The sequence below is a fragment of the Giraffa tippelskirchi genome, chromosome 14 (assembly GCF_054371585.1).
Source record: "Giraffa tippelskirchi isolate mGirTip1 chromosome 14, T2T-mGirTip1v1.2.pri, whole genome shotgun sequence".
Taxonomy (NCBI): Eukaryota; Metazoa; Chordata; class Mammalia; order Artiodactyla; family Giraffidae; genus Giraffa; species Giraffa tippelskirchi.
The window spans coordinates 53,462,215-53,590,444 of NC_137288.1; the positions used below are offsets into that span (position 1 = coordinate 53,462,215).

A 128,230-nucleotide genomic window follows, 5' to 3' on the forward strand; every position below is an offset into this window, starting at 1 on the left:
ATGTATTTGTGATACATTTTGGTTTTAGTTTTTTAAGAACTATAAAAGTGTTATGTGTATAATAGTGTTAGGTGTATCAATATTTAGGTAATGTTATAATATTATTATAAGGTGGCTCAGATGTTAAGGAACCTGCCTGCAATTTGGGAGACCCGCGTTCAATCCCTGGTCGGGAAGATCCCCTGGAGAAGGGTATGCCTATCCAGCCCAGTATTCTTGCCCGGAGAATCCCATGGACAGAGGAGCCTGGGGGGCTACAGTCCATCTGGTCACAAAGAGTCGGACAAGACTGAGAGACTAACACTATAATAAAACAGCTTGAATCAACAGAGGCCCAGAATATTTTTCCCTTTTAAAGGGAAATACTGAAGCCAGTTTAGAAGACGCAAACCAATATAAAAGATAAGGCAAAGGAATGGGAACCAAGGCATTTGGTGTCTATTCCTAGCTACTGGCTGACAGCCCTCTATGACTCGAATTCCCTCATTTGTAAAACATGACTCACAGAGTTGCAAAGGGATATTTTGGAGTTTTAAAATTAATGAAGGATATGTTTTTAAAAACTCCCTGTTCTGATGTGAAAGTTCAGAAATCATTCACAAGTTTATTACAGCCAAGAAAATGGGCAGAAGGGAGTGGGTGCGAGACACAGGAGCAAAGCAAGCGGCAGGGTAAACCCTCCACCGCAGGAAACGCGCTTGGCACAGAACAGCTGTTACCGAGCACATATTTGCTGAAATTTCCAGAGATGACCAGACAAACAGCAAGAAGGAAGTGGCTTTTTTTCTTTATGGAAAATTTCCAACACGTACAAAGAACCGAGAATAGCAGGGAGCACTACTACGCAGCCGGGCAGTCGTCACTCAAGGCCGTCCAGCTTGTCTTCCACCTACCACTCTCCGCGACTCCTGAGCCAAGTCCAGACTATATTATTATCGTATTATTTCCCCCTAAACACGAAGGCTCGCACCTCAAAACAGAAGAACGGGAGCCGAGTGGCAGCCTAGTTGTCTTCAATTCTGCAATGTGTAACACACGACTGATAGGGGTTACCACGGAGCTTTTTCTAGGGAAGTACAATCAAAAGAGAGACAACTAAATCCTCTTAAGGCTCCAGGAGAGAAACTCGTCCCATAAGCCCGGATCGGCGGAGCGCCAGGTTCCCGGAGACTTCTCCTTTCAACGTGTGGAGCTCAAGCACCGCCCGCCGGACCGCTTTCCCGACGCCGGCGGGCCCCGCCCCGGCCCGGCCCGGCCCGGAAGTCTCCGCCCCTGCCCGGAAGTCTCCGCCCACTGGCCCCAGCAGCCCCCGCGCGCCCCCGCTGCCCTGGGCGCGCGGGCTGGATTCGGGTGCGCGCACGCTGTGCGTGCCGACCGATCGGGGCCGTGCCTGGCGAGGCCCGAAGGCCCGCAGTTTGGCCAGCCATGTTCCTCTCCGCGGCGCTACGGGCCCGTGCGGTCGGCCTCGCCGCCCACTGGGTAAGGAGGCTCGAATGAACGCGGACGCCGCCCTCCGCGCCTCCTGTAGCGGCGGGCAGGCGAGAGCCCGGGCCCGGGACTGGCCCTGGGCGGTGGCAAGGACACCGCGGCCTTCACCCTCTTCGGGGAGGCCTCGCCGTGGCGGAGCGAGGCCTCCCCGGGACGGGAGGCTGGGGGGCGGCGCCAGGATACCCCTGCGTGGCCGGGCGCGGGCGTTCCGCGCCGCGGAGGGGCGTCCCAGGGTCCCCCGGTGGCTGTGGGGAGGTTGGCCGAGTGGGGTGTCTACGCGCCCGAGGTCGTCGGGCCGGACGCCCGTGACCTCCGAGCACGCCTCACTCGGGGAAGGACACTTGAGTCCCCGGGCGAAACGCTCGTTCATGCTCACTGAGCACTGCGCGCCCAGAGATGACGGGGGGGACGGCTGGGCGTCCCCGGCTGGGCCTTGGGACGGTGGGGCCAGTTCCCTCGGGAAGGGGCCGGCGGGGCTCTGGGCGTGGGGCGAGCCCGGCGGCTCGCAAGTGAGTCCCGGTTTAGCCTGGTGGCCGCGCCGCGCCTTCTCCGGACTTTGGGCCTCTACGTTTGACCCTGGTGTCTTCGGATATTCCAGTGTGCAGACTTGGTCTCTCAATAAACGCTTGAGGATCCACTCTTACCTGCTGGGCTCCAGGTGACAAAATGTGGATAAAAATGGTGACAGGAAACAACATTCCGCTAGTGCTTTCGTGTGCCAAGCACTGTTAACTCTTTACACGCGAAATCTCATTTATGAGGTTGATACTGTTATTTCCCCCATGTAACAGTTAAGCTACGGATTTAGACATCCCCTATTCTTGTGAAGTTAATTGATAGTCTTATACAGTAGGAACTTAAGGTAGTAAATACCTTACACGTAAAGGTTCAGTTGATCCAACAGATTCGTACTAAGCGGGTCCACTTTGTAAGCGTGTTTTTTTCTCAACAGTAAATATTAGACTATTACAGGATCCAAAGTATATGGTGATTTCGTCTCTCGGTCGTGTTCGACTCATTGCGACCCCAGGGACTGTAGCCTGCCAGGCTCCTGTCCATGGGATTCTCCAGGCAAGAATACTGGAGTCGGTTGCCATTTTCTTCTCCAGGGGATCTCAATCCCAGTGATCGAACCCGGGTCTCCTGCCCTGCAGGCAGATTCTTTACCGACTGAGCCACCAGGGTATATGGAGGAACCTCATTTGGAATCTGACTGTTAAGTTCGGATATTCTACTACTTAGAAGTTCCACGGAAAGTTCCCTGGTGGCCTAGTGGTTAGGATTCCACGCTTTTACTGCCTGTGGCCCAGGTTCAATCCCTGGTCAGAGAACTGAGACCCCAGCAAGCACTGACCGCCCCATTCCCACCCCTGCCCCCAGCTCCATCGAAAAAAAGAACTTCACAAAACCAGTTAGGATACTCCCCTAACCCCCAGTATCCTTCAGGTGTCAACCGTGTAGTGTTTAGAGATACTCATGAATAGAGCATCCAGTTTGGTTTGAAGGTGGTATAATTCTTCCTAGAAGCAATAGGAATAGATTAGGGGTGGGATCAGATGGACTGGGGAGAGGGTATTCTAGGTGGAAAGGACAAAATAAGAAAAGTATAGTATTAGAAACAGCAAGTAGAATTAAGTTCAAAAAATAAAAATCACCGGTAGTTTTATCAAACAGGAAATTACCAAAATGTGAACATTTTGACGTCTACAGTGAAAAGACCTTACAGAATTTTTAAAAATTAGATAATATTGTTCATACTGTTTTTGTAGCCTGTTTTTTCCCATTATACATTTTGAGCAACTTTCCTGGTCAGTAAACATTTCTGTCATTTTTAATGCTGCATGATATGCTATTGTGAAGATGTTCTATAATTTATATAATCAGGCCGTTCTAATCTTTTACAAATATGGGGATATCAGAATGACTTAGCAAAAGTCAGGAAATATGTGAGTAAAGAAGTCTCACTAATGAAGTTCCTTTTCTAAAAGAGAAACTTTTAAGGGAATCATTTACATTTTCAAAGAAATTGCTTATTTTGTTATAATTGCTGCTTTATTAGCTAGCTGCCAATTTCTTCAGCCACAGGCTTTTTTCAGCTTGTCATTGATTAAAAAATATCCAGAATTTAGTACTGTGTCTAGTGGAAGACACTTGTGTGACTTTGAGCCATAATTTTTAATCTCCTTGAACTTTATTTTTCTTTTCTATGCAGTAATATCTTACTGAATGATTGTCAAGAATTGCCTAAAAATTATGAAACATGGAGTAAAGCTACTCAGAATAGGTTTATTTCTATCTTTCCATAAGTAAATTGCCCAGCGTTTTCTGTATTGTTGACATCACTTTACAACTGATGCTGCCTCACTGCCAAGCCACTAATTAGTTTCATAGAGGTGAAAGGGTTGAGGCATTTTCATGGATTATGTTTTCAGTTTTAGAATTTTCATTTGGTTCTTTTTTATGGTTTCTATTTCTGTCTTTTCAGTCATTGAAGATATTTTTATGTCCTTAAGCACTGTTGTAGTCCTTTTGAAATTATTGTTTGGTAATCTCCACTGGTTGTCTTTTTTTCTTGAAAATGAGTTGTTTCCTTTTTTGTTGTGTGTTGAATAATTTTGGTTTGTGTCCTGGATATTGTGAATGATGGTCATAGAGGTTATGAATTTTTAAAATTCCTCCAAAGACTATTTTGTTGTAGTTATTGTTGCAGGTAGGCAATTAACTTGACTCAAACTGCAGTCTGGCTCCCTTGTGAGCAGCGGCTCACATATTGGTTCAGCTCTTTTAGCTAGGCTGTTTGGAGTCAGTCACAGAACTGGGGGCTTCCCTCTGGCTTTTTCTTTTCATGGATTTTCCACTTGGCTATCCTCCTCTTGTGGTGGTGGCGGTTGTTCAGTGGCTAAGTCGTGTCCAACTCTGTGACCCCATGGACTGCAGCACACCAGTCTTCCCTGTCCATCCCCAACTTCTGGAGCTTGCTCAAACTCATGTCTCTTGAGTTGGTGATGCCATTCAACCATCTCATCCTGTCACCCCTTTCTCCTCCCGCCCTCAATCTTGCCCAGCATCAGGGACTTTTCCAGTGAGTCAGCTCTTTGCATCAGGTGGCTGAAGTATTGGAACTTCAGCTTCAGAATCAGTCCTCCAGTGAATATTCAGGGTTGATTTCCTTTAGGATTGACTGGTTTGATCTCCTTGCTGTCCAAGGGACTCTCAAGCATCTTCTCCAACACCGCAGTTCAAAAGCATTGATTCTTTGGTGCTCAGCCTACTTTATGATGCAACTCTCATATCTGTACACGACTACTGGGAAAACCATAGCTTTGACTAGACGGACCTTTGTTGGCAGTGATGTCTCTGCTTTTTAATATGCTGTCTAGGTTTGTCATACCTTTTCTTCCAAGGATCAAGTGTCTTAACTTCATGGCTGCAGTCACTGTCCACAGTGATTTTGGAGCCTAAGACATTAAGGCTGTAATTTTTCTCTTGGAGTTTTAGCTGCCCATCATGGGATAGACTGGGACTTGCCTTCATGCTGAAAGAAAAAAAAAAAGAACAAAGCGTAATCAGATGGATTCCTTCCCAAGTAGTTGAGTACGGTCAGTTATGAGGAGAAGGCAATGGCACCCCACTCCAGTACTCTTGCCTGGAAAATCCCATGGACAGAGGAGCCTGGTAGGCTGCAGTCCATGGGGTCGCTAAGAGTCAGACATGACTGAGCGACTTCACTTTCACTTTTCACTTTCATGCATTGGAGAAGGAAATGGCAACCCACTCCAGCGTTCTTGCCTGGAGAATCCCAGGGATGGGGGAGCCTAGTGGGCTGCCGTCTATGGGGTCACACAGAGTCGGACACGACTGAAGAGACTTAGCAGTTATGAGCAGCTTTCTCAACTAATACTTTTATGGCTGGAGTTTCTAAAGTAGTGAAGAATTGAAAACGGGGTAACGTTCAATAAATTTTTACAGAATGAGAACATGTTTATGAAGATCTATAGCGAATGCAAATTGGCATCTAATTTGATTCAGACAAAAGTGAAAATGGTACATTAGCTCTGCATTTGCATGCAAAAGAACGTAGGAGATCGGGCTTGTGGTTCTGGCTTTTCCATTGACTATTGTGTGTTACCCTAGGCAAGCAAGGTAGTAACCTTACCTTTGAATCTCCATTTCCTTTACCGCTGAGCCATGAGGGAAGTCCAAACTTACTTTATAAGTTGATTTTATTATTTTAAATTACTGATCTTAAAATTTCATAAGGCATTGATTTACTGAACTTTCTTAAAATTTTAGGAAAAACATATAAGAAATCTGCATAAGACAGCTGTTCAGAATGGAGCTGGAGCCTTATTTGTGGTAAGTAATTATTAAGATTTCTTCAGAATGAAAGACTTGGAAGTTTGGGTAAATGCAACATCTTAAAGAGCAACATCTTTGGTGTTTGCTGGGGTGGGAGTTTGTGGAAGTTTAGATATAGCTAATTGAATTCCCTGCATTTCAAGTTAAATTGGTGCCAGGGCCACCCTGGGATTAAGAATTTAGATTATTCCTTGGTGAAGTAACTGTGAGCCCTAACCTAATTTCTTGTCATACCGTGGATTTTTCAAGATCATTGTTGGCTCACTGAAGATTCTGTGGCTGCAAATTGGGGAATCCCAAAATGGCACCAACTTGAAATTCATGGATTTCAGTAATACAGCAAATACGTTGGCAGTTGTCCTTCATGTTTTTGGTTTCCAGGGTTTCACTACAGGTAGAGGATGATTGGTTGCACAATTCAGAAAGACTAAGATATGTATGCCCTTTCTGTGACAAGGTACATTTTTCAGAAATCAATGTAGTGTTTAAGGGCAGTTTAGTGGAGTTGTATGATGATTCAGTTGGTGGTATAGTTTTGGAAAATGATTATTTTAAGGCTGAATCTTAATAAATGAGTTAGCCATACTGTTAATAAGTAGAGTCCTGCTGTGTATTTTGTTGTCTTTGTCTGAAAATATTTGAGATGATTGTCCAAAGAAACTTTGTTTCCTTCCGCATGTCCTTGAAAAAGCAGAACTTTGAGAGTTAACAAATTAAGGGATTCAGTTCTGTTTCACCATATATACAAAACATTAATTGATGTAAGTTTTAATCTCAGTGTGACTCATTTAATTTCCTGTTGACATGCTATTTCTTGTCAGTGTTTGAAGAGGGCTTGCTCTTACTGGAGAAGACATTAAGCTTGCTGTTGGCTAGTTTCTGTTATGGAAAACTATCTGTGGGCTAGTTTCTGTTTTGTCGGGAAGAGATGGTGCTTTTGTAGTAGGTAGTGGGTCCCTTTGATAATCTGGTACATTCTTTTGGGAAAAGGTGCATATTGTCACACTCAAACTTTTGTGTCTTAGTTTCATAAGCCTTCCTAATAATTGGTAATTTTTTGTAATTATATTACATTAGAAGATCGTATTCTCTCATCAAGTTGCATAACACTTTTTTTGGTTTTTGATCCTAAAGCTACTTCTTGTAACTTACAAAGGGTGATTTTGAAAATGTCTAAATTTTTTAATTCTGCTAATATTATTTTGGTAATCATACTTAGCAGATGTGTAGTTAATAATTAGTTTAGCCATTGCTTTTGAAGCAAGGATAGATTGACATATATCATGTTTGAATCAAAGTGAAGAGATTAAATGATCAATAGTAGTAAGGTACACAGTTGTTCACACTTTTCAGGGAATTTTGATAATTCTGAGAAACATTTTTTTCCTTTTGTGTAGCACAGAGATACTCCTGAGAATAACCCAGAAACTCCATTTGATTTCACACCAGAAAACTATAAGGTATGACTGAATTAACGTTATAATTAACTTACAGAATATTTAGTATCTTCCAGATACATAAAAACGAGTGCTTTTTCTCTGATACAGAGGATAGAGGCCATTGTGAAAAACTACCCAGAAGGGCATAAGGCAGCAGCTGTGCTTCCAGTTCTGGATTTAGCCCAGAGACAGAATGGATGGCTGCCCATCTCTGCTATGAACAAGGTACTTCATTTTTGTGTTAGTTCAAAAAGAGGGGAGGTTGTGTATAGTAACTTCCTTATGTGGAAATTTCTCTGACGGTCATTAATGTCATAATCCAGGAATTTGAAGTTCTCTTGGACTGGGCAAACTCCGGGAGACAGTAAGGTTCAGAGAGGCCTGGTGTACTGTAGTTCATGGGGTTGCAAAGAGTTGGACATGACTTAGCAACAGAACAACAACAAATCATTTATATATCTCATAGCCTAAATTATATTTATGTTTCTGTTGGTTCCCTTAATAATGCAGAAGGGTGGAGCTTTTTATCCTTGCAAGAAATAGTAAGGGCATTAGAGTGAAAGAGGCTTTTTTTCTGTCTTTGAGAGGAAAAAAAGATCCCAAATCTGTATAATCTGCTGTCAAGATATTCTGAAAAGGAATGTACTGTTTGAATACTAGAATTGCAGAGAAAAAGATCTGCTCACAGCTAATGTGAATCTTTTTAATACTTTGCATTTTTGGCCTCAGGCTTTAATTAAAATCCTTGTAACACATGGTATTTGTGACATTTGATTATGGCAGCTTGGAATCAACAACCTAGGGAAATCTTTTGAGCGACCCATTGAAATACAGTTCGTATATTCACGCATATTTTAGGATTCATTTTTTCCTAATAGTGTTTTCAGCAGTAATCCAGATTTCAAGTTATTCATATCCTTTTAATGTAAATACATTTGTATGGTATTATGTTATAGTATATCATTTATGAGTGTCATACAAAGCCATATATTACTTGATTCTTGTGAAAATCACACAGCTAATAACCAGTATTGATATAATGGAAAATATATTTTACTTTGAGCTCAGAGATCTGATTTTTCTCTGGACTTGCTCATCTGCAGTGATAATTCTGGACTAGATAGAACTCTTCCAATTATTATATTATTATTTTTAAGTGGTAGAGCTGGGGCTGACTCATCTCTAATTCTGTGCAGTTTGTACTTGACTGATTTCTGCAGAGATTCTGCTGTGCTTCATTCCCCTTGTCACTTTCTCATTGTGACAAGGGGAATGTCTTAGAGTCTTTCTTAGAGTCTAGGAATGTCCTCAGCTTATCTAATGGAATCCTGGATGCAAATTTTAGATAGAGTTCATTGATCTCTTATTTACTTGGCATGGTACTCTAACAGGGTTGTGGACCCTTGTTTATTTGTTTTGATTATGAAAAATGTTACAAAGCAAGTTTGGTTAGTAATATACTTGGTAAACATAGGTTCTTTTTTATTTCAATAAATATTTGGGGGCATTTCTAAATTCCTCATATTATTTTTATAACAGCCAACTTCCTCAGTGATGATTTAGGTGTGTTTCTAATCATAAATAACTTTTTTTTGAAAAATTTATGTTTCTGATAATGGTAAGCTATTGAAAGTCTTGCTGAGTGTCAAGCTTAGCAGAGCAAAGTAAATGAGAAACCAATGTGAAAACATTTTAAAAATATTGTCCTATTCTGTGTGTAATTGGATGTTTATGTACGAGAGGAAGAAGTAGCATACAGAGAATAGAATCACAATTCTTTCCACTTTGAGACTTTTAATGTTACTGCCCTGCCCCCCCCCAAGAAAAGCCCAACCTTACAACAAAAACAATATCCAGAGGCCCATGCATTGTTACTTAACCATCACTAAGGCATAGGGAGGTACACAACAGTAGCTCAGGAGAACTATTTTAGTTAGACACCAGGGCCTTACAATTACCCCACTGATTGGACACTAGCTTGTGTATTTTGAGAGAGTTCCCCAGGTTCAGAGGTGTAAGCCTGATTTAGTACCACAGAATTAGATTCAGCATAGCTACTTTAATACCGCAGGAGTGAGCCTAGGGTTGGATGTCTTTTGAGAATACATTTCCTTTAGAATCCCTGATAAGAGAAAGTTTAATATATTTGTCATTTGAAATGCCACTTATCGAGTTCTTTTTTCATGTCAAGACCTGGATATATGTGTGATTTTTAAGTGTCAAAATTGAAGGACTTATGCCTCACAGATATCAAATACAGATATAGTTTCTGCTTCTGAAGAGCTTTTTTGGTTTTTACCAAATTGAAGCAGTATTGAAATTAATGTTTTTTATGACATACCTGAAGCCCAATTAATAAACATTGTAACCATATTATTAAAATATTTTAGGTTGCAGAAATTTTACAAGTACCTCCAATGAGAGTGTATGAAGTAGCAACTTTTTATACAATGTATAATCGAAAGCCTGTTGGAAAGTATCACATTCAAGTCTGCACTACTACGCCTTGCATGCTCCGAAACTCTGACAGCATACTGGAAGCCATTCAGAAAAAACTTGGTATGGGGCACAGTATATTTATAAAGTTTATGAAAAATAGATTTGTCTTTTGAAATGTGACCTCTTTCTACCTAAATTTTCCAACTTTTACTATCATACTGGATCTGTACGTCATGAGTAAATTTTTGTCTTACTGTGTTTGCCCACCATTATTTCTTCCTATTCTGTATTCTTTAGTTCTCATTCTCAAAGCTGAGTTTCATGTTTTCTTTCCTAATCATTGAGTAGGTTTTAAAAGCTTCTTGAAATTTTAAAGTTTTCGTTGTTTAGAAAAGTAAGTTTCACTCATTGTGTGATAGCATGTGGCACATGAAGTGACTGTATTATTCTCATATTCTTCCAAACAAGACTTGGAACAAATAAGATTTGGAACAGGAAGAATGCTTCAGGAAGGGAAGTGTGGAAGAAGATGTTATTACAGGAGCAAATTGCCGTTGTCAGATTTATCACTATACATATCAAATGAAGTAAAAGGAGGTGTCTTTTAATCTTGTTGTTACTGAATATAAAGTACTTGCATGTTGTAAAAATAGCTGGACAGTATTAAAGTATATAAAACAGAGGCTGAAGTCTGCTTAAAATTCCATCCCCTTACCTCTGAGGTTCAAATTTGTGATGACAGTTGGGTATATCAGTTTTAGAGTTTATGTTGTTTTAATTATTTTCATTGTTGAATACATACCTGTAATATGTTTGTTTGCTTTTTTGCACTTGATTTTGACTATAGTAATATGTATGTCTGCCTCATTTTTCTGTATAAGTTAAATTATGCTGCAATTACTTTCATGTATGCATCTCTTTGCATACTTGTCCAACTGTGCATGAAGGTTGTTTACAAGACGTAGAATTGCCAGGTCAAATTTTACCAAAATGCCTTCCCTGAAGATATGAGGGTACTTAATATCCTCACATTCTTAATGATCTTTGACATTAACTGTTTTCTGAGTCTTCCCCAGTCTGATTGTATGGCTACAATACAACAGTAGGTTAATTATCAGTGATCAGAATTTATATGGTCTGATACACTGTTATGTGACAACAAGCACTGGAGATGAGGCCCTTGAAATTTGACTGTTCGAAAAGGAACAGGTCCACTTAAGAAATCCTTGAATGTTCTATAATAACTATACAGAGTTTGTTTAATTTAAGAAATTCAGTGCTCTTAAATACTTTTTACATGCCTCTGTAATGGGTTGGTTTTGTTTTTTTCCCTTAAACTATGTTGCAATTAAAATATTATCTGATCCTTACAGTGCTTATTTATACTTTTAGGAATAAAGGTTGGAGAGACTACACCTGACAAACTTTTCACTCTTATAGAAGTGGAATGTTTAGGGGCCTGTGTAAATGCACCAATGGTTCAAATAAATGACAACTACTATGTGAGTATTTACTTAATGTAAATTAAATTTGTATGACATTATATTTAAAATACTTGGTTTCCTGTTGGTATAAATATCTGGAAGGTTTTTTTCGTGGTTTGAAAGTTTATTAAAAATCAAATAATTATAAAAATATGTCAGTTTTAACTTCCATATTATTGTCCACCAGAACAGTTTTCAAAAATTGTTATCCAAAAAAAAGTTATAATCATTAAACATTTTTGCATTTAACTCCAGGTTACATTTTAAAAAACTTTTAAATAGCAAAAACTTAAATACAAAAAATAACCACCACAGCTTAATAGATAACATTTTGCCACACTTGCTTCAGGTATTATAATTTTTATCATTGTTATTATACATGTACTGTGCTTAGTCTCTTCAGTCGTGTCCGACTCTGCGACCCCATGGACTATAGCCCACCAGGCTCCTCTGTCCATGGGGTTCTCCAGGCAAGAAGACTGGAGTGGGTTGCCATTACATAGAAATAAGCTATACCTGAGGGTAAACCTCCCCTACTCCCATTCAAAATCCTGTTCCTTTCCTTTCATTCCCAGAGATAACCACTGTCATAAATTTAGTGTGTATTCTTCCTGTACATGTTCTTTAAACTTTCAAAGTATATGTATCCAGGCATGGTAATCATACTGTGTTGTGTGTTTTAAAAATTTTACAGAGATGGTATCATACCTTTCTCTAAAAACTGCTTTAGCTGGATCTCACAAGTTTTGATAAGTAATATTTTTATCATTTAGTTGTAAATATTTTTAAATTTTGCAATTTTATTTCTTTGGCCTAGTTTTTGGAAGTGTTAATATCCAGGTGTGTGGAGTTTTCTAGTTATCTTTTTTATTTTTAATTGCTTGCTACCCTAATTATATCATGGTTTTCATTCATAATATCTTGTTAGCTCATAACTTTTAGAAGTTTCTTTATGGAAATTCTTTTAGGCCCGTGTTGAAGGTAGATTCTTCCAGAAGAAGTTGACGTTGCTTCTCTCTTGCTCTTGGAAATACAACTGGTCCAAAAGAAATCCCCTCTTCTTATATCCTCCTTCTTCTTCCCCTAAAGTGTAAGGTTCCAGACTAGCAGGGTGTTTTGAGGGGCAGTTTTAATTTCTGGTTTCCTTTATGTTGAGAATATAGCCTTTAGGTGTCTCCACTTTGTGTGGTTTGGATGCCCTCCTGTGCCTGCGACTTTGTCCCTTGCCCCTGTAGGCTGTGACATCCCGAAGCCAAGTTGGTTGGTGTTCCACTTGTCTCCCTAAGTTTTCATTGAGTTTTGGACCTCTGAGTATTTTTCCTTGTCAATGTCTTAATAAAATTTTAAAGTTTTTGTTTTTTATTTTATCCAGCATTTATGGTTGTTATAACAGGACATTCAGTCAGGATAGCTAGCCTGCCATAATGCCTGAAATGGAAATCTATGATTTTATTTTAAATGAAGATGAAATTGGATTCTTTGGCATTTTACGTTTCAAGGATACTTCTATTACCTATAGGGATTTTCTTCATTTTAATGATGGTGATTCAAATTTCTTACCCCCTTTCTCATATGTAAAAAAAATACCTTTTAAAAATACGGCAATAACTTTCCCATTCCTACATTTCTGCCATTTACTCATAATCAGGAGGATCTTAATTTAAGCAGGAATTAGACAGTCAAGGCTTTGTATGAAGCACTGTAAGTTTAAATATAGTAGACTATGGGTTATGCAAGAGCTTCTTTCAGTTAGTTATGGTATGGTCTTTGGTAAGGCAGTTAACTTTTATGCATCTCAGTTGACCGGTGGATAAAATGAAATAGTCACATAAACTTTGAATGGCTACCAATTAGGGAAAAAATGTAAAATATATTTTGAGGATGGTTGGGTAGATTTGAATATGGTCTTGACATTTGATATTATTAAGGAATTATTATTGTTAATTTGGTGTGATAATGGCATTGTATTATTTAAGAACATTTTAAAATATTCTGGGAGTTCCATGGTGGTCCAGTGGTTAAAGCTCCATGTTTTCACTGCTGTGGCCCAAGTACAGTCCCTGGTCAGGAAACCAAGATCCCACAAGTCACGTGACATGCCCCCCCCCCATGTTCTTAGGAGATGCCTGCTGTGGTTATTAAGGTGAAGTGTCATGATGTCTATAGCTCTCTTTTAAATGGTACAGTACAAACACAAAACCAGAAGGCATATTGTACATAATTCAGATGTGACAAAAAACATGATTATTCACGTGGGCCTCCCTGGTGATTCAGCTGGTAAAGAATCCGCCTGCAATGCGGGAGACCTAGGTTCGATCCCTGGGTTGGGAAGATCCCCTGGAGAAGGGAAAGGCTACCCACCCCAGTATTCTGGCCTGGAGAATTCCATGGACTGTACAGTCCATGGGGTTGCAAAGAGTCGGACACGAATGAGCGACTTTCATTCATGATTATTTTCATAGTAAAGAGTTGCAGGGGATAAAAATCACTAGATGATTTTAAAGATTCTTTCTAGTTTTGAAGTTCTGAGCATCTTTTGAACTCTAAGCAGTTTTTATTTCTATAAATGTTTATCATCATCTGTTAAAGGGCTTCTGTATGGCAAGGCACTGAAGACACTGTGTGGAATCATGATTCTCTAGTCTAGTACCAGAGGCCTCAAAACATCTTAAGGACTTAATAATTTTGAGGGGTAGAGGGGATATAATGTAGTTTAGACATTTTCCTCTTAGTTTAATCTGGCCCTGTTTTGTTTTGACTAAACCTGTTGCGCAGCCAGGGTTAGGAGTGTGTCTGTGTTTTTTAATTGTATTTATTATTTTAAATAACAATCCTTTCTCGAGGTCAGAATTTTACACAGGTGCACAGTATACAAAATACAAAGCTGCTCTGGTTGAAATGGGGATTGGAGGGTCCAAAATTACTTTTCCCTTGGAAAATTAAGTGAAGTTTGAAACAGGTTGAATTTCACTTGGGAAATCAAGAAGATATCACTAGAGTATTAGGTCTTTAGCTTAGCGATAGATACTAGGCATGTACTGTTTATGACTGCCAGTGCATTTCACCGATTCTTCAGGGACATAACATTTGTTGAGCATGTACATACCCATGTTCTATTTTATGTATTTTCGCTTTTAAACCTCAAAACACTCTGAAGTCAGTTGAGAAATGAAGAAACAAATTTGGGGAAGCTGAGTAATTTCTCTAAGATTGCTGGCTAGTAAGTGCTGGAACTTGTGCTCAAATGCAGAACTGTCTCCCTCAGAGCACCGCTCTGTGCTGCCCCTTCAGCTGCAGCTCCTACTGCGATTGCATTTAGCAAGACAGGCTATGTCCAGGAATTACTCAGGTGTGCTGCCTTGGTAAGTGACTCGTGAGCTGGGACAGACAATAATAACTGATACTAGGGATTCACACTGATTTCAGTAGTAGGATGTAATTTTACTATGACTGTTTTACTTTTTCCTAGGAGGATCTGACACCTAAAGATATTGAAGAAATTATTGATGAACTCAAGGCTGGCAAAATCCCAAAACCTGGGCCAAGGTATTTTTTTATTTCTTTTTAATAAATTTTAATGGCTTAACCTAAGTTAGTCTTTCATGTAAACTTAATTTAAAAAATTTTATACTGTAAGTCTATGGGAGTTTTCAGGAGCCTTGAAGACTGTCTAAACCAACTTGTCATTTAAAGAAATGATTTTTTTACACTCTCTAAAACCCTGTCAGATAATCACCTGGTATATACCTGGATATTTATAAGGAAGGCAAATTTACTACAAATAGAAACCTATTTCATTGTTTAAAAGTTCATGCTGCCAGAATTGGACTCAGTGTCTTCCTTTTTTCCTCACAGAGGTCCAAAGATTCTCTCCTTTGAACAAACACTAGATAATTTTTAGATCTCTTCCGAATGACAGTTCTTTAGTTACTTGAAACAGCTATATCATCTTCCTCATATCTTTTCTCAGATTTAATATCCACAGTTGTTTCACTGTTTTTCCTTACATGGCATAGTTTTGGTCTCCCTCCTTTGTATGTCTTCTAGTTGGCTGATGACTTTCTTAATGTGATACTTGGACTAATCACAGTATTGGAGATACGTACTCAGTGTGTAGAGCACTGGGGGACTGGCATCTTTATTCCAGACATCATGCTTATAATAATGCAGCCTAATTACATCAATTCTTACTTCAGATCATTTATACCATTACATTGTGCTTACAATCAGAATACCTAGATCTTTTTCAACTTAAACACTGTTTATCCAGGTTGTGTTATTCTAATTATTCCTTTCTGTTTTGACCCTGAACTTTCGCTTCCAAACAAACTCCTATTCCTTATCTAAGTGTTCACATTACTTAAAATTCTCTTAATACTAGCAATGTTTGCCTAGTGTAATAGTCATATTCCCTTTGTATTTTTTTCTGCTTATGTCATAAAATTTTCCTTGTCTCAACATATTTGTAGGTTTTAAAGGCCATATAGTATTTTGATGTATTGAGAGAACTATGATGTGACCTTTATGACACAGTATTAAAATATATTTTCCTCCTTTCTGTTGTGAACAACAATTCTGTGAGGTTGAATTACTAGGTCAAGAGGGTATGCATGGTTTTGTGGCCTGCTGGAAGAACTGAGGAGTACTCCCTCAGTGTTCTGGCTGACTACTGACCCTACCTAGTAAGAAAAAGGGACTTCCCTTGTGGCTCAGATGGTTAATAATCTGCCTGCAATGCAGAAGACCTGGGTTTCATCCCTAGGCAGGAGGATCCCCTGGAGAAGGGAATGGCAACCCACTCCAGTATTCTTGCCTGGAGAATCGCATGACAGAGGATCCTGGTGGGCTATAGTTCATGGGGTCGCAAAGAGTTGGACATGACTAAACTACTAACATACAGTGAGAAAAAGAGGTCAGTTCAGGATAATTTAAGTTTAGCAAAGGCAAGCTGGCCCCTAAAAAAGACACTCTTCTTTCAACACTTGAAATGAATTTACTTAAAAGAGGCTTGGCATTCTCTTCCTAGTTTCTCACTTTCTTGGGCTACACTGAAAATATTTTGAGGAATAAAACATTTCCACTTTGAAGAATCAGTCTCCATTATGGAGGCTACTGAAGTGAAACCTTTTGTCGTTTCACATTACAATATTTCTCTTGCTTTGTCTACTTTATTGCATTCCCTCAGCATTCATTTGTTTCACAAGTATTTCTGGATATGTGCTGTGTGCCAGTGACTATCTTAGGTTGTGTGTACAAATTATGAACAAGGTAAAGTCGTCATTTAGTTTATATTCTAGTGATGGAGACAACTGGTGTAAAGTGAAAAGTGAAAGCTTAGTTGCTCAGTCTCAATCGTGTCCGACTCTTTGCGACCCCGTGGACTGTAGCCCACCGGTCTCCTCTGTCCATGGGATTCTCCAGGCAAGAATACTGGAGTGGGTTGCCATTCCCTTCTCCAGGGGATCTCCCCGACCCAGGGATTGAACCCGGGTCTCCCACATTGTAGGCAGACGCTTTACCATCTGAGCCACAGGAAGTCCTTTAACTGGTGTAATATCTGAGTAATAAATGCTGGGAGAATGATTGGAGGTAAATTTAGTCAGGGGAGGCCTTTCTGAGGTGATGAGTTAATGACCTGAATATGCCCAAAGGAATCATGTAAAAATCTGGAGGAACAATGTTCTAGAGGGCAAAGAAGATGTATTACGGTCCTGGAGGAAAGTAAGATGACATTAAGGTTGAAGTGAGGTGATGAGGGAGGAAAGGGGTGGAAGAGGTCAGAGAGGCAGAGACCCAGGTAAGCAATTTGGGTTGAATCCTCAGTATAAAAAACTGTTGAGTGTTTTCAGTAGGGAATGATATGCGTGATCTTGTTCAAAGTATCGTCCTAGTTGCTGTGTAAAGAATAGTTTAAAATTTAATGGATGTTGTGGGACAGAGGAATTATGAATGCTTTCTAACTTTTTAGTCTGAGTACCTCTGACTCTTTTAACTAAATGAAGATTTGAGGTAGGGCAAATTTGAGGAAGAAAAGTCACTTTGTTTTGGATGTGCTATACTTAGCATGTTTGAGATGCCTACTTAGACATTCATGGTAGAGTGGCTGAAAGGTAGATACAAGCTTGGAATTTAGGGAATACATTAGGGCTGGAAATACACATTGGGAATTTCTTAGTTATTGTATTAATGGATGGCATTTAAAGTTATAAGTCTGGATGAGATTGTGTGTTAGTTGCTCACTTGTGTCCGACTGTTTGCGACCCCAGGGACTGTAGCCCACCAGACTCCTCTGTCCAGGATTGAACCTGGGTCTCCTGCACTGTAGGTAGATTCTTTATAGTCTGAGCCACCAGGGAAGCCCCTGGATGAGATTACCAGGGGTAAAATTAGAGTTTGTTTTTAATCCAGGGGGTACTGTCACATTGTATTTGAACATTAATAAACAGGAACTAAGTACCACAGTTAAGCATTTTTGACATCTAATGATAGGGATGTTTCTTATCAGTAATTTTAAATAATTTTTCAGTGGGAGTTTTTGACATTATTCCAGATTTGAGCCAAAGACTTTAGAATTACTGGTTTCTCAACCTATTTTTACTTCCTTCTTATTACCTCTTATTTTAAAAGTTGAGATAGGGAATTCCCTGGCTGTCCAATGGTTAGGACTCTGCACTTCCACTGCAGGGGACACGGTGGGTGGGAACTAAGATCGCACATGCCACGTGGTGCAGCCAAAAATTTTTTAAGTGAATAAAATGGCAGTAACCAAAATACAGCTATAGTTACTCTTTAAATTATCCAAAGCTGGGTACTTATTAGTATTTTTATAATAAAGTGCCCTGCTTTAATATTTGACAAAGGTGCTAGTTGTGAAACTGGTTCTGTGGTAACTGACTTTTGAGCCCTGCTATCACGTATACTCTGGCCAGAACTGGTAAAAATGACTGTCTTTGTGGTTCAGAACTGCTTTTATTTTGGTAAATGATGGCTAGAAAGAAAATGCTAAACTGACGGTAATACAATATTCCTTCTTTTGACATTTATAAATATTTGTGTGCTAGGGATTGTTTTTAAAGTACTGAACATAACATCTAAACCTGCTTTCAAATTACTGATGAATAGAGGTTGTTTTTTAGTATGGATGATCTGAAACTAATTTTAAATCCAACTTGAATTCTTCATATTTAGTTTTACAAAGATATTTTAAATTTTACAGAATTCTTTGGGGTACAGAAAACATCTTCCACAAGAAGGAACATAGTAAACAAGAAGAAGCGAGGTCCTTCAAAGTTAATTAATTTTATTATTTTACTAGTAGTCAAGAGCAGTAAGTGTACCTGCTCAGTTGTGTCTGTCTCTTTGTGACCCCATAGACTATAGCCCACCATATTCCTCTTCTGTCCATGGAATTCTCCAGGCAAGAATACTAGAGTGGGTTGCTCTCAGTTAACATTAAAAAAAAAAAAATTACAAAGCGAAATACTGTTTTTTCATCGTTTTGCTACTTACCCTACAACTTTAATTTTAGGCTCTAACAGTATAGTGACTGCTTTTGTATTTGGTTTTCATAGTAAATCTATAATGCAGATATATTAACTGATTTCTGACTTTGTAGGTATTCTTTATTATACTACACTACTTGCATTATGTAATATAATACCTTGAGAGAGCTTATAAATGATTATGTGGTGTCATTTTCCTGTCCCCTCAACAAATGATTTTCTAGGGCTCTAAAAATAGACTTATAAGATTGATGACAGAATGTGAAGGGCAAAGCCAGAGGGAATAAAAAGATTTAATTGAGTAAGTTCTTCAGCTGAAATCTGTGGCAGGAACAAGGTAAATGAACAAAGCCAGGGAATAGGAGGGTGAAACAGGAGTAGGTGCTGAGCGAGGCTCTAGTAGCAGAGGTCAGACAGGACAGAGGTTGAGCCTGAAAGATCACCTGGGAAAGTATGTGTGGGGGTGAAAAGAGGACAGGTTCGTCTACCTCTTGCTGCATCTCTTCATAGAACTGTAGGAGGACCTGTTCATGTTTTCTTTGTGGCTGTGGTAGCCACCCTGATCTGGAGCCTGCTGTTGAAAAATACTAATAATTTAGGCTTTAAAAACATCAATACAAATGAATTTCATCTTCACTGCTTCTAAGGGACATCCTCCCAAACCCTCAAATCTCTCAAAGAATTCAGTTTCTGTTTGTTTCCAAATATAGTGTATCAAGTATGTATTCCCTGTGACAGTGGATCTCAGTCAAAGTAAAATTCAAATATAAAAAGAATAAATGTAGTGCTCTAGTTTATTAAAACATGATTTTTAAAAATGTCCTCTGGGGTTGAGTTCTTAGCTCTCATCTCTGGGCAGATGCTGACTCACCCCAGCCTTGGTTTGTGTGTCTGTAAAACACTCTGGCCAGTGTCCCTTGTCTCTTGGCATTGTTGTAAAGATTTAATGAGCTACTGATATATGTTCACTGCTGAGTGAGAACCAGTATTAGTATTATTTTTTTATTTTTCATATTTCATATTTTTATACATCAGTTTTCATATTTAACTTTAGGAAGTGAAAATCTTGCAGCAGTTGTGATGTTTGGATTAAATAGTCCATGCTAGTTCTTGGGAGAGAAATAGTTTCTTATCTGGGCTGTTGTGAGGTAACAATTATAAATGGTAATCATTAGCAGTCAGCTTAATGTTACTTTTCTTTCAGGAGTGGACGCTTCTCCTGTGAGCCAGCTGGAGGTCTTACCTCTTTGACTGAACCACCAAAAGGACCTGGGTTTGGTGTGCAAGCAGGCCTTTAATTTATATTCAGTTGTATATATGTCAGTGAAGAAATAAAATATGAATCTCCTGTCTACCTAAACTTTTTATATTACTTGTTCATTTCTATCTGTGTATACCTTGCTTGTAACCTAGCAACTTACAGCAGTTAAGTATCATGTCAGAACTTCAGAGCACCCTTTTCAACTGCCTGTTTACTTCTATCAGTATTAGGGTACTGTGAAATAAAAATTCTGTCAAATTTCAAGTATATTTTTCTCTCATCTTGAGCCATAGCCAAATCTTAATATGATTTCTCTATAAACCTTATGTATTTTCTTTAAACATTTTTATATTTGTGGCACATAGTTGTTACTGTAATTTCAACTGGTAAGTGATATGTCAAGCAGACTGCAGGTGTAACAAGGATAAGGTAGTTGTCTTTAGATGTACTATTTATCATTTTTAAAGAAGGAAGGTACAAAACACTTTCATTATCCTTCACTCTTCTGACACTGCAGGTATACAAAAACTAGGGGAAGAAACTGGAAGTATAACTTGAGTTTCAAAGTTCAGTGGGAATGGGAAATCTGCCCCTCAGTTGAATGCATATTACAAGCTTAGAAACTGAATGCATACTACAACCTAGAAGAATAAAACCCTTTGTGTATAACATCCAGTTCAGGAAACTAGCTGAGTTTTGCAAGCTGAAATAAAAAATTAATAGCCGGCTTTAATTCAGGGGTAGATCTAAATAATCCAACTGTTTCAGGATTTCTCAAAGTCACTGCTGCTGCTGCTGCCAAGTCACTTCAGTCTGTGCGACCCCACGGACTGTAGCCTACCAGGCTCCTCCATCCATTGGATTTTCTAGGCAAGAGTACTGGAGTAGGGTGCCATTGCCTTCTCCGCTCAAAGTCACTGGCTGGCCTTAATCTTATGACAGACTAGTATACGATGCTTCATGAATAAACATTTTAAAGATTGTCTTTAAAAATTAGTTTTCATTTTTTACCTAAGAAGGTAACAGCAAAAGTAATTTTTTAAGAGGCACAAAAAAATAACAGTGAAAAGGCTCCCTTCTGCCCTGGAGCCCTCAGACCATCTTCCCACCGGCAATGGAATGTTTTTATTATTATTTTTATCTTTTTTAAAAAAATTATCTATCTTCTCTTTGTTAGCTGTTAAGCTTTTATTTGAAATTATGAAAAATTTAAATAACTTTAAATTCCTTTAAAGCTACTACTGCAAAAAATGTCTTACATTCTTGACATTTTTTTTTTCCCCAAGTAGATGAAAAGTTAGGAATGGGAAGGTTTCAGATACTGAGTGAAAAAACAAGTTATGTATTAAGGATATTGGTTATTATGTTCTGTTTTAGAAGCAGAAAATTTGTTTTAGGTCTTTATAGGCATACTGTTATACCATTATCAAAACATACTTTTAGATCATCACTTAACATTGCACTACAGTAGTCTGTATTAGAATTTTGAGTTGAATCTTGCTTAATTTTTTTTGCCCATTTTTCTTGAAAATTGTACCAATTTTTTACACAAGAGCACTGGTTTTTAATAATTACAGATAGGCTTTTAAAAACATCTGGCAGGTAAATGTTCATTACAGTAATCCAAGATGGTTCCGAAGATACATGAACACACTGATTCAAAACTCCTTGCCAGTTTTCAGTTGCTAGAGATGACAGCTATAGCCTAGCCTGCTTCTCAAACCAATAAAGAGAAGCTGGCATTGTTGATGTGTCTTAACACCACTAGCTCCCTCATTTCCTCTTCTCAGTTCCTAGCTCTATGCTGTTTTTTTTTCAAAAAGATATTTAGGGAGGAAATGTTCATATTACAAAAATAAACCAACAAATAACTCAACTTGTCATTCTTCCTATTGGGCAAAAACGCTCATGCCTGGGTTTTTTGGTGGTTTTTGGAGTGGCTACTGAATGTTGCTAGGGAAGGCTACCAGTTTCTCAGAAGTACTTGCTGTAACTGGATGGAGCCACTGCCCTAGTAAATCCTATAGCAAGTGACAATCATATGGGTATTCACTGCCCAAGCATTACATCTGTATAGACTGTCAATATGGTAAGCCATGACTGAGACTGTCTTTTCATTAATTCACCTTCCCGAAATATGGCAGGATTTTTTGAATGATCTAACTGGACTTCATGTAGAAAACATAACAGTTGATTGTAACGGTAGGAAGTTGGAAAGAAAGTAAATTTTGCAGATGGCTTCTATTTCATGTATCACACACACATTTTAAGTGTCTGCTAGTAATACTCCTAAATAAGTGTGATAAAACTTAACCTTGGCTAAGAGTGATGTTTATTGCTTGGAACCCTTGACCTCCTGGTGCTGTTAAAACATTTTGCCCACTTGCTAAAGAGATTTGAGCTAATGAAAGGGCTCTACAATGAGCCTTAGCAACATAGTCAACTAGCTCCAGCTTCTTTCAGGCCTCTATCCTATTATATCCATAATAAGAATTACCTTCTTTATTTGTACTTCTAGTTTCACATTAAAAAGGAAAATTAGCTCCTCTTCCCTTCATAAGTTTCATTCGAACCTTTCCAATAACAAATTGTGGCTGATTTATCGAGTGTCACAATCTTAATAGGAGTTTAAAATTTTTTTGCAACTTGATTAATTCTACAATGAACTTTGTACAGATAGTGTCCTATTCAGTCGTAGTCAGTACAATGCCTTCGATCACAATTACCCACGTAATCAGTGATTTTTAAGTAACCAGGCTGTGCATGCAGTTATTGCCATCAATTATGGTTAACTGATTTCAGCAAATTCAAGATTTGCTTTCAGTTTTTAACTGAGGCTTGTACTGCTGTAGAAATAGTTGTTGCTACCGTCACGACAGCGAGTGAAATGAGAACTAACTCAACCACTTGAGAAAGACGAGTTGGTTGTAAATTTTTAGTGGATTTGTTACTTCATGCCATAAATATCCAAATGAAATGTAAGTGTTCCACTTCTAGCCACAAGGTGCACTCATACTATTCATATTGAACCTGATGTATTTAAAGATGGGAGAAATGTAGGAAAGAAAAAAATAAGTGATCTTTAATGCAAGTTTATGCTTTATATAGTTAAATGTTGGGATGTAGCTTTCTCTGTCAAGTCTGAAATATCTCATCTGCTGATTAATGACAAACTCGTAACTTCACAAAGTCACAAACCCGTGCTGTAGTTTAGAGGCCACAACAATGAGGGCCCTCTGATGGTCAGATAAAGGCATGCACAAATTGTCGCGGATTAACCTCCTTGTAAATAAAAAGCCACCAGAAGCAACTCAGAATAAAATGGTTTCCCTCCGATTATGTAATCCCTTCGGTGGTTAAATAAGGGCAAGTACACACTGTCGCGGATTAACCTCCAGAGGAAGTCAGACTGCCAGCAGTGGGGCTGCCGAGGCGGTGACTTTTCCTCTGCGCAGTCCTCCAGCTGGCAGTGCCCCGAGCGGTTGGGGGAAAATGCACCGAAATTTGTCTATAAAGGTTATCCGAAGTTGTGACTGGGGGAGGGCGTACTGCAGAGTGCGTGCGGGCCCGGGGGCAGGTGGACGTGCTTTCGGGACTGGCCCGGGCCCACCTGGCTCAGGTGAGGGCGCGTCGCGGCCCCGCGGGTCCCCGGGCTCCCGCAGGTGCGGCCGGCCGGCGCGCAGGCGCAGTGCGCGGAAGCGGGTGCCCGTCTTTCCGGACGCCCCGGGCCCACCGCGCGCCACGAACCGGGCGGACACCCGCCTCCGCCTCCAGCCGGGAGCGCAGCGTCGGTCTCCCGGGTCCCAGCTGGCAAACTCGTCCGCCCGCCCCCGCAATAAATAACGTGTGAATATCCTACGTAGACGGAGCCTCTTCTTCCTCGTCGCCGCCGCCATTTCCAGAAGTTTCCAGTCAAGCCACGGTGGTGGCCACTGCACAAGGCGAGGCGGCGCCTGCGCTACTCCCTCGCTCCCTCAGCCCCTGCCTTCTGGGGTCGAAGCCGGCGGAGGGGAGACGGCGACGCGGGGCTCCGCCCGGCCCCTCTGCCGACCCTCGTCCATTTGGTACGCCCCGACCCCCGCCCCCGGCTCGGGAAGCTTCTCCCGGCGCCTCTAGAGCGGCGGGCCGCGGGCGGGGCGGGCGGACGGAAGGGGCGGCGGGCCGGGGGCGGGGCGCTCACGCTGCCCGTCCCGTGCCCGCGCGTCACGTGCCCGCGCCGCGGCCAATCGCCGGGCGGCGCCGTCCTGGGAGCGAGCAGGCTGTGGTGAGGGACGGCGGAGACCGGAGATGTTTTCGAGCCCGGCCTCGGCGGCGTTCGCGGCGGTTGCGGCGGCGGTGGCGGAGAGCACGACAGCGACGGCGGCGCCGAGGCCTTCGTCCCGGGGGTAGACCCTCCCGCGCCGGCCGTGCCTGGGGTCCGTGCGGGCGAGGGGGGCGTGGCGACAGGCGAGGAGGAAGGAGGGGCGCGGTTTCGAGCCCCGGCCCCGGCGCCCGGGAGGAGCCCCTCAGTCGCGCCCGCTCCCGTCCCCTCCCCAGAGCGAGGTAAGGACGCGCCCCGCCCCGCCGCGCTGACAGGACAGGCCGCGCGCCGGGACCGGGGAGCGGCCGGGCGGGGATCGGGGGGCGGGGGCCGGGCGGGCGTCCGCGCCGCTCCCGGAACATGGCGGGGCCGCGGCGCGTGTGCGAGCGGGCGGGCGGGGAGCGGGTGTGCGCGGCCGGGGGCGCCGCCGGAGCGGGGCGGGGCGGGGCGGAGCGGGGGCGCGCCTAGTCTGAGCCGCGGGGACAGAGTGAGGCCGGGAGGGCGGCGCGGGTGAGCCGGGCCGGCGCTCGCGCGGGCCGCCAGGCTCTCGGAGCTCGTTTGAGGGTAACCCGCCGTGACGCATCCTCGAGGATCCCAAAGCGTTGGATAAACGGCTGTACAAAGAGGTCACCGGAGCCCAGCTGACAACTGTTTTAATAATAACAGTAAGAAACAGTTTGGGACGGGAAGTTGACATTTTTGAACCGGTTGAAGCCGTAGGGAAAGCTTCAAGCGGCGTGGCGGTCGAGAGTGTGATGTCCACTGGACGCCCGCGGCCACCCCGTGGACGCGGTGACGGGATTCAGACCCTGGCATCCCCAACGCTTCGGAAAAGCCTCTGATCCTGAAGTTGACCTGAACCTGTGTTCCCAGTCCTGTGTCCTTTTTTATTTTAAAACGGTTTATGTGAATTATGGAAGAAGGCGAACTGGTGAAATAGTTATTTTAAAATAAATTGACTGTTGATTAAAAACATATGCTCGTGTAGGCTCTTAAAAATCTTGGGCACTGATCTGTTTCAGTTTCTTCAATCGTTATACAAAGGCTTTCCTGGAGATTAGCTCAGAACTGGCAGAACATATGCTATATTGGTGCCAAGAGGCTTAAAAAACAAAATGAGATAGTGTCGACTGTATAAGATCAAGTCATTATATTAACTAAGCTTGTTGGGGAAAGGCTTTAATTCGGGCTAAACGCAAAAACATGTAAACATTCTTAATGTTTCCTAGGCAAGAGAGGAAGGTTTACTAAAAAATCTTTTATAGTTGACACAAGCACTAACAGTTTCTAAAGGTCTGCGAACGGTTGAGTAAGTAAGGTCAAGATTAACTATTCAGTATATGTGTTGTATTTTAAGGACAGGCACGGTGTTAAGATGAAGTAAAACCTAACTAAGTATTCATGAGAGGAAAAGAGAAAGAGGCCTGTAATGGTCTTAAGCGCTCTGGTTTCCGTAGTTGTTGTTAAGATGGTTTTATGAACAGGCAGAGCTGGGAAAGTGGAAATCCCTGGGTGTGTATTCCATGAAGACTGAGGAAGAGTAAGAAAAAAATATTCAGATGAGGAAAGAACTTAATATGTGGAAGTATATTGTGCAGTCTTTGACTTAAGTTCTCTGATACTGTGAAGGGGAGAAAAGCTTGAATTTTGTTTGGCGATAAGTACCTAACTGGTGTAATGAATTTAAATGGAAGATGTTTTTATCAAAATGCTTGTATGTTACTTTTTTTTTTTCCCCTTTAGAAGTTGCTGAAACATGTACCTGATACTCTTTGAGGTATCAAAGAAACAGTAGGGATATTTGGAAAACTCTTCATTGGAAAAGAGGTTTTTATTCTAAAGAATAAAAATATTAAAAATTTTCAATTTCTTGGTGCTAGTTGACTAGTGCTTAAATTTTCTTTAAATCATTCTTATATTTTAAGAGCATCCCTTCAGTCTAAAGAGAGAATGATTCGTGATATTTAATAATTTCCATTGTAGTCGGTAAAAGGTTTAGACAGGTTTCTGTATATAAACCTGATGCTACCGAAGCAGCATCTATCGGATGGGTGTGAAGAATTTATCCAGTAATTGCCATACGTTGCTTAATAGCTAATGACACCACTTTCTGACTTGGAACTCATTGCTAAAGCTGACATCAGCATGTGTTTGTAAAATGCTGGTACTCGAAAAGGGTACGGTCTAGAGATTTATCCTTAGAACTGGAAGGGACTTCAAATTTTCTCATCTGTTTCCTTCATTTTACAGATGAAAAAATAAAGGCCTGATAAGGGGAAATGACTTCCCCGACTTAGCACAGCTAATTAAAAGTCTGTGGTTTGGCCTAGAGGATTTTTTTTTTGTGAAGGTACTCATTTGCTTCTTTCTTTTAAGAAGTAGCTTTATGGAATAGTGGAAAGAGCAGGGAAATAAAAGTGAGAAGACCGGGATTTAAATTCTTGATTTGTTGCTTCCTAACTGTGGTTTTTGACATATCATGTTAATTTTCAGAACCTTGCATTTGTAATCTGCAAAAAAACCCAAAACATTTTGTTACATAATTTACAGCATTTTTAATGGCCCAATATGATTATATATGGAAAGCACATTATATACTGTAAGCTTTTATACATGTAAAAAGTGGTGATACTTTTAAAATAAATAACAGTTTCCTATTGTATTATCTACGATGTCTAGATCCCTAGGTTTTTGCTTAGCTTTACCTTCATTGTTTTGAGCACCTGCTGTTTTACAGATTATAACTCCCTGTAGATACATTTTCTGATCCCTGCTTAGTTCTAATCTTAGTAAAGCCTCTTATGAACATTTTAAATATTGTGGTTGTTAGAGTCTGACTTCCTCTGGAGAATGTGAAGTTTCTTCAAATAGCATTTGAAAACATTCTCATATACACTCATGCATGCACAGTCTGTTTCTTTAACAGACAGTGACTTTTAAAAAGTAACAGTTAAAGTATCTTAGTAACAATGTTAATTTGTAGCTAGTTTCGAGATATGCAACAACAGGAGATGTAATTTCCTTTGTAAATTCAGCTTTTGAGTAGTTCATGTTAAGGTTATCTTGTAGATGGAAAATAAAATATACTGTGTAGGAATGTTAAGACTAAGTGTTGACTTTTGCTGTTAGGTTTAGAGACCTTTCCTTTTAGTGCTTTACATTGATAATACTGGGAGTCAGTACGTCAGTACTGTAGTGTAGTGGTGTTACACGGATTATTTGTAACTTTGAAGCTAAAGGTCATGATAAACATTGTTGAGCACTTAGAATCTTCAGTTTTTAAGTGCACTATTTCAGATAATTTTCATAACAACCCCCTAAAACAGATACTACAGCTGAGACCAATGAAACTTTGAACTGTTATGTGGTGTGCAGATATTCACAGACCTAAAAAAGTGACAGACTCTGCTGTCCTCATTCTTAACCATTTCTCTGTTCTACCTCTAATTAAGAGTGCTTAGCTGATTTTGAGAAGTTTTAAGGCAGTGTTTCTTAAGTTTCTGACTTTCTGAAAAATTTGTGGGGCCAGCATTCTATCTTCTACTGTTGGTTAAAAAAACAAAGAATTGTGGAAGATAGGCCAGCAAGCCTTTTTATGAGATGTTGATACAGTTGTCGGGGTTTGTTTTTTTTTTTTACATTAGTTGTCAGAAGCAAATTAGTCTCACCAGCTACAGAAGTACTATAGTTGTTAACAGCTTTATAAGAACTGTTCTAACAGACTCCACCTTGATATTAATGTTCATTGTTAAAAGGGAATATACTTTATTTTTTTAAAGCTTTTCATTTTGTATTGGAGGTATAGCTGATTAACAATGTTGTGATAGTTTCAGGTGAACCAGGACTCAGCCATTCATATACATGTACCCATTCTCCCTCAAACTCCCATCACATCCAGGCTGTTACATAGCATTGAGCAGCATTCTATGTGCTATACACTATGTTCATGTTGGTTATCCATTTTAAATATAACGGTATATACATGTCCATCCCAAACTCCCTAACTCTCCCTTCCGCCCAGCAGCCATAAGTTCATGCTCTCTCTGTTTTGTAAGTTCGTTTGCATCATTTCTTTTTAGATTCCACATGTAAGGGCTGTCATATGGTACTCCTCCTCCTTTGTCTGACTTACTTCAATATGACACTCTCTAGGTCCATCCATGTTGCTGCAAATGGCATTATTTCATCATTTTTACTTGTTGGTAATGAGTAATATTTCATTGAATGTGTGTGTCCTGGCTTCTTCATCCATTCCTCTGTCAGTGGGCGTTTAGGCTGCTCCCATGTCTTGACTTTGTAAGCAGTGTTGCAAATGAATATTGAGGTGCATGTATCCTTTCAGATCATGAGGAAACATACTGAAAACAATGCGAGTGAAGGAGAAGGATGACTAACCAGACTCATTTAGGACTCTTCTAAAGGCGTAGATTCAGGAAGAGTAAATAGGAGTTTGTCTAGGTTAGAAAATAGTTTTCTATTTAGTGGGATGGTTTTCTGATTAGTGGAACCCTCCACAGAAATACTTCCAAGTTGAGGTTAAAAAAATTAAATTATGAAGCTAAGTTACAAAATCATTTCTTTGGCATTTAAAAATTGTGTTTCTTTGGCAGATCGCTTAATATTTGTTTATTGCACTAAAATTGTTTCGAAATAAATAGTTGCTTACACTTCTGCTTATCAGTTTGTATTTGGGCCACAATTGGGGAAAATACCACAAATATTAGTGATAAATACCGTATTTTTAAACTCCCTTATTGCTTAAAAGTGTTGTGACAGTCCTGTAGCTTCTTACATTTCAGACTGTTGTTCTTCCTAAATAGGAGTTTTGTTGGCATTCTGACTTATAATAGAAAACAAAAACCATGTGTGCGTGGGTCTTTCTTCCTAGAAATATAGATATATAAACTGACGGTAAAAGTTAATAGTATGTAAAAAATTATGGTCCTCAGTAGTTCATGAAGTATTTTTACATCAGATCTCTTAAATTTCACAGCCACTTTTAAGATCAGCAAAATGTCTGCTAATCTGATGACATTGAACCATGGATAGGATCCAGGTTAAAATTCTCTGGAGTAATGCTAGACTCCTTTATAAAAGAGAAGTATTAGCAAATCTAAAGAAAGAGGAAAGAAGCACCTACTTTTATTTTCTCTTCCACCAAAGCTGCATTGTACACAGCTTTCTTTCCTTTCTGTTTTACCACTTCTGAAGCTTTAACAAACAGGGTAGAAGTAAATACTAAAAACATTCTTTATACCAATTTACTAATTAGTGATGGTGGTTAATGATGTCAGGTAGTTGAGAATATTTTTAATTTATAAAATATTTCCTATCATAATTTGCACAAAAATATTGTAACTAGGAATAAAGCCTTGGTTTATATTCTCATATTGTGTACTAAAGTCTTGCATCCTCTGAGTTAAAATAAGTCCTTTTTACCAGAGTTTAATTTTGACTATTTGGAAGTTACTTGGTGATCAAAGAAGAGAACTTTTATTGAGCTTTTGTACTGTTAGATCCTTTCACATGTGTAATTTTAATATATGGTGAGAGTAATTTACATACTAGTATGAAAAAGACTCCAGAAAGTTGTCACTGGAATGTCTCCAACTCCAGACACTATTATTCAAGAACTAAGTTGAAATTTATGTTATATAAATGTTCATCTATTATTTTGAGAGTAATTTTTTCTTAAAGTTTGTGAAAGTGTTAGTCGCTCAGTCGTGTCCGACTCTGCAATCCCATGGACCGTAGCCTGCCAGGCTCCCCTGTCCTTGGGATTCTCCAGCAAGAATACTGAAGTGGGTTGCCATTTCCTTTGCCAGGGGATCTTCTCGACCCAGGGATCGAATCCGGGTCTCCCATATTGCAGGCAGATTCTTTACTGTCTGAGCCACTAGGGAAGACCAGTTTTTTGACCAGATCAATCCAATTTGTTTGCAGGTTTTTAGTTGAGGTGATCACCCAGCAGTGGTTATTCAACCTTCAGAAATTATCCCTGTCTTCCAGGGTTCATAAAAACATCCCAAGAATGAAGATGAGTGTTCTCTTTAGGCTGTAGTCAAACAGGACCAAAAAATACTTCTTTATCTTGTAATAGTCCTCACACTATTGAAAGTAAACAGGAATGTGTAACAGCAAAGGGGCTCGCTCACTGTTCCTTTCCTGTACACTTTTCCCCTCCTCAGCTCCTCCTCCCACTTCAGGTGCTATTGCTGAGTAGCTTTGCAATATCCAGTGAAAATAAATCTGTCCTTATCTGTTGGTTAACATTAACATTTGTGTCCTTCCATTTAAATTACATAACCATTTTCTTGTACATCCAAGACTTTTCATCTTTAATTGTGGTGTGAATGGATTTGATTTTAGCTACAGGAGTTTGATCATTAGCTAATAACATGGAGAAATAATCACTTGCACTTTCTCTTCTGTGAATTGATACTTCATATTCTTTGGTCAGAGGCATAATTACAAACATCCTGTGACTGATAATGGGCTGTCCTCATAAATTCTCATTCACTCTGTTGTTGTTATTGCAAGTTGCTGGGTTGTGTCCAACTCTTTGCAACCCCATGGACTGCTGCACTCCAGGTTCCTCTGTCCTTCACTGTTTACTAGAATTTGTTCAGTCGTGCCCACTGAGCCTGTCTAACCATCTGACCATCTCATCTTCTGTTGCCACCTTCTCCTGCCCTCAATCTTTCCCAGCATCAGGGTCTTTCCCAATGAGTCAGTTCTTTGCAGCAGGTGGCCAAAGATGCTTCAGCATCAGTCCTTCAAATGGATATTTAGTATTGATTTCCTTTAGGATTGACTGGTTTGATCTCCTTGGAATCCAAGGAACTCTCAAGAGTCTTCTCCAGCACCACAATTCAAAAGCATCAATTCTTCGGTGCTCAGCCCTCTTTATGGTCCAACTCTCACATCCATACGTGACTACTGGAAAAAACAGCTTTGAGTGTAGACCTTTGTCAGCAAAGTGATGTATTTGCTTCTTAATACACTGTCTTGCTCCTTCCAAAGAGGAAGTGTCTTTTGATTTCATGGCTGCAGTCACATTCACTATCTGCAGTGATTTTAGAGCCCAAGAAAATAATATCTGTCATTGCTTCTACTTTTTTCCCTGCTATTCACTCTTTACCATGCCCTTTTGAAGTTTGTTTCCATTGTACAGATGAGTTTAAATCAGTGATTGTATTGCTCCTTTAAAAAATTACACCTTCAAAGAAGTTGATATTAAGAGAAAAAAAGATAAAATGGTATATAAAATTTGAGCTTTTGTAGGGAAAATAATTATTTTGTAGTATGAATTTTTACAAGGAAAGTTCTTGAATGATTCAGTCTGACAATGTGACAGAATATTTCTGGACATTGAATATGATCATAACCAGAATTTCTTTTCTGTATTTTCAAGCTTTGCCACAATGAACAAGTATTATGGATATAATCAAGGTTTAAACAGTGCATGCTTAGTTAACAAATTTTATTTTTTTATATTTGTTTGTTTTGGCTGTGTCAGGTCTTAGTTGTGGCACGTGGGCTTAGTTGCCCTGCCTCGTGTGGGATCTTAGTTCCCAAACCAGAGGTGGAACCTGCATCCCCTGCATTGGAAGGCAGATTCTTAAGCACTGGACCACCAAGGAAGACCCAACAAATTTTAAATAAATGTTTTTATGAACAGTATTGCATATAGTGTTGTTGAGGTAGGAATTTAATATGATCTTTGCTGATATTTTTCTGTAGTGTTTTTTTTTTAAGAATTTACACTGAATATGTGAAATAGGGGACAGTATTCTTTAATCATTCAAATGCTGTCTAGTTGGTGTAGAATGGAACACAGACCTCAAGGACATGGATTGTGTCTGACTTGTTCACTGTTGTACCCCAGATTCCATCACCCTCTAAGGGATCACCTCAGTGCTAATGTCAGGCAAATGGTCTGACTCGCGTAAGAGGAGGAACTGGGACTAAGGGAGAGAAAATGGGTAGCAGATGAAAAAGGTCGTGATTGTTAGGAAGAGGGACTTGATAAAAACAAATTTCCAAGATGGAGAATAATGTAACACAGGTTTTCTTGGAAAATAATTCAAGAGGTTGTATAGAATTCATATAGCAGACAACAAGATCATTGAAAAAGTGCTTAGGTATTAAGGTTTTAGGTGCCATTGCTAAGCAAATATCTGAAGAAGACAGTCTCTGTTTGTATGGAGCTTAAAATCTAGCTGGAAGAGATAATTACTTAAAACAAGGATCCATAATTACAGAGAGGCTCTGTAAACATCTGAAAGTTAGATTGCAGATTTTTTTAGTGGAAGGTCCTATGGCTTTCAGGCTCTGAGATGGGTCTGTCCAAAAAAGACAAAGAATCACTGAATTGGAAATTCAAGTTCAATTTTTGATGTAGAACTGTTACATTCTTAAATAGTCCTAAATTTATGTTTTTAGATTTACAGTATATTTCTTTTTATAGATAAAGCTATTTAATACTGGCATCATCAGTGAGATTTGCCTTTTTACCCCCAGTTCGTAATATTTACATTGTTAAATTTCAGGAAATGCTTTATTTTAAAAATGAAACCAAATACACACATACTCTTTGCCATTGGGGTTGGAGTTTCCATAGTACCACCCTTTTCGTGTCACATACTTAATGCTGTTAGACTACAGTGAATTCATTATGCTTTGTTCCCTCTATACCACATTCCTTGTTACTCTCCTCAGCATCCTTTGACAGGAAGGCAGTTTATAATCCTAGATTGACCTGACGAAAAAGAGCTACCAATCATGCATACTGCTATCCTAAGTCAACTTAGAGCACCTTTTAAATGACTCATATGCAGTTGTCCTTAATTCTTTTTTTATTGCTGTCTAGTTGGTATATAGTATCAGTCATATTAGTTTCAGGTGTATAATACAGCAATTCGGTATTTTTATAGGTTATACTTCCTTTAAAGTTGGCAGTTGTCCTAAATTCTTGTGGGTACTATTGTAAGTGGATTTATGTCGGAGAGTGTGCAGGACACAGAGGTAGTAGACCAGGACTAAAAGAAGGCCCAGACAATTCAGCCCTGGTGTGAAGTTGTGTGGAAGCTACAACTTTGGCTATAGTTGAAGTAGTGTTAATCACCCACCTTATTGTTGGGTCAGGGTGGGAATGGTGTGGTATGTAGATAAGAAATAACTTAATACTTTCATAAGTGTTGCTCTCTTGAGAGAGGTACTGACTTCAACTACCTCCAACACATAGAGAGTTTGGGCGTAGGTAAAGATGATTTTCAGGATATCAGGCTTATATTGCAGAAGCTGTGATTATCATAAAAACTATTCTGGGTTTTTATGCCATGCCTTTTATTTCAAATCTCTTTATTTTTTTATGTGCCACTATTCAAACTATATGTAATTATCTAAGCAGTTAAAGTCCTTTGCTTTCATTTAAGGCTAAAATATGTACCTATCATTTTTAAAGAAAGCTGTAAAAATGAGTTAGTGTATTCAGGGTTAAAGGGTGAGTAGTACTGAGAATGGACCAGAGGTCTGATCTCTTGAGCAGATCAAGAGTTACTTGTCTTTTGAGGGGTGAAGTTAAAATACCAAAAATGTTTTTGATTTTCACATATTTCAGATAATTTAAAAGGTACAGAAAATAGCATAGTGTGCATATAGCACCTGTCTGCAGCCTTAAGAATTAAACATTTACAAATTCAGTTGAAGGCCCCTGTATACCTTTCCCTGAGCCATTTCCTTTCTTCCCCCAGCGAATTCCTAGCTCCCTCTTTGCGCAAACTTTTCCCAGCAGTGGCTCTACCCTTTCCCTGCTGCTAAGCTGCTAAGTCACTTCAGTCGTGTCCGACTCTGTGTGACCCCATAGATGGCAGCTCACCAGGCTCCGCCATCCCTAGGATTCTCCAGGCAAGAATACTGGAGTGGGGTGCCATTGCCTTCTCCGACCCTTTCCCTAGACCTGTGTAAATGTCTTTCTTTGTCCAGGGTTCACTACGATAACATTTTCCATTTCAGCTGTGTTGTGTATTGTATATAACAGTAAGGGTGGACTGACTGGCGGAGCTGAAAATGATTAACTATATACACAAGGTAGAAATCTACCTTTAAATCCAGGCAGAATAAAGACTTCAGCACTGCACTATATGCAGAACAAATTGGCAAAGTAGATGTGATAGTAACCTCATGAAATCATTTTAGGAAGGTTAGTCTTGTAGCAGTAGTGTGGACTAGTGGTCTGGAAGGAAGTGTGAATTGCTAACTCATTTTGACTGGCTTTTTTCCCTTCTAATTACCCTACATTAGTGAGATTTTGTTCTGCTTCCAAATACTTTTTTGCAAGAAGTGAAAGGAGCTGGTGGCAGAATGCTTAATGGTGAGTGTTGCTAGTTTTCAGGATTTGAGGGATTGGTCTTTGCCCCCTTTTAGAGTCTGTTGATAGTGGAGTGAGTAGGTCATGGTTATTAGATCACTACTTTCAGTATTGTAAATTTTCCACCACTCAGTGCCAGAGATGTAAGCAATGCTGCCTGATCGTTTTCTCTGGGCTGTTGCAGCCCTCTGCTGGTCTATGGAAGTCACACATTTACAGCCCTGTCGGGCCAGAAAGAGGTCAACTCTTTTAAAATCTTTAAAATCTTAAAAGTCATTTATGTCAACTCTCCATTGCAGTTGAGTATTTTGTATATTGACCTTAACAATTCTGGAAATAAACATATGTAAATATGCTTACATATCGAGGGTAGGTAGATCATTCTAAATACAACTGCCTATATTACTTTCTTTAAAAATTGTAACTGTATTGTTAGAATGTGATCCTTTATGGTCCACTGTTGACAATGCCAAAAAATCTTTTTACATTCTCTTTTGTAAATACTATCTAATGAAGTAATGGGAACTTTTATTTTTTTAAAAATTTGAGATATTGTTTGGTCATTTCTACTAGGAGATAAATACAATGGATAGTTACTTCTTTTAACGTATTTTCAAAGCATTTCTGCTGCTTGTTGCTGGTGTCATTCTAGCCTCCCTGCTCTTGTGGACTCTTATTCCCATCTCACAATCTGGTTGTCATACTTGAAGTAGTCTCCATGTCTTTCCTGTTATTCCCCTTTAGTCTCTCTTCCAGAGTTTGACCAGTAGCACCTTTTTTTCCCTCAATGGCCCCTTTTTAAACATGCTACTCTAAATTGTGTCACTGCCTTTTTTAAAGCCTTAAATTGCTTTTGTCATTATAAAAATCAAAGGACACCGTGACCTGGTGCTTCATGTTGATCCCTTCCTCCTCTGTTTAGCCTCCTTGTCTCCCCTGCTGTGCTTCAGTTCTTGCTGTCCTTCCCTGTGGCCTGCTCTCTCGTGTGGGCGGGTGTAATTTCTTGGTCTGGAATACAATCATCATTTTCTTGTGGGAAAATGTTATGGAATAGCTGCCAGAAAACATTGTGCTAAAAATCAACCATGGCTTACTTTGGGAAGATATGATAAAGCAAGCATGAACCCTTGCTTGATTGTTTATATTAAAACAATTTGGCTGTCTAAATGTTGCTCTCTTTTATACCACTGGTTTACCTTTGTGGAATTTTGAAGGTAATAACACACATAGAGCTAAACTAAATTGACTATTTACAGTGCATTTACTTGATACAGTCTTCTAAATTAATGCTGTGCTTTAGGGCTTCCCTGATAGCTTAGTTGGTAAAGAATCTGCCTGCAGTGCAGGAGCCCTGGGTTCGATCCTTGGGTTGGGAAGATCCCCTGGAGAAGGGACAGGCTACCCATTCCAGTATTCTTGGGCCTCCCTTGTGGCTCAGCTGGTAAAGAGTCCACCTGCAATTCAGGAGACCTGGGTTCGATCCCTGGATTGGGAAGATCCCCCAGAGAAGGGAAGGGCTACCCACTCCAGTATTCTGGCCTGGAGGATTACATGGACAGTCGATGGAGTCGCAAAGAGTCGGACACAACTGAGCAACTTTTACTTTCACTTTTAGATTTTTGAAGGAGATAATATACAGCAGCACCAACACAAAGTGCAACCTGTTTTACTGGATTGAGCTTCTGTCCCTAATCTTTTGTTTGCTTTCCTATTCTGATGGCTGGATTAGAAAACATAAAACACAGAAAGTATCTCTTACTTCTTTTCTCTACCTCTGTCTGAGGTACTTCTCTTACCTGCCATCTCATCAGTCTTTCCCCTTGGGTTCTAACCAGAACACTGTAGTTCTCCAGAGCAAACCAAGTGGAAGTTGACCTATTTGATTATTTTAAAAAATTTTCATTTGTAGATTATACAAGTAATACCTGTTTATTATAAAAATTTATATAGAACTGTATAAAATAGACATAGACAGCTCTTAAGAACTGTAGAAAATATAGTCTTAAGGACAGTGCTGAAGACAGTTTATTTTAAAGGATGTGGGTGTTTTCATCTTTTTCATGCTGTTGGTTAAATTTGTGATTTTATAATACTAATTTCTTGATCTGAAATACAACCATCATATTCTTGTGGTGGAAATGTTAATGAAAGAGCTGCCAGAAACATTGTGGTGAAAATCACCCACAGCTTACTCTGGGAAGGTATGATAAAGCAGGCATGAACCCATTTCAGAGATGGAACTCTTAACTGTTTAAGTAGTTGAGATGGTAGAGAGGTCCAGTTCTTATTCCAGAAATATAGCCATATTTAAGACTTATCTTAAAGCTTTTCTGTTAGTTTGGGAGTTAAGCTTTTGGTCTTTGTGCAAATAGAAAATGTTTAATATTTATGTCTGATGGTTTACTTTTTTTGCATGGGTGGTGGTGGTGTTTTAGTCACTAAGTCGTGTCCGACCCTTGCAATCCCATGGACTGTAGCCTGCCAGGCTCTTCTGTCCAATGGATTTTCCAGGCAGGAATACTGGAGTGGATTGCCATTTCTTTTTTCCGGGGGATCTTCCTAGCTCAGGGATCGAACCCAGGTCTCCTGTTCTGCAGACGGTCTCCTGTATTGCAGGCAGATTCTTTATTGACTCACCTACCAGAGAAGCCCTTTTGCATGGGAGAGCACAGCAATAAGGATGTCAAAATTGTTTAGTAGTTTAAGCTATCATTTTTGTATTCATAGAAACGTAGAATGGAGTGAAATTGTTCTAAACCTCTTATTCTGGAATCAGGATTTTGGAAGAACAGGAGTTCTTCAATGTAATCTAGCCTAACTTTACTTTCAAGAAGAAACAGAAGTACTGAGAAGTAATGAAGGTCAACCAAAAAGTCAATGGTAGATCTCAGGATAGAATCTTGGACTAAAGTCTCCAAGATCAAATCACAGAGAAAATAATAGTCACTTTGCTAACTGAATGACTCTTTTAAAAGATGAGCTCCATACCTTTTATTTATTATTATTTTTTAAAGTAACCATTTTATTTTATTTTGGCCGTGCCTCGCAGCATCTTTGTTTCTCAACCAGGGATGGAACCACTGCCACCTGCAGTGGAAGCATGGCGTGTTAACCACTGGACCACAGGGGTAGTCCCTGCTCTTAAGGGTCATTTGAATTTTGTTGATTTCATCTTTTACTAGTTAAACCTTTTTTTCTCAAAACAGTTTTGGAGGAAGCATTTTTACCCTCAGCATAGCTGTAGCCCAGTGGAAGCTGGATCAGGAAATAAGTTAGGAATTTCCATTCCATTCATATGGTTCCATCTTACTTTCTGTAGTTAGAATGTAAAATTGCTGGTAAATTTAGAGGGCAGCATTTGAACATTTTATATACATCAAAGACTGTGTATGTGAAGATAACATTTTCTCATAGCCTTATTATTTGAGCGTTACCATTCCATGATGTAGATGAAGAAATTAAGTGTATGCTCTGGGGACTTCTGGACTGTGAGACAGACTGGGGACACTTCCTTCTTTTTCAGTAATGTATATAGAAAGCTAGATAAAAATAAAATATTTAAAAAACACAGCTGAGCTTGAAAGCAAAAAAGCAGAGTCAGCAGGTGCTTGAAATGGAAAAAGAACTCAAAGGCATATTAGGAAGCAGAAATTGAAGCCCTATCCTAAAAGGAAAACTGGAACCCGCAGGCCCAGGAATGACAGGGAGCTGTCCCCAGATCAGTAAGGGTCTGAATGGTTGATGAATGGGGCTGAAAGAAGAGTCTGCCAACCTTGGGTTGCATCTCCTGGTGCGTCTTCTTCCTGTCCTTTTATTGTTAATCATTTTTGTATCCTTTTTGGGTCTCTTTTACAAAGTATATTGCTGAATCTTAGTTTTACCCAGCCTCAGAGACTCTTTATCTTTTAATTAATGAGTTTAATCCATTTTCATTTATTGTAATTTTCATAATATCTGTTGGAAATTATTTACATTCTATTTATTATATTTTTGTTCATTTCCCACAGTTTCTTAATCTTATAAGTATAGTTTAAAATATATATTTAAATATGTGTATTTTCAAATATATATTCAAATATGTATATTTTCTTTCCTCCAAACACGAGAAGTACATTACCCACTTTCTCAGTTTCCTTTCGTTTCTGCCACTACGCCTCCTACCCCTACAAGGTCCCAGCAGCCATGTTGATGTTTTGTAGAATTTTAGGTCTTTAGAGGTATTCTTTAAGCATCCATCCATTTGTCATTTTTATTTTTGTATAATATACTAGATCTGTTAGGTTATTCCTAACAAATAACCTAATTCTCTAACAAATAATTCCCATATAAGGGCTTCCCAGGTGGCTCACTGGTACAGAATGTGCCTGCTGATGCAGGAGACATGGGTTCAATCCCTGAGTTGGGAAGATGATCTGGAGTAGAAAATGACTACCCACTTCAGTATTCTTACCTGGAAAACCCCATGGACAGAAGAGCCTGGTGAACTACAGTCCCTGGGATCACAAAGAGTCAGATATGACTTAGTGACTGAACATGCATGCAATTACCATATATCACATAGTGTTCTCATAGATTTATTTCAGTTCTTTAAGTGCCTACTTAAAAAAACAATTTTCAAACAGGGTTTTTTATATATACATTCTAAGACCTTTTTATGCCTGAAAATATGATTTGTTAACCCTCACTTTTAAATGATAGCTTAGTTTGGTTAAACATTTTTGGTTTGAAATTCTTTTCCCTTTACATTTTGAAATATTTCTACATTATTTTCTCGTCTCTGCTGTTGCTTTTTGCAAGTTCTGATGTCAGTTTGATTTCTTTTTCTGTGTATGTGACCTGCAGTTCCTCTCTAGATTTTGAAATTTTTTTTTATCTTTTTCAGTCTATGGAGTGTCTGGGTATAGTTCCTTTTCTGTCTTGTTTGGCACTTGGATTCGTATTCATTCCGTCCTTCTTTCATTAACAATTAGCTACTTATTGGGAGTCTACTCTATGCCAGGTTGTATTCCAGACATTTTCATCTAAGATCTTTGATCTTTCCTCAGTTCTGGAAAATTATTGTCATTTTCTCAAGTAGTTTGTCTTCAATTTTTTTCTTCCTGGGAATTCTGTTAATATGGATTCTGTTGCTTCTTGTCTCTTTTCCATCTCTTAACTTTAATGTTTTTCTTTAAAAAAATTCCCTCTTGATAATCTTCTGCAACTGTCCTCTACCTGATCTTCTAGCTCGCTAACTCATTCTTTTGCTTATCCATTTACCTAATCTGTGGAGTTCTTTATTTCAATTATCGTACTTTCATACTCTGCATTTCTTCTTGGTTCTGTTTAGTCCTGCTGCATATTGGAATTTTCTCTTATTTCTTTGAGAATTTTAAATGTGTTAAAAATTTCTTCCCGTGTCTGTCCCATTAATTCTGTTCCATATGGTTTAGTTTGAGTTGCAATTTTTTTCCGGTGGGAAACCAATACAAAAAAGCAAGTCAGTGGTAGCATCTGATTTTTAGTTTTAAGAGGTCTGACCACTGATGACTGCTTGTAGAAGGAATATGTGTGTGAGAGAGAGAGAAGGGAGGGGTAGGGTAAGAATAGAAACAGGGAGATAATTTGTCTAGTTTTTCCCTAGCCTAAGTGGTGATGGTGGCTTGGGTTGGTTAGCAATTGATACGGAAAGACATGGATTTAATTTGAAATGTGCTTTAAAGATGGAGTCAATATGTCTTGAGTTTTTGGCTTAAGTGATGAGTGGATGGATGGTGGTGCATTTATTGAAATGGAGAAGAAGGGTGGGGAGTGTGGAGAAAGTTTGGCAGAGAAAATTAAGAATTCTCTGTAGTAATTTTTTGGTTTGATAATGTGTGTTAAACACCCATGTGAAGATGACAGGTAGGCAGTTGGGTAGACAGATTCGGAGTTTTAGAGGACGACTAGAGATACAGACTTGGAAGGGAATAGCTCTTCTGTGGATCAGGTTGTTTAGGGAGTGTGTTAGGGATTAAAAAGGGATCTAGGATCAGGTCCTCAGTTACTCCTGACACTTCAAGTTTCTGCAGAAGAGGAGCGGTCAGGGAAATAGGAATTTTGCATAACTTTTAGCATAAAAATATATTGTACTTTGTTTAGCCAGATTTTATAAAATGAGAAGACTATTTCACCGGTGTTTTGGATACAAGTAACATTTTAGTGGATGCCTTTGTATATTATCTTTGCATATTTGTATAGTACACCTGTAGGATAAATACTAAAATTGGGTTATTAAGACAAAAGGCTGTGCATCTGTATTTTAATAGTTTTGCCAAATTCCTCTCCAAAGAGGTAATCCCAATTTCTTCACCATCAGTAGTGTATGAATATTCTGATTTTCCTTAATCCTTGCCAACACAGCCTTCGTTCTGTCAGTCTTTTAAATGAAAAGTCATCTGTTATTTTCTAGTTTTAAAATAATGAATGAATCTGAATATTTCTCTGTATTTACTCTGTGTTTGTATTTCTTGTTCTTTGAACTGCCTCAAGTCGTCTTCTGATTTTTTTTAATTGATTTGTTACAGCTCTTTGATTACTAGTTCTTTTTCATGTGTGTTGCAAATGTTTTCACTTGTCATCTGATTCCTATTAATGATATTTGCATTTCTAGTTTAACATTATTTGCATACCTGGTCAGTTGCTAAGTCGTATCCGGCTCTTTGCGATCCCATGGACTGTAGCCTGCCAGGCTCTTCTGTCCATGGGATTTCCCAGGCAAAAATACTGGAGTGGGTTGCCATTTCCTTCTCCAGGGGATCTTCCTGATCCAGGGATTGAACCCGTGTCTCCTGTATTGCAGGTGGATTCTTTACCACTGAGCCACCTAGGAAACCCCATGTAAAGGAATAAGATTGTTATTAAAGACTGGCATTACAGATAGATGGGAAGAGTTAAATGTGAAAAGAAATTACAGGGAATAAAAGAAAATATATTTTCACATCTTGAAATAGAGATAGTTTGAGCCTAAAAGAGAAGAAAGGATTCATAAAGAAAATAGAGACATAAAATGTATGTTTGATTGTATAGTCCATTGTACACTCATATTCTTAGCATAGTCTCTGTCGGTGGATAAACAAAATGTGGTTTTTACATGCAATAAATGGAATGTTATTCTGCTTGTAAAAGGAAGGACACATGTTACAACATGGGTAAACCTTGAAGACATGGCTAAGTGAAATAAGCCAGTCAGGAAAGGATAAATGTTACATCATTCCATTTTTATGAGGTACTTAGAGTAGTCAACTTCATAGAGACAGAAAATGACATGGTGGCTGCCAGGGACCAGGAGGAGTGGGGAATTATTGTTTAATGGATAGAGTTTCAGTTGGGGTAGATGAAAAGGTTCTGAAGTTGGATGCTGATAGTTGTTGCACAGTAGTGTGGATGGATTTAATGCCACAGACCTACACACTTAAAAAAAATAAGTGTTGGCAAGGATATGGAGAAAAGGGAACCCTTTAGCACTATTAGTAGGAATGTAAATTGATATAACCACTGTGGGAAACTGTATGGAGTTTCCTCAAAATATTAAAAATAGAATTCCTTATGATTCAGCAATTCTACTTCTGGGTATTTATCTGAAGAAAATGAAAACACTAACTTGCAAATATGTTATTTACAATAGCCAAAATGTGAAAACAACCGCAGTGCCCATCTATGGATGAATGGATTAAAAAAATGTGATTAAATATACAATGGTAAATTATTCAGCCATAAAAAAGAATGAAGTCTTGCCATTTGTGATAACATGGGTGACTTTGAGGATATTATGCTAAGTGAAATAAGTCAGACAGGAAGACAAACACCATAGGGTCGCTCCTCTTAGAGAGAGGACCTTTAAAAAAAAAGTTCATAGATACAAAGAACAGTTTGGTGGTTGCTGGAAGGAGGCAAGGGCAGAAATGAATGAAAGAGGTCAAAAGATTAAAAAAAAAGTTACGGGAAAAAGGGAATGTATGGTGACTGTAGTTAACAACACTGTATGGCATATTTGCATGTTGCTAAGAGACTAAATCTCATAAAAATTTTTCAACTATGCATGGTGATGGGTGTTACTGACTTACTGTGATTGTTTTGCAATATATACAAATAAAATTATTATGTTGTACACCTGAAACGAATATGTTTCATGTCAATTATATGTTAAAGAATGATTAAAAGTGGTAAATTCTATATTAAGTATATTTAACCACAGTTCATTTGTGTGTGTATGTGTATTCAAAAAAAAAGCATGGTTTTTCATTTAGAAATCATAGGAAAGTGATGATTGCTGAAGTAGAAATGGCAATGGAACCCTAGCAAAATTCAAAAGAGGAAAAATAAGTGGCTAAAGTGGAATGAAAAGGTTTTTAATATTAAGAAGTCAGATAACCTGAGGGATTGGAGCATGGGATAGAGATTGGAGAGAGACAAGAAAACCAAGATGGGCAGGATTTTGAGGCAGAGATAAAGGCTATCAGTGAAGAAAAGTCAGTATGGAGTGGAGTGACTGGGGGGTAGGTATGCAGGTGCTTTCTGTGAAAAGGATCAAGGCAAATGTTGCTTTAACAGTTCCCAAACCATTAAAACTACCTGAGGAACTTCTTTGTAAAATAACCTGTTTGCTTTAGAATAGTTTTAGATACACAGAAAAATTGCAGAGATAGAACAGAGTTCCTTTGTACCTCACCCCAGTGTCCTCTGTGATCAATGTCCTCTGTATATATTTATATAGTTGATACATTCTTATTAACTACAATCCATCCTCTATACATTCTTATTAACTACAATCCATCCTGTATTCCAGTCTCGATAGTTTTTACCTAATTTCGTTCTCTGTTCCAGGATTCTGTTCATGATACCCGATTACATTTAGTCATCATGTCTCCTTAAGTGCTCATGGCTGTGATAGTTTCTCAGATTGTCCTTGTTTTTGATTACCTTGAGAGTAGAGTACTGGTCAGATATTTTTGTAAGATGTCCCAGTGTTGAAATTCACCTTTTATTTTTTCTATGAAAAGCGTGGAGTTATGCATTTTGAGAAGGAAGATTACAGAGGTAAAATGCCCTTTTAACCACATGTTATCAAAAAGGTACATACTGTCAACATGATTTATCACTACTGATGCTAACTTTGATCACCTTGCTGAGTTAGAATTTGTAGGGTTTTTCCACTTACTCTTTCCTCCCCTCTTTCCATGTTGTGTCCTGTGGAAGGAAGTTACTGCGTGCCCATACTTAACAGAGTAGGACATTATGTCCTACCACCCTGAGAGCAGAAAATCCCCATGAACTACGTGAAATTCTTTATGGAAAAATTGTTCTCTCCTGTTCTTTGTCTTAATCATTTATTTGTGATTTTTATACCTTGGATTATAACCCAGTGCTGTTTTACTTACACTGTTGCTCAGATTATCGTGAGTTTGCCAACGGGGACCTCCTTTGGTTGATACCTATATCCCTTTGACATATTCCCACTGTTAACTTTATATGTTTACATATTTTTTGAGCACCTCCTTACTCTGGCAGTATGAGAGTCTCCAGACTTCCTTTGTCTGTGTCCTGCCTCAGTCTTAGGATCAGCCATTTCTCTAAGGAGCCCAGACTCTTTTCATTGGAGAAAAGTAATAGTAACCAAGATCTTAGGTGTGCTGCTTGTTAGTGAGGTGTTGTTGCTTCTGGGCTCACTTAGCTGACAGGAAGAAATATATGTATGTGTACTAATTCTGTATATGTATATCTATAAATACTTCTGTATGTAACTGTCTGTAGCCATTCAGTTCAGTCGCTCAGTCGTGTCCAACTCTTTGTGACCCCATGAATCGCAGCACGCGAGGCCTCCCTGTCCATCACCAACTCTCGGAGTTTACCCAAACCCATGTCCATCGAGTCAGTGATGCCATCCAACCATCTCATCCTCTGTCATCCCCTTCTCCTCCTGCCCCCAATCCTTCCCAGCATTAGGGTCTTTTCCAATGAGTCAACGCTTCGCATGAGGTGGCCAAAGTATTGGAGTTTCAGCTTCAACATCAGTCCTTCCAATGAACACCCAGGACTGATCTCCTTTAGGATGGACTGGTTGGACCTCCTTGCAGTCCAAGGGACTCTCAAGAGTCTTCTCCAACACCACAGTTCAAAAGCATCAATTCTTCGGCGCTCGGCTTTCTTCATCGTCCAACTCTCACATCCATACATGACCACTGGAAAAACCATAGCCTTGACTAGACGGACCTTTGTTGGCAAAGTAATGTCTCTGCTTTTAAATATGCTATCTAGGTTGGCCATAACCTTCCTTCCAAGGAGTAAGCGTCTTTTAATTTCATGGCTGCAATCACCATCAGCAGTGATTTTGGAACCCAAAAAAATAAAGTCTGACACTGTTTCCACTGTTTCCCCATCTATTTCCCATGAAGTGATGGGACCAGATGCCATGATCTTAGTTTTCTGAATGTTGAGCTTTAAGCCAACTTTTTCACTCTCCTCTTTCACTTTCATCAAGAGGCTCTTTAGTTCTTCTTCACTTTCTGCCATAAATGTGGTATCATCTGCATATCTGAGGTTATTGATATTTCTCCCAGCAATCTTGATTCCAGCTTGTGCTTCTTCCAGCCCAGCATTTCTCATGATGTACTCTGCGTATAAGTTAAATAAGCAGGGTGACAATATACAGCCTTGACGTACTCCTTTTCCTATCTGGAACCAGTCTGTTGTTCCATGTCCAGTTCTAACTGTTGCTTCCTGACCTGCATACAGGATTCTCAAGAGACAGGTCAGATGGTCTGGTATTCCCATCTCTTTCAGAATTTTCCACAGTTTGTTGTGATCCACACAGTCAAAGGCTTTGGCATAGTCAATAAAGCAGAAATAGATGTTTTTCTGGAACTCTTTTGCTTTTTCGATGATCCAGCGGATGTTGGCAATTTGATCTCTGGTTCCTTTGCCTTTTCTAAAACCAGCTTGAACATCTGGAAGGTCACGGTTCACATATTACTGAAGCCTGGCTTGGAGAATTTTGAGCATCACTTTACTAGCGTGTGAGATGAGTGCAATTGTGCTGTAGTTTGAGCATTCTTTGACATTGCCTTTGGGATTGGAATGAAAACTGACCTTTTCCAGTCCTGTGGCCACTGCTGAGTTTTCCAGACTTGCTGGCATATCGAGTGCAGCACTTTCACAGCATCATCTTTGAGGATTTGAAATAGCTCAACTGGAATTCCATCACCTCCTCTAGCTTTGTTGGTAGTGATGCTTTCTAAGGCCCACTTGACTTCACATTCCAGGATGTCTGGCTCTAGGTGAGTGATCACACCATTGTGATTATCTGGGTCGTGAAGATCTTTTTTGTGTAGTTCTTCTGTGTATTCTTGCCATCTCTACTTAATATCTTCTGCTTCTGTTAGGTCCATACCATTTCTGTCCTTTATCGAGCCCTTCTTTGCATGAAATGTTCCCTTGGTATCTTTAATTTTCTTGAAGAGATCTCTAATCTTTCCCAATCTGTTGTTTTCCTGCATTTCTTTGCATTGATCACTGAGGAATGCTTTCTTATCTCTCCTTGCTATTCTTTGGAACTCTGCATTGAGATGGGAATATCTTTCCTTTTCTCCTTTGCTTTTTGCTTCTCTTCTTTTCCCAGCTATTTGTAAGGCCTCCTCAGACAGCCATTTTGCTTTTTTGCATTTCTTTTCCATGGGAATGGTCTGTAGCCATTGGGTTGGCCAAAAAAGATCCTTCAGGTTTTTCTATACCATCTTATATCAAACTAGACATGAATTCATATTGATGTCTCAGACAGTAATCCTCTGCCACATTCCATCCTTCTCCTGACCTCCCTGTCTGGAGCGTCCTGCTCCTGTGGTGAGAATACCATCTCCTACCATCCACTGTTGATTTTCTCAAATGTTTGTTTCCAGAGAACATGTGTAGTGATTTCAGAATTGTTAACATGTACTTCCAGGGAGATTTTTTTATTGAAATAAAATCCCTATAATATAATTGTACAATTTAATGGTTTTAAGTATATTTATAGTATTTTACAACAGTCACCACTAATTCCAGAACATTTTCATCATCCAGAAAGAAACCCTGTATCCATCGAACAGCCAGTCCCTGTTTTCCCTCTTCCCCTGGCAGCGACAAAGGAGCTTTTCAAAAAGTGGTGTTTGTCGTCCCCCCACCCCCACCCCCCGTATCGTTTCAGTGGCTCTAAAGATGAAGCTAGAGTCTGTATCTTTAAAAAAGTATTCTGCTTTGCTCCTGATAAGAAAAGTATTCTGCTTTGCTTTTGAATTACCAGGTGGCATCAGCCTAAAAGAACAGCATATTTTGAGTAAATGGAAATGTCATAAAAGTAGTAATGTCAATCAGGGAGCACCTCATCAAACCTAAAAATACTGCCAGCACAGTATGATCATCCTTAAATTAATATCAGCCTAGGGTTGAAATGAGGGAAAGCATTATTTTAAACTGTCACTTTGTTGCATTTGTGTTTATATTTCAGTTGTTTTAATCTGTATAGCCTGTATTTTTTTCCATTACTATGTCTTGATGTCAGTAACTTTGTTCTGCTTGTTTTCTCTTGGGGGTTTTGTTTTGCTTTGTTTTTGACCTTTTTTAAACTTCTACTTACCTTAGTCCAATCGTAGGAAAATTCTCTGTTCCTGCCCCCACTATGTTGGTAAAAATGCATTCTTCAAAAAGTACTCATTGCTGAGTAACTCTGGAGCTACGCTAAAGCCAAGTATATCTGATAACTTGGTTGGGAAGACTAGCTGGCACACTTTGAGTTAGATCTCTTCTGGCTTTTTTAGATGGAAGCTAAAGACAAAAGCCTAGTGGTTTGTGATTCCCCAATGAAGAATTTTTAAGTCAGACTTACAGTTGAAAGAGTGACTTAAAGACAAAAGAATAAAATGATGTTTAAAGCACTGGTTCTGAGGGTCCAGTGCTCACTAAAGCTGAAAGACTAGGAAGTGTCTCAAAGTACAGACTTTTCTTTAGTTCTTAAAGGGACACTTCTGTCGATTTTTGCCGTAGCATACAGCTTCACAGATTCTGTTATCCATTTCTGTTCTCCAAAATTCTCCATCTGTACTGCCAACCAAAGGTGTTTTTCCTCTCATTCTTATCTTGCCTATAGCCCACTAGCATCTTCTCTCTCTCCTTTGTCTTTTAACTTGCCCTCCTGTTGACACGTTAGATCGGTTTTTCCCCCACAGACATGGTGCCAAAGTTTATTTGGAGTAGCTTTTCAGAGTATCTTCTCAACAAAGTTTGGACTCTTCCTGTTGGCAATTTTGTACTCCCTGCTAAAAAGATAAACTTCTCCCCAAATAGTTAGCTTTAAGCTTTAGTATAATAGGCAGTTCATAAATAAAAAGAAACTTAGAAATGTTTATTGAAGAGCCAGGGTAGTTGTTGTTCTGTCTGACCTGCACGCAAGACTTAACATCATTGCAGTTACCTTGCTTTCAAAAAGGATGCTTATCTGTGTGTACCACTGTTCTTGAGTTAGTTGTATTTGATTCTGCTGTTCTTGTTTGTTACACCTATTTGGTTAAACTTTGTGAGTAGTGATATGCATTTATATCAACAATAATATTTGGCAGATTTCCAATAAACTGGACTTTTGGGGGGCATCCGTGCATTGTGTCCCTCAGGCATCAAGTGTGCATTGGGTCTCAGAAATGACTTGATAAGACTCCTTTTGCTAAAGCAAATGTGTGTATAATTCAAGAGAATTTGTGGAATGATTTTTCCTACTAAAAGGAATTTGATAAGATAGATTGACGAGGAGATCTTTTTCACCACCTTACACAGGTCAAGAGATTTGAGATATGTAGCTTTCTTCAGTTGTGATTTTACCCCTGCCCTCTCAAAAGCAGTTTCTAGAGATCTCAATGAAGAAGGCTTTGAAAACTCAGTTTAGAAAATACTGTTTGAAAATACTGTTATAAATACATTTAAATGTAAAGCACAAGCTGGAATCAAGGTTGCTGGGAGAAATATCAATAACTTCAGCTATGCAGATGACACCACCCTTATGTCAGAAAGCGAAGAGGAACTGAAGAACCTCTTGATGAAAGTGAAAGAGGAGAGTGAAAAAGCTGGCTTAAAACTCAACATTCAAAACACTAAGATCATGGCATCTGGTCCCATCACTTCATGGCAAATAGACGGGGAAACAATGGAATCAGTGACAGACTTCATCTTTTTGGGCTCCAAAATCACTGCAGATGGTGACTGCAGCCATGAAATTAAAAGATGCTTGCTCCTTGGAAGAAAAGCTATGACCAACCTAGACTGCATATTTAAAAGCAGAGACATTACTTTGCCAACAAAGGTCCGTCTAGTCAAAGCGATGGTTTTTCCAGTAGTCATGAATGGATGTTAAGAGTTGGACCATAAAGAAAGCTGAGTACCGAAGAATTGATGCTTTTGAACTGTGTTATTGGAGAAGACTCTAGAGAATCCCCTGGACTGCAAGGAGATGGAACCAGTCCATCCTAAAGGAAATTAACCCTGAATATTCATTGGAAGGACTGATGCTGAAGCTCCACTGCCTTGGCCACCTGATGTGAAGAACTGACTCATTGGAAAAGACCCTGATGCTGGGAAGACTGAAGGCAAGAGGGGAAGGGGACGACAGAGGATGAGATGGTTGGATGGCATCACCAGCTTGATGGACATGAATTTGAGCAAGCTCTGGGAGATGTTGATGGACAGGGAGGCCTGGCGTGCTGCAGTCCATGGGGTCGCAAAGAGTTGGACATGACTGAGTGACTGAACTAAACTGAAAGAATTGGATAGAACTTAAATCATTTTCTACCTGTAATCCAAAAGAAAGAAATGTTAACTGTGGTTTATAGGCTTCTGTTGAGACTATTTCAAACTTAAAAATACAAAAAAGCAATAACTAAAACAATTTTTCTGTCTAGACAGAAGAAAAAATCGACTTCCAGGGAAGCCAGTATTAAATGTTAAAATTAATAAGCAGTGACAAACTAATGGTTGCTCTAATATCTTCCCGTAAAAAATAGAAACAGATAAACCTAGGAGGAGAAAGCTATGGAGTCTTTATGGCATAACTAACAACCTGTAGAGGAACAAACTAAATATGATACTAGTGTTTGAGTGCTCTTCAGAATCCATTTCATTGTAAGTTAAAATATTCTTCCAAAGAGTTATCATCCTGTGAAAAAAGGAAATGATAGTAAAATGTTTTGTTTTGTTTTGAAAGACTATCAGGCTGCCTAATGTGGTTATTTTTAAATTAGATGGTAACCCACACACCCACATACACGCATACTGTGTTTAGTATGGTAGAGAAATCCCCTATTTTTAATTTTTCTAAGTGAATTCTTAGATCTTTTATATGATTAAAAATGATCCGTCATTTAATTTGTTTTTCAAACTTCCCTGATGATAAGAACCACTGGGATATTTATTGAAAGGACAAATTCCTGAGTCTATTTCAGACCCACTAAATGTGTAGGACTTATCATCAAGGACTTCTGGGGCCGCTATTGTTTATTTGCTTGATAAATTTAAGTTGTTAATGGATTCACTTTTTTTGACTAGTAATCAAATGATGTAACTGGTACTAAGTACAGATTCTGTGACCATGTAGAGAGCTGTGAAATTTCTAAGTGTGTTTTCCTATCATGCATGTAGGAAGGGGGGAACAGTGAAAAGTGGCACTGAATATATAGATAGTTTAAGACAATGATATTAACCAACCAGAAATATTCAACCATCCATTACTCACCACTGTAAGAAATTTAGTAAGTTTTTGGTGTAATTTTGACTCAGTTTAAAAAAAAAAAAAAAACCTTTATTCTTAAAGTGCTTAAATTAAAAGAATAAATGGCATATATGCAGTTTCTTCATCCAAATGGTATTTAGTTTATACTCAAGTTTTTGATGTACCTATATTTGCTAAACTTGGTACTTCTGAATAGCAACTGGAATAGTTTATTAGAAACAAAGTTATTCAGATAGCAATACTATTAAAGATAATTTTTTTTAATATCCCGTCAATGATCACAAACAGGAACATCATTTTAAAAAAAACCTTAGAGAATGCTGAGTCACTTTTAGAAGAAAATATTTTTTACTACTGTGACTAGAGTAGAAAAACTCTTGACTATAATAGCATACATTTATGGATTGTCAGCCCCAGAATTAAGTTGCTATCAGATGAATACATAGTCTCCTTGGTCTATAAGAAGCAAGAATGTATTTCTTGTAAAGGAAGAAACACCTTTGAAAAGGGAGAATCGAAACTTTTTAACTGTTTCCTTTAGCTGTTAGAGGGCAAAGGAAGTCTGTCATAGAGCTTGCAGACAGCTGGCCCTTAACAGGTATTGCAGCCTCTGTGCAGTCTTAGGGCAAGGAGGTTGAACAACAAGCAGTGTTGTAATAGTTACCAAAACTATCATACAAAGGATGGAAGTAAAGAATAACTCTCCTTAGCCTTGGTTAGATACCACCAACTATTTTTACTTGTAAAGCACTGTACTAGTTTGCCTTTCCATCTAACCCTTGAGTGTATATATATGAGTTCTGGTTCCCCTACATCTTCACCAACACTTGGTATTCCTTACTGTTTAATATTAGCCATTCTCATGGATGTATAGTGATATCTCATTATTATGTTCCTGATGACTAATGAGGTTGAATATCTTTTTCTGTATATTCTTTGATGGACTGTTTAAATCTTTTGTTCTTTTAAGGTTGAATTATCCTAATTGATGTGTTAGTTATTTATATATTCTGGATATAAGTCTTTTATAAAGACATAGTTTGCAAGTAGTTTCTCCCTGTATGTCTTGCTCTTCATTTGCTTAACAGTGTCATTTAAAGAGCAAGAGTTTCCTCTGTGAAGTCCCACTTAATCCATATATTTTCTTTTGTAATAAATTTCTGCTTTTCATGGCCTGCTTTTTCATAGGCAAGAAATCTTGGCTAACCCAAGAGCACTAAAATATTCTGTGTTTTCTGCTAGATGTTATATATAGATGGATGGATGCTTCTTCTGCATCTGTTGAAATGGTTATTTCTCTTAGTCTGTTAATACAGTGAATTACATAGATTGATTGCCAAACATTAAGCTGACCTCAAATTCCTCGTGTAAATCCCACTTAGTCATGATGTATTATCTTTTATAATATAGTTGGATTTTTTTTTTTTTTACTAATTTTCTAATTTTTACAAGTTTACTAATATTTGGTTGACAGTTTTGTTATATGATTATAAAGTATATTGCTCTGGAATTTTCTTGTAAAAGACTGATTTTGCTATCAGAGTGTTGATGACCTCATAAAATATATTCTCTTTACTTTTCAGGAGAGTTTTTGTAGAATTTTGTTTTGTAGAATTCACCATTGATGCTAGGAGTCTTTTTTTCTAAATATGAAATTGAGTCGTTTAATAAGTATTGACCTGTTGAGATTTTCTTGTTCATTGATCTTTGGTTATGCGTGCCTTTCAAGGAATTTGTCTATTTCATTTAATTTGAATTCATTAGTATAAAGTTTGTGATGTTCCCCTATTGTCCTTTACCTATTGGTACTTTTAGTATCTGTAGTAATGCTCCCCCTTTCATTGATTATTTTAATGATACAGGTTTTCTCTCTTTTATTTCAGATCAGTTCAGTTCACTTCAGTTGCTCTGTCGTGTCTGACTCTTTGCGACCCCATGGACTGCAGCACGCCAGGCCTCCCTGTCCATCACCAACTCCCAGAGCTTACTCAAACTCATGTCCATTGAGTTGGTGATGCCATCCAACCATCTCATCCTCTGTCGTCCCCTTCTCCTCCTGCCTTCAATCTTTCCCAGCGTCAGGGTCTTTTCCAATAAGTCAGTTCTTCACATTAGGTGGCCAGTATTGGAGTTTCAGCTTCAGCATCAGTCCTTCCAGTGAATATTCAGGACTGATTTCCTTTAGGATGGACTGGTTGGATTTCCTTGCTGTCCAAGGGACTCTCAAGAGTCTTCTTCAACACCACAGTTAAAAAGCATCAATTCTTCAGTGCTCAGCTTGCTTTATAGTCCAACTGTCACGTCTGTACATGACTACTGAAAAAACCATAGCTTTGACTAGACAGACCTTTGTTGGCAAGGTAATGTCTCTGCTTTTTAGTATGCTGTCTAGGTTGGTCATAACTTTCCTTCCAAGGAGCATCTTTTAATTTCATGGTTGCAGTCACCATCTGCAGTGATTTTGGAGCCCAAAAAGATAAAGTCTGTCACTGATTCCATTGTTTCCCCATCTATTTGCCATGAAGTGATGGGAGCAGATGCCATGATCTTAGTTTTCTGAATGTTGAGTTTTAAGCCAGCTTTTCCACTATCCTCTTTCATTTTCATCAAGAGGCTCTTTAGTTCTTCTTCACTTTCTACCATAAGAGTGGTGCCATCTGCATATCTGAGGTTATTGATATTTCTCCCAGCAATCTTGATTCCAGCTTGTGCTTCATCCAGCTCAGCATTTCTCATGATGTACTCTGGATATAAGTTACGTAAACAGAGTGACAATATACAGCCTTGACATACGCCTTTCCCAATTTGGAACCAGTCTGTTTTTCCATGTCCAGTTCTAAATGTTGCTTCTTGACCTGCCCACGGATTTCTCAGGAGGCAGGTCAGGTGGTCTGGTATTCCCATCTCTTTAAGAATTTTCCACAGTTTGTTGTGATCCACACAAAGGCTTTGGCGTAGTCAATAAAGCAGAAGTAGATGTTCCTCTGGAACTCTCTTGCTTTTTCAATGATCCAGCGGATGTTAGCAATTTGATCTCTGGTTCCTTTGCCTTTTCTAAATCCAGCTTGAACATCTGGAAGTTCACAGTTTCACGTGTTGTTGAAGCCTGGCTTGGAGAATTTTGAGCATTACTTTGCTAGCGTGTGAGATGAGTGCAGTTGTTCAGTAGTTTGAACATTCTTTGGCATTGCCTTTCTTTGGGATTGGAATGAAAACTGACCTTTTCTAGTCCTGTGGCCACTGCTGAGTTATCCAAATTTGCTGGCATATCGAGTGCAGCACTTTCACAGCATCATCTTTGAGGATTTGAAATAGCTCAACTGGAATTCCATCACCTCCACTAGTTTTGTTCATAGTGATGCTTCCTAAGGCCCACTTGACTTTGCATTCCAGGATGTCTGGCTCTAGGTTGGTGATCACATCATCATGATTATCTGGGTCGTGAAGATCTTTTTTGTATAGTTCTTCTGTGTATTCTTGCCACCTCTTCTTAATATCTTCTGCTTCTGTTAGGTCCATACCATTTCTGTCCTTTATTGTGCCCATCTTTGCATGAAAAGTTCCCTTGGTATCTAATTTTCTTGCAGAAATTTTTCTATAAAATTTTCTTGAAGATTTTTCTATAAATGTCTATTAAATCCAGTCAGTTCACATTGATGGCATTTTTTCAGTCCTTTTATATCTTTGCTGATATTCTGTCTTACTTAGAGAGTAGTTGAGCCTCTAACTATAACTATCAATTCGGTTATTTCTTCTCTCAGTTTTGTCGGTTTTTATTTCCTGTACTTCGAAGCTCTGTTGCTAGCTAGATATATGTTCAGTGAACTGGTCCTTTTATTGGTATGTAATATGTAATGTTCCTCTTCGCTTTGAGATCTGTTTTGTCTGATATTAATATAGTTACTCCAGCTTTCCTTTGAGAGTGTTTGCATGGCATATCTTTTTTCATTCTTTTACTTTTAATGTACTCAAACCATTATATTTGAGGTGAATTTGTTAGTAATATATAGGTTGATCCTTGTTGCCCTCTTCTCTGACGATCTGTGTCTTTTAATTGGTGTTTTTAGTATTTGTATTTTATATAATTATTGCTGTGTTTCGATTAGGTCTGTCATTTTATGTCTGTTTTGTGTGTTCCTTCTGTTTTTCATTCCTCAGTATTTCTGTTTCTGCCTTCTGTTGGGTTATTTGGACATTTTTGAACATTCAAGTTTTACTTACCCAGTGTGATTTTGATCACCTCTTTGTGCATTGATCGTTGTAATGATTACAGTATGTATCTTAGGCCCAGAACCTAATTATATATCAAATACTTGATTGACTAAAGTAATATTTTAAAAATTCAATTGTCAGTTTTCTTGGTGCTGAGATTTTCCAAATACAGTTATTAAATAATAATAGCTTTTTCTAATTGTCTATTAATATAGTATTATTGCCATGTTTAATTTTAATTTTAAAAAATATTCATGACATTTTTTTATTCACCAGTGACTTGTTTCACTTGATCTAGAAAAGAGATACTGCTTTATCTTCATAGTCTCGCCTAGGTTAATGCATGTTGATACTATGAAGCTCACTTTCGCTTTTGAGTCAGAATTTTTCTGTTTAGATATGACTTGTAACTCTAACCCTGTAAGCTTTGCATAGAGCTGGCTTTGAGGACAGTGCTATGTTTAAATGAGTCTGTTTATATAGTAACGGTAGAAACAGTTAAATGACCCCAAGGGAATTTTGCCTCTTAGGTGTAGTGTCAGTATTTTCCCTTCATTTCTTCAAGTTTGTTTCCTGCTCTATAAAATGAAAGATTTGAACTCTGGAAATTTAATGTGTTGCAGTATACTCTAATTTGGCTACATTCAGATTAATTTAAGCTAGCTTTGATAATTTACCAATTAACTCAGTTCAGTTAAGGATATTTTGGTTATGTTTCTATCGAAACCACAGATTTCAAAGCACCAATTTGAAGAATATAGATTTTTACTAATTTTCTATTCAGAATGTCTGGATTTTAATAATTCGTATAGATTCTAGAATGTATCTTACTAAGATCAATACCCCCTTATAGGAAATTTATAGCATGAAGTAGTTAAAATTAGGGTTGTCTGTCGTTATGCTTGTTGCCGTGCCCCAAGTCTTGCTCCTGTTGGCCAGCAGCCTCAGTGTAGCCGAAGGCTGTGCAGGAGAGCTTTCTATGGTCATAGAACAGATAACGGTGCCAACAATACAGATGTACTGTGTAGTGTGGGAGCAATTTTTAATTAATTTAACTTTCAACAACTATATGTGGCTAACAGACAGCAACACAGGTCTAGCCTCATGGCTACCCTTTTTGTATTGTAAAACCCATGTTTTGGAATTTTTTCTGGATCTCTCAAGCAAAAGCTTCCAAGATGCTCTTTGATCTGTTAAATCAGTTTGTGGAGCAGGAGGCAGAAGACTGAACAAGCTGGAAAGAAATGCGTAAAGTGACAATTCAGTATGATAAGGATTAAATCAGTGTATAGGCTGCAGAGTGACTAAATACCTGAGGGTGTCTGGGAGTTCAGTGAATGAAAAGAAACCGCTCTGGGGATTTTAAGTAGTGATGTCTTTATTTAATTTAAAATCGCATTAGATGTTGTAAAATTACTCGTCATACCTAGAAATAATTAGAAATAATTTCCAGACCAATGCAGAACTACCAGAGAATCTGTTAGGAGCTCCAGCTGCTGGGAGCCATGCTGGGCAGGGTGACAGACACTTAACTTCCACTTTGACATGGCTGGTTACCCCAAAAGCTAAGGTTAGATACTAGTCTAGAGAAGAAAGAACGTGGTATAATACTAGTTCTCTTCTTTTCAGTGGCAATCTGAACAGACTTGAATAGGAGATCTTTAATTAAAAACTTAGATCGTTAAATGAAAGCTTACTTTAGGCTAAGATAACCTACCTAAGAAATGACCTTATAGAGACATAGAGGAGATCAAATTGCACTAATTGTGGTGCATAAACTTTAAGTAGGTTTTATTGCATACGTATACAAATAACCCTTATATATCCATTCTTTACAGATCCAGGATGAGAAGACTGACAAAAGAAGAAGCTAGCTGAACAGCTATAAGATGCCCAAATCTGGGTTCACAAAACCAGTTCAGAGTGAAAATTCTGACAGTGACAGCAACATGGTAGAAAAACCATATGGAAGAAAGGTATATAATAATTATGCTAAAGATTTTGTCGACTATTTGGAAATTGTGAAAAAAACTCCTGATTTAGTACTTTTATTTACTTTTTTAAAAACTTCTCTAATTGTAAGTTTTATTTATTTAATTTTGGGCATACCTAGAAGCTTGCCAGATCTTAGTTCCCCTTCCAGGGGTTGAACCTGGCCCTCTGCAGTGAAGTAGTTAGATGTCCTAACCACTGGATTAAGGTGCCAGGGAATTCCCATGATTTAATATCTTTAATATTAATAATTATCCATAAAATAAAAAGCAGTATGGAAGCCAGATCCTGGGGGTGAGATTGTTTTTCATTCCCTAAGATAACAAAATTACTAAGATCACACAATTAACTTGAGAAATAATCATGGGGTGGGGGATCCAAGACTTTACAGTCATTTGTTATTTTTTCCCCCTGACTCCTGGTAGCAAAACACACAAATACAGTAGCTATTCAGTTTTCCATGTCTGTAACTTTGGATAAATCTTATATAATTTTTCCAACCTCAGTGTAATAGAGGACAGTGGTACTTGATAGACTTGTGACAGTGAATTGACTAACGTGTTGTATCTAATACAATGCTTGTTACACAGGAAGTGCTCAATAAATGTTAACTGTTTTTGTTGTTTGTTATTAGTCCTTGCCAGTGATTTCTGCCCTTTTACAACTATCCTTCTTCATTCCTATTTAATTTAGGACCTCTAAACCTTTATGTAGACTTCTTCAGTTAGCTAGTAATTGGTCTCACTGACCCTAGTCTCTCCTTCATCTAGTTAGTTTTATACATTACTGTTGAAGGTTTTTTTTTTCTTTCTTTCTTTTAAGTTCTTTACTTCCCCTCAGCCATTTTATTGTTGAAGGACATCTGAAATATTTCCAGTTTTTGGCTAAAATGAATAAAGATTCTCTGAACATTTGTGTATTTTTTTAAACAGCTTTTTTGAGGTATAATTAAATGCCATAAAATTTACCCATTTCATGTGCAATTCAGTGACTTTTAGTAAGTTTATAAAATTGTGCAACTATCATCATAATGCATTTTAGACCATTTCCATCATTGTTAAAAGATCCTTATGCCCATTTGCAGTGTGTCCCTGTTCCCACCCCAAGCCCCAAGCAACCTCATATCTGCTTTCAAAATCAAACATGTAAGTTTTCAACTTTGTTCTTTTAAAAAATTCTTTTGGCTATTTAGGTCCTTTGCATTTCCATGTGAATTTTGGGATTAGCTTATCAGCTTCCACAAAAAAAACCCTGAAAAAAAAAAAATAATAAAAATAAAAAAAAAACCCTGAAATTTTTATAGCTATTTTATTGAAACGGTAGGTTATAGACTGTAATAGTACTGTCATCTTAACAATACATCTTCCAATCCATCGCCACAGAATATCTTTCCATTTATTTAGATTTTCAATTTCCCTGACTAATGCTTTGTAGTTTTCAGTGTACAGATCTTGTAATTTTATTGTTAAGTTATTAATATTTCATTCTTTCAGGTGCCACTGGAGATAATTTCATTTTGGGTTTTTTTATTGTTTAGTATATAGAGATGCAGATATTTTTGTATGCTGATCTTGTATCCTTTGACCTTACTGAACTCATATATTGATTCTAAAAGTTTGTGAATTCCTTAGGATTTTCTGCATTTGGGATTATGTCATCTGCTTACAGAAATAATTTAACTTCTTTTCCAGTATGAATGCTTTTATTTCCTTTTCTTGCTTGATTGCACTGGCACTCTCTGCTTTTGATACATTTAATTAATTATGGATAAGGTTGGGTTTATAGTTGTCATTTTGCTCTCTGTTCTTATGTTTCAGATCTTTTTCTTCTCCCCTCGCTGCCTTTTTAATATATATATATATTTTTTTTCAGTGCACTATTTAAATTTCTATGTTTTGTGACCATGTTTCTTAAATTATATTTTTAAATGTTGATCTAGGGATTATAATGTGCATGCTAATTACTACAGGTTATTATTGAGTTAAATGCAGTAAAATAAAGCAACTTTGCTCCAGTATAGCTGTATTACTTTCCCTTCGTTTGTGTTATCTGTGTAATATAGATTATATCACATTTGTTGTTAGCCCAACAACAGAATGTTATAATTATTATTTTATGCATTTTTGGTTTTAAAGAAAGAAGAGAATTAAAGAGAACTATATATATTTATATAGTTCTTTGTTTTTACCAGAAATTTACCAGTTCTGGCACTCTTAATTTCTTCTATGAATTCAGGGGACTGATGTCATTTCCTTACCATCTATAAGAATTTTCCTTAGGATTTACTGTAAGGCAGATTCTCAACTGTGATTTCTCTCAGTCTTCGTTGACCTAGGAATATCTTGATTCTGCCGTTCTTAAAAAATGAGTATTTTGAGATATAATTCACATACCATACAATTTACTCATTTAAAATGTAGAATTCAGTTGTACAATCATTACCTTTATCAATTTTAGTATATTTTCACCTGAAAAAGAAACCCAATGTACCTATTAGCAGTAACTCCCCGTTCTGTCCCCAAATCCCACAGCCATAGATAGTGTGAATAAGCCTACATTCTGTCTCTATAGACTTTCCTCTTCTGGATATTTCACCTACGTGGAGTTGCACAGTTTGTGATCATTCATGACTGTTTGCCTTTATTTTATTGGATATAGAATTCTTACTTGACTTTTTTTCCTTTTAGTATTAATAGATTGTCATCACACTTTCTTGCTTCAAGTGTTTCTAATGAGAAGTCAGTTGTTAATTGTGATGAATTTTTTTCATTGCTGTTCTTTTTTTTTTTCTTTAAATAATTTGACTGTAATGTGTTTAGGATCCCTTTTTGATTATTCTACCTGGAGTTTGTTGAGTTTTTAGGATCTGTACATTAATATTTCATGAATTGGTGTGTTCAATTTACTGATTTTTTTTTTTTTTTGCCATCTCACATCTGTTGTTGAACATACCTAGTATCTTTTCAGTCATTCTGCTTTTCAAATCCAGTATTTCCATTTGGCTTTCTTTGTAATTTTCCTTTGTTCCAAATCTCTTATATGATAAGTTGTGGTACTTTGATTCTTTAAACAATGTTTTCTTTCTTTCTGATAGTTACTTTACAGTCTTTGCCAAAGCTAGTATCCTGACCCACTCAGAGAAGTTTCTGTTGAATACTTTTTCCTCGCTTTCCCATCTGTCTTCATTTTTGTTGAAAACTAAACAGTTTGGGTCATATATTACAGCAACTCTGGTTTCTCATTATTTTCTAGTAAGATGTCAGGTATTTTGGAGATTTGTTACTTTGTCACAACCACCGGGGTCTAGTTTGGGGGTGTTGTTTGTTTGGTCTTGCTTTCTAGGGGTTGCCCCATACTTACATGGGTTAGTCAGCAGCCATTGATTCAGACACTTTGCTGAAACACCATGAGCCAATAAGGCTTCCACCTTCCACTGATAGATTTGCATGTGTGCTGGGGAGTGTGTTCAGTGTTCAGGCATTTTCAAATCCACCTTAGCATTTCCTTTTCATCGGGCTCACCCAGGTCTTCCCTCATGCATGCAGGCTCCTTGTCAACTCAGGGTGTTGTGGAGAACTTGGACCCTCACACATCTCCGCCACTTGAGCACATAGTCTCGGTGTCACTGGGGGTATACGAAGAGGTTAGCCATTCTCTGATCTTCCCCACATGCTTTCCCAGCTACCCTATCAGCCAGGGATGAATGGCTGTCTTATCTAGTGCTCCCCTGGCCCTTTGATTTCTTCAATCTCCCTGTTAAATTTCTGGCTTGTCTATCGGCTGCTGCTCCCCGACAGTGGGACCACACAGCCTTAGCTAATAGAACTGTGTTTTTTGTTCCCTGCTTCCATTTGTTTCCTACCCTGTTGGCTGTTTTTATCAGCGATGTGACTGAGGGGTGAGGTTTTGGCTTTCTATGTCAAGTCATGGTGACTCTGACAGCAGAGACACTGATTTTCACTGCCAGCTCCACCCTGGAACCTTGTCATGCAAACTTAAGCATTAGCCAGGAATGAGAACAGCCCCAGGCAAGAATGCAGTCTTCTTATCCCTAGTTCAGCAGTTCTTACTGAAAATGCTTCTCAATTTGTTTGTTTTTGTTCAGTTTATGGAGCCTTGAAATTTTTTTTTTTGACAGTTTTGTCTAGGCTCATAGTTTTTTTTTGCAGAGATAAGTTGCCAGTATCTTCATTCTACTATAGACAGAAGTTTTCCCAGATGTATTTTAATGTGCCAAATCTCAAGGAGAATGAGTTCACTAATTTACCTGTTTTATCCAACAAACCTCATATGGGATGCTTTTTTGTGTTGTGTGCCTCTCCTGTGAACCTTTGAAACAAAACAAGTGGTTAATGTTTGGTCTAAATCTTTATGAAGACTCTTAAGTAACTGCTTTGGCTCTTTCTGAAATGCTTTGCTCTCAGGACCCCTTAATATTTTTCAGCATAACTGAGGAGGCAGAAAGCCTTTTTTACAAATGAGTATGTCTATTGACATTTACATAATCAGAAATGAAAACTGAGAAAAAATTTATGTGTTTAATAATTGGTCTAAAAACTGTTACATATTAAGAATATATTTTTATGAAACTGTATGTTCCAAGACAGTATCAGGGAGAAGATTGTCATTAGTTTTGCAAAATATCTTTAATGTGTGGCTTAACAGAAAGATATTCAAATTATTTGCTTCTGCAGTTCATGTGTTCAGATATCTCTTGTCACATAATCTTGAGTCAAATACACACTTTTTAGAGAATGGGAGACAAAAATACACTAACGTCTTATGTGTTATTGTGAGCTTATTTCTGACCTTGCAGGTCCCCTGAAGTGATCTAAGGGACCGCACTTTGTGAACTTGTGTACCGTTGTAGGAAGCACACTAATGAAAGTGTTCAAGTGTACAGTGATGGGACAGAAGAGAAAAGCAGTCCGTTTATGGGCGTTCAGGGGGTCTCACAGTGGAAAAGATAGGTAATCTGGATTCTCATGGATAAGTACATACGTGACCAGCAGGAAAATGAGAGTAAATAGTAGTCTTAAGCAGATGTACAAAAGACAAGAATCTGTTAAAGTAGTGCACACAAAGTTAGGATGTAGCCTATGAAGGATGGAGGATAGGAAATAAGCTTTAGACAGGGACCAGTTCATTATGGCCTTATATTCCTTGCTAAAGATCTTGAAATTTATCCTGTAGCCAGTGAGCCATAGGGAAGGGCCGTAGCAGAGACCAGTAGTATTATTTAAAAATCCAAAGAGAAGGCAGTGTGGGCAGTGACTGAGGATAGAGAGAAGTGGCAAGTCTGAAAGACACTGAATTACTGAGATTTACCTGTGTATGTAGAAAAGTGGTCTGGGTCCACGCTGAGGTTGATTGGACTGTTCCCTGAGAGGGCACTCAGGAAAAGCAAGAGGTTGTTTCAGGAAGCACGTTTGGTTTGTACTTGTTGAATGAAGTCAGCCATCAGAACATCCAATAGAAGTATCAGTAGACATAACGAGACTAGAGCTGAGAACAGCTAAAAGGAAATTAAAAGTATGAGTATTTGTGGAAAAGTGACCTATAGGTATGATGATGTCACCCAAAGAGAGTGGGGCAGGAGCAGAGTAGAGTATACCTTGAGGAATTCATACATTTTAGGAGGGATCAGGAGAGGACGAGAGAAAGCAGAGGCTGCACGGCCGAGAGTGGCCAGATGCCACAGCGGTGAATGGGAAAGATGAAGTTGTTGGGTTTTGTCAGTGGAGATACCTTACAGTGATCTGGGTAGAGGAAATCTCAGAGTTGTGGGGACAGGATGCAATGTTAGATTTGAGGAGAGAATTAGAACTTTCACTTCTAAATGCTTAAGTGTAGTGAAGGTTGCATTTGTTAAATTACACTTGAGACTACTTGATGTCAATTTTTGGATTTGAATTTATAAGGCCAAAATTGTTGAAGCTTTTAGTCTTCTAGGTACTTTGTTTTATTTTTTGATGATTGCCACTAAATACGCAGTAGTCCTGAGCATTGCCTTCATAAAAGTGTGATTTCTTAAAACTGTAGAGGCAAGCAAAAAAGCAAAAACTTTTACTAATATATTTCTGTTAAAAACATTGCTTAGGTAAGTTAAGAATGCTTACTAATCATTAGGTTTATAAAATAAATAGGAAGAATAAATACAAACTGTTACATTCTTAACAGTTGGCTTACCCAAAGGGATATATTTAACTGTTCTCAGCCTCAGTTTAAGCATTCATTGTTTTTTCAAGAGCACACATGTGTTTGTGTAAGGGTCAGAAGCCCTTCTGAAGCAGTGTGCATGGTGCTTAGTACTGCCATGCTCTGGATCTCCGAGCAGCTTGACATCCAAAGCTGCTGTTAGAAGTAATTTTTTTTCATTTTAAATAAATATTTGACAGCTTAAGAGAGGAAGGGCCGTAATACCCATTCCAAATTTCTTGCTTATAGACTATATGTTACTACTGTTTCTTATGACAAAATTAGAAGGGAGGAGAGAAGGTGACGTGATTATCTTTTTTCACTTATTTATTTGCAAAGCATATTCTTAGGATTGTCTTTTCTTAGTGAGTTATTGACCTTGAAGCCAATTTCTAGCTCCTGCTGAGTTTTTCCTCCCATAAAATTTTTAGAAATGAATCTGTAGTTGTTCTCTTATGTGAATAGAGACCATATTTATAGCTTAATATAACACAAGACATTGCTGTTAAGAGATTTCTAAATTTAAAAATAACCTGAACCCAAACTTAATTTCTTAAATGCATTCAAATAGACCATATTTTAAATAATAATTCTGTAGCAATATGCTTTTTATATTAAATGATTTTATTACCTTATTAAGTATCACAATAGTTAGGCGTTCATCAAAAATACCTACTCAAAATTCTTCAAATATTTTATCCTTTTACTGACAATCTGTGGGATTTTTTTCCCTATTGGTTTTAGTTTAGAAATTTTTCCACTGAAACATTTCTAGCTATAAATTGGTGTTTATAATTTGCAAAACAGAGTCTTTTATCAAACATTTTCTGATAGTCTAAATCTCGAGTTCCATTCATGAAGTGTGAAAGAGTGGATGTTAATCTGCTGCTGCTGCTAAGTCGCTTCAGTCGTGTCTGACTCTGTGCGACCCCATAGACGGCAGCCCACCGGGCTCCGCCATCCCTGGGATTCTCCAGGCAAGAGTACTGGAGTGGGTTGTCATTGCCTTCTCCAGTTAATCATCTACCTTCCTGAATAGCTCTGTCCTGTCCTTTTCATCATCAGTGAAGGTTCAGTCTTCATTATCTCCTGTTCTCTCCACATGATAATTGAGAACTTTGTTTATTCAAATAATGTAATATATGTTCGCTGTAGAAAAATTTAAAAACATAGAAGCATAATGAAAATAGAAATTGCTTTGTTTAAGATGAAGGATCTTTGAGGTTTTACTCTAGCCTATTTACACGCTAATTAGTTTCATGGACTCTAGCAGAAGACATGAGACTCCTGGGTCAGATAGAAAGGAAAGTTTTTTTTCACATAGCCATCGCAGTAGCCATATATCAGTGTTTGTGTCTGTTGTCAGAGCCCTGTTTCTCACAAAGGGATGTAGTGAAGGCCAGTGACAACTACATATACAGTGGATTGTGTAACGGGAGAGGAACCCCAAATCTTTTTAATGGAAGGTAAATCTACCTGACCTTAGCCCTAAAGAGAGAAGTTATATATTGAACAGTGAACAGATCTGATCTACCCTTTGCTGCAGAGGAAGACACTGTCTCTGTCTTCCAAGGCTCTTCTGTATACAGATAACTTTGAAAAGATACAACAAAGGGATTTATTTAGTGCTTCTGTTTGCTAGATGTACAGAAATGCAAGAAAGCCATGGTGAATTGTCTCCCAGCACACCTGCAATGCCATTACCCACAGATAGCCATTAACATTTTGATTTGTATCCTTCAAGGGTTTATATATGTATATATATTTTAAGTTATCTTCAGGTAAATTTATACCTCTTCTTTTTTCTATCTTCTTGAGTTTGTAAAGACTACCAGCACCTTGTTGAGTATCAGCAGTGATTGAAGGTCATTCTTGGCTAACTGTTAATACGTTCATGTTGTGTGTGATGGCTGTTGTAGGTTATTTTAAGAAAAACATTAGTGTAAATGAAAAGCACTTAACATTTTAAAATGAAAAAATCTGTTAGGTTTATTATGTCATCGTATGAAAGAAGAATGTGCCAGTGACCCTCTCCTGGATAGACAAGAGTATTGATATTAATATATAAATACTGTTTGATAACTCAGAAATTTTAGGACAATCAGAAGTAACTATTTCTTTTGAAAGTTACTTTCCCCCGATCTGAAAATAATTTTTAGTGTTAAGATTCTCACAAAAGCACTTTGTTTGGGTAACAGTTTTGACAGTTTTACTTGAGAACAGAGTAAGTTGGTAGCAGGTAAGAATATTCACACTTAAAGTGAAAGTCGCTCAGTTGTGTCCAACTCTTTGGGACACCATGGACTATAGCCTGCCAGGCTCTCCAGGCAACAATACTGGAGTGGGTACCCGCTCCCTTCTCCAGGGGATCTTCCCAACCCAGGGATTGAACCTAGGTCTCATGCATTGCGGGTGGATTTTTTACTGTCTGAACCACCAGGGAAGCCCAAGAATACTGGAGTGGGTAACCTTTCCCTTCTCCCGGGGATCTTCCTGACCCAGGAATCGAACTGGGGTCGCCTGCATTGCAGGTGGATTCTTTACCAGCTGGGCTATCTCGAAGCCCTGTATGAATATTCACATTAGTCTCCAAATTATTGCATAGGAGAACATGATTGATATAGTCTTGCCTACACTTTTCATGTAACATATTAACACGTTGGTTTCTTTTCACTTGTTTATGTCACAGAACAGTATCTTAACATATATGCAAGGTAAAAGGGACTTCTTAATGTTTTTCTTAGATTCTTTTGTTAATAACAAAATATTTGTATTTCTAAGGCAGATCTCTTGAACTTTGTTGGCTAACCTTTTTATTAATCATGCCTTTTTACTTCTGATAGTTTGACATCTGGGGCCTCACTGACCTTGGGCAGACTGTCCTTCCCAGGGCCACTCAGTTCCCAGAGAAAATAAATAGCTCATTTGTGACCACACCTTTCATTTGCAAACCAGCAATCCAGGGTTCATCTCTAACCACCAGCTCTAGCAACTCTTGTACTCTATACCACTGTCTCCCTGCCCTGATGGTTACCCCAAAATAACCGTCAGATACCAGACAACTAGAGAAGTGACACGTATACCCCAGAGCCTGCACAAGTTATGCAGACTAGCCAACCCTAAACCTGCTTGCTCTCCTAGCCTTTTCCTGTGGAAGCCACACTAAACCTTCCTCTTGCCTGCCTTTCCCTCCCTCTGCCTCCCCGAACTGGCTAGGTGCTTCCCCAGGAGAAACTGCATTGCACGTGTGACATGCCCTCTTTTCTTGGGAGCTGTGAGTGACAAACTCTCTTTCCACTGACAGTGATCTCCTGACCTGTTGGCCTCACTATGCCAGAATAATAATAAAATTGACCATTTAAAACAGCATTGTAAGCAAAAGGCATGCCTGTGAAGCTCCATTTCATTAGCAGAAGTGAAAAGACAGCTCAAGAGGATTTTCCTTTACACCTAGGAAATAATTTGATGGTTTTATTTTTCAGTAATCTTTACTGCTCAATTCAATCTAGAATTCTTTTTCTGATTTATGTATTTGTTTATTGGATGATGTCTGTCTTAGACATAGAGTTCTATTATATTCAAGATATTTTGTTTTACTGTTATTTTAAATTATATTACTAAATGAAAGGGAATATGAAACAAATTAGAAAACATGTTATTGTTGAAAGTGGGCCTTGAAGACATTGAATATGATGGTAGTTTGTAATGCCCTTTCAACTTTTGTGTATGAAAGTTTCCTTCATAAAGTATTTTTTAATACTGTACTGTTTAGCTAGTATCATTATAACTTTATTCATGTTTAATTTTTTAATAGAGTAAAGACAAGATTGCATCCTATAGCAAAACTCCAAAAATTGATCGAAATGATGTGGGCAAGGAGATGAAAGAGAAATCGTCCATGAAACGTAAACTTCCTTTTACCATCAGCCCATCAAGAAATGAAGAGCGAGATTCAGACACAGGTAGGAAAATTTGTTGTTTTCTAGTAAAATCATTATCTTTCTTTTACTATGATTTTATCATTCCTCTTGCACTACATTTTATAGAGAAATATTTGTATTTCAGAATTTCAGGTTTATCATTGGGGCAGAAATTCATATACTCCTTGCCCAAATATAATTTCTGTCATAGATAAAAGCAGTTTTTTCTTAGTCTCAGTGTTCATTATAGACCTCTTACCATTTTAAGAACTCGATTTCTTGGGGAGCATTTCAGTGATGAAAATTTACTCAGTTACATGGATGTGGTAGATTTGAGAAAGAGTTGTTCAGTTTTTGTGGACAAATTATTGAACCTACCAAAGGAAAAAAAACTTAGACATTTTAGATTCAGAAATGAATCAGAAATATGTCCCTTCCAAAACAAGAAGAAAAATATTGAGGCTGCCTCAGTCCAATTCATAGTACTTTTTTCCTCAAAACTCTCACTATATCAGGAATGATACTTGACATCAGTCAATCCCAGTTATTCATAATAGATTAGAACCTTATGACCACTATCTATAAATACTAGATTGTATTTTAGCCCTGAGATAGTCATTTCCTAAAACTCATATAAACTTGAATGTTTATTGTATGTTTATCATAATTGTTTTATCCCCTGAATGCAGTATTAATAATGAACTGTTGTTAAGAATGTTTTAGTTTTTAGTTTCACTCACAGAAAAAAATCAGTATTACATTCTAAATTTATGTACAGAGATTATATCCTGCTTTTATCTTTCTAGCCACCTTAGTCATCAATATAGAAATAATCTTGACTCCAGAATCTTTGAAAATGCCCTAAGGACTTTTGAAATGTGTTATGCTAATATAGCTTTAGAAAATAATCTAATTTTAGTGTACACTTTTGGTAGTAGCTAGGTTTCCTTTTGTGTATTTGGCTATTTCTCTTAGCTTGAATTAGAAGTTTTTCTTAAACACTTATGACATTTTTAAACCTTAAAAATTGCTCTTTTTTTTGAGTAATTAAGAAATTATGCGCTTTGTTCATGTTAAGTTACACTGCCTTCTAAAGGTTCAGGTTTTTTTCTTTTTTGGTTTTTTTTTTGAAGCCTGGTCCTCCTTATTTTTCAGCATTGTTTTCAAGGTTATGAGGTCATTTAGCTGAGAAGAAGGTGCTTATGTGCCTTCAGGAATAAAGGTTTTAATTTCTCTCATACTTTCTCCTTGGAAGTCCTTCTGCTAGTCATTTTTAAAGTACTTACATTAACTAGGTTGTTTTCCAGTGACAGTGTTCTCCTACTAGTAGTTTGAAGAAGAGACTTAGAAAAATTCAAAGGTTGTTAACATGTTTTTCAAAATATATAAGATTTCAAAATAACACACTTCCCAGGAGGACCCTTGTTATTAGATCAGGTGGGTTATTTGTCTTTCATTTAGTGTAAAATAAAGGAGAAAGACTTAGGAAGACATGAACTTCAGGCACTGAATGAACATAGTCTAATTCATATTTTATTGATGGGATTAATGCTTTTCTTTGCTACAGTCTTTCCACTATTTGAATTTAATAGGACATTGTAGCTCTCTCTCAGACTTGTGTAGTATGAACATTTTTTTTTCAAAGGTCACATGCTAACATCAAATAAGATTTTGATGGATTTAAATATATATCTGTAGTTTTGGTAGTCTGAATTTATAAATTTTAGTAAGTAACAGATGAACACCTTAGTTTTGCATGAATGCACATACACACACATCCAAAACATTGAGAAGAATTTCCCCCGGCCCAAGGAAAAAGGTCTTATTTACAATTAAGCTGTCTTATTTTCATAATTTTAAAAAGGGTCCAGAGTACCATTTTAAATATGTTTTAAATATGAATGATAACTGTAGCACCAAAACTCATATTTGACATTGATCTTTTTAATAGTCTAGATCATTAGCTGAAACTATACAGAGTGAAGTATAGAAGGGAGAAATACAACATATATGGCAACACTTAATCTAATTAAAGTTCTCTAACATGTGAAGGAAAAAAACACAGAAATTGGAGAATGGACAAAAGGTACAAGCAGGTAGTTCAGAACACCAGAATTACAGTTGACAAATATATGAAATAATAGTACTCAAGGAAATAAAGTTTATAATGACTGACAAAATTATCGTTGGTTTAAATCATACAAGGGCTTCCTTGGTGGCTCAGCTGGTAAAGAATCCACCTGCAGTGCGGGAGACCTGGGTTCGATCCCTGAATTGCGAAGATCCCCTGGAGAAGGGAAAGGCTACCCACTCCAGTATTCTGGCCTGGAGAATTCCATGGACTGTATAGTCCATGGGGTTGCAAAGGATCAGACACGACTGAGTGACTTTCAGTTTCATTAAATCATACACAAACTGGTCACAGATTTAAAATAGGAACTTGCTTTAGTTTGTCTAAGTTATAGAACTACCTTGATATAACAACATATGTTAAAAACTAAATTTGTTAACATTTGACTTACTCTTTCTTTTGGCATTTATTCAATATAAATAATTATTGATGAGAATGAAAACTATCTTCAAGTATATTTCTCTCAACTTTATAATAGAAAAAAAACAGGAAAGGACTGTCAGGTAATAAAGGATTTGTTTAATTATGGTAAATACTGAGGAAATACCTTTTACCCGTAGAAGAATAAGCAGTATGGAAAGATGTTCATAGTATACAAATTGAAAAAACAGGTTATGAAATAATATGTACTGTTTGATTGCATTATGTCATATTCTTTATATTTGTATATATGCATACGCACACAGATATTAACATACATACAGAAAGTGAAAATTGTTTAAGTATAAAGACTGTTTCATTGTAGAACTAAACCTAAACCTGGTGAGTTATTAAGGGTCCTGAATAAAAATGTAAATATTATGAACCCTGAGTTAGTGAAAAGTGAAAGAATAGGGAATGGGGGGAAAAGGAGAAAAAGCTGAGTGCTACTCAGCTCATCATCTCTCATGACAAGGGATTAACTGAAATTGTCTAAAACTGAAATTTTTTTCAAAATTATTGCTTAAAACTTTTAATCTTTCCTTATTTAAAATTTTATCTGTATGTTTATATATATGCCTATTTTTATATTTTAGCATATGAATCTCGTGTAGAGAAGAAGTGATTCCTTTAGTTCCTTTTCTTTTTATGTTGAATTAAACTAAAGTTAATCTTACAGATTGTTAAAGATCAAACATATGTATGGTATTTTCTTCCTCTTACATAAGTTGATTTCTCTCTCTCTCTGCCCTGATCCCTCTGTCTTTACGTACGTTTAGAAAGGTACTTTGCATGATACTCAGGAGATGTTAACATGTTGTTTCCAGGATTGGAGATGACTTGTTACTTTCTTCTTTGTATTCTTTTATATGCCTTGAATTTTTAACATGACAGACATACATTATTTTTATAAAACAACCATCATTATTTTTTTTAAAAGACATTCATATTGTCCAAGAAAGATTCAGTGGTTCTCATAATCAGCAGTAATGCCATCAACCAGATGAGTCATTCCTAATCTTCATTTTGAGATAGCCTAGTGTGTCTTAAGGAGAAGACAGTGGCACCCCACTCCAGTACTCTTGCCTGGAAAATCCTATGGACGGAGGATTTTCCGTCCATGAGGTTGCTAAGAGTCGAATACAACTGAGCGATTTCACTTTCCCTTTTCACTTTCATGCACTGGAGAAGGAAATGGCAGCCTACTCCAGTGTTCTTGCCTGGAGAATCCCAGGGACGCGGGAGCCTGGTGGGCTTCTGGTCGCACAGAGTCGGACACAACTGAAGCGACTTAGCAGCAGCAGCAGTGTGTCTTAAACTCTTTAAATTCTCAATTATTTCATGTTTATTAATTTTTTAAAAGATATCACTTTCTAGAAAAGTAGTTGCATAACTAGACAGATAAAATTTTGAGGGAAATTACAGCATAATTCAAAGTGTTGCCCATGAGTTCTTATAGCTGTATCATAATTGTCTTCATTTCGACAAATCTCCAGCATAACTACTTATATCATTCCAGTATCTATCCCACATTGTCCTGTCCTATTAGAGAGTTTCTATAAATTTTGTCCCATGAAATGTTAAGAGGCTTGTCATACAGTAACTCACTGAGCCTATGGAAGTAACTACTTCTGATCTAGAAAATGAATGGTTTCTTTACAGCTACATCATCAGCTTGCTTTATCACCATTTTTTAGCTTTTACTTTCGGTCTTTCCCAGCCTAGAATCCAGACAAGATAAGTTATTATAGTTATAACAGAGAGAAGTCAGAGCCTAGTGTTTCTTATCAGGGGCTGTTGAGTCCGACAGACCAGTGTTGAGTTCTTGCTCTGGCCAGATTAGCTGAGTTCCTTGTAAGTTCCAGTTGTCTCACCTGTAAAAGTGCATATATAATACCAACTTCAGAAATTGTGATCTCTGAGTGACATAACATATAAAATCAGTTTGCAGTATATTAATTAAAATACAAAACTGACTTAGAGGTTTTTCATCTACTGCAGTAAGAGCAGGCATAGGCAGTGCAACAGTTCAGTAATACTGACAAGGACTAGGTTCCTTTCATATTTCTGCTCTGCCACCCTTAGCTTGTTATATAGGCTTTGTCCTTTAGCATTTTGCCTTATAGTCACAGGACATCCTTCCTGGGCAGGAAAGACCAGTGACGCTTTTTACCTGTGAAACAACCTCCCTGGAGACTTTTGCCTGCCCCTCAACTGGTTAGGCTCTGATAGTTGCAGGAAAGTCTGAAAAGTTGAATATTTTTGAGCTGGGTATATTGTCACTCTGATCAAAGTTGGGGTGTTCTATTAATAGAAAGAAGATAATGAATATTTAAAGTAGGCACCTTATAATACTGATATGGCTTCCCTGGAAGCTCACTGTTAGAGAATCTGCCTGCCAATGCAAGAGACATGAGTCTGATTCTTGGGTTGGGAAGACCCCTTGGAGAAGGAAATAGCAACCCATTCCAGTATTCTTGCCCGGGAAATCCCATGGACAGAGGATCCTGCCAGGCTATGGTAAGTGGGGCCACAAAAGAGTTGAACACGACTTAGCAACTGCTGCTAAATCGCTTCAGTCGTGTCCGACTCTGTGCGACCCCATAGACGGCAGCCCACCAGGCTCCCCCGTCCCTGGGATTCTCCAGGCAAGAACACTGGAGTGGGTTGCCATTTCCTTCTCCAACTTAGCAACTAAACAACAACAAAATATTAAAAACTGATAACTGCTGTTATCTTTAATAGTTGCTAATATTTCTACTGAGTGAACTTTATTCCTACTCTATCCACCATAAAATCATACTGATTTTCTTTCCTAGTCTAATGGCATTCATTGGATGCCATAACAGTTCTTTAACATGAAAGTACTGAACTTGACTGCTTGAGGCTACACATGAGTGAGTCTCTCCTTGGCCTCCAGCCTACATTTGAATTATTTTGTTATGAGTAATGCCATAAGAGTCTTTCCAGATTGTGTTTTTGTTATACCCTGAATTTTTTCTTATTCATTCCAAGAGTAAAGTTATAGGGTTAAAAGGATACAGCGTTGCTATGACATTTCTATAAAATAATTTTACGTAGTTACAAAGTCTTCCAGCATGTATATTTATGTTCTTTAATCTCAAATAACATCAGGGCACTTTTTTTTTTTTTTAGGTTTGATAGATCTAATTATCTATAGTGATAAACCAGTAGTATTTCATTTTAGTTTGCATGTTTAAGTAAAAAAAAAATACAACATTCTTTACTTCTTAAAAAATGTTTATTTCTTCTTAATAAGCATTATCTGTTTGCTTACTGCGTTTTTTCTAGTGGCGTATGTAAGTAATGTGCGAATAAATGTGGAAGGAGAAGACGCAGAGAGGCACAGCATGCTGCGTTCCCCAAGGCCCGGTCACAGCTGCAGAGTGTGTCCGCATGCTCTGAACTCAGTCTCTGCCGGCCATCCATCAAGGCCTGCTTTCCTGAGGCTTTGATCCCATTGAAGGATCTACCCTATTTAATGACTCAAGCAACTTTGGAGAGGGCAACTTTTTAAAAAAGAAAACAAATGTTACTTTTCTGTTAACTGTGTTAAAAGTAACAGATAAAATTAATGTTTTGCTTAGTAAGGATACTCATCTTTTGGTGATTTTCATGGAGATTGTCAATAATAGATTTATTTTTGTCCCTTCCCCCAGATATTTTATTATAAAAATTTTCAAATATATAGTAAAAAATTTAAAAGTCATTCTTGATTTTAGTAAAATAAGAATTTACTGTGTAACACAGGGGACTACTATTCAGTATCTTATAATAACCTATAATAGAAAATAATCTGGAAAAAAAACATATATAACAATCACTGTGCTGTACACCTGAAACCAACACAGTATTGTAAATCAACTATACTTTAATTAAAAACACAAAAGATAGCTTTTAAAATACAAGTATTGCTTGTCTTGCCTGCTGCAGAGAATGTATCAGGGAGAGAGGATCACTCTGCCTAGCACTCTGGGTTTACAAAGACCTCATAGGTAGCGATAGTCTCATTATGGTCAAGTCTCAGTATAGCACCGAAGGAAGAAGCAGTTGAGTAAAAGGACAGAATATGGAAGCTTTTAATTTTCTAGCTCTTTAATTAAATCTTTATAGAATACATATACAGATACCCCAAATATGAACATACTTATTTGAGTAAAAGCCGAAGGGTGTGTGGGGTCAGGATAGATTAATTACTTCCACAGGAAGGTTTGGATAAACTATGAAACTGCTTTCTTATATTAATGAATGTAATTGAAAGCAAGTTTATTTTATACACTATTCTTTAATTGATCGCAATAATATGATCTGCTTTCACTTATCCATTTAATTCATTTTGTTGGTGCAACATATTAGTTGCCACTTTGCTTTGCAACCTGTGGAGGCCTTTTTAAATTTTTGTTTATCTTGAAATGTCAATATTCTTCATAGAATTCTTCTAGTTGTTAACTTAATGGTTTTGTTAACAATTACAAAAAGCAAATGTAATTGTTTATTGAAAGGCTTGTGATTCAGTCTGTTTACCCATTGGCTCTAGAATTGGTCTAAATGTTATTTTATTAATGATTTTCCTTTCAATTGAGTGAGCTTTCTCATCACTAAACTTTTAGGCTTATCTTTTTTTGCAAATATTATGTTTAGGAGTTACTTGTTCTTTAAATTTTTTTCCCCCAATATTTTTGTTTTTTACTTATACCTAACTGAACTCATCGGAGAAGGCAATGGCACCCCACTCCAGTACTCTTGCCTGGAGAATCCCATGGACGGAGGAGCCTGGTAGGCTGCAGTCCACGGGGTCGCTAAGAGTCGGACGACTGAGCGACTTCACTTTCACTTTTCCCTTTCATGCATTGGAGAAGGAAATGGCAACCCACTCCAGTATTCTTGCCTGGAGAATCCCAGGGACGGAGGAGCCTGGTGGGCTGCCGTCTATGGGGTCGCACAGAGTCGGACACGACTGAGGCGACTTGGCGGCGGCAGCAGCAACTGAACTCATGAATAGTGTCTATAGTAATCATTCTGGAAAGAAAACTATGAGCCAATGAATTGAGATTGTAAAGATTAGAGTAATATTATTTTAAGTTATAATAGCATGTTGTTTGTAAGTAAAAATATTTGCTCTGGCCATACTGTCAAAAGTCAGTTCTCCATATTCTTAATTGTCTAATTTATTGAGTTGTTAGGCAGCATTCCGTTTCTTAGCTGATAAATTTTGTTTTGCTTTAGCCTGCTTTCTTTCTAAGAGGTGGTCAGTGTAATAATTCATAGTATTTGAAATGTTCATAGTTTATAGAAATATTTGGTCTGGAATGATACTGTAGTCCAAAATGTTCTATTGTCTTCTGAGTAGTTTTGGCATTCGTAGAACAAAAAGGATGATTCAAGTCTTTATTCAAATTCTCTAAAGGCAAATTCTAAACAGAAAAGCAGTTACAGAGTACTGTTTCTTTTATCAATATTCAGAGATTGAAAAAATATTCTCAAGAAAGATGATGTTTTAATAAGCAGCCTCAGTAATAACTATTATTGCAACCTACATAGTTGACTTTCTTAGCTTTAAGACCAAAGAAACTGAAATCTTAGGTATTGGCCAAACCTGTGTTTTAAATGTACTTTTGGCTTTACCTTAAAAATAATCTTTTGGAAAAACAGTGATACATCATTGTGGTCTTTTGAAAAATGTTGGTTTGTTGAATTCTGCATTTCCCTTCGTATGCTTGTTTCTCTTCTCCTGTCTCTTCTCATTCTGTAGATTCAGACCCAGGACATACAAGTGAGAATTGGGGGGAGAGACTTATATCTTCTTACAGGACATGCTCAGGTAACTAGATTATCAGGGGTTCCTGTTAGCCAGTGGTTTCTGTCACATTTATAATTAATTCTTGTACTATAAATAACTTATTTTCAAACCAGCATATAGATGTCTGTGGTTGAATAAGTGACTATATGAGTGACATAAAATTTTCCAGCCTCATTTGAGAGCTCCCATGTACCATGTCCAAGACATGTTCTGTGTGGATGCTGCAAGCAGGATCCTGCACACAGCCACTCAGGCATGCAGCACAGCTGGGGGCCCATTCACGTAGAAGAATATGATAGGTACACCCTTGGAGCTGTGCTGAGCAGCGACCCCTGTGGGAAGGTGCCCTGGTCCTCCATCTCTTAGCTGTACACCCTTCACACGTTATACCACACATAGTGATTTTCATAGACAGTATCATCTTACTCTTAAGCATGCAGTGTGTTTTTTAAAACATATTAAAAATTTTTTCAATTGACCTCTTTAGTCTGTTGACTTTGCTGCTGCCCCTGTTGAATTTAAAAATGGATTAAAACACCCAAGTTTTCTGGAGAAATGCCATCAAAGAGTAAATGTATCCCCTAGTATGTGAAAACTAAATTAGCTAGGTGTTTTGATTCTTTTTTTTTTTACTTAGCTTACATTCTTATCTCTGACTTTTTAAATGTAAAATATTGTTTAGTCCCTCAGTGTCCAGTTTTTCGCATATGGCCTTTAACTGTAAAAACTAAAATAAAATTTCTGTTTCCAATATACTTTGTATTTATTTTATAAGTTTGTGGAGTTGGTGTACAGCGAAGTAATTATTCTTAAAATTATCCTGAAAGCTGTTAATTGACCTGATAAGTCAGTAATACTTAGTTATCAAAATTCGGCAATGGCTTGTCTACAGTCAGCATTAAACTGAACAGATCTACACTTATTGTGGAGTTAGTGGTACTTTCCTAAAATGGGGCCCCTGAGTACCAAGGCACACCTAAAAGAGCAGTATGTGATGAAATGGCCTGTGGTCTGAGGATCATGGCTGGAAATCAGAAGATAAAAGCACTCACCTGTCAGAAACTGTAGATATTGCAGAACCATCTGTATTTGAATTGTAGCTCCCACAGTTTCATTCCTTATACTGTGACTGCTTTGTGGGAAAATGTATTTCTAAGACACTGGTAGGCTTATGAACTAGTTCCTCAAGAAAAACATTTTTGTCTCTTCTCAATAAATTTAATTGAGATGTGACCGTGTTGAGCTGTTTATTCTGATAAGACATGGGAAGAAAGCACTGATTTTCGGGATTATAAGACTGAGATATCTCTGTAATTCTAAAGGTCCTCTGAACCTTGAAGCAAAAAATACTGGATTGTTGAAAAGGCTGTATCTGTTTTTCTTTAGTCTTAAGTGAACCACCTGGATTTTTCTTTAAAAATATCTTAAGGTGGTCTTCCCTGGTGGTCCAGTTGCTAAGAATCCATGCTTTCACCGAGTTTTGTTGAATGGTTTAAACATGGAAAAGCACACTTTGGGACATACTAATCTAAGATTTATGATTTTTAAAAATGGTATAAGGTTATCTCTAATCTATCTTACACCAGCTACTGTTCATCTACCTTATTTTCCTGTCTCATGTAAAGCATGAACTCAAGACAGATGGCTAAGGTAACTCAGAGAAAAAATAGTGTTCATATGAATGCTAGTATGAGTTTTTGATTGAACATCTGGAATATATCCAATTTGTTTATTCTTTTCCAAAATACAATACCTTTGTTCATTTGGCAGCATGGAATTTTAATAATGAATTCGTTATTTAAAGTTTTTCTTTTGTAAACTGAGTATCATTTTAGAGTATATTCTTTTTTTAGGAAGTCATTGCAAGTATAGAGGAACATAATTGGTTTTTGCTTTTTGATCTTAATCTTACTGAATTTACTTTATAAAATTTTTTTGGCCACTCCTTCATGACACATGGGATCCTAGTCCACTAACAGGGATCTAGCCTCCATCCCCTTCATTGGAAGTGCAGTCTTAACTACTGGACTGCCAGGGAAGTCCTCAAGCATACTCTTCTTAAAACATTGTGTTACTAAAATGCAGTTAATACCAGAAATCAAGAGTTTGCAAATGAGAGAAGAAAAGAAAAATTTTTTTCCAAAATTTTAAAAGTGTTTTAAGGATAGATACGTATTTTTTATTTTGCTTCTTCTAATTACTAAACTGTACTTTTTTTCTTAAAACAACTTCTTTCTTTAAACTGTTATAAGTATTTTAATTTAAGTGAGAAGTACATTCATTATATTTAAAGATTTGGTATTCATATCGACAACTATTAAAACAACAGTTGTGGTTCCTCATTAAATCTGAGAACCAAAGCATACAGAACGTTATTAGGAAAAAGAATGTGTTTCAGGAAAAAAAAGATTTCTGCAGAAGACCAATTTAGGGGTTTATAATAAATTTAGTAAGTTACATGTAACACTGTTGAAATGGGCTTTATACTAATTGGATCATTAATGAAATGAAAAGTAAGAAAATAGTATATTAGAACTATTAGTAAAGGCTGACTTTAAAAATCTTGGAATTTTTTATTTCTGTTATGTAAAATTCTGCAAATACCAACAAAATGGACATTTTTGGCACTATTGAATTTTGGGTGATTTGTGGGCAGCAGAGTGTAAAGCAGGCCCTTTGATTTTTCCAGGCCTTTAGGATGCCAGTTTGTCCTGATTAACTAAGTAGCACACTACAGGATTTTATGCCTTAAATAATAATACAGTAATATATAAATAGTATCAAACTTTTATTCGTTTCTTGAAAATTACTAGATCAATAAATGCTTATCTCCTGTAGTAGTCTTAACTGCTGGCCACATCTACCTGAGAAAAATGACAGTATTGACTACTAAGCCTTATCTTCTTGCACTCATTTTGCTGTTTTACATTTGTTTGCAATTTTTATTAATTTATTTATAGTTTTGTAGCTCCTCTCTATACTGCAAACCTGGATCAGTAAATCCCAGATGTTGGTACAGGGTTTTCCAGGAAATAGATGCCTAGACAGTTAACAGGCAGCTCATCTCACAGGGCCACTTGAGTTAATTCCCAGAAATGTCCTTAAGGAAGGAGTAACAGGCACCTGTGTTTCTTTGACCTGTGGAATCCAGTCCCATCTGAATTTTCTGGCTCATAACGGGGAATGTTGGCTCCATTGCCAGAGATTTGCCAAATAGCTAAATCTGAGAACTGGCTTTATGATGGATCAAATCTCCTTGAAAAATTTTTAGGCATTTTTGAATCTTTGCAGGATCTCTATTAATTCCCCCGGCCCTTTCCCACACACATATAGAATCTTTAATTTTGCTCAGTTTCAGCTTTGATTAATAGTCTTCCGTGTTCAACTGTCCTGTAACTGCAATAGAGTGATTTGGTGTTATTTTTCAGTAATTACTCTGTGTGATGTGCTTTGTCTTAAACAGCTCCTTAGAAGATGTACAAAGTATTAGCGGAATTAGGTAATGTGAAGGAACATTGCTATACAGGCTTAGGAATAACTGAATAAGATTAGAGTGAATGAAGGAGTTTCAGAGATGTAAAACTAAGGAATGTTTGAAGTGTTATTTAATAGAATCGATTATTAAAATACAGATCTTACTAGGACTAAATTTCCAAATGTTAATTAATTTTTTGAAAATTATACAATTAAGATGTTTTTTCAAAGCATTCAGGGAGAAAATTGTATAATAAAATCCTAGTGCTCTTTTGTCTGCCTGTTGCAAGTTTCTCTGTTGTTTCTCATAAACATGTATCATCTATTTTTAAAAAGCCTCCTTATGCTTTACTTTTGAGTGTTTAAGTTTGTTTCAGATTCTTACATATTTATTAATAATTCCAGAGAAAGAAGGTCCAGAAAAGAAGAAAACAAAAAAGGAAGCTGGAAATAAGAAGTCCACTCCAGTTAGCATTCTCTTTGGTTACCCACTCTCAGAACGAAAGCAGATGGCACTTCTTATGCAGATGACAGCGAGGGACAACAGTCCAGGTGACACTCACCATCATTGAGTTCCTGTGTGTTCATGGTTTCCTTCACATTGTAGCTTTGTCTTGACGGTTATTTTTAACTACTTTAAATGTTTGTCCTTTCTTGTATTTAATCAGTTTCTTATAAGTTTGTAATCTTAACATGTGTTTGTGTGACAGTTGTTTATTGTCTGTCTCATCTACTAGATGAAAAGCTATACAGGAGCCAGGGATCTTGGCTCTTAGCAGACATTCAGTAAATGTTTGTCAACTAAAATGAGTACAGTTGACCTTTGAACAACACAGGTTTGAACTGAGTAGGTCCACATACACACGGATTTTTTTTCAGTAGTATATACTATGCTGCTGCATGATCCATGGTTGATTGAATTTGAAGATACAGACTTCTGGATTTGGAGGACTAACTGTAAGTTGCACACAGATTTTCAAATGTGAGGAGGGTGTATACCCCTGATCCCTGAGTTGTCCAAGGATCAACTGTAATTTAGAATTAAGGGGTGTGGGTAAAAAAAAAAAAATTTAGAATTGGATCAGTCCACATGAGAAATCTGTTGCAGAACTGTGTGCTTTTACCTTACTGCAGCAATTTTTACTTCAGTTTATGTAAAGCTGCTTCTAGGTTTATAGTTTACTTTTATAGTTATACTTTACTTTTATAGTTAGCACTCTATTGTAAGCTGGTAGTCTTATCACATGCTTTTAGAAGCAAGAGTATAGTTCATGTTTTATTGTTTAAGATCTGCTAAAATTTATTTTGGGCTTCCATGTTGGCTCAACAGTAAAGAATCGGCCTGCAATGCAGGAGACACAGGTTCGATCCCTGGTCCAGGAAGATCCCCTGAAGAACGGAAGGGCTATCCACTCCATTTTTCTTACCTGGGAAATCCCATGGGTAGAGGAGCCTGGCAGACTGCACTTCACAGGGTTGCAAAGAGGCGGACATGACTTAATGACTAAACAACAGCAACAACAAAATTTATTTCAAAAGAAAAAATATCTGCAGTGTATTATGTAAATTTAATTTTGTGTTTCATTTCACATTTCTATTTAAGATGCTGTGCTTTGTGTGTGTGTGTGTGTGTGTGTGTGTGTGTGTGTGTGTTTATTCAAGTATCAATAGTTTGCCCTCCAGAAATGATTAAAGATGGCTTACCAGCAGGATGAAGACAAAGAAGGAACAAACAACCAACGTGCTCATTTATTAAAAGAGTTTAAAAGGTAGATAAGGTCCAGACAGCTGGGCTGGGATAGTTAATACAATGAGCAGTGAACTTAGTTGTACATTCTGGTAGCTAAAAACACGAGTTTGAAGTTGTATAAAGTTCTCATTGACCAATGCAAGAAGAAAGTAAATCTCTTTGGAGAAATCTTTTTCTTTTGGAAAGAAAAGTTCCAAAATTTTGGAAGAAAAATTCTTTTCTTCAGGGCATCTTTGTATTAACACTTGGAGTAACATGACAGACCCTGCTGAAATGCATTGACAAGAACACAGTTTTTCTAGTGAACTTTTCCAGTGTTGGCCCTTTGTTAAAAAATGGGACAACTTTAGAGTTTCTATAGATCATAGTTTCCATTAAATCGTAAGTGTATCTGTATCTTTCACTAACAAGAGCATGTTAGGGCTTTCTGCTTAAAGTGGGGCATATTGTTTTGGTTATTCTTCCGCCTTTCCACCCACAACTTGGGAGACTGGCCAAATCAAAGTTATTTACAGTGTTAAACTTCAGATGTTTATGTACAGTGTTGACTTTCGCTCAAATTTAATAGCTAGATGAGAAAAGTTTTGTTTTTTAAAAGTGTTATTTGATACTGTGAACCTCTATCCTTAGAGTAAATTAAAGAATTAATGCAATAAGGCAAGAAGCTAAAAATTTTTCATTTCCAATAACCTCCCCCCTTGAGCTGCAAGCACTATTCACAATTTCTTCTCAAAGTTTTTTAGATATAAACATGTAAACGTATCTTTTGTTGCTGTTTGTTTTTGAATATAAACAAGATTAATACTGTAATACTGTTCTGCAGTTTGTTCTTTTCATTTAAGGGTATATCAGTTCTCCTTGGAGAAGGCAATGCCATCCCACTCCAGTACTCTTTTTTTTTTTTTTTCCACTCCAGTACTCTTGCCTGGAGAATCCCATGGACGGAGGAGCCTGGTAGGCTGCAGTCCATGGGGTTTCGAAGAGTCGGACACGACTGAGCGACTTCACTTTCACTTTTCCCTTTCATGCACTGGAGAAGGAAATGGCAACCCACTCCAGTGATCTTGCCTGGAGAATCCCAGGGACGGAGGAGCCCGATAGGCTGCCGTCTCTGGGGTTGCATAGAGTCGGGCACAACTGAAGCGACTTAGCAGCAGCTGCAGCAGCAGTCCTCCTTATTAAGACATGTACAGAGGGGAAAGCTTTTGAATTATCAGCCTGTTTGCCAGCTGATAGATATGGTTGTTAAGGTTCACAGTCTTATCCATTACATAACTCACTTTCCATGTTTATTCTGATTGCCATTATGGGTAGTACTACTGTTATTTTGTCTGTGTTATATTATTTTGGTATGGCTGAGAAAATTTTGTATGAGTTAGTTCCTTGCAAGTGAGTTTAAAAATGCCTTTTTGTTTTTAAGTCCAATCATTAATTTCCTAAATAAATAATTTGACTATAAATATTATAATAATCATGTATTCACTCAATAAATGTTGTGTAAGTACACTCTGTTATCAGGAAGTCTTCTAAGCAGTCGAGATACAGTGATGAGTTAGACAAGATTCAGGCACTTCTGAAACGTACATTATAGAAATTCATAGATAAGAAACTGTTACTAACTCAATGTACTTTAAAATTCAAAAGGTAAACTTTAAACTTTTTTCTTACTGAGAAAAAAGGGATAATACTTTAGCACTCCCATCGTGGCAGTTTGCAAGGAAGTCATTATATGATGCTAGAAAATTATTTTCTATAGACTTTTTTTTCCTTAGAGCTGTTGTTTCTTTTAAATAGTTGTAAATTTTCAGAATTATTAACACTGTACATAAGTCTTGAATCCTTAATTGATTAAGAAACTTTTTCATTTTGTTTTTTTCTTAGTTCTCAAATGGGGAGGAGAGGACTTTAAGTGTCATGCAGTTTAACTTGCTTGTTTTTGAGCGAGAAACTGGAACAAAATACCAAAAGATAGAAATCAAAGCAAAGCACTTTTTTTCCCTCCTTTATCAGCCTGTTTTTAAAGGCCTTTTTCTAGACTGTCCTTATTTCTTATGGATCATAAGCTTCATTTCATACTAAAATCATCTATGACTTTAATTTGTACCTAATGTTGGAATACATACTTTGAGTACAGTACTTTGAGTAAGAAGTGTAAACTCTAGCCTTCAAGGTCATTTCATCTAGGTCTTGAAATAATATCATAACATGCCATGAAAAATGCTTTTTTTGCAGTTTATCAAATTATTCAGTCAGCAAGTATGTTCAGGGTAGAATTGACAGAGTGAAACATTTTTTTCTTAGTTGGCACATGAAGTATTTGATAACCCTAAAGGAAGATCTACTCTGGGTCATTATCAGATTACCCAAGTCAAGTGTCAGATTGTTTGGGTGAGAGGATACTCCCTCAATCCAAGAAATTAGCACATTACCTGTAAAAACCTTTACATGAATATACAAAATATTTAGTCTGGAACTTTAAACTTTTCTCTTTCTTACAGATTCCACACCAAACCATCCATCGCAAACAACACCAGCCCAAAAGAAAACTCCCAGTTCCTCATCTCGACAAAAAGATAAAGTTAATAAAAGAAATGAACGTGGTGAAACTCCTTTACACATGGCAGCTATTCGAGGAGATGTAAAACAAGTCAAAGAACTAATAAGTTTAGGGGCAAATGTGAATGTGAAAGATTTTGCAGGTAAGACTTGTAATTAAAGACATACTCAAGAACTAAAATTTTGAGATTATCACCTAAACAGACTCTGGTTACAACTTAATCGACATTCTTTGTTCCTCTTTCTAAAATAAAAGTGTTCTAAAAGTATACTTTAATGTAAAACTGTTTTGGAGTTTGTACATGAAACCCTGATCCCTACTACAATTCCATGTCAGTAATCACTCAAATTCTTAAATATTAAGCTTCTGTTTTATCTGGCATATTACCATATAATTTTTTATCTAATTTAGGATAAAAATTTTATCCAGTTTTTTGAAAATCAGGCAAATAACCCTCCAAAAAAAAGATCTTTGATCCATTTATACTCCCATCAAGAGTATAAAAGTATATGAGAGAGCCCTGGGTAGGGGAAAGAGATAAATTAGTAGGAGTTTGGGATTAACATATACACACTACTGTATATAAAATATTAATAGATAAGCAAGAATCTGCTGTATACAGGGAACTCTATTTAATATCTTGTATTATTGCAAGACCCTAACAAGCTTATTTTGCCCTTTTCTACTCTTTTTATTTTATAATTCAGTTGATTATTATAAATTATAGCAAGTTTATATTCATTGGGTAAGCTTAAATGTTAGTTTAATACTTTTGTCAAATAATTTAGCCCCACGGGAAATAATGGGGCTTCCCTGGTGGCTCAGAGGGTAAAGCATCTGCCTGCAATGCGGGAGACCCGGGTTTGATCCCTGGGTCGGGAAGCTCCCCTGGAGAAGGAAATGGCAAACTCACTCCAGTATTCTTGCCTGGAAAACCCCACAGATGGAGGAGCCTGATAAGCTACAGTCCATGAGGTCGCAAAGAGTCGGACACGACTGAACGACTTCACTTTCATGGGAAATAATATTGTGGATGAACCTTCTGTAAAATTAGTGGTTTTCTTAGGTACTTATTTTCAGTAGCTTGTTCATCACTCCTTTTTCCTTCTGTATTGTGTACATTTAGAATTACTGTATCACACATGGTTATATTAAAAGCATATGTGTTGAATTAGTAGAAGTGAACCATATGTTCAATTAATATTGTAACTTTAGGTTGGACACCCCTGCATGAAGCTTGCAACGTGGGATATTATGATGTTGCTAAGATATTGATAGCAGCTGGAGCAGATGTTAACACACAAGGATTAGATGATGACACTCCACTCCATGATTCCGCTAGTAGTGGGCACAGAGATGTGAGTATGACAGGAGGAGCAGTAATACACATCTTCAGAAGATAAATTTAACCCAGAGTAATTTAACTCACTTCTTAGTTGTACAGTCTGGTGTCATATTTCATTCATTGCCTGCCTAGCTCATTTGTGTTTTATTTTCCCTTTTTCTACCTTCGAATTGCTAATTCCTATTAAGAGTTTAGCATTATCTTTTCATAAAATCTACTTAATTTGATAATTAAGCAACTTGGCAGAATTTTTATTTGAAGGGCCATTCTGCTGTCGGATAATTAGATGTAGTGATTAAAGCATATTTTACTTATAAAAATTTTACACTGTCATACCTTTTTTAAGACATTAATATTTAATGATTGCTTTGTACATAACATCTGTTCTGGAATTTTAGCTGACATTATTTAAGATATTCAGATGCTTATGTATATAATAAGATGATTTAATCAAACACGATTATACATGCTTGAAAATTTAATGGCATCTTTAAATACCATGTTTGATTTGTTTTGATGCAATATTATGACCCATGCTGAGTTTTAAATTCTGTTTGCATTTTCAGTCTCTGGCATATTGACATCAAAGCCTACCCTGTCTTTGTTGTAATGAAGCTTATGCTTTAAGTGTGTTTAATGCTTAGTTCCATTACTGTAACCTGCTTATAGCTGAAGCAGATCAACCTAGGGCACTGTTAGCAGTGGTTGTAAAGCAAAGGATTCTGTTCATCAAAGAAGTAGTTTCTGTTTTTCACTTAATTTTGACTTTTATTGACGAATACTTGTACATAGTTTAGAAAGTTGAAAAGTATTGCTTAGCTCAGAAAAATACCTGAATTCTCCCTTGCGTCCCTCCACACTTCCCAGTACCATTAGCCAAAAGCAGCTGTTGTGTTTCTTCTCTTCATTTCTAACAAAGTGTAAGCTGTTTTGCTTTATTAAATTTTTAGTCTTTAGTTACTGATCCCTGCAAAGGATTTTAATATATATTGCCGCTCTGAGACTCAGAGTGTACTCTAATTTTATTTTGCCTTGGATTTTTATTTATTACCTTGGTTACTACTCAGCCTTGTTCTAATTTTTCTTATTTAGTTCTCTGTGTAAATATATATTTTGTATTTCCTTACTCTCTCTTTCATAACTCTAAAATGCCCTGAATAAGGTCAGACACATCCATAAGTTCATTGTTTTTGAGAGCATCTTTGTATACAAAATGTCTCGTATCCTGCTTCAGGTGAGACTAGCTGCCCTAGATCTGTGGCACAGATGCTGTCCAAAGATTTCTCTTTGCCGTGAATTTCATGTGGGATTCTCAGTCTCTGTGAGATTTCCAGTCTCTGGCTGGAGTGGTTGTGAATTTGTGAACTACATTGCATTAACTTCTCCCAGCAATATTTGTGTGTTTTCACTCGGAGATAAGTGTTGTTAATGATTCATATCTATTAATCACTTTAATCATCACAGTAAATGGACATCCTTTGGTGTCTCTTATAGAAACTATATGACCCACTACATTCCAGTACCCTTAGCTTCTCCCGGAGCTTGGAGAAACAAAGACCCATGAGGTCCCATTGGTCTGAGACACTCCCAAGTTTATTAAACTGATACGAGTCCAAGTTAAGGGACTAAATAAGATAAATTCCAATGTCTTCTTAAGACAAAGTGAGGTAATGATATATTAAGCTGGAAGAGCTGTTGTTCAATACACTGTCTCTGCTCTCTGGTGAATAACATAGGACATGCTTTCTAACACCGTAGCTCAAATTTTGATGTCATCTCATACCTCTCTGCTAGAAAAATCCCCTTTAGTTCTTTCATTAGCAGCAAACATTCTCAGCCTTATTTTCTTTTTTGAGACAATAAAAATTTCAGGGTCATGCTGGCAGCCTTTTAAAAGCAGCTTTAGTTGAGGAAAAAAATGAAATTTGGTGAAGATAGATACAAATTCAGTTCTGGCCTGGCCAGTTTGCCAAACGTATGGTCTCAAGTTACTTTTTTCCTCAACTTCCTTTTTCTCATCCATAATAAATAGTACCTATTTAAGGGGGATATTTTGAAGGAAAAAAAGACACTGAGCACGTAAACCTACCTTGAAATTTAAAATGTTACAGAAATGTCAGAGGTCAGAGATTAAAAGGCTACCTTTATATTGCTATTTTTCAAATATACTCAGATATTTTAGAAACTAAAATTCAGAAATTAAAAATGCCATTTTCTCATTTAAATCTTTCTAAAAGACTTTTTCATAATTCTCAAGTTCAAATTTTGGAGAAAAATGAAGCCTATAATGTTATTTTTCCTAAATCCTTACTGTTGTTCCAGTCTCTTTTGCTCCTTTGACAGTTCATACATACCTGTGGGATAGAACTTAACTATATTATTTTTTCTTATATGCTTGTCTGTTTTCTGCATTGAATATTGAGTCTCATACATATATAATTTATATTCTGGGTGTGCTATGTTAAATACTGTACTCACTTCCCTTTTTTAAAAAAAGCATTATTGATAGTTTTTCAAACATGAATAGTTTTTCTTCAAATGTTGCATTAAAAGATTTCTTGATTGTTAAATGTAATGTTAAAGAATTATGCCTTATGAGTAAGACATGTTTCTATGAATACAAGTTTCTAAATATGCACATTGCTGCAAAATATTTCCAGAAGCTGACCTTTGAGCTGATGTACTTACAAGGATTCAAACACTATTTCCAGTCTTTCCAGAGGGAGACTGGCATGCTGTTTTCAGGAGACCTTTGCTTTTCCTCCTACCAACATGCCTAGGGTAGTAGGAGTCATAATTCAGAGCTGTTGAGGGCTATTTTCTCTTTATTCTTTACTTGTCCCCAAAGAGGAGGAGGGAAATGAGAGCCACCAAAAGCTCATTTGTGTTTATCTGTACCATATGATCCTCCACCAAAGAATTAGGTTTCTTCCAGTGATACTCATGATGACTGCAACCATCCCTAAGACATTTCTAAGCTGGGGAAAACAGAAAGATAGCAGTTCTGTCCTAAATTAGAGTAAGAGAAGATTACTTTTCTTAACATAGCTTACTAAGAACCTAATCTTTGGCCTACCTTTCTCAAGTGTATAGTACTTCATAATATATGTTCTTATAATAGCTCTATTCCTGGTTCTGTTTTAGATACTACCTACCATTATTTTCGTCTTGTCTCAACATTTTTACCTACTTCTAATATGCTGCCTGCTATTTTAAGCAACTTTGTTACTTTAAATTCTTTTTAGAATAAGTAATTTTTTGCATGTGAGGATGATCTGTAATGTATTGATTATTTAGATTAGGGCTTTTGTAGCATGCTTGAATGAACTAATTGTCCCATCATAGGAATAAATATTTTTAAAATTATTTCCTAATAGGTATAGAAAGCATTCAGCAGTATCAAGATCTTCTGGTTTCTCAAACTAGGACTCTAGCCTACGGAAATAAGGCTAAAAATGTGGTGGGGGAAATATTTCAATTTGTGAAGATGTTCACTATACCAATATTTATAATAACCAAAGGTTTTTGCCTTCAGTTACCTTCTCAGACCTCTCAAATGATGGTAAGGTGAGATTTTAAAGGACATGGACCCACAAGGACAGAGAACAGATGAAACAGGAAACCAGTATTTAGGGAGATAGAAATTTGAGGACTGAGTGGTGACTACATAGAACAGGGTTTGGCAAACTTTCTGTAGAGCCAGATAGTAAATACCTCCTCCCTTCTTCCTCTGGCTCTTTTTCCTGTGTCCTCCTCTATATTTCTCCTTTATCATTTTTTTAAAAGTATTTTATAAGAATGTAAAAATTATTCTTAGTCAGCAGGCCAGATTTGGCCTACAGACCAAATTTACCAGCTCCTCCTGATTTAAAAAAATCCAAGAAAATAGAAGCCAAAGCCATTTCAGCACAATATCCCAGAAAAACTGAAGCTCAGCAATTGATGGCTGAGTTCACCTGGAAATGCCTGTTGAATAAGAAAACAAGAGGATTGAATCAAACTGTTTTTGACCCTCGTGGCCCTTAGCCCTTCACAGCCAGATGACTGCACATCTCCCTGGCAGATTTGATTGAAGGTTTATTTTCTAACAAGTATAAACCATACTGTCTGGACTGACATACCACAAGGATAGTTGGAAGTAAGGATTAAATGTCAGCTTATTAACATTAAGACCTCGGTCAAGCAGAATGGTGATGGTAAGGCGTGAATTGAGAGATTTCTCCATAGAAAAGTGAACTAGCCAAGAGGGGCTCCAATGAAGTGGCCCAGTCATATCACATTAGCACAAAGTCCATCTATCAGCAAGTCCTACCTAGGCCTAGAAAACTTACAGTAAGTCTTTTAGTTCCTTAGTCTTAAATGTAGACAGCCATTTATCACCTGACCTTTGAGAAAGGTCTCTAATGTGGAAGGTAAAGACCAGAACAGGCAAATAGAAAAGTAGGAACTTGGAGGACACAGACCAAGAGAAACTTAAAAAAAAAAAACAACTCATTACCTTCCCCAAAGTTATGAGAGTTTCTTGTAGCCATGAAACAAAAACTGAAGGCTTACTAAATGAGGAAAAGTTGGCAAATTACAAAAAAAAAAAAAAAACTCTTAGAAATTAATAAAATGATAACAGGATGAAAAATAGAGTTTTGAAGGTTAAAGATAAAGTTGAGAAGACCTCCCAGAAACAAGGAAACAAAAAGACAAAGATAGAGGAGGGGAAATGAGAAAAAAGAAGATTAATTCAGGAGATCCAGTGTCATAAAGAGTTCTTAGAAGACAGAACAGTGAAAACACAGGACTTTAGCAGATAAATAAAAGCAGGAATTTTCTCAGACCTGAAAGAACAGGTGTATTCAGATTGAAAGGGTAATTGAATGCTCAGCACGAATGTTAAAAAGACTGAGATCAAAATTCATTATCCTGGGATTTCAAAACGACGTCCTCCAGCTTACAGAGAGAAAAAGTAAGTTCCGTGTAAAGGTAAAAAATCAGAATGGCGTCAGACTTTTCAGTAGCAGCACTTGAAGCTAAAAGATAATGCTCATGCCTTTGAAATTGGACGGAAAACTATTCTGTGTCCAAAGTAAGTATTACTCAAGTGAGGATAGAGTAAAGGTATTTTCTGACATGTAGAAAAATAATCTCAGATTATTTAACCATTTCTCAAGAATCTCCTGGAGGTAGTGTTTCAACAAAATGAGGGAGTAAACCAACAAAGAAGATATGATCTAAAGAATTCAACACAAAACTGAGGAAAGGGTGTTTCTAGGATGATAGGATGAAGGAAGATGACAGATGAGAAGCAAATCTAGACAGCAGCTAGTCCATTTTAAAGTAAGTGAGAAGGCTTGGAGAAGGGCTTTAACAGAAACAGTGGTTGTGTGTGGAACTGAAGGGATCTGTGCTTGTAGCAGAATGGGGGATGAGTTAAAGATAAGTATGTAGAACACTGAGCAAATGAAAAATGAAGATAGTTAACTCCGGGATAAAAAAACTTGTGTAAGAATGGAAATTTAGTCATGGTATGCTACTGGGTTCAACATTTATATTAGTCATAATACACACACACAAAAATAATATGATTATTTTGGAAAGTTAGGAGGAGGGGGAATGGTGGTGTATAGGAGTACAGGGATGGAGTTGGTAAACGAGAGCTGAGTCCCTGTCTTCCATTGTAAGACAATAGACAGCATCTAAAACTGAAAAATATGGAAGCAGCATGCTAGGTGTGATATTTAAGCATTCGGAGATAAATATCAGGGACAATTGTTTTTCACTAGCACCCTTGAAAAGCTATTTGATCTGATAAAAAAACATATAATTTGATGAAAATTAATAAATAGGAAAATTAAACATTAACAATTGATCATGAGTTATTTGTTTTCTTTTTGCATTCTTACATTTCAAGTGTTCTGTTTTGATGGCCTAGAAACAATTTTTCATTTTTATTTCACTGTGAATCATTGTTACTCTTAAATACTTTCATTTGTTAGAAATTCCTAATTTGTAGCATCTTGTTTAATGTTTTTTGAAAAAGATGTGAAAACATCATAGTTGTGTATTGAGAATACAAGTTGTGTATTGAGAATACAAAGACAAACAAAGATTTCACATAAAGTTTATGGACTAGGATAAGGGGAGAAATGTGTTAATAAATTATAGTACAGATTTACTTTGACAGAACACACTCATGTCACTGGAAATAAAAGCTCAAAGCAAAAGAAATGTCACAGAAGCAGAATTAATAATACTTGCCCACCTGTCTGACGAGGAATATGAGTGAAAAGGACTTTGCTGGTGGCGCTAGTGGTTAAGAATCCTCCTGCCAATGCAGGAGATGCAGGTTCGATCCCTTGGTCAGAGAGATCCCCTGGAGATGGGACTAGCAACCCACTCCAGTATTCTTGCCTGAATAATCCCATGGACAGAGGAACCTGGTGGGCTACAGTCTATGGGATCACAAAAGTGAAGGACACAAATTAGTGACTAAACAGCAACAATGAATGAAAAACAAGAATCAGTGATGACTCCCGTCTTTCTGGCTTCAGTGACTAGGTATATTTTGGCACTAGTCACTAAAAATAGAAAAGATAAAAGATAAGGGTGCAAGTTTAATGAACTCTGGGACCAATTGGTTTCAATGTTTGTATTAAAATACAATATAGCAAATATATATGTATATAAATACAATACAATATATCGAAAGAACACTTGGATATTTGGTCCTGAAGCTAAAGAAGAGGGCTAAGAAAGAATGAGCATGAGAATGAAAATGGATGGATGTATTGCATAATTGTCATCTCATTCACAGTGGGTGATGAGCGCTTCAGGGAGATAATGTAGAACAGAACATGAATCGAGTGAATCAAGGACAGAGCTCTGGGGAAATCACCTGTGACTTAGATGTTCACAGATTTTAGAAGACTCATTTCACTGGACTGATGGCAGCATAATTGTAGGTGGAAGGGTGAAGGGCCAATAAGAAAGAAGTAGTCAAGGCTGCAAGGGTAAACACTGTCCAGGAGCTTGACTGTTAAGGAAAGAAGAGAGGTTTAGGTGGAGAAGAGTATAGGCTTAAACAGTTTTTTTTAAAGTCTGTTTCTTTATTCCCATTATTGTCTTAAGGCAAAAGAGAAATGAACTGGAAAGATTGGTTTCTAGAAAGGAGTCAGTCAAAAAAGAGGTTTTACTATAGAAAAGAAGAGGAATAGGAAAAAAGAAAGAAATCAAAAAAATGAAATGGCTAACCAAGCACATCTTGGTTTGTGGAGCCCAAAGCTTATGTAATTTGTGGGGACGAGGTTCTTTAAGAAACGAATAAAAAGTTAGATACAGGGCCATGTAAGGGGACCATGAAAGTCAGAGACCTTGCATTTTAAGCTTCATTAATTTTAAGTAGACTCATATCAGTTAGTGATAGTTTACATCCCAGGGAGATGGAGACAAGAAGATGATTAAAGAGCCTTAGTGTAGGGCTGCTGCTGCTGCTGCTAAGTCACGTCAGTCGTGTCCAACTCTGTGCGACCCTGTAGATGGCAGCCCACCAGGCTCCCGTTCTTGGGATTTTCCAGGCAAGAATACTGAAGTGGTTGCCGTTTCCTTCTCCAGTACATGAAAGTGAAAGTGAAGTTGCTCAGTCATGTCCGACTCTTCATGACCCCATGGACTGTAGCCTACCAGGCTCCTCCGTCCATGGGATTTCCCAGGCAAGAGTACTGGAGTGGGTTGCCACTTCCTTCTCTGTGGTGTAGGGCTAGTTGCCTTAAACAGGGGAAATACTTCTTTTGAGAATTCCTGTAGCCTGTACATTGCAAGAGGCCAGGGAGCTTGTTGCTTATGTTCATTGATTTATCTACAGAACTTGATGCAGTTCTTGTTAATCAGTACTCGGTAAATATTTGTCAAATGTTTGATGAAACAGAAAGCAAAATCATGAGATTCAGTGTTAAGATAGCCCAACTTCAATTTTAAGGAGCAACTGTCTTTGTAGTAGATGCAATCAGAAGGGAGATGGCAGTGAAAATGGAACTTGAGAGTAATGGTGATTTAGAATAGACACTGGGGAAGGAGGCAGAGTAGACAGAGCAGGAGGAGACTATGCGTGTAATCAGGAGAATGGTTGAAATAATGCAGTCTACGAAAGGACTGAGTCTTCCTGCTGTTCAATGTTGCAGATTGTGAAACTGCTGCTTCGTCATGGTGGAAATCCTTTTCAAGCTAATAAACATGGGGAGCGTCCAGTGGATGTGGCAGAAACAGAGGAGCTGGAGTTGCTGCTGAAAAGAGAGGTGCCTTTGTCTGATGATGATGAGAGTTACACAGGTTTGTTCCACATGGTCTCCGTTGACCTGTTTACGTGCTATTTTAGTAGAATGTCATACTTCTGCTTTGTAACACCTAGCACTCTAGCCGTTCAGAATGGTGAGTTCGGTAACCTCAGTTGAGGTCCTGTCTCCATGTCCTCCGTGTAAATGGAGTCCTGATGCTCTTGCCCTATTTCTGTGATTTCTTTTCCCCACAAACTGCTGATGTCAGGCTTCAGCCTGTTGCAGACTCTCTCCCCATTAATAGCTACCAGCACTGCTACGCACTGCCACTGCTAGCTGTACCACGTCTGAATTCTTTTAATCCTTTTATCAATTAGAGCACTACTCACCAGACCCTTCCTGGCATTGATGAGTCACCTTTGCATTTTTATTTTTGTGTTTAGGTGGTTGAATTCTGGTCATTGTTGTAAAATTGCGGCACAATTTTACAATCACAGTTTTAAAAAAGGGAAGATCCGAGAAGAATATTTCAGAAAACTTTTGGCATACTCAAGAGTTTTTTTAAAAATCGATAAGTAAAAAACATACCTGCTCCAGGACTGGTTTCTGTCGTGGAGGGGGGAAATAGTTATAAAACATATTATTAGATCATTTAGCAAGGAATATGGACAGTAGATTAGTGTTGTTTCAGTGTAAATTCATGAAGTTGGCAGCTATGCTGTAACAAAATAATATCTTTATGTCTTGCAAAATACTCTCTGATGTATATAGGGTAAAGAGCCATTATATATGTAATTTACCCTCACATAGTTAAGGAAGAAAATGTATTTATACCACACATATGTTATATATAGAGAGAAAGTATAATGCAAGAAGAGTAAAGCATTAACAACAGGAAAACCTAGGTAAAGGATTTATAGTGTTTATTATTTTTTATTTTATAGCTTTTTGTGAGTTGAAATTATTTCCAAATTGAAACTAAAATACAAATTTAGATCTGTTGAAAAGATCTAAAGCTGACAAAGACAGTAGCAGTAATCATTCCTGGTACTCAGATTATAATCAGAAATATTTTCTCCTAAAAGAAAGCCAAACTTTCTTAGAAAACAATGGATGATGCTAAACTAAGTCTAGGGCAGGAAATACAGAACATCTCGTTATTTCAGATTTCAGGTTTTGTCAGAGGCCTTAGACAGCTTGGAACAGTTCCCCACTGGCCAAAAATGGGAAAGTTTGAGCTTCAAAAAGGATGTTAATTGCAAAGATTTGAAACCCATCTAAAATGTTTAAATTCATGAATCTTTCATGGTGAATTTTTATTTTTTTATTTTATTTTTTTTTTCATGGTGAATTTTTAAATTAATTCATGGTCACCAAAGAACCAGTTTGTTATCTTAAAAAATAGGCAAAAAAGAGGGAAAAGTCAATCATTTATTTTGCCTCCATATTCCTGTATGAACTCTATCACTGGGTAACCTCATTATGATGAGAAGAAATGTTTTCTTATAAGATTAATCCAGCTAAAAGAATGGCAAGAGAGACTGACCACTTTGCAACTCCCTGTTAGTTGGTGTCTGGGAGCATTGAGGATCAGTAGTTGCCAACATTAAATTAGAAAGAGAATGAAACCCTTGCCTGCCCTCCTACTGGAGGGACACTCTGCTCCCCTCCCCAGTCCTCCAGGTCAGATCCCGCTGCCATTGGCAGGAGGGGCCCAGACAGAGGAGTGTGCTGAGCTGCACCCAGCATCTTTTCCCAGCTGGATTGTACGAAACGAGGGAGGACCTGTAGAAGAAAATAAAAATGACTTAAAACACCATATCAGACTTTAAAAAATGGACAAGACTAAAATTTTAAGTGTGTACTTAATAGGTACTTCTCCAGGGGAATTTTGTGCAAAACTCAGTTAAGGTGAATAGCACATAAAAGGTTCAGGATATTGGGTTTTTTAAGTACCAAGAAATTCTCAAGATGATATGTTAGGGGAAACGCCTGGTATGTTTTCAATAGTTCTGAAAGGGGCCGGCAGTAGTGATTGTTCCTGTATTCCACATAGGAAAGGATCAAGGCTTCCACTTAACTATCACCCATCCAAAAAGGGGGCTAATTATAAGGGGAAGAGATATGGGGGAGGAAGGAATAGAGAGAGACAAACATGTTATTTAAAGGGTTGACAGCAGTGTTTAGTAGTGGGAATCGTAATGATGGGAGCTAAAACTATAAGAGGAATTGTAAAGGTGGCAACATTCCTTTTTGTGTATATTTTCTCTCCTTCACCCTCCAGTAAATGTAGACTGAAGTGTTTGGTACACAGACATTGCTTAACAGATATTTGTTTAATTGGAGGACGGGGTAATTGGGCCTTAGGGATTATGCCAGAAGCTTCCATTACCCACAAATCCAGAGTCGCTGAACCTGTAGGCTGAGTTTGTCCATTAAAGAGACTGGGTGAGTCTGGGAACACCTGGTCCGGCAACAGCAAGGTCTCACCTCTGGTGCTTCAGCACGGAGGGGCCTTCTGTGAGCTCGGAAGACATAGCTGGTGAAGGAAATGGAGATACTAATGTGATTATCCTCTAACCCCTATGACTTCTTTAATTTCAAAGTATTTGTAAATCCATCTGCCAGGTGCAAACTGAAAGTCAATTGAACATCTTTGTGCTATGTGAAATAAGGATTATAATAACTGAATTACATAGCTTCCATAGGAAAGTAAGAAAATAAGATTTGAAGAAGAGAAACATTTTATATGATATATTAATTCTCCCATTTATTATGCCTATGGACTTTGTAATCCTGGTCTCTTCAGAAAACAATAGCAGTGAAAAGCAGCTTTAGTTAAAAATTTATCTGTGAGAAAGAAGTGCCGCAATAAATTTTTCCCATGGAAGAAATTAGGTATTTTATTTGAACTTACATGTTTCATTAGAGTAAAGCACGTCTTTTAGAACCGTTTTTGATTTTTCACTGATGCTGTTTCATGTGTTCATCAGCTATGTATTAATTTTTCAGCATACTTATTTTCCACATGGTGAATGTGCCTGAATTATTGCTTGATCAAAATCCCTCAAGGAATGATTTAAAAATCATCAGTAAAAATCATCCGTAAGTATCATACAAAGATTTTGAAGTTGCTGAAAAGACTGATGAAAATACCCAAATTTATTGTTTAATTTACATGAGGTCCTTGTCAGACTTAACATCATCTAATCTAAATTCAGAATGTATTAATATTTAATCGAGTATTAATTTGACTGCCCATAGACATTTGTACATGTAAAGCCTGACACCATTTTGTATGTTATGTCATCCATGTGACAGATACACTTTAAGTGTTGCAAAGTTAGAGAGTATCACTGGGTGTGGATTTCAGAACTTAAATTTGGAGTAGATAAAAAGGCATTCTGTAGGAAACATTTTAGAGTTCGGCTTACCCCATTAGGTGTTGTGCTTTGTGACAGTGCTGCTCAGAGGCACTGTTCTGCAGAGTGTCAGGTCCTCAGGGCACAGAGCTTGTGCCAGAATATATGCCAGTGCATGGCTTCTTTCATCAGAGAGGAGAATGCTCTGACAAGAGGTGTCTGTCTGATGACCTCAGAGTGTGCTTGTGACATCGCTGATTTCCTCTGATACAAGCCTGTTATTTCATCATTTCATCACAGATTAGTAATAAACAACGTGCAGGGTGGCCCAAGTTCATGAACCTCCCTGAGTAGTCATTTTATGTCATGCACATCAGGTATTTATGATATTGTTGCAGGAATTCATGTCCTGGTCAGTACAACTGATTTGCATACAAGTGTATGACACTTTTAAATCTGCATAATTCTGTGGTTTTTTTCCCCTAACCTCTGCCCTTTTTCCACAGTCTTATTCCATATTACCTTCCTGACAGAAATTCTATCTGATAATAGGATTTGCTACAGATATTTGCTTCTTGCTAACCTGCTGAAAGCTGAGTCATATTCAGAGAACCAGACCACGCTCCTGAACCAGAATTACGGTAACGGAGAAGTGGGTGACTCTGTGTCGCACTGCGCCCCTCCCCATGCTTTCTGACACTCATTAATTGCCAAAGTAGAGATTCTGCTGCAGGTTTGCAGACCCTGTTTTATTACGTAAACAAAGTGCTCAGTGGGTAAAGTTGAAAATGCCAGGCATTGTTAAAAATAATTGTTCACCCTTTCCTTACATTGCTTTGACTGCCAGTAATCCGGCCATGTTTATTAAGCCACTGCTATAAGCTTTGCTCACTTGCACGCTTCAGATTAAGCAAGGAAATACTCCATCATAAGTAGGCAGTCTGTGTTTAGAGTCTACCATGAGACAGATTAAGAAACTTCCAAAAAGACAGTGATATGTTGTTTCCCTCTGGTGTTCACTGAGTGCATTTCTATGCCATAAAATACACAAAATGACCAGTAATTCGAAGCCTTATTTTCTTAATGTTAAAAGATTGTAACTATTCTAAATATATTGTCATATTTGTTAAACTCATATCCTCAGTTTTATATTTCAGGAACTATGAAAATATGACTCTTGATTCATGCAGACATGGAATTATAACAGTTAATAACAGTTTTTGTATCAAGAGATACAAAAAAACAATAACTTAAGTCAAAATACACCAGAAATTTTTATTAAATGGATTATGTGATGTTAACAATTTAAGTAGGAAGAAGACTCAACCTGAGGAAATTTTAAAACAAGCTTCTTTTAACCTTGGAAGCATAGAGACTACAGGTAGAGGTCACATAGAGTAAGCACTGTACTTGGTGTTCAGCAGCTTTTATTCCTCACCCATCACTGTGGTATAGGTGCTTACAAGAAATGAAAAGGCATGCGATGTGCAGAGGGCTGAGCATACAGCATAGTAGGCAATAAGATATTCTTTAGTGATCAATTAAAAGAACTTCCGTCACCATGTTTTACATACTCCGCTTTTTCTCCTCTGTTTTGTGATATATGTGGTATACTGTATACACAGAGTTCTGATTTTAATTCTTCACACGTTTCTCTAAATATCACCAACTACTTCTACCTGAATCTTAAACAACCAAAAACCTCTACAGTTCTCTTATTTGAAAGCCAGTACTTTAAAATCAATACAGGTTTTATCGTGTGTTTTATGTAGATTCATTATATCAACCTAACTCTAAAGCTTAAGAGTTTTAAATTCAAGATTGAGTGTCTTTTTAAAATTTTATATGTCAACTTTTGTTAAGTGGAGAAAAAGGGAAAGAAATTATTATACCTAAGTTACCATATTGTAAGCATTTACTCTTTAGTAGTGTCTATAAAAATTGCATAGTTCTATATTTTTTACTTGCTCATATATCAGAAAAATAAATGGGAAATTGTGACTGCAGCTAGTATGTTGTTTGGATGTCTGCAAATGAATATAAGTCTTTAAATTTTTATGTTACATAAAATAATAATCTCAGTATCTCTCTTTGAAGTTTATGTAAATATAATTAAGAAATTTTAAGTGTATTTGCCCAACATATAAAATGGCTTATTGCAAATTCAGAATGAATTGATTTTTTGTTAAAAATATATTAGCTTGATGGTTTGTCTTATAAACTGCATTTCTACCAGTGCCTAGCAACTTAAAGTGAGTCTGTCACATTATTTTAGTCCTTGAGATATTGCTGAATATTTAAGACTAAATCTCTCTGAAGGGTACATTTGGGCAGAACTCTTAAAAAAGACTTTTGACTTAAAATATTACATATATGTATACAAATAAATGAGTTTAGCCTTAGCTATATCATCCTGTTTTACCTGCTCATGGTTTAAAGGACCTCCATGTAATATATATATAAATATATATATGTGCATATATATATATATATATATACACACACATGTATTGATGGAATAGCCGAGACTGGGTGATTTTTGTCAGTTTCCTTTAGTGACATCAAATTTTTTGTAGTGATACCAGTCATATTTTCAGAGGGGGACAGTCTTGATTAATTTATACTTTATAGACTTCATTTTTGTGTGACTGATGTGTTGGTAGAAAGACCATGTATAACTAAGGGAGTGTACAGAGTGGTGTGGTACTTGGTTTTACTTTTTATGTCAATTTCGCTTTTAGACATAGTGTTTTCACCTATTGATTATACTCTCTTCTCTCCCCAGCTCACCCCTAAATTCTTTGCTGTAACTCCTTTACCCCTGTACCTGTTACTGTAGAAATACAGTGAAAATATATTCCCATATGGCATACTTACTTCCAAACAAATGTACTAAACATGACTACTTTTTTCCTTAGAAAAATGAGGTTTATTTTATTTTATTTTAAATTGAGGTTTAGAAATGCAGATTTAGAATAAGCTGTATAAAATTACCCAATATTTTATTTTCCTGTCTCTAGACTGCATTTTACAATCAGTTTAGGGATATGGAAGCTGTAAAGATATGTTTCCTAAAATGCAGGTGTTTTTTTCCTAATGTTACTTCCTTGACTAGAACGTAAGTTATATTTATGTAATCAGGTTCAGTATACTGGTTGTGGTTAGTAGAGTATTGCAGAGCAAAGCAACAACTCAAATATCCCTCCCAGTGGAGCCTGGGGGCTCTGAAGTTCAGAGCCAGCTTGTTGCAGGCGCATTCTCAGCAACAGACGGCGGTTGGAGGGACCATGGAGCACACATGCAGGGGACGCCTGCTGTAGCGGTCCTCCATAAAACTGCTGAAGAAACCAGTTTTTCCCTTTATCAGTATGAAAAGAAATCCAGAGAGTTGAGGAAAATCAACTGAAAGACAAACAAGAAGGGCCAAAATGAACAAGCACAACAGTTGATCTGGAGAATGAAAATTACATAGGAAGCAGAAGGGTAAGTTCTCAGTGCGCTTGGAGACGCTGGGATAATGGTGGGGGCAGTCGACCCAATAACCCTAACAGAAGGCCACCTTGAAAAAGTTGGCCAGGAAAGTCCTTGAAATTCAAAATGTTTATCATTACTGAAAGTAAGCATTCCATATAGGGTTAAAGAATAAACTGGACATCGCTGAAGATTTAATTTGAGATCTAAGAGAAGGGCAACATGTAGAACATTGAAAAGTCATTGGGAATGTAAGAAAAATGGTTAAAAAAAAAACAAACCCATGCCCAGCATATCCAGTATTCTTTTTACAAAAAATAATAAATGTTGGAAAGAAAGTAATTTTTTTAGTTGAAGAAGATGTCTCTTAACTGAAGAAGGATATTTGTAGATCAAAGGGGAATGTACAAAGCAAAAACAAAAAGCATGGAAAGGGAAAACCCCACATCAAGTTACATCACAACTTCAGGGATAAAGATTGTTTAAAATCTTACAAACTCCCAGAATTAGAGGCACAGAATCAGTCAGAGAGACTCTGATTTCTTGTTCTTAAAAGCTGTTGTGAGAACATGGGTGCAGCATCAGGCTCAACGTTGTATGAAAATTATTTTGAACCTAGAATTTCATTCACAACTAACTCAAGTGCAGGGTTAAAAAAGTCTAAGAGGAAAATACAAAGATTTAATTCAGATTTTGATGAAAAATTCCCAAGTGACAGCAACGAGCAATTGTCATATTTTAGAACAAAGTGTCAGGTTTGTGAAGAATTTATCAAGAAAGGAGTAGATTATAGTACACATCATGTTTGGATTAGATTTTGAGAATTCACTGTGTCATGTAACTATCCCCTTCCGTTCTTTTGTTCTTGTAATTTTTTGTTGTTGAAAAAAATCATTTGCCTGGTAATTTTTCTCTAAATCTGGCTTTTGCTTATTGCATCTCCATGATTTCAATTTCAGGAAAACTGTTTTCCAAATAATGCCTTGAGATGTACAAGAGCAACTTTCAAATGTATTACATTTTTAATCAATTAAGTTTTATTTTGTTATTTAGCACTTTTTCACAGATGACAAAATGCTTTAGTGAAAAATTTAATGCTTTAATGATTGCTCATTTCTCACTGTCTCCCTCATTTCCCAAAGAAAATTGTTGAGATGATAAACATAATATTTTTTAAAGGAGCTTTTTTATCAGAAATAATTCAGTAAACTGTTTTAAATACACTTTCAAATCTAGTAACTAAATAGATAGTAAAGACGAAAAACATTGGAACCAAATTGAAAACGGTGTCGTATCACGATGACCATGGCCATTTTCAGTACAGGGGCTTGAGGATTTGGATTCTTGGGTGAATTTCTCACTATCCTAAGAGAGGTGGAGCAAACATGTTTGTTTTTACTACTGAGCCAGAATTCCAAGACCAGCTTTATCCATAGTCCTGGGTAAAGTAAATCAAAAAGGTTTAGTACTCCTTAGGGGAGAAAAAGGATTTGAATCTGGTCTGCCAGTGGAATGTCATCACAGAGATGTAGAGTCATCGCTGGGGTCCCAGACTGGCCAGCTTTAGGAGAGCCATTCAGGGTCCTGATTGGCGGTACTGAGAGCCCGCACGCAGAGGAGCAAGCCTGGTGGGCGGGTGCAACTCAGTGGCCAGAGCCAGGCTGCCATCCTCCTCCCGGGGTAACTCCACACTGTCTTCACAGTATATCGTGATTACATATTAACTCCGTGTAACATGCAGTCCTTAAAAACAGTAATAAAGAAGATGCAACTTTAAAAGAAAATGTCTGCAACTGTTGAATGAAAAAAAGCTGTATATGAAATGGGACATGCTGTGTTTGAGCTGCCTTTTGTTACATTTGTTGTTTTCACACCCTGAAGTCTGCCTGAAGTTCCTAATATCCTTCCCTCCCCATTCCGTGCTGTTGCTGTGAGAAGCCTGCGCCCCTTTCCCAGGTACTGACTGGAGAAGGGTACCTGCACCCTTTAGACCGGGTGCCAACAGCCATCTGAGCCATCATCAGGCTGAGTCACTGTTACTCTGCAGAGCTCTGTTCTTCTAATCACATCACACCTCCCACTGAGCACTCTGTGCCTAGAGAAGCATACTAAATGTTTACTCAAGATTGATTCTAGTGTCGACTTGAGATGTTAAGGAATATACAAGGAAAAAAATCATTCCCAGTTTCCAGTTAAACTTACCTAATGAGAAAGAATATAAATACAAGAGTTCTATACATACCATAAAATATCAACTCCTTAAAAACTGCAAGGGGAGAAAAGTCCTCAAGAACAAATTGTAAATAAGGTGCCAACAAGGAAAATAACACCTGTCATATAAGTACATATTTTTATATTTATTTAATCGAGGAGCAGAACAAATACTACTTCCAGAACAGCTGTTCCCTTTTTTGGACCATTAAACTCTACAGTTTGATGCTCTGTATTGCAGTATTAAGAGAACTGGGAATGGAGTTAGGCTTACAAGCGATTGTCATTCTAAAAGTGTTCTTTTTTTTTTAATTCCACGTGTCAATATAACTGTCACTCAGTTGGCATTTAATAGTATTAGAATATTACCACCTCTTCTCCACATCTCTCCAGAGCTCTTGTCCAGTGCTCAGAACCTTACAGATACTCAAAAATGCTTCTGCAATTTGAATTTCCATGTAAAGAATATTTGAGAGCTAGATCACTTTTAGGGGAAACTTGATGTATTCAAATAAATTGTTACCTTTATATTGTTATATATTTAGCCAAAAAAGTGAAGTTTGATGTTCTCCTCTTTTGATCGAAGTCTTCAGTTTTCTTTTAATTTTACAGGCCTGGGTTTTCTTTTCAGTTGGAGGCTCCATGCATACAACATACGTTTCAGCTAAGAAAAGATTCCCAACTAGGAAGGAAAAAAAATCTGTAAAAGAACTAAAGAATAAAGTAGCTTTTTTCAAATTATATATCAGCCTATCTGTTACAATCTTGATTTCATAGTTGGGGGGTGTATTTCTTTTTTTTCTTTTTCTTTTTTTTTTATAGGTGGTAAAGCTGACAATCATGTTTCTTGTATAGTTACAACCGTTCACCTTTATTCAAGTTCTGTCCTTGTGGGAATCATTTGATCATTTATGTTTTTACTAGTAAAAAAATTCTGAAGCATATAAAATAATCTAGTTTTTATTTAATTAAACTTTTTAAGTTAGTGATTGTTAATCTTTTCTGCATCAAAGAATTTTACTTAAATATTCTCTCTTCAGGAAAAAAGAAAATGTACATATATATAAAATTTTACAGGGGACTTCCCTGGTGGTTCAGTGATTAAATCTCTATCCTTCCATCTCAGGGCACCAGTTTGATCCCTGATTGGGGAACTTAAGGTCCCACATGCCACATAGCATGGCTACAAAATGATTTTTTTTATTTTTTACAGTAGTAGCCAATGTTTCCCTGAATCCAGCCCCTTGGAGTTTTGAACCTCTTAATTGTTCATACATTTTAATATTAGTTTATATATATATATATATATATATATATATATATAGTATATCCAGTGTATTGTGTGCTTTTACAGGTGTCATGAGGTCTCATATTGAAGCAGAGTTTCTGAAGCTTTTCCACAAAACTAGCAGAGCTCTTACATATTTTTTCATTGTATTATTTACATATAAATATAAATTTTTTTCAAAATTGAAGTATTTGCTATACATGCTATGTTTTTCTCTCAGTATTATTTTCCTGACAGTTGTCTCTTGACTAACAGGAGATTTTCTTTTTCATATTCTAGATTCTGAAGAGGCTCAGTCTGTAAATCCTTCCAGCGTTGATGAAAATATTGACTCTGAGACAGAGAAAGACTCTCTCATCTGTGAAAGTAAACAGATCGTTCCTAGTAAAGCACCTCTTCCATCTGCCCTTGATGAGTATGAGTTCAAAGATGATGATGAAGAGGAAATAAATAAAATGATTGATGACAGGCATATTCTTAGGAAAGAACTGCGAAAAGAGAATGAATCTGAAGTAGAAAAGAATAGTTTATTTGCAAAACAGGAAAAAGCTTTCTATCCTAAATCATTTAAAAGTAAAAAACAAAAGCCATCTAGGGTTTTGTATTCAAGTTCTGAAAGTTCAGATGAAGAAATTGTTCAGAGCAAAAAGTGTTCTGCTCCATGTTCTGTCCCTGAAACGTCAAATTCTGATATTCAAACCAAAAAGGAATATGGAGTTTCAAATGAACACAAACAGAAAGGCAAAGTTAAAAGGAAATTAAAGAACCAGAACAAAAATAAAGAGAATCAAGAGCTGAAGCAAGAAAAAGAGGGGAAAGAAAATACCAGAGTAACAAACTTGACAGTTAATACTACACTAGATTGTTCAGATAAGACCAGAGACGAGGGGAATTTTAGGAAATCTTTTAGCCCGAAAGATGATACTTCATTACATTTATTTCATATTTCCAGTGGTAAATCTCCCAAACATTCTTGTGGACTCAGTGAAAAGCAGTCAGCACCACTAAAACAAGAACATTCTAAAACCTGTTTATCACCAGGAAGTTCTGAAATGTCATTACAGCCTGATCTTGTTCGGTATGATAATATAGAATCTGAATTCTTGCCAGAAAGTTCAAGTGTAAAATCTTGTAAGCATAAGGAAAAAAACAAACATCATAAAGATTTCCACTTAGAATTTGGTGAAAAGTCAAATGCCAAAATAAAAGATGATGATCACAGTCCAACATTTGAAAATTCAGATTGCACACTGAAAAAAATGGATAAAGAAGGTAAAACATTAAAAAAACATAAGTTAAAACATAAAGAAAGGGAAAAAGAAAAGCATAAAAAAGAAATTGAAGGTGAAAAGGAAAAATACAAAAGTAGGGATAGTACTAAAGAGCTGCAACGGAGTGTGGAATTTGATAGAGAGTTTTGGAAAGAGAATTTTTTTAAAAGTGATGAAACCGAAGATCTATTTTTAAGTATAGAACATGAGTCCCTAACGTTAGAAAAAAAGTCAAAGTTGGAGAAAAACACAAAAGATGATAAATCAACCAAGGAAAAGCACATCTCCAAAGAGAGAAACTTTAAAGAAGAACGGGAAAAGATTAAAAAGGAAAGTGAGAAATCTTTTAGGGAAGAAAAAAAAGATTTAAAAGATGAGAGAGAGAATGTACTTACAGATAAAGAAACCGAATTCAGCTCTTTAGGGGTAAGTGCCACTGAAGAGACGATAGGGTTACATTCAGTGGAAAAGGAAACAGAAATTGAAAAGCATATAAAAGAAAGTAAGGAAAAATCTGAGAAACGATTTCAAACTAAAGATAAGGACATTGAGAGGACTGACAGAAAAAATTATGAAAAAGAGAAGAAGATAAAACATGAGCATAAGTCAGAGAAAGAGAGATTAGATCCTAGTGAATTTGTTGACAGAATAAAAGAAAAGGACAAGCTATATTCACATCACACAGAAAAATGCCATCGAGAAGGTGAGAAGCTAAAAAACATTACTACCATTAAAAAAAATGATGACAGAGATAAAAGTAGAGAAAAGATGGATAGGAAACATGACAAAGAAAAACCTGAGAAAGAGAGACATCCAGCAGAGAGCAAAGAGAAGCACTTGATGGAAAAAAAAAAGCCATCAGATAATAGTGACTATACTAAATCAGAAAAAAGCAAAAATAAAGAAAAAGATAGGGAGGTAGATAAAAAGGACAAATCTAGAGACAGTGTAAATATAAGTAATTCCAAACACTTCCAGGAAGAGAGAAAGTCAAGTATAACAGACAGTAATAAAGCACAACATGAAAAAACTTTCTCTCTCAAAGAAAAAACAAAAGATGAACCTTTGAGAACTCCTGATGGAAAAGAAAAAGATAAAAAAGATATAGATAGGTATAAAGAACGAGACAAACATAAGGATAAAATTCAACTGAGTAGTTCACTCAAACTAAAATCTGAAGCAGATAAGCCTAAACCTAAGTCATCACCAGCATCAAAAGATACTCGGCCCAAAGAAAAGAGGCTTGTGAATGATGACTTAATGCAGACCAGCTTTGAACGGATGCTAAGCCTTAAAGACCTGGAAATAGAGCAGTGGCACAGAAAACACAAGGAAAAGATTAAGCAAAAAGAAAAGGAACGGTTGAGAAATCGCAGTTGTTTAGAACTTAAAGTAAAAGATAAAGAAAAAACAAAGCATGCACTAGCAGAGTCCAAAAATAAAGAACTTACTAGGTCAAAGAGTTCTGAGTTGACTGATACTTACACTAAGGAGAAACACTGTAAAGATGCTGTAAGTAACAGATCCCAATCTGTGGACACCAAAAATATGATGAGTTTAGGCAAGTCATCCTTTGTTTCAGATAATAACTTGAACAGGTCTCCTAGATCAGAAAGTGAAAAGCCAGGTCTCAGCTCCAGGTCTGTCTCCATGATTTCAGTGGCTAGCTCAGAAGATTCCTGTCTTACTACAATGACAACACCAAGGCCTCCAGTTGAGTATGACTCAGACTTTATGTTAGAGGGTTCAGATTCCCAGATATCCTTTTCCCAGTCACCATTTTTGCCAGTTGCCAAATCTCCTGCCCTTCATGACAGGGAGCTGGATAGCCTGACTGACCTATCAGAGCGGATTAAAGCATCATATGCTAGCAGGCTTCTGACCTCCCATCTCCGGGCATCTTCTGTCGAAGATGCTAAACTAATTACAAATGAAGGGAGATCAGCTGCAGAAGCCCGAAGATGTAGCATGCCCTCTGTCATTTGTGAGCATACAAAGCAATTCCAAACAATATCAGAAGAGAGCAGTCAAGATGGCTCAGCTGTGCCAAGAGAGATTTGTCCTTCTCCCAAATCTGAGGTATCCTCCAACGTGCCTGAAAGAGAACTTTTGAGTGTGTCTAACATACATTCCAGTTTTGCAGCCTCTCCAACTAGATCTGTAAACAGCAAATATAATTCTACTGATACAAATGTCATCAAGGGCACTGCTCCCATGGGCACACTGATGGGCAGTCCTGTGCACTTAGAGCCCTCTAATCAGGTCGGTGTGATCCAAAGTAAGTCATGGGAGATGGAGTCATTAAACACCGGAGACTTTAGCTGCCCAAATTCTGCTGCACCTGATCAAGATTCTTCTGTTCAGGGTTTTTGTAATCCTGAAAACAAAGTATTGAGAGAACAGAATATTGATTTTGTGTCCGTTCACCAGACTGAATTGCCAGGAAACACTTGTGCTCAGGATCCAGCGTCCTTTCTCCCTTCACAGCAACCTTGCTCTTCTCAAAGCCAATCACTTTCAGATGCTGAATCTATTTCCAGACATACGTCTTTGTCCTATGTCACCACTCAAGAACCAGGTATTCTACAGCAGAAAAATGCAATTCAAATCATCAGTTCTGTTTTGGATACTGATACTGAACCTACAAAAGATATGGAAAATACTTTTGTCCTAACAGACGTTCAGAAGACAGATGCCTTTGTCCCAGTGTACTCTGAAAACACTGTTGAAGAAGCAGCACCAAATTTTGAGAAAGCTAATACTTTGCCAGTATTGCCATCAGAAAAGGACTTTAATGGAAGTGACGCGTCTTCCCAGCCAAATCCTCATTACGCATTTAGCAAGCTAATGTTTAAGTCTTCCAGTGGCCATGAGGCTGAAAAAAGCACTTCTGATATTCAGGATACTTCACATGAAAAAGAGAACAAACTTGAGAGTTTGGTTTTGACTCATTTGAATGATAAGTGTGATTCTGATTTATGTGAAATGAATGCAGGGGTGCCAAAAGGAAACCTGAGTGAACCAGATAATCCAAAACATTGTCCTGAAAGTGACAAGTGTTTGCTATCCATCGAGGATGAGGAGTCACAACAGAGTACTTTATCAAGTCTGGAGAACCATCCACAGCCATCAGCTCCACCAGAAATGCATAAATACGGACACTTAGTTAAAGTAGAACTAGAGGAAAGTGCTGAAGATGATAAACCTGAAAACCAGATCCCTCAAAGGATGACCAGAAACAAAGGAAACACAGGAGCCGGTCAAAGCAAGCAGCTTCTGGCCAGCTGTGCGCTGTTACCAGACAAAGACAGTGAGTCTGCATCCCCTCGAGGAAGAATAAGATTAACTGAGGAGGACGACCCTCAGATTCACCACCCCCGGAAAAGGAAAGTGTCTCGGGTGCCTCAGCCCGTGCAAGTGAGTCCCTCTCTGCTGCAAGCAAAAGAGAAAACCCAGCAGTCCCTGGCCGCCATTGTGGACTCGCTGAAGCTTGATGAGATCCAGCCATACAGCTCAGAGCGCGCAAATCCCTATTTTGAATACTTGCACATAAGAAAAAAGATTGAAGAAAAGCGCAAGTTGTTATGTAGTGTGATCCCTCAGGCACCTCAGTATTATGATGAATATGTGACGTTTAATGGGTCGTATCTCCTGGATGGAAACCCCTTAAGCAAGATCTGCATACCCACAGTAAGTAACCTCGCTTGACATACACTTGCAGCCCCATTGGTAGGAATGTGATGGAGGTCACATGTGTAGTCTTCAGTTTTCTAGTAACAACATTTTAATGGGAGCTTCCCTGATAGCTTAGTTGGTAAAGAATCCGTCTGCAATGTGGGAGACCTGGGTTCAATCCCTGGGTTGGTAAGATCCCCTGGAGAAGGGAAAGGCTATCCACTCCAGTATTCTGGCCTGGAGAATTCTATGGACTGTGTAGTCCATGGGGTTGCAAAGAGTCGGAGACAACTGAGTAATTTGACTTTTGACATTTTAAAGAGTAATATATCCAATTCTATGTCAAAATATAATCAGTATAGAAAAGCTTTTGAGATAGTCTACATAGGTATTTTTTTTTTGGTGCTGAGTATTTGAAACCAGGCTGGCTTACAGTATGTCTCGGTTCAGACCAGCCACACGTCAGTCAGTGCTTAGGAGTCGTGTGTGGTCTGTGCTGCCTTACTGAACAGCACTAGTCCTCGGTATTTTGTTCCTTACCCGCTGCTTCTTTCAATCCTAAGGAGTTAATGCTTTTATTTCTCTGAAGGGTACCTCCTTTCCTTGTCCTTTTGATTCCATTCCCTCCAGCCTTCTCTGGAACTTTGCTCTATGAGAACACTTCTTGCTACTATATTTTTACAGTTTCTCTTTTCACTGGCCGTTACCCATCCACTGAACATATTTGGGTCTCCTTCATCCAGGGAAGAAAGTGCTTGTGGCACTTGGTCATGCCTAGCCTCTCTCATACCGCACCTTGGAGAGTGGTCTGTGCCCGACGTCCCCTCTGTCACTTCCTGTTCATCCTATCACTGTGTGTGCACTGGCAGAGATCCCCCGTGAGCTCCGAATTGACTCATTGTTTGACCTCTCCCTTTTTCTTTCTACTTGCTCTCTGTCGCATTCGACTTCATGACCATCTGGTTCTTCATAAACTCTTCCCATCCCTGGTTTTTCATGATGGTGTGCTCTTCTGGTTCTCTTGCCTCACTAATCTTTTTCTGTCTTCTTACGGTTCTTGTACCAACCCCTTAAACATCAGAGTTCTCCAGGAGTTAATTCTTCATTCAGCAAGGTCCTGTCTTTCTGTGGTTTCAGCAGCCTTCGACGCGCAGTTAGTCCCAAAACATCCTGTCGAGCCATGTCATCTCTAGAATCAGATGGCAGGCACCTCCTGGGCACAGTCAGTTAAATGACCTCAGGCACATGTCCCCGGCTTGGTACCCCAGTACGCTGACCCTGCGGCTTTTCCAGGAGGGTCGTAGGTGGGAGCTGTCAGGAGCTGTGCCTGCGTGTGAGAGGGGAGTGGAATTGAGGAGAGCAGGCAGGTGCCCTGAGGTGAGTGCAGTGACTGCCTGCACCTGTGGGAGCCTCTGGTGGGGAGCCTGCCCTGGGTGGGGATGGTTACCTTGAGCTGCTGCAGTGCCTTGGCCACCAACTCTCTGTTTCCAGAAGGCAGGTCTAACCGTACTCTGACCTCAGATCTCGGAACGGGACCCCCCACTCCCTGACAAACACGTAATTTATTGGTGATGACTCCACAGTAGAACGGAGAAGGCAATGGCACCCCACTCCAGTACTCTTGCCTGGAGAATCCCATGGACAGAGGAGCCTGGTAGGCTACAGTCCACGGGGTCCCTAGGAGTCGGACACGACTGAGCGACTTCACTTTCACTTTTCCCTTTCATGCACTGGAGAAGGAAATGGCAACCCACTCCAGTATTCTTGCCTGGAGAATCCCAGGGACAGCAGAGGCTGGTTGGGCTGCCGTCTATGGGGTCGCACAGAGTCGGACATGACTGAAGCGACTTAGCAGCAGCAGCAGCCACAGTAGAAACCCATCAGTTAACCAGGTTCTATCCCTTAGACCTGAGGACTCATTCCAGAATTGATGTTCTCTGCTGCCTGTTCCAGGGCCCTCGTCAGTATCTCTCACTTCAGCATTACAGCAACTTTTCCACTTCCTTTTTCTCCTAGTTTCTTTCTTTTGGCACTTTCCTTTTGTTGTTCAATTTATGTGCCTTTAAAAACAATAAAAAGCTGTTTCCCTGTTGAAGTATCTCAGCTGTGATTAGCTGGCTCCCCATTGCCCACTCGTAAAAACCCACATCTGAGCACAGCAGCCTGACTCATCTCCCCATTCCTGCTTCATCTTCTCAACACTCATCCGAGTCACCCAGCCTTTCAGCCACACTGAGCCCCCTCTTCTGTGGAGTCTCTGCTCACTGCCTGGGTCCTTTGGCAGTGCTATTCCCTCTACATGGAATGCTGTCTTCGCCAGGACCATTTTTCTCTCCTCTTCCATTGTCGTGTGAGCTGTGATGTCACTCTGGGCAGGATCTTGTCAGAACAGAATTGCTTGTGTCTTCCGTAAACCTCCCCAGGATGTTACAGTTAACTGTTTGCAGGCCTGCTTCTCCCTTTGAGCTATAAGCTTATGAAGGGCTGGGACACTGCAGGTCTCTTGGAGAATGATGCCTGCCTCTGTCTTCAACTCTGAATACACTACTGACTTCCATAACTGTGTTCTACCTGCTTCTGGACATCTTCTGAATGTCCCACAACATGGGACAAGATGAGGAAAAAGCAGAGGGAAAGTGTCCTCAAAAAGTCTCCCCATACTCCTTCTCTACAGATGGATGTATATTGATAATTCCCAGATTTGTATATTCTGCACAAACCTCTCTCCTTGGCTTCTTTTATACTAGCTGGTCCACTCAACATTTCAGCACTGAACTTGCCCCTAACCTCCTTCTCTCTCCTCGGGTCCCCTCTTGTGGTCTCTGTTAGCAGCCATCCAGTCCTAGTGCTGAAGGACCTGCGAGTCCTCAGCTACTTCCTCTTTTTTATCCTCAGTCACCCACATTTTTAGACCCCATCCCTTTCACTGCCTCCTTCTCTCACACCAGTGCAGCAGTGACCTGCTTCCTTCATTCCTTGCTTACAGTCATGTCCCCCTAATAGCTGTTCTCCAGTATAACTGTGAGCTATTAAGACCTTTCCCTGGTTCCCTATTACATACAAAATTTACCCCAGTGTGTTACACATAATATGTGTTCCACAGCGTGTTAATTAAATACCTTCTTCAGTGGGGAAAGAGGGGTGTTTTTCATGACCAAATAAGTTTGGGAAACATCATTAATCAAAAAATAGATTTCTTCACTGTAGGATTTCTAAAACTATTAAAATTTAATTTGTTAATTATGAGATATGTAAATAAGTATATTTATGTATACACACACACAGTGTTTCCCAACCTCACTTGTTCTCGGACCATTTCCTGTAAACCATGTTTGTGGACCCAGGGTTCTGTGAGTCATGCCTGGAGAAGCACTGTGTGCAGGGTAGACTACAGCCTGTAGTACTGGGCCCTCCTGCTCTCTCCATACTGCCCTCTCTGCTCTCACACTTGATGCTCCAGGAACTCAGGCCTGCCTGCAGGTGCCTCCTGACACCATACTGCTTGTCTCAGGCAGGTGGTCGTACTGTTCTCTCCTGTGTAAATTAGCTCCCTCCCTTCTTTCTCTTTCTTTTCCCCCACAACTTACTTCTCTGAACTCTTTACTCCGGTTGTTCCTTTAAGGTGAAGCTCAGGCGTGACCCTCTCAGAGAAGCCTTCTCTGACACTCCAGTCTCAAAGGAGGAGGTGTTTTCCCTGTGCCACTTGAAGGATGCCTGTGTGACTTTTCAAAACTGAAATAATAGCACCAAACTGTACTCTTGCCTCTTACTAAATTTAAAGAAGTTTACAGACACAAATCAAATGTATAATTAGAGACCTGAAAAATGATCAGCCCCAACAAGTTTTATAGAATATTCTGCATTGGCTCAACTAATTGAATCGTAGTGGTGTTAAACTGTTTACTGTTGATAAATAGAGTATTGATTAGGTCTAGTTTTGCATCTTTGGCAAGTGTCTCAGGTATGGTACTACACTGTCCCTGCAGCCACACATCAGTATCTGCTTGTGCCCCTGTCAGAGGAGTCCTCCAAAGTTATTGCTTTGTGCTAGGATGTTCTGAGAAACCTTTGTTTCTTCACTCTAATATGTTGACAGTTATTAAAAGCCGGAGGTAGAGGGAGAATATGCAGGGGTCACAGACAGTTACTGCCATACTTGGATGTCTCTCTGTATTAACGCTCGAGAGTGTGCAGAGTGAGTCAGCTTTCTTAAGCTCCAGCATCTGTCAAAAAGCACAGTTCATGGTAATGATCAAATCAGAGGTGAACTAACCATAAGCTCTTTGGAGAATGGATAGACAAAGTGAGGTATCACATTTGTAATGAAGTTTGAAAACCACAGCTCTGTTAGAAGACAGTTTCATCTATTTTTATAAAAGTTAACTCACTAAATATAAGACTCTGCAGTTTTGTGTTTGGATTTTATCATGTCTACAGAGAGACTTTACTTACTGTACACTCAGACTGCCATCATCTTTAGGACCGTTGGTTCGGTGTTTTTGTGTGTTTGTTACTCCTTCCTCCCTGTCTGTGAACTGTCACATACTGACACTCTAAAATGTGTCTCTGTGGTAAACAACTCCCTCCATCCTGATTTGCTCTTTGGTATTTGCTGTGGCCTCAGAAGTAAAGTGTGTGTACGTTTTCTGAAATGTTTTGCTTTCTTTAAGAGTTGAAATTGAAAAGTAACAACCAGTTGTGAAATTGTTACTTACTGTATTATTTAATTCAAAGAACATAAGAATTTATGTTTTCATTATGTTCTGAGCTAAAAAGGTTTAATTTTATAGGAATAGCTGATCATTGTAAATGAAATCTAATATTTTGAACTCTTTATTTTTTAATTAGATTACACCCCCACCTTCACTGTCAGATCCACTTAAAGAGCTTTTTCGACAACAGGAAGTTGTCAGGATGAAACTACGTTTGCAGCACAGTATTGAAAGGGTAAGAAATGTTTAAATTCACTTATGTGAAAAATAACTCTCTTAACAGTAGATTATGATGGCCTACAGTTTTTATTAGTGAATCTTCCTTATTTAAAACTATTTTGGGAAATGGCTTGATTTTATCTTTGTTCTTCTACAATAAGATGGAGAATTCTTAAACCTGTTTTTGGATAGCCATTCCTATGTTACAATTCATGTTCAGTATTTATTTGATATGTAGAAACCTCTTACAATTTCTCAGTATTATTTGTCAGATCTGCAGGCCGGTAGCATGAATTCCTGTATAGACATGTGGGTTTCCAGGTTCTGAGATTGTTGCTTGGTACCAGCTGCCATGGTACAGAATCACACTGAGGCTGCGCTCCTTGGTCCTTTTAGGTCTGCTTTAGTGTTCCCATTTCTGGTGGTTAGTTTCGGCATGAAATGACAAGAAAACAAACCTATCTAATTATTTATAGAAATCATCAAAGTAACTTGGATTGATAAAAATAATAAATTACCTTTTATATCTCTTCTGGGACAGTCAGGGACTTTCTGAAAATGTGATATAAGCTATGACCCTTCTTTACAGATACACACATATATTCTTATACAAGCAAAACCTTGTATGTAATTTCTTCATTCATGATTGATTCCCTAGGGTAGAGGTTCTTAATAACCTTTTTTATGCCATGGATTCCTATATAAAACCTATGATCAGAATAATGTTTGTAAATGAATGAAATAAATTTATAGTATTACAAAGAAAAAAGCAAAGGAGCACTCAGACAACTTAAAACACTGTGCATGACCCACATCAGTGAACAGTATGTTAGCAGAAAGAAGTTAGGTTGTATAACCCACATCAGTAGCTGTTCAGCCACAGCTTGTGCTTTATTTCATCTGTGCATGTAGCCATGTTACAAACGCCTTGCTGTTATAGAAAGGAAGCAGCCACCATGCCACCACGATGGGGTACCACCTCAGAACACTTAGAATGCATATAATAAAAACACAGGTAATAACAAATGTTGGCAAGGGTTTGAAAAACTGGAATCTTCTACCTTGCTGGCAAGAACATAAAATGACACAACTGCTGTTGAACCAATTCAGTTCAGTCACTCAGTCGTGTCCGACTCTTTGCAACCCCCTGGACTGCAGCACACCAGGCCTCCCTGTCCATCACCAACTCCCGAAGTTTGCTGTTGAATAAATTTTGGCAATTTGTCAACAAATTAACCATAAACCTACCATATGACCCAGTAATCCTGCTTGTAGTTATTTACCCAAGAGAAATAAAAATACACCTTCTAACAAGGAACTGAGCATGAATGTTCATAGCAGCCTTATTCACTGTCCCAAAGGAGCCATCAACTGATGAATAGATAAATAAAATGTAAAAATGAATGGAGGTGATGTGTGCTACAACACAGATGAACTTTGAAAACATGTGAGATGAAAGAAGCCAATCACAAAAGACCACACACTGTTTGATTCCACCTGTATGAAATGTTCATAACAAGTAAATTCATAGAAACCAGAAGTAGAGTTGAGGTTGTCGGGGCAGAAGGGGAATGCAGAGTGACTGCTGGTGGGCCCAGGGTATCTCTTCCTGGGGTGACAAAAATGTCCTGGAGTTAAGTGGTGACGATTGAACATCTTGGTAAATACAGTCAGCCCGCTATATCCACAGGTTCCATATTCATGGAGTCAACCAACTGTGGATCAAAATACTCAAGAAAAAAATCTCCAGAAAGTTCTAAAAAGCAAAACTTGATTTTGCCACATACTGGCAAATTTACCTAGCATTTACATTGTCTTGGGTATTGTAAGTAATCTAGAGATGATTTAAAGTATATGGGAGTATGTGTGTAGGTTATATGCAAATATGATGCCATTTTATATAAGGGACTTGTGCATCCATGAATTTTGGTATCCACAAGGGTTTTGGAACTCATCCCCCACAGATACCAGCAGATGACTGTATATTATTAATGAAAGCCATCATTGTACACTTTCAAAAGATCATTTTTAAAAAGAGAGGGCCAATTTTGGAAAGAAAATTTACTTTTAGAATTATCAGAGTTCTCAAATTTCTCAGCCTTACTATGAAGGAAATACTGCTCTGAGATTCAAGTTCTTTTAACATTTTAAGTGATTTTTTTTGGAAAAACAAGTTGTTGAAGAGTTTTTTTTTTAATTCTTTGCTCAACTAGGAAAAACTCATTGTATCCAATGAACAAGAGGTTCTTCGGGTTCATTACAGAGCTGCAAGGACACTGGCAAATCAGACACTGCCATTCAGCGCATGCACGGTTCTCCTGGATGCAGAAGTGTACAGCGTGCCCCTGGATGCCCAGGTAAAGTCTCCCTGCTGCCTCAGTGCCCCCAGGACAGCAGCGCCTCTGGTAGTTGGTATCTTTAGGACAAACTTGAGTTCAGCAGTCAGTAAAGCACAAAGGCGAAAATGAGTGAAGCACTTCTAGATCACCTGGCCCTCTGAAAGTCAGGTTTATATCATTAAATCAAGACAATTACAGAACAGATACGTGTGTGTTTAAGATAGCGTCATTTTATAGATAACTTGTAAGTTGTTTCTGTCATGGATTTTATACCTCGATCCTGACCTTTGAGCAACTGGGAAGCTTAAAGCTGGAAGCTAAAAAAATCGGCAGGTGGAACCCAGGTTGAGTCAGTGCTGAGAGAGGGCCAGGCTTTGTTTGGATCTTGGGTGTTGTTGGGATAAATTAAAAGAACTATGGGAAACTGTAGCTGTAGTTTGAAAACATGTACTGCCACATATAAATTTTAGGAATCCAGAACCAGACATCAGTTGTCAGAATTTTTTTGTGGCTCATAAACCAGGATGAAATTCACCCGTCAAAAGAGAATATAAAAGAGTAAACACAAGACAATGAAAGATTATCACCAAAAAAGACTAGGAAATGCTGGGGTTTTTTTAAAAAATCAGTTATTTATTTGGCTACGCTGGGTCTTCATTGCTATGTACAGGCTTTCTCTAGTGCGGAGAGCGGGGGCTGCTCTCTAGTTGCAGCGCACAGGCTTCTCATGGTGGGAGCTTCTCTTGTTGAGGAGCATGGGCTCTAGACATATGGGCTTCAACAGCTGCGGCTTGAGGGCTAAGTTGCTCTGCACCCTGTGGGATCGTCCTGGACCAGGGGTCAAACCCATGTACCCTGCATTGGCAGGCAGATTCTTATCCACTGTACCACCAGGGAATTCCCAGGAAATGCTGTTTTAAATCAGGCCAACCATAGAAACACAAGTATGTGTGGTATATTACAGAGAAAATTACTTAGTTCTTTCTGGGTTTATTTTTCTCATCTGTTTAAAAAGGAAAAAAGGAGTCCCAGACAGGTTATAAAGAGAATTTCTGAAAAGAAGTGAGTTTTCCTAGTAAACCCAGAATGATCAAAGACTAAAAAGGATCACGCCACAGTCAACAGAATAATGTAGTCATCATCTTGAGAATGACTGTGGGCCTGTTGCCCGTCCTTGTACAGCTGGCCTTACAGTTGGTAGACAGTCTCTTTCGACTGAGGAGCAGGCTTGTCCAGGTGAACAGAGCTGCAGAGGGTCTAAGGAACAAGTCCACTTCCTTGGGTATGCTGTTCTCTTATCAGACCTCTTCATTTTCCAGATGAACTTGTAATATTAAAAAGGACTGAATGATAAAATTTAAAATAGCACATCTTTCCTGAAGACCAGGGCAAAAGTGGTCACAGCTCAGAATGTGGGCAGTGTGGTAGTGGGGCTGCCTGAGGCCTGGATACCCCTATGGTGGTGCTGGTGGTCAGGTTGGGCAGGGCAGTCATGGAGGCAGTGGCCTGGTGGGCCCAGTGCTGCCTGTTGCCCAGGCATTAGAACGAGGCCTTCACAAGTCAATTCTCAAACAAGATGTAAAGAGATGCTCTTAACCCCATTTACAGAATAGAAAATTGAAGGAGTATATAATCAGTTTGAGATTACACAATAGGATACAAAGCTGATATTTGAATATTGCCTATCTTAAAGAAATACCAAAACTGGTATTATTAAGAGTCAGTGTAGGATTTCCTTATAAACTTTCCAAAGACTAGGTCCTAAAAAAAGGAATCGGTCCTGGGAGAAATGTCAGCCCCAAAGCCCTGTCTCCCACCTTGTTGTTTTCTCCAGACATGTGGTAAGTGAAAGTGTTAGTAGCTCAGTCGTGTCCAACTCTTTGCGACCCCATGGACTGCAGCACTTCAGACTCCTCTGGCCATTCTTCCCAAGCAAGAATACTGGAGTGGGTTGACATTACCTTCTCCAGCGATCTTCCCCACCCAGGGATCAAACTCGAGTCTCCTGAGTTGCAGACAGATTGTTTACCGTCTGAGCCAACTCACATTAAAATGAGTTTCATGATCAGTTATATATGTTAATAAGGTCACAGGCATTTAATACATCATATGACATGCCTTTTTGAGACATTTTTGACTCACAGAGCAGTAGGATTCTAAAGTAGGTTATTTTATTTTGTAATATCCAACTATTTTAATACTCTGTTTCAGTCTGATGACAGTAAAACTTCTGTGAGGGATCGCTTTAATGCAAGACAGTTCATGTCTTGGTTACAAGATGTGGATGATAAATTCGACAAATTAAAGGTATGTATGTTTAGAAGTTCACTTTAACTGGATGCTTCCCCTTCATCAACAGAAACTGTTGCTGTGTGATAGAGGAGTGGTTAGGAAACGAAAGATGGTAAGCTGTGAATCATCACACTGGTCACACTTTGGAAGATAAATGAAGAAAAGGACCCCACCCTCACCCCCATTTTTTGAGTCCAGTTTAGTATCAAAGGTGCAGCTGCCACAGAAAAAGCCGTTTCTAAAGGGGGTCTTCATGCTTGTTATCCTTTGTACAAGAGGAGGGGGAGAACAGGGAGAGAAGAAATGTTATTTTGCCAGTAGTCTGTAAAGAAAATTGTTTGGCTTGAATCGTTTAAAAAGAGCACTCTTCCTTGGATTTTCATAATTCTGATAATTTGAAATTTTATTGCTCGAAAGAACAGTTTCAAATTGAAGTCTGTTAGGTGAGTGTGAAGTCCCAGGCCCAGAAGGATTTGGTGTATGGATGCAGATACAGACAGGGTAAACCAGAAATGGACGTAACTCAGAAACTTCACATACCCTAGTATATCCATTTTGCTCCCTAAAGAAACAATACATGAGATTAATTTTTAAACAAAGCAGTTTTTAATAAATAATCAATTCTTCTCTTCTCTTAAATAGACCTGTCTTTTAATGAGGCAACAGCATGAAGCTGCAGCTTTAAATGCCGTCCAGAGGTTAGAATGGCAGCTCAAACTCCAGGAACTTGATCCTGCCACCTATAAATCTATCAGCATCTATGAAATTCAGGAGTTTTACGTTCCCCTGGTTGATGTTAACGATGACTTTGAATTGACTCCTATATAGCAGCTGTTACTTCCTGGTGGTGTCTTAAACAAATGAGGCTCAAGAGTGTTATGCTGTGGAATGCTGCCTTTTGACAAAAATACGATAGTATGCCTTCACAATTGTTAGTAAAGTTCAACTAAAGTTGGTGATGTAGTAAACACTGTCATTTTATTAAAAATGAAAAGACTTATTTTGGATCTTAGATCCAAGCAGTTTCTAACTGAAAACTACTATTTATATGGGTGGAAGGTGACTCACATTGGAGCCCGTTGGCAGACGTCATAGTTGAGTAGGGAGCAGAGGGGCTGCTAATGGCGCTGGAAGCTGTTAGCGCTCTGTGTACAAGGTGACTGCGGGTGTTCAGGTTCTGTCACAGTCTACAAAAATAGATCAACAAACTAAAAGGCGCAGTTCCTACCAAATAGTTTCTAATGTGGAAGGGAAACTTGGCACAAAATTTCTTCAGTTTATTTTATCTGTAAGTTAATTGTATAGCTTTCTTTTTGAAAGTTTTAATATTGTCTTCCTTTTTAATAACTTATTTTATACATATTGTGCAGATGTAAATCTTGTAATTAATGGTCAAAATGTATACAAAGGGATTGGTAGTCAAAACATATACAAAGAGATAATTGTAAAACTGTTTTGTCTAATGTTTTATTGGACCAAAGTTGTAGTTTGTATGGTATGGAGTGTAGTGATAGTGTGTTGAGGTAGCAGGACCTTTAAATAAGGCATGCGTGTCTGCGTTAGCTTGTTACCATCACAGGATTGTAGAGACTGTGACTTAGCTGCATGCTTCCTATAATTTAACCCTCTCCACAGTGATGCCTGGCGGTAGTGTAAGGTGTTTCATACCAGACTCCCAGGGTAGGACCTTTGGCTTACTATGTTGGACATTTTATTTAGAATTAGTCATGCAAAGAAACAGCTCTTTCTTCATCTCACGATAGAGCCTATTCTCCTCCCTCCCTCAAAAAAATGCCTTTGAATGAAAATTCTGAAATTGTAAATGTCTATTTTAATACTCAAATATGAAAGAATCTGTGAATACATGTAAATATGTTTAATAAATTTTATTGGTCATGTTAAATCATTGTAAAACTTTTTTACATTGCTCAAATATAATGTTTTAAGCTTAATAACCTTTGCACTTTTAAATAAAAACTGAGTACTCAAGAAAGAAATACTTGGTAGTCACAATAAGTAAAAGCAATGGGCATATTCCTATTGACCTCTGCAATGTTTATGAAAAATTAATATGTTGTATTTTTTCCTTGTATCAAGATGCAAAACATATACTTTTCAGAATTTTATAATTAAAGTAAGATTTGGTATGCTGTTTTTTAGTAAAATAATTAGCAATATACATAGGAAAAGTCCAGTTTCTCCTATAACATGATGTCAATTAAATGTTCAGGAATATTTCAGATTTGAAACCTGCTGCTAAACTTATTAAAGATTTTTGGAAAGAAAATTAGGTTATATGTAAAATTGATCATAAGTATATGAAATAAAATTTACAGAACTTACCATAAATACCTTCTTGAATTATAAAATAATACTGGATGTTTTTTATTCCAATAGAAGTAAAGAGAATATTTAAGGAATAAAATAATTTAAATTCAGCTAGCAAGTTGGAAGTCCCACCTAATGGGAAAGAATGTAAAATTGAAGTTTTTGAGTGCAAAGGTATATATTAAGCTTAGGGGTTTTGAATTTTTACTTCAGTTTATATTTTAATTCATACTGTACTTGGCATGCGCAATAAAGCAGCACATGTGAAAAATAACACAGTGCAAGGACTTTATTATAAAGATTGGATGTAGTAGTCTTTAGAAATTTAGATGAAAGATTTTGGCCTTTTTTATTGGATAAATGAGGCCAAGAAAGGCAGGGTAGATTTTAAAGCACTGGTTTTGTTGAAGTTAAGTTTATTAAGGCTGGGAACATTAAAAGCTAATTTATAAAAGCAATACTTTTTAATATGAAAAAATTAATGCAAATTTTGTTTATACTTTTGCCTAAAAGTAAAAAAACCAGATTACTGAGCATTGAAGTCACTGAAAATACGAGAAGGGGAAGTTCATACAGCATTTTGTTCTGATGGTTCAACCAGTGATGGGGGGCGGGGAAGAAAAAAAAAAATCACTGTTTGGCCAAACAGAACAAGCTGCAGAAGAGAAAACCAAGCAAGCAGAAATCTGGCATTTTTTAGTCACCCCAGCAGTTTAGTACTAACCACAGTTCTCTCCCTCTTCAACGGTACCTCAAGTTGCTGGAGCCTGTCTGCCATGATTCTGCTTCTGCAGATTTCCTCTGTAAAGTGACTCAAAGCTAATTGGAATAGCTTAGGAAAAAAAAAAGTGAATGCCTTCTCCGGAGGAATTTATACTTAAGTAAGTAGTTAAGGGCTCTTGATATTAAAGATATTCTGAAACTCTGAAATGCTAGAAAAAAACTTGGAATGAAGTCTATGCCTAAAATGATATAGGATTCTGAAAGAAATAAAGGATGGTTAGCTTAAAAATCAGTGATTTTTTTTTTAACTATTCAAATATCATGAACAAGATACTAAATTGTACCTAAGGATTTGTATTTCTTTAAATCTTGTTCTAAATCATATCTGTTTAATAAATGACTAGTTGATATTTGTGCATGTTATTTAATAAAGAGTTATATTTTTATAGAAAAAATAAGAGTGAAATGTGTGATAAGTGATTTATTTTTAATTTTTTATTTTCCACTCCCACATGACTCCAAGCCCAACACCAGCGTTTACTTGAGCAGGTGGCAAAATGGTAAAATACTCATTTGGGGAGAAACAACCTTTTTCTAAGACAAAAAAATAGCCTTGTCTACTCAGTAATGAGGTCTTGAAAATGAATTTTACGTATTAGACATGCTGCAGACTTAACTGTAAAAATCTCAAGCAAAGACCCCATGAAGCTCATTTTAACAGACTGAAGAATAAGACAGTTACTCTACAAATTGAGCAATGCTAAGTATATATTTAGCCATCCAAAAAGTTAACTATTTTTTATTTTATCTCTGACACATAAAAGCCCAAAATCTTATGTAGGAGAAATTGACTTTTTAAAATTCATGAGGTAGTCTTGTATTTTTGAAAAAAAGCATTTTCACAACTTCTTAAAAAATCCTTTTCAAATCTTAAAATTTAAATAATTCCTAGTTAATCAGATGGCTAAAAAGGTTAGAGTTGAAGCATTAGCATTTAAACAGTGAAAAAGTACATTTGCAAAGACTGACTTTGTCAGTGTATCTGACAAGTAGTGGTATCTTCCTGTGCTTTTAATTTGCATTTCTCTGATGACTAGGGAGTTTGAACATTGCTAATATGTTTGGTGGCCATTTGTACATTTTATTGTGTGAAGTCCTCAAGTGTTCATTGTGTTGTCTTTTTATTACTGGTTGATTTGTAGGAAGTAGTTTCTCTGCACACAAATCCTTTGTCAGGTCTTTATTAATGTCCATAAGAATTTAAGGAATGTATAAATATCCATGCATTTAGGTTTTAGTGATAAGGATTTAAGGCAAAATATTGTATCATTGCGAACATTCTTATGTAAGCAGTTTTGCTAAAATAAATTATAGTAGTATATTTTTAACTATCTCAAAATGCTTTAATTACAACTGTGTAACCATCCCAACTGGAATATTTGGAGAATACAAAAATTCTGTTTTCCTAAAAGGGAAAAAGAATCACAGCAACATGCTTTGTGAGATGGGAATGATATTTAAAAATGAAAGAGATGAATGTGACACCTGTATTTTAAAGAGCTTGAAGGAAAGAAAGAAAAACCTCAGAACTTGTAAGTTTGACCAGCTTGAAGGCAAAAAGCTGAAGCCATTGTTGAAGGGCAGAGAGCAGAAAATCTTGAACGGTACATTCTAATCGGAGGTACTTCAGATGCAAGCCCTGTTAAAGCCATCTGGTTCCCTGAACTAGTGACACCGCAGGCTGGATATGGTGGAAGGAGCAGTTTGTCCTCCAGAAAGCATCAAGAAGTTCTGGCTCTTGGAAGTAAGCACCGTGGTGGAAGTTTCATGAAGAAACATCTTAATTAAAAGTGTACTCCCAACATGTAACCAGAAGTGGGGCCCAGCTGCTCCCTGCTCAGAAGGCAATAAAGAGGCAAAAGCTTGCTTTGTTTTGGATGCTGACCATTTGAGGCGAGGATAGACTTCTGTCCAGAGGCCCACTCTTTCCTCTGATCGTCAGCTTGTGTAGGCTGAGGGTGGGGGCTATGTGCAGAAACAGCACAGCTCTGATAGTAACCTTGAAATTAGTCATCAGTGTGACAGCTAGTCTTCAGTTGCATGATCAGTTTGTTCCCATTTCCTTGAGGCCAGTTCTAGGAATTGTGGCAGCTATGTCATGGTTACAGTTGGGTCGTCATACAGTTTAACTTCCTGCTGGAGGTTTCAGGACCTATATAAGACAGCTCACAGGATATAGCTCAGAATATTATCTGTAGCCCTGGAGGAGGAACCAAAGGTCCTTGACTATGCCTAATGATTAAACTATTATTATTTGGTCTCTCTCAACTGTTTTCCTTGTTTCTGCATATTCTCATTTCTCTGATAAACTTTTTTTTTTGGCTAGTTTTTCCACAGACAGAAGGCAGGCAGAGGACATGGGGGACAAGGACCATAGGGTCCTGCTCCATTTCAGACATAGAAGTAGACCAAGTCCAAAAACATAGCTAATTCCGAGGGAGTGAACAAGCAGAGGGTGGCAAGCAGGTAAAAATAGGAAACCAACTGCCTTCCTGTGTGGTTTTTGGCACAGGTTTTATCGTTGTTTTAATTATTTTGTTGTGTTTAGCCCTCCCCAGCTCAGTCTCGAAAGAACTCGTGTCTCAGAATTGCTGTGTCTCCCCGTGGGATAAAACAGCACAGCTGTGATACATACGGTCTTATGTCCCCTCTTACCTGCCCTGGAACCATTCGCCTCTCAGCTCATACCCATGAGTTTCAGAGTGGAAACAAGGTTTTCCAGCCAATGAAGACTGCTCATACTACGTAAAGTAAGTCAGAAAGAGACAAATACCATATCATTTATATGTGGAATGTAACATACAATACAAGTGAACTTACCTACAAAACAAAACAGACGCGCAGGTGTAGAGAACACACTTGTGGTTGCCAAGGGGGAGAGCTTTCGGGAGGGGTGGACCAAGAGTTTGGGATCAGCAGATGCAAACTATTACATATAGAATGAATAAACAGCAGAGACCTACTGTAGAACACAGGGAACTAGAGGCAATATTCTGTGCTGCTGCTGCTGCTAAGGTGCTTCAGTCATGTCCGACTCTGTGCGACCCCATAGACGGCAGCCCACCAGGCTCCCCCCGTCCCTGGAATTCTCCAGGCAAGAACACTGGATTGGGTTGCCATTTCCTTCTCCATTGCGTGATTGTGAAGTCGCTCAGTCTTGTCCGACCCCTAGCGATCCCATGGATTGCAGCCTACCAGGCTCCTCTGTCCAAGAGATTCTCCAGGCAAGAGTACTGGAGTGGGTTGCCATTGCCTTCTCCAATATTCTGTAATAGCCTATAATAGGAAAGTGAAAAATATGGATATTAATAATCTGTATAACTTAATCACTTTGTTGTACACCTGAAACTTAACATTGTAAATCAACTATACTCCAATAAAATAAACTTAGAAAAAAAGTAGTGGATAGGGTTCATGCAACGAGGAAAAAAACATCCTGTCGGAAGCCAAAGGAAAAATGCAGAATACAGAAGTGGAAAAGAATGAAGCATGCAAGTAGACCACCTTGGCTTTATGGAGAGTATTTGTATAACCTCTAAAAAAGATCTACATTTAGTAGCATGAAAAGGTGTTCTAGATACGCCAGGTGGAAAAAAGCATGTTGCAGTGAAGTATTCTTGGCATCATTTCATTTTTCGCAAGCATGTGACTACATGTGACTTAAAAAAGAAGGAATATACATAAAACAAGGTGAATCTCCAGAGGCTAAAATGGCCAGCAGTGAGCATGAGGTTCCATAATTTTTAAATGTTCTGTAATCAGAAAAAAAGGAAACAGTTGAAAAAAAGTATTTTAAAGAAGCTACAGAGTTTGGACCTAATCTGGTAGGCAAGAGTGAGCCGTGAGTAGTGTTTACTCATGATTTGAGAGGCCTTAGGAGCTTTCCAGAATGATTTGTAAATCAATAGCCCTTGATAGTGCTGTGCAAACATCTTCTGCCAAAACAGCATTTTCTCCCAGCAGGCAGGCCGGCAGCTTCCCCAGAGGTTTGCTGGGCCCTGAGCCTTGGAAGAGCTCCCTTGGGTGTTCTGCCTGGTGGATTCACAGCCGTTCATCACAGAGGGAATTAGGATCTTAAGAACTTGAAACAAAACAGAAATAACCTCAAGATTTTCTACATTTCTTTATGTTTAAAACAGGAAGAGTTGAGAGGCCTTTGGAACTCAGTGGTTTTTTTTTTTTTGAGAGTGGTGGTAATTCCCACCACAACGCAGGGAGGGAAGACCAGGGCAGGAAGAGCAAGGGGAGGATGGAGGAAGGAGGCTTCTCCTCAAAGGGCCTTCCATTCCTGGATCTTACCCCCATGGGGCAGCTGAGAGGCTGGTAGACTGGCTGCCTTTAGTTTAGATCCTTAAGTCAGTGAATTCAGCTGAGTCTCTTGGAGGCAAAGCATGAAGAGGGGAGCGGTGGATTCCAAACTGGAGTACCCAGCCTGCCGCAGTTGGCCTGTTCCAGGACACAGAGTGGTTTTCCTGTCTCCACTGGGCTGTGTCGTGCACAGGCTGGATGCTTCCTCCAGGCAAGCCCAGCTTCCTCCTCCCATGGGCTGGACTGGGCGATCTGCCCACGCTCCTCTAATGAAGCTCCAAAGTGGAGACTCCAGACCAACTGGAGTGCTTACCGGGGGGCATCCAGCACTGTGCCTTGGTGACGCTTTTGCTGTCTCCTGGGGTGGATTGGCTGGAGTGAAGAGAGACCCAGAGGTAAGAAGCTACAGTTGTCCTTGTTATCCCTCTATACTGGGCAGGACAACTTCCCCCTCCCCTAGCTTCACTGCCTCCACCCACCCCAGACCACGAAGATGTCCACATCCTAATCCCTAAGAGCTGTGCATGTCAATTTACATGAGAAGAGGAACTTTGGAAATACGATAAAGTTACAGATCTTGCGATGGGAGAGAGTCTGAGAAGGAGATGTGTAGAGGAGCTGAGATACGGAGGGAGAGAGAAGGCGGGGATTGAGGCTGAGGGTGGAAGAGAAGGGGGGTTATTGACCTGAAGATGCTGTGCTGCTGGCCTTGCAGATGGAGAAAGGGACACAAGACAGGGAATGCAAGTAGCTTCTAGAAGCTAGAAGGGCACGGAGTCTCCCCGAGAGCCTCCTGAAGGAGTACAGCTCTTCTGATCTAGCCTGAGTTTAGGACTTCCAGAACTGTAAAAAAATAGATGGGTGTTGCTTTAAGGCAGTGATTTGTTAACAGCAATAGGAAACCTCTTCACTGTGGTTGTTTGACAGTCAACTGATGCATCTACATCAGATGATTGAATCACCTTAGGTGAATTGGTGACATTTGACCCTATCATCAAACCCTGTGCTGTACCAAGTTGCTTCAGTTGTGTCCAACTCTTTGCGACCCCAAGGACTGTACCCTGCCAGGCTCCTCTGTCCATGGGATTCTCCAAGCAAGAATACTGGAGTGGGTTGCCACACCCTCCTCTGGGGCATCTTCCCAGTACAGGGATCAAACCTGAGTCTCTTAATGTCTCCTACATTGGCAGGTGAGTTCTTTACCACTAGCACCACTTGGGAAGCCTGTCAAACCCTACTAAGAGGCTATTGCATTGGTCATTGCTGCTGCTGCTGCTAAGTCACTTCAGTCATGTCTGACTCTGAGTGACCCCATAGACGGCAGCCTACCAGGCTCCCCGGTCCCTGGGGTTCTCCAGGCAAGAACACTGGAGTGGGTTGCCATTTCCTTCTCCAATGCATGAAAGTGAACAGTGAAAGTGAAATTGCTCAGTCGTGTCCGACTCCTAGCAACTCCATGGACTGCAGCCTACCCGGCTCTTCCGTCCATGGGATTCTCCAGGCAAGGATACTGGAGTGGGGTGCCATTACACTGGTCATTGGTGAAATAAAATAGCCACTATAATAACCCCTGCAGTTCTCAATTCCCAAACAGGTCCAGAACCACTTGATAGCTACCTGGAGGTGCAACTGACATTTGATCTTCTAGAGTGTATCAAAGAGGATCTTCAAATTAAAAATAACTATCTTTTTCTTATTACCTAAGTAATGCAAGCAAAGACATGAGGAAATGCAGACAAGCACAAAGAAAAAAAACAACACAAATTGCTCATAATCTCACCAAGAGACAACCACTCCTTACACCACAGTTCTCTTTCCAGGCCTTTTAAAATAATTGTATGCAGTTTTAAATATTAGTCATTTTAAATACATGCACTGCTGTAAAATGTTGACATGTCATGAATATCTTTCTGGGCCAAAGGTATTCATCTGCAGTGCTAGTTCTCCAAGTGTGAGCTAGAGATCCTGGGAGTTCCAGGACTTGGAGTCCCAAGACAGGTAGTTCCTGAGCTCAAAACCATCCTTACTTTAATTCTAATACCTTATTTGCCTTTTCATTCTCCTCTCACATTATATTTTTTTTTTAGAGAGTACATAATATGTGAAATTGGAGAAGGAAATGGCAACCCACTCCAATGTTCTTGCCTGGAGAATCCCAGGGACAGGGGAGCCTGGTGGGCTGCCATCTGTGGGGTCGCACGGAGTCGGATACGACTGAAGCGACTTAGCAGCACCAGCAGCAGCAGCAATATGTGAAATAATGAATATTTCTGAAATTTCTTAGTTTTAATTTCAAAAGTTTTGATAGATGTAGCACACATAAGCAAAATATCTTTGGAGCACTCAATAATTTTCAACAGTGTAAACGGGTCCTGAGAATACAAAGTTTGTAAACCTCTGATCTATAATACTATTTTTCATAGCTGGTTTAGCCCTTTGCACTGGAGTATCATAATCATTTAACCGGTAAGTAATGCCAATAATAAGATCCTTAAACTTGTGTACACTTAATTATTGCTTTCAGATAATTTTCAGGGATGGTTTTTTAAATGTATATTTACTTACTGTATAAAAATGGACTAATATCAATAATGTAATCCACCCTGTTAGCCAGTCGGATAGGGACAGAGTAGGTGATTAAATAGTTAATCCTACTGTGCTTAGTTGCTCAGTCGTGTCTGACTGTTTGTGACCCCATGGACTGTACCCCGCCAGGCTCCTCTGTCCATGGGGATTCTCCAGGCAAGAATATTGGAGTGGGTTGCCATGCCCTCCTCCAAGGGATCTTCCCAACCCAAGGATTGAACCCAGATCTCCTCCACTGCAGGCACATTCTTTACCATCTGAGCACCAGGAAAGCCCAGTTAATCCCACTCAGTTCAGTTGCTCAGTTGTGTCTGACTCTTTGAGACCCCCTGGACTGCAGCACGCCAGGCTTCCCTGTCCATCTCCTGCAGCTTACTCAAACTCATGTTCATTAAGTCGATGATGCCATCCAACCATCTCATCCTCTGTCGTCCCCTTCTCCTCCCACCTTCAATCTTTCCAAGCATCAGGGTCTTTTCCAATGAGTCAGTTCTTCGAATTAGGTGGCCAGAGTATTGGAGTTTCAGCTTCAGCATCAGTCCTTCCAATGAATATTCAGGACTGATTTCCTTGAGGATGGACTGGTTGGATCTCCTTGCTGTCCAAGGGACCCTCAAGAGTTCTCCAACACCACAGTTCAAAAGTACCAATTCTTCAGCACTTAGCTTTCTTTATAGTCCAACTCTCACATCCATACATGACTACTGCAAAAACCATAGCTTTGACTAGACAGACCTTTGTTGGCAAAGTAATGTCTCTGCTTTTTAATATGCTAAGTGGGTCATAACTTTTCTTCCCAGGAGCAAGTGTCTTTTAATTTCATGGCTGCAGTCACCATCTGCAGTGATTTTGGAGCCCAAGAAAATAAAGTCTGTCACTGTTTCCATTGTTTCCCCA

At 38.1% G+C, this 128,230-nt stretch overlaps 2 protein-coding genes and 2 long non-coding RNA genes across 16 annotated transcripts; 2 read left to right on the forward strand and 2 right to left on the reverse strand.

Moving 5' to 3' along the window:
- The first annotated feature begins 1,372 nt into the window (after positions 1-1,372).
- Positions 1,373-20,071, forward strand: NDUFV2 (NADH:ubiquinone oxidoreductase core subunit V2). 3 transcript variants are annotated; one of them, XR_014074477.1, is made up of 9 exons: positions 1,373-1,479; positions 5,782-5,844; positions 7,245-7,307; positions 7,395-7,511; positions 9,677-9,845; positions 11,118-11,227; positions 14,460-14,571; positions 14,679-14,755; positions 19,916-20,071. XR_014074477.1 is itself a non-coding variant. In XM_081561631.1 (8 exons), exons 1-8 carry the CDS (start codon positions 1,426-1,428, stop codon positions 20,007-20,009), a joined length of 747 nt encoding a protein of 248 aa, XP_081417757.1. In that variant the 5' UTR covers positions 1,373-1,425; the 3' UTR covers positions 20,010-20,071. The 3 variants fall into 3 exon arrangements, 2 of the variants coding, with proteins under 2 accessions (XP_081417757.1, XP_081417758.1); XM_081561631.1 differs by lacking the exon at positions 14,460-14,571; XM_081561632.1 differs by lacking the exons at positions 14,460-14,571; positions 19,916-20,071 and adding an exon at positions 18,426-19,491.
- Positions 20,072-24,213: 4,142 nt separating this feature from the next.
- On the forward strand, positions 24,214-120,834 carry ANKRD12 (ankyrin repeat domain 12). 11 transcript variants are annotated; one of them, XM_081561628.1, is made up of 15 exons: positions 24,214-24,514; positions 56,458-56,595; positions 66,624-66,771; positions 75,054-75,122; positions 78,981-79,127; positions 82,824-83,024; positions 84,098-84,240; positions 92,396-92,543; positions 95,501-95,593; positions 96,403-96,491; positions 103,100-107,781; positions 112,615-112,713; positions 114,911-115,054; positions 117,248-117,343; positions 117,971-120,834. In XM_081561628.1, the coding sequence occupies exons 9-15, from the start codon at positions 95,517-95,519 to the stop codon at positions 118,154-118,156; spliced, it is 5,373 nt and encodes a 1,790-aa protein (XP_081417754.1). In that variant the 5' UTR covers positions 24,214-24,514; positions 56,458-56,595; positions 66,624-66,771; positions 75,054-75,122; positions 78,981-79,127; positions 82,824-83,024; positions 84,098-84,240; positions 92,396-92,543; positions 95,501-95,516; the 3' UTR covers positions 118,157-120,834. The 11 variants fall into 11 exon arrangements, with proteins under 11 accessions (XP_081417754.1, XP_081417753.1, XP_081417752.1 ...); XM_081561630.1 differs by lacking the exon at positions 24,214-24,514 and adding an exon at positions 24,762-24,937; XM_081561627.1 differs by lacking the exon at positions 75,054-75,122.
- On the reverse strand, positions 89,006-91,461 carry LOC145534343 (uncharacterized). Its single transcript, XR_014074484.1, has 2 exons — positions 90,616-91,461; positions 89,006-89,699 (listed from the first exon to the last, which is right to left on the reverse strand). It is a non-coding gene; the product is annotated as an uncharacterized LOC145534343 (long non-coding RNA).
- LOC145534342 (uncharacterized) lies at positions 93,919-96,040 on the reverse strand. The gene is made up of 3 exons (XR_014074483.1): positions 95,923-96,040; positions 94,881-95,027; positions 93,919-94,273 (listed from the first exon to the last, which is right to left on the reverse strand). It is a non-coding gene; the product is annotated as an uncharacterized LOC145534342 (long non-coding RNA).
- Positions 120,835-128,230: the final 7,396 nt, after the last annotated feature.

Coding starts and splice junctions, on each gene's coding strand:
- NDUFV2 (XM_081561631.1), top strand. CDS start 1,426: ATGTTCCTCTCCGCGGCGCTACGGGCCCGTGCGGTCGGCCTCGCCGCC. Junction 7,512..9,676: donor CCATCTCTGCTATGAACAAG/GTACTTCATTTT, acceptor AAAATATTTTAG/GTTGCAGAAATTTTACAAGT. Junction 14,756..19,915: donor ATCCCAAAACCTGGGCCAAG/GTATTTTTTTAT, acceptor CTTTTCTTTCAG/GAGTGGACGCTTCTCCTGTG.
- ANKRD12 (XM_081561619.1), top strand. CDS start 56,509: ATGCCCAAATCTGGGTTCACAAAACCAGTTCAGAGTGAAAATTCTGAC. Junction 75,123..78,980: donor TTCTTACAGGACATGCTCAG/GTAACTAGATTA, acceptor TAATAATTCCAG/AGAAAGAAGGTCCAGAAAAG. Junction 107,782..112,614: donor GCAAGATCTGCATACCCACA/GTAAGTAACCTC, acceptor TTTTTTAATTAG/ATTACACCCCCACCTTCACT.